The sequence below is a fragment of the Rhipicephalus microplus genome, chromosome X (genome assembly GCF_043290135.1).
Source record: "Rhipicephalus microplus isolate Deutch F79 chromosome X, USDA_Rmic, whole genome shotgun sequence".
NCBI classification, from domain to species: Eukaryota; Metazoa; Arthropoda; class Arachnida; order Ixodida; family Ixodidae; genus Rhipicephalus; species Rhipicephalus microplus.
The window spans coordinates 463562914-463707092 of record NC_134710.1 but is presented as its reverse complement, the minus strand read 5'-3'; the positions used below and the strand labels follow the sequence as shown (position 1 = coordinate 463707092).

Sequence of the window (144179 nt, the reverse complement as noted above, 5' to 3'; positions counted from 1 at the left end):
AGGGATCACGAAGGCTGCGGCTGAGGCGGATGAAGTTACGGATCCATCGGTGTAAATGTGCGCAGAGTCGCTGTATCGGTCATCTAAATGTGCCAAGGTGAGTTGCTTGAGGGCAATATAAGAAACACGCGACTTATAGGAAATTCCGCGTATGTGAAGGCACACCAGTGGTTTAGTCAATGTCCATGGAGGCACTGCAGGAATTACGGCAGGTGAAAAGCCTGAAGGAATCATGTGCTTATGCGTATCGAGGCATCGCGAATAAGTACAGCCTGGTCGGTCTACTTGTAGCGAAAACAACGGGTGCTGTGCATGTCGGGTTAGCAGACGAAGGTGCACTCGAAGAGGCTCACAGGACGTGTAAACCTGTATAGGATGGGTGTGTGACTCCTCTACAGTGCCAGAGGTAGATGTGCTCTGTGGCAGGCCAAGGCATATTCTCAGTGCTCGTGCCTGAAGGCTCTCTAAAGTACGAAGGCATGTTGCCCACATGCTGGAAAGCACAGGTGAGCTGTACCTTATATAGCCCACAAACAATGCCTTGTATAACTGCAGAAGACTTTTCTCCGAAGGGCCCCATCTCAGTCCTGCTATAACACGAAGAACATGCAAACTGATGAGTTTGTTTCGCAGCACAGTCACATGCTTTGACCAGGACAGGTTGCTATCAATGACGACCCCTAAATAGCGGTGGTGCTTGACCACGGAAATCACTGCTCCGTGAGCGAAGATTGGGTACCACGACATCTATTTCTTCGTAAATGCCAATGCAGCACATTTTGCTATTGAAAGTTCCAGGCCCTGACGACGCAAGTACTTAGATATTATTGATGTGCCTTGTTGTAGCCTTGCTTGCAGTTGTGGTCACGTTGCTCCAGATGCCCATATGCATATGTCGTCCGCATACGCACTGACAATGTCGGTAAGCTCAGCTTCAAGGCCAATGAGTGCTATGTTGAAAAGCATGGGGCTCAGGACGGCGCCTTGCGGAACTCCACGGCTTACGAGGTGCCTGGCCGTGTCACCGTCGGATGTCGACATAAAAATGGCACGTCCTCTGAGACAGCTCCCTATCCATGCGTGTAGTCGGCCACCTACGCCGATGTCTTCAAGTGCGTCAAGAATGGCCTCATCGTAGACGCTATCGTACGCGCCCCTTATATCTAAGAGAATGGCCCCTACCAATCTCCTACGCTGTCTTTCCTTTTCAACAGAAGAAACTAGATCTACAACACCGTCTATAGATGATCGACCTCTACGGAAGCCATTTATAAAATCTGGTAAGCCGACATTATTCTCCAGCAGCCATTCTAATCTTGCCAGCACCATGCGTTCCATCACCTTACCGATGCAACTGGCTAGGGCAATGGGTCTATAAGAAGACAACTCATGTGAACACTTGCCTGGTTTCAGAATATACTAGGAATTATGAATGCGCACATAAAAGATGAATGCGCACATAGATGGGTATACTGACCCAACAGGCAAAATGATCATGGATATGTGTGAAAGGCGTGATTTGATCATTTGAAACAGTACCGAGAAGTGTAAAGGGCACATAACATGGGAGGTAAGAAGGCTGAAGTCGGCGATAGAATACGCACTAATGTCACATAGGATGTATGATAGGCTCAAGGGAATGCACTTAGATGAATGTGGCTCCAGAAGTTTGGGTAGTAATTACAAACGTATCAAGCTAAATTTTGGAAGAGCAGTGAAAGTGGCAAGGAGACAAGATGAGCAACTACAGGAAAATTTTCATCTAGAAGGGCAAATAGAAATAGCTACTACACAAATTGAGAAAGTAATCACTGAGGATGATAAAACAGTGTGGACATATACGAATCTAATTAGACTGTTTGAGCTATAGCTTGATAAGGCACGTGACAAGTCAACCCGGAAAAGAAAACACAAACCCAAGAGTTATTGAGATGAGAAAGTTCAGAGAGCCATAGAAAAAAGTCAGGAAGTCTCTAGGGACCACAGACAGGTTAAGCAGCGGGGAGAACTGGCAGATGATGTTAGAAGAAAATGGGAAATCTTTCAGAGCTGTAGAAGGAATGCGTACCTTCTGATCAATGAAAAGATTACAAGAAAGGGGGCTCAGTGGCTGGCAGAAGTACATAAAAAGGAAAAGCAGCTGCGAAATTTTGGAACCCTCTAAACTCCCAAAGAAATGAGACGAGCCTAGAGCAGAGGTTTATACCAAAAGCTCAAGGTGCTAGGCTAGAAGGGGACGAAGCTATTGAATATATAAGAACAAGGGTGACACAAAATTTCAACAAAGAAGTGCTTTATACACCACAATAGACAAGGATGAATCAAGTGGTGCAATGGCTCAATTTTCACAACGAGAGTGGGAAAGGGCTGAGAAAAGGGTTCCCAGTAGTACATCAACAGGCCCAGATGGCATTCAAATTATGCTGATAAAGACATTGGGTCCGAAGACTAAGCAGGCTTTGAGAGAGACAGTTAGCAAAATAATAATCGATGGTGAAATCCCCGGTGGATGTAAAGTTAGCAGGATGAGCATGATCTACAAAGAAAAGGGGGACAAAGCTGACGTAAACAACTACCATCATAAAACAGCGACATCAGTGGTCTACAGGCTGGTGGTGCAGATTATGAAGGAAAAACTAGAGGCAAAGATGGAGGATGAGGCGGTGCTGGAGGAACTGCAAAATGGGTTTCAGAAACACAGGAGGTTGAAAGACAATCTGTTCTTACTGACGCAGTGTATAGAAATAGCAGAAAAGTAACACAGGTCCCTGTGCCTAGCATTGTTGGATATCAAGGGAGCGTACGATAGCGGGGTTGAAGAGGACTTGTGGGAAATACTGGACGCACTAGGTGTGGAAAATGGAGTCCCTAATCTTCTAAAGGATATCTATAAAGGTAACTAGGTAGTTATAAAGTTGGAAAAACAGGTATCTAAGCCCACAGAGGTAAAACGGGGGCTTAGGCAGGGGTGTCCTCTGTCACCCTTGTTATTCATGATCTACCTACAAGGATTAGAGGCCAAACTAGAGGGAAGTGGACTGGGCTTCAACCTTTTTTTCGTCAAACAAGGAAAACTCATTGAACAGGCAATACCAGCATTGATGTACGCAGACGATATAGTGTTAATGGCCAACAACTAGGAAGGTTTGCAGAGATTGATGGACATTTGCAGTAACAAGGGAGATCGGTTAGATTTCAGATTTAGTAAGGAAAATAAGCAGTCATGATATTTAATGATAATGGAGGTATTGAGCTTAGAATACAGGAGGTCAGCTAGAGTCAACAGATAAATACAAAGATCTGGGCGTATGGATGAGCTATGGAACCGAGTATCTAAGGGAATACGAAATATACGTGGCTGCTAAAGGTAACAAGAATGCAGCAGTGGTGAAAAACAGAGCACTGTGGAATTACAATACGTAGGATGTTGTGAGAAGAATTCGGAAAGAAGTCATGGTTCCTAGTCTGATGCTCGGCAATGCGGTCTTGTGCATGAGGTCAGAAGTTCAAGCAAGATTATAAATTAAGCAACGTGGAATACGTAGGCTGGCCTTAGAAGCTCACGGGAATACACCAAATCAAGAAGTACAAGGTGACATGGGATGGACATCTTTTGAGGGCAGTGAGGCTAGCAGCAAGATAAAATTTGAATAGCGATTGAGAAAATTCGGGGAAGAAACGTTGGCCAAGGAAGGTATTCAGCCATTTGTACATGAATAATGTCACTACAAAATGGAGGAAGCGAACCAGGAAATCGACTGGTGAATACTTAAAAACAGCAGAGGGCCAAACCAAAAAAGAATTATCGGTTAAGAAGAAGGTGAAGGAAACTGAGATGTATATATGTGGAGAATCGGCATGATTAAGAAGTCCGCACTAGAGATCTAGCAAACTTTTAAGCAGGAAATCGCCAAGGAAAGGACCTATGAAAATACTCGGGGTAGTTCTCTACTGTTTGAGGCCAGGACGGGAGTATTGCGAACCAAGACTTGCATGACTTCTTTGCGCAAACACGTACACGGACACAAAGAAAAGAGGCAGACAACACGGGCGCCCTTGTGTCCGTGTACGTGTTTGCGCAAAGAAGTCATGGATGAGTACCAACTCGCCCAACTTTCAGTACTGTTGTTAGGAACCAAGACTTATCGGGCCAAATACGAAGGGGTGGACAGGGTATGCAGTGCGTGTGGAGAGGTGGAGGAAACTGCCAAACACTTGATAATGGTCTGTAAAGGGCTTCCCCCTATAGTTCAGGATGATGGCGCATAGTTTCTCATAGCACTGGGGTTTAGGGACAGGGAGGGCGAAGTAGGCTTTAAGCGTGTAGAATTAACTCGAAAGAGGTTATATGATTGGTGGCTAAAGTCAAGGCACGAGTGAATCTAAAGGGTACGTATACAGCCATATCCATCCATCCATCCATCCATCCATCCATCCATCCATCCATCAATCCATCCATCCATCCATCCATCCATCCATCCATCCATCCATCCATCCATCCATCCATCCATCCATGCATCCACCATCCATCCATCCATCCATCCATCCATCTATCCATCCATCCATCCATCCATCCATCCATCCATCCATCCATCCATCCATCCATCCATCTATCCATCCATCCATCCATTCATCCATCCATCCACCTATCCACGTCACCCAAGGCGGCGATGCGCTGCGCAGAGACGGGAATCAACCACGCGCACAGGCAATGTGAAACATTTAAAATATATTTATTGCTCGTGCATGGCCTCGAATGGTGACCGAGAAAATGTACTGCTTAGAATCTAGAGTTACAGAATGCCTACGCGGGTGCGCGACTGAACTGAAATATCTACAGGGTGCCGAGCCCGAAAGTGAGCACGTGACGACACTAAGACATTCTATCGATGTGAAGTTGTAGAAGAGCGGAACAATGAACTCAGTGGTGAACCATCACTTGCAACACCTTGCATAACGAACTATCATTTTCTCAAGCACTAATCTGTAAATAAAGCCCAATCAATAGTAACGTCATACTCAGAGACGATAATCACGAGCGGTATCTGGATGAAAACCATTTGTTCTCTGCCCACAGGTAATACAACGCATTTCAATATCTGTTTACAACAATGCACTCTTCGTAACTTTTTGCACGTCTGTTTTTTTATTCCCAAGGAAAAAGTTTATAGTTCACAAGCGCCCCACATAACATTGGTCTGCAAGCCTAAGTGACGCGCCTGAGGTTCAGGTACTTCCTCTTTTCACGGGAAGATGCTCGCTACTTGTGGAGTGCCTTTGGGTGAAAACGCGAATGGGCGAGCAGAAAAAACTTGGTCACTTAATTTATTGGTGAGACTCGGACCATGTTGTGCGCAGCCCAGTGTGACATATTTTTAAAGCAAGAAACAAGTTCTTTGATGCTGTCACTGTAAAGCTTGTTGTAGCTAAATTACTTTAAAAAAGTGATTTCTAGAGTGTCTAGAAACGCGAAGAGCTTCTCCGAAAGGCCTGCCCATAGGCGTCAGCACGAGGGATCCAAATGGAACGGGTGCCCCACCTATAGTCACCTGAAGGGGCGGAAAGGCGCAAAATCTGCATCATACACTGATTTAATAGGGAGGATGCGCCCTGCAATAAACCTTCCACCCTCACCCCTACCCCTCGCCCACCGTCAAGCACGCCTATAGGCCCACTCCTTTCAATGCGGACAATTTCGCCATTCACAGTGTGCTCGAAGTGCCGGGACATGTACTTCTCGTCGAAGTGCAGCTCGCACACAGCCGAGTTTTTTTGAGCAGCTTGTCAGCGTGCGGAATCGCTCTCCGCCACTGCGCAAACACAGCTTCGTCCTTTGGAACGCCGAACAACGCATGCTTCTTTTTAGCTGATTTGTAGCCTGTAGTGCACCCCGGGGGGAAGCAATGGCTTTGTTTTCGCGCCATGAGAGTGCATACAGAAGCATTGGTGTCCGAGTGACACCGCAATAAAAAAAATAAAAAAAATGAGGATGGAGGAGCCCGAAGGAACTGTCGGAAACGTGCAAACAACGTATAAATAAGGTTTCTAGATTAAACATATTTCCAATGTAGCGTCACTTATTGTTCTCGAGCCGTCCTCCTCACTATTTCACTTACCCTTCCATTTCTCTTAAATCCGCGTCTGTAATTGGTGAATTCCTTGCACGTGATTTTGCAAGTGACTGGTGGTGTTATTTATATTAATGCAAACGGTTCAAAACGAGTACGCATGCGCTCATGGCTGCAGCTGGATTCTCGCCATGACCAAAGAAATCGTGGCCACATTAACTGAAAAGGAAGAGTGTATCCGTTGCCGCCAATTAAGTCGGCCAGTATTGTTTTGTGGTGCTCGTTCAATGCAACATACGAGTTTTTCAACAATGCTCGGTTGCCGTAAAAAAAACAGAAAACTAGCCCCACCGCGGTGGTCTAGTGGCTAAGGTACACGGCTGCTGACCCCCAGATCGCGAGATTGAATCCCGGCTGTGTGGCGGCTGCATTTCTGATGAAGGCGGATATGCTGTACGCCCATGCATGTGCTCAGATTTGGGTGCACGTTAAAGAACCCCAGGTAGTTAAAACTTCCAGAGCCCTCCACTACAGCGTCTCTCATAATCATATGGTGGTTTTGGGACGTTAAACCCCACATATGAATCAATAAACAACAGAAAATGGTTTCACTCTTTTCAGCTTACCTTGTGCTATCCGAAATGAAGCTCGCCGTGAAGTGTAGCTATGAAACATTTCACGCGAACGCTTTCGGGCAACTTCGACGACGTACGTCGACGCGAAATTGTGAAGCGAGTTTATTTGCTGGTTTTTATTCCAACGCCAGGAGCGCGTCTCATGCGCGTCTAGTACATTTCAGTTGTTACAAATACTTGTGTGTATGTACGTATACAGAGCAGCTGGAGCGTGTAATTAACTCACCTTCAGGAACATTTCACGCTAGACCAGTTGACCAGAACGCGGCATAAAGGAGCCGAAACAGGCTGCTTCGGGACACCTCACCAGTAGAACTCTCACTCTTTAGGAAGATCCACGCACCGCTCCAGAATCACCTGACATCACAATTGTTAAAATGGGCACATTAAAAAAAAACGTCATTTCCAGTGCTGCCAGTGAAGCGTTTGTACCAGTCTGGCCATGGTTTTTCCTTGCGTCTGCACCAGCCAGCTGTAATCGCTGGTCACAACGTCACGCCGTGGTCACTGACAGGATACAGCAAGAAGCGCGTTCACTGTGTAACAGCACGAGCAAAACACTTTCAGAGAAGTGGACTACAGTTATAATTGGACAAACTACGATGTACGACGCGAGATGCCATGGCTAGTGGTGTAAAATTGCAGTGCCCTAGATAGCGGTAGTGGGACGAGCGGAGAGCGGAAGCATGCAGCGGCACCGAGGCGAAAAACACAGAAATTTTCGTGCGTGGCGTGGTGGCGCTATACTGCGTCTTTCTCCTGAAGCCTCCTCCCTCACAGCAATGTTGAAAGTGCATTCGGCCAATAGGCGCTGGAGATTGTAGTCACTCGTACGTGGTATTTTGGTGGTGTGATGAACGTAACGCTGAGTTAAATGAGGAAACCTCGACGAAAAAATCACTGTTTTGCACAGGGTTTTAAAACTGGGTATTCCAGGGTGAAAGATGCACCGAACTTGTCGCTGTTCAGTGTCCCCGAGGATGAAGCAATGTGCCGCACGTGAGAACGAGTAAGAACGAAATATACACCGCAAGTACAAAGCGCTGGAAGTGACTGACGCCGTGTGCGAGTTTCATTTTCAAGGAAAATATATACTGAGAGATTACGTACACGTAATCCACGGCAAAGAGGTTCATTTACCTCATTTGTTTACCATCTGGCAAGAGAGATGGGCCATCTCTCTCACCAGATGCAGTGCCCACGATTTTGACTAACCTGCCCAGGTACCTCTCACAAAATTCGTCACACGATCGGCCCACGAAGAAAAGCGTTTCCTCACAACTCCACGATTACCAAAGAAAAAGGCGGTGCGTACAAGAGGACGACACGCCAACAAGCGAGACTGTGAACAACAGTGCCGACGCTGAGAATCACCCCTTTGAATAGAGTGAAGTTCCGAAACCCACGGAGCACTGGGCACTCTATAAATTTCCTAATTATGATGGTGTTGGGTAATTTGGCTACAGTCGATACTGAGAAAAACACGGTCAGCGTTAAAAAAACTGTATTGATGAACTACAGTGAAAACCCCAATGCAGTAATTAGCCGCTCTTACGTACGAAAGACTCTTGCGTCAGAAACTGTATCGCGGACAATTGATGAAGCTTAGAAAGTGTTGGAGAGAGTTGATTCTTTGAAAGTTTGCAAGGGAGTAGGTATCTTGGAAGATTTTGCTACTGTGCCCAATACCGAAGGATTCAAGCAACAAATAATTGTTACGGATGGACTTTTCAGAGCTTCAAGTGTAAAGAGACAGTAAATGAAGCAGGTGAGTACATGAAAACACACCTAGACATTTCATTTTACTGAGCGAAGACTATGTACACTTAAATACATTTTACTGCTGAAAATTTACGATGAAACGAAACCTCGCATTTTGCCTTGAAAAAAAAAAGTTAAAGTTAATGCGTAAATTGTGACATACTTTTACGATTCTTCCGACTATGTCATTCGCTATATTTAGACTTTTTGTCGTTTCTAATCTATTTTCTTTGTTTAATAATTTCCTCGTCAGCTCTCCACTTAGCAAAAGAGCCTAGTGAATGACATTTCAACTTGATGTACTCAGTAATTATTTTTTTTCACTACTCTGCAGGCCCTGCCTGTATTTCATGCAAGTACTTGCGGAAAGCTTTGCTTACTACAAGAAGCGATGTAAATCGTAGAAAGTGTAAAATGACGTCAGTTGATACGGTGCGGATTGTCAGGGAAAAAATCGCCGCATGAAAATGAAGTTAGATGGACCTGTAGATCAGCTGGACAAAATGATAGCAAAAATGCTAAAGTTGAAGATGATGTGTTGAAAAAAGCATCATGCGCCAACCTTCAAAGCAGCAGGCTAATGTGTGGTAGTGATTCAAAGCCTCGAAGAAAACAAGCAGGAAATGCATAAAGTACGTGCAGCACTGGCTTTTTGGGTGTCTTTTAATGAAGCTCAAGAACGCGCGCTTGTATGAACATATTCGCAAACACTAGATTCTCATTTCGCAAAGCAGGACGACCATTAAAAATTATGTGAAGTTGTTTAGGTTGGCTATTAGGTTTAGTATGGCAGCAATGAATATTCTGAAAATGAAAACATCAACTATGTCAGAATATCAAAAAAACATGGAGGTCTCCTCGTTGACGAAATGAAGCTCTCCGAGCACTTCAGCGTTTCATCATCCGGTCAGATTCAAGGCTTCATTGACCTGGGCGAGTTCGCCAAACCAGAAGACAGGTATAAACAGTGCGACCACGGCATGTTATGTTTGTACCTTTTGTGGGGAAGCGGAGCCAGATGATCAGTGTATTCGCTAAAAAAGAAATGTCAAAGGCGACACCTTATTGAAGATGATGATAGAGGCCGTCATTGTTGCAAAGGAGGATGGCCTCTTCGTAGATCATATCACGTGTGACGGAGCCAGTTGGAATAGGAATATGCGGAAGCTAGCCGGGCTGTCTGCATCGTCAAAGAACATTACCTGCAAAGTGGAACACCCAGTTGACGCCTCAGGAAGTGTACACTTTGTTTCGGATTTCCCGTATCTCATAAAGTGCCTGAGGAATGGCCTTCTGAAGAGTGGATTCATCACTCCCGATAGAAGGGTAGGTCGATAATAGTGCACTTTTTAAAGGCTAACGCCCTAAGTACCTCAGCGAGCATGAAAATCAACCATCGTCATCAACATGAGCGACACAAAAAAAATCAGCATGTGGTGATTGTTATTCCAATATACGTACAATGATGATATAATGTGACATCACATGATAGCATCATCACACGACACCGTTGCTTTGTACTGGTCAGATGATTACGGAGGCAGTGCAGCTCCAGATGAGGATAGAACGGAAATTTCAACATCACAAGAGGAGCGCAAAACTTGCAATACCTCTAATCATGGAGGTAGTGCATAATCATTTTATGTTCAGAAAGCTTTTACAGTGTACGTGCTGAGAGAAGATCTATATCTCAAATGAAAAAAAAAAACAGAAAATGGTGTCCTTCACCTTTGAATCGTTTTAGGAAAACGCAAAAGAGCCACTGCGAGTTTTAATAAAGGCTTAAACCTCCCGTAATTGCCGTAAATTACACGCATGAATGAGCAACATAGAAGGATCACTTCGCACGTTCATGTCATCATTTGATTTTGTCTGAATTACATTTATTTATCTCTGTCGGCAACTAGTTAGCTTAGGGCAATAATCAGTATATTGTTGAGTCTTGTGATTAATAAATTCATGACTATTACTCAATTCTAGGGCACAGTGTGAATCGTACAAGAGGTGGTTCATCTGGACTCCCCGGTCCGCACACTGAAGGTTATGCGAGGGTTTACTGAGGCGCACCTCAACCCCCACTCATTTGAAAAAATGAGGGTATCATTGGCCTTTCAAATTTTCGGGACGAATCTCCTGCGGGCCATGTCTTTCTACAAAAAAGAAGTCGAAAGGAAAATCGGCAGAATAGCGGCCACAGAAAAATTCCTCGAGTAAGTTGCATTTATGCTGCTATTATATACACTAATTAACCTAGTTCGTTCAACTTGAAAGGTTGGTTTTATTACTAGTCCTTTTTATTTGCAGGATGATCAACAAGTTGATAAAAGCAATGACATCAAGATTTCCTGCAGAAGCCCTCAGTCCTGCTTCCACAACTTTGCAGTTTTAGAAGAATTTCTTGTTCACTTAAACAAATGGGAATATGACACTCTCAACAAGGGCGGATTTCTAAGTGATTCCACTGTGACTGGGCTTAGAATAACTATTGCCAGTACAATGTCTCTTCTGAAGTACCTCACTGAGAGTGTAGGCTTCAAGTACTTGATGACGTCCCGCCTTAGCATTGACCCCGAGGAGCCCATGTTTGACATTATCCACCAGTCCAGTGGCTGTAATGCTAATCCCTCACCAGATCAATTCCTCATCACAGCAAACTGCTTGTCGTTTTATAACATGGCAAGGAGTGTGGATGGTGCAAATGGCCCTCTAGATATCATAAATTCGCTTCTCAGCGTGGAAGAAAAAATTTCGAGCATTACGCCTTACATTATCGATGAGCTTCTGTCACAAGAAAGGTTAGGAGAGGCCGAAGAGTCTTTAGCCAGTTTGGAAGCTCCCCGTATCATAGCCACTCATCATCAATAATAGAGAGAAGTGACTCGCGGATGATATATTATGTAGCGGGATACGTAGCCAGAAAGTGCATTCTAAAACTTGACTGTCGCGCATGGGAGCACATCCTGTTTGTCAGGTAAACCGAAGCAAAAGCGCATCTGTTGCCTTCAGACTACACCGTACAGTGTGACTGGGGTGGACTTTTGTACCCCTCACAAGATTTGTACACGTTCATAGAAGCACTTGAAAATATATTTACTGAATGTTTCAGTGTCTCAGAGCTGCATACGAACAGCATCTGTGATGTGCTGGCTCTTGTGAAGAGCAACTTCCTCCGCTCGAATGGTGTTGGATGCGACTCGCATGAAGAAGGCGTAAGCATGAAAATTATTTTTTTCTTGTTCTCACGCGTCTGCACTTCTTCGTCAAAGGCATTAACAGTGCGAAATGCGCAAAGCGACAGAGAGCAAAACATATTAAGCTCAGCCGAACGACGTAAGAGCCCTCGCACATAGTTTTTGAACGATGCCTTCATTTTGAATAAAAATTTTGATTCATTATTGCTGTTGTTTTTGTCTCACTCATTTATTGCATGCATGTAATCCCTAATGTAGTGCTGCTGCATCCGTTCTTTCATAGAAGCCACTCACTGTTCAAAAAACCTTGCAGGCAGGTTTGTCCTTAAAAAACCTTGGGTTGGAGCTTTCAAGAACAGCTATTTGTTTTTTGTTGACACAGCGTACAATCTAGGCACTGAGGACTCAAGCATCGACTTTAAACGTATCGCACTCATCATTTGAATGCGCGTTCAGCGCGTGCCCACTACAGTGAGCTTCAGGAGAAATGCGCAGCAGCGCTGGCTAACGGCTTCGCCAGGTGGACCGCCGTCGTCCCACTACTAGAGGTGTGCGCCGAGACGTCGGCGCGCCGCCGCCAAAAGTTTTCGCTACGCCGGGGTGCGACTGTTCTCACAACAAATCCGTGCAGGGCGGAGCCTCGCCGCGATGACGTAGCCACCATTTTCTTTTTTTTTCTCTCTGTCTCTCTCTCTCTCTCCGTTTGACGGCGCGGTACGCGGTCGACCAACACCCTCTAGAAAGGCAAGGCCTTAGCTTTCTTCTAGTGACGTCAGGCGATAGGGCGGACTGGTAAAAGTACGGAGCACTGTTTAAGAGAGGTTGTCGCATAGAATCACCAAGAGGGCGCTTTTTTTTTTCTTGTAAGAACGAGCATGCACGTAGTTTAAAATAAATTTCACTCGAAGCAAGTTATAGGAGCGAAACATTTATTTACACAAACTAGTTTCGTTTTGTGTTTGCGCTTTATCAGAAGCTGTTCCCCTATTTGTTCTGGAGAGTTGTGGCTTTCCGTTTTTTTGCCTTGTCAGCAGCGTCAAGAAGTTTGTCGTTGAGCTTTCCAGAAACGTTCTTCAGTAAAATGTTGGTGCTGCACCGCAGGATGTGTTTCAGCACTGATACGCTTGTGTGACCGTTCTCACAGGTGTCGAAGTCAGATGGCTCTTCGTTGGCCAGCAGATGCGACCTTTGTTTTTCCACTCATCCAGCCATTTCAAAAGCAAGAGCAAAAAGTCAAGCTTTACGTTTTGCCTTTCAATATTCGACGGGTAAAGGGCTTTTCTCGGCAGCCCATAGCCATATTTCAACAGCTGGTCACACTCTTTGCTGTGCAGATCCCTGATTGTCGAAAATGACGCTGTTTGCATGCGCTCTGATTGTGCTGCGTCTGTTTGCATCTCAGGAAAGTAGAAGCATACTTGGTCATTCTTCTGGTTGATCTAGTTGGTTCGTATGCATTTTAGTATGTGTACCGGGTCTATAACGAAGAACAGCGGCCTCGCAGGGTCCGACGGGTGTTGATACACAATTCTGTTGGAAGGGGTCGATTCGAAGTGAGACATCGCTTTCCTGTTCACGGAGTTGTTGTCACTCACAACACACACAACGCGGTACCCAATCTTTTCCAGCCCGCAAATCACATTTTTCAGCATCTTGTGCAGGAACTCCGCGTCTAGTCGGTGCACGGGCATGATGTGCGCAACTTCTTTGAATTCTCGGGAACTTTGAATTCTCGGGAAGCTCGGGAACTTGGGCGGTACAGCGTCCGGGCGGAGGCGAACATGGGATAATGGCACTGTAATTGTGCGGCCAGTAGTTACATCGGTATGCGAGGCTTCTCGAATGATGTCCTCCTCTCTGAAGTGAAGTTCGCATACCTACCAAGGAAATTTACATACAATGAGCAAACCAATGAGTATTTGACAAAGTGCGGCTTGTGAACCACTTATTCGAGCATATGCAAATATTGAATTTACATTTGCAATGAAACAACAATGCTCTGCCAGAAAGAAAGCTTACCCTGGAATTTTCGGTCACGGAGAGGTCTTCCCGTGGCACAGCGCGTATCCACGCGTTCCTCAGAGTTTGATCCCTTGGGAACTTGAAAACGTGCACTTTCGTGTCCACGGTGTAGTTGCCACGGCATCGCGGCACACAGCATTTGCACGGCATCTCACCGTCGCACCTTCAACATTCTGAAGCCGCACGTGCGTTGCTGCGACGTGCAGGGACAGGCCGAACCGGTCAAGCCGCCTCTTGCAGCCGCCCCATTAGCTGACGTGGTGCAACTGGAAAGGGAGGAGAACTGAGGCCTTCTCCCTTTCCAGTTGGTGTTGGTTCGACGCGGTCTCTGTGGTGGCGTGCACTCCACGTGAGCGAGAAGCGTGCAATGTCTTGTTAAGTGGCCGGAAAATCAGAACGCAACGATGAGCGAGCCTCCTGACCGACAGAAGGTGATCGAAAAGTACCTCCAAGGATTACGTCATGACGACGGCTACTCTCATGGCTACCTGAAGTCAGACGAAGAGCTAAAGCTTTTTGAGAGGTCCCTGGCTGCCGTCAACGAGAGGTATGCTGTGCGGACATCAAGAGACCTGAGCAAGTCGTCTAATGTTGAATTCCAATGGCGGAGTCGGTGCAGCCGACCGACTTCGCGAGCGAGCACTCGACTCTGGCGTAGAGCAAATCCTCCAAATCCGCCATCGGAACACAACCCGCCCTGCTGGAGCAAGGCGGAAGCTGCCGCGTTACCCAGGATACCTTGCGCGTGGTCTTTTCCGCTGTCTGTTTCCCACGTGGCTTACCAGCATCGCCGCATCGTTCGTTGGCTTGTTCAGCGCTATTCACCTGTGTGGAATGGATATCAGGCCAAGCGTGCAACAGCTATTGTCCACGATGTCTGCTGTTACTATCGAGTAGCAGAAGCATTGCCGCACGCTCTGCCGAGGTAGCCGAGCCGTCCATGCCGTCCGCCATTATCAACACAACTCGCGCCGTGCCAGCCACGCCCCCAAGCAGGCAAACGTGTTAAAGGAAATGCGTCACGCTGAGTTCCGGTCCACTCCACCGATTTCGGCGGAGCAGTTTTTCCTGCTCCACGGAGGGACTCCCGCTCTGAATCCCCTCCGGCTCTCTCATTGGAACTTTTGACTCTCGCTCTCACTCTGTCATTGGAACACACTTGCTCTGAAAGGAGCAGGAAAACTTGCTCCGACTCCGCCATTGGAATTCAACATAAATGTGGGGATGTCTCGATTGCTTCTTAATGTGTTGATCTGCGCGTAGATCTAGCACTGAAACACGCAGTAGTAATTTAAACCAGCTAGGGACACGGCAGGACAGGCTTCTTCTCAGTTGCGGTTATTCGTTTTCGCCTTTTTGAAGTTAGGGTTAGGTATCATTGTTTTCGTTACTGCTTCACAGTTCCCCTGGAACCGATTTATTTCGGTGTGAGTGAAGTATTGTTCGGATTACCGGGACTTGACCCGATCTTCAGAGATTCTATAAACGTTATTGGAGCTGTAATTGGCGCCTTGTCTGTGTCTGCGTGTTTCTTTGGTCCCCGTTGCTTAGCGCCCCAAATTATTCAGTTGTAACTGAACTGTATTTTTTCGGTTTTAGTCATGATTAGTACCGCGCTAGCAAGCTAATTGTGACACGGCCGTGCGTGCCATCCGTGGTCCTCCAGGAAGTGTGAATTAGACGTCTAGAGCAAGGCTGGCCTGATGTTGAACGCTGTATATGAGAAGCTGAAGGGTCGGGGTCAAGTTTTTTGCCCAATTATATTAAAATCCCAAGGCCCAACCAAACTGTAACGTGTTGGTGCTGCTTGTAAGTTGTAACTTAAAAACCGCATAAAAAGTCTGGGTAATTATTATTAATAATGTAGAGAAGCCGCCGAACACTGAAGTGGGTCGAACTCTTAAGTGCTTTCTAGTGGGTCTGCCCAAAAAGAACGCCGCTCGTGCGGAGACCCCGTGTTTGGCCGTTACTGTCGCCATTGTGTAGACTCACTGTGTGCCGGCTAATAAACGCCATAACGAATTGGTGGAGAGTGCTACGATCCCCTTCGATGCCCTTGGAACTAAGCTCACGTACGCTGCAATCTACCATGTCCCACGACGCCTCTCAGCAAACGCCTCCTCCCATGCCACCCCCTTGTCCCGGTGTCCCCAGGTTCCGCGATCCACCCATCTTCACGGGCGCCGATGGCACTGACGTTGAGGACTGGCTCGCCATTTACGAGCGCGTGAGCGTCCCCAACAAATGGGACGAGGACGGCAAGTTGACAAACTTGATGTTCTACCTTGCGGGCGTTGCAAGCTTGTGGTACACCAACCACGCGTCCGAGTTTGCAATCTGGTCCGGTTTCAAGACTGCTATCACCAACGTTTTTGGCCGCCCTGCCGTTCGCAAGCTGCAAGCCGAGCAGCGCTTACGCGAACGCGCTCAGCAGGCCGGTGAATCATTCACCAGTTACACTGAAGATGTCCTGGACTTGTGCAAGAAATCTAACGACAGCATTTCCGAATCAGACAAGATCCGGAACGTCATGAAGGGCATTGACGATGATGCCTTCACGATGCTGCTTGCCAAAAACCCAGGCACAGTAGCTGAGGTCATCACGCTGTGCCAGAGCTACGAGGAGCTCCGCCGGCAGCGTTAGATGACCCGTCGCTCCACACCACGAGATGCAGGGCTTGCAGGCTTGGAGGCGAGCTGTGATCAGGTGGCTCTGCTAGCAGATCTCAAGTCCTTCATACGTGAGGAAATCGCGCGGCAGTTCTCTCTCCTGCCCTTTGCCCACCCACCGGCTGCTCAACAATCGGTCACTACCATTCTTCCACCCATCCGCCGAGCGATTAAGCAGGAAATAGTGGAGGTCATGCCTGCGTACCACCCACAACAACTTCCGGCCCCGGCGCCCCCAAGTTACGCCCAAGTGGTCGCAAGGCCGCCTCCAATCGTTCAAGCGCCTGCACCACTGACTTACGCCGAAGCTGCCGCACGACCTCCGTCCTTTGCAGCGGGTATGCCGGCTGCGTATGTTGGCGCAACCCCTCAGCCTCATTTTCAGCCCACCGTGCAGCCTTTCCAGCCACCGTTCCGGGCGAGACCCACCCCGGCAAACCGATGGCGCACACCCGACAACCGGCCCATCTGCTTTGCTTGCGGTTACGCCGGTCACGTAGCCCGTTATTGCTCTCGACTACAGCCGGCTCCCATTTCTTCTCCTGTTGCTGGCCACCTTAGCCGTTCGTATAACGACGAACTGCCGTCTGTGCCACTGTCGTCTCACCCAGGTCCGTCTGCTCGAAGGTCGCCGTCTCCACGACGTCGGTTTCGGTCCCCCATGCGGCCAAGTTCTTCTGCTCATGAGCGGAAAAACTAGTCGTCGCAGTCCCAGAGGCAAGGACTGCGACGCTATCGCATTGTGAAAGCCCTCAGAGCCGCCCATCTAATGTTATTGACGTGCTTGTGAACGGTGTTCATGCATCTGCTCTTATTGACACTGGAGCTGCGGTATCAGTTATGAGCGAAAACCTTTGCCGCTTGTTTCGAAAAGTGACGACGCCGATTTCTGGACTGTCCCTTCGTACCGCTAGCTCACATCGTATTAATCCTGCAGCAGGCTGCACAGCTCGCGTGGTCGTTCAGGACGTTCTGTATGTCGCCCAATTTATCCTCATTCCTGCATGCTCTCATGACGTCATCCTGGGATGGGATTTTCTCTCCCGCAACGACGCCGTCATTCATTGTGCCACCGCCGAAATGGAACTCTCGCCCTTCTCGCATTTTACGCCAGAAGACGGTCCCTCGACACTGAACAAGATTTTTGTAAAAGACGATACTATAGTGCCTCCAAGCTCGACGATGGGTGTATCGGTCTACTGCACCGGTCTCTCCGACACAATTACACTTGTTTCGCCATCCTACCGTGTTTCCAGGAGGAAAGGGTTGCTAGTACCTTTCGCGACCGTGCAAATCACCCAGGGCAACACCGCTATTTTCGTGACCAACCCATCCCCGTACACTGTTACCTTGGTTCGAGGGGAATGTCTCGGCAGAGTGGAACCAGTCGACGACGCACAAGTCCTGGACGTACCCGAAGACTCGCGTTGTCCCGATTCACGTACCATCAGTGCTGTTTCTACTTCTGACCCATCATCTCTTGATGTATTTGGCCCATTCATTGATGACAACCTTACGTCAGTACAGCGTTCCCAGCTTCTAGACCTGTTGCAAGAATACCGTTCTTCTTTCGATGTCGGGCGAAGTTCTCTCGGTCGCGCGTCCACTGTTACGCATCGTATTGACACTGGTGCCCATCCACCATTACGGCAACGTCCATACCGCGTGTCGCCTGCTGAACGCCGGGAAATTAACGAGCAGGTGGACGATATGCTCCGACGCGACGTCATTCGGCCCTCGGACAGTTCATGGGCGTATCCTGTTGTTCTTGTTGCGAAGAAAGATGGTTCTGTGCGGTTCTGTGTGAACTACAGACGGCTCAATAAGATCACTCGCAAGGATGTCTACCCACTGCCACGCGTCGACGACGCAATCGACAGCCTTCACGGAGCCCAATTTTTTTCTTCTCTCGATCTGCGCTCGGGGTACTGGCAAGTACCCATGGCTGATGACGCTCGACCGAAGACTGCCTTCATCACACCCGACGGCTTGTACGAATTCAACGTCATGCCGTTTAGTCTGTGTAATGCACCTGCGACATTTGAGCGCATGATGGACACCGTTCTGCGCAACTTGAAATGGCACACGTGCTTGTGTTACCTCGATGGCGTTGTTGTCTTCGCTCCAGATTTCTCCACCCATCTCCAACGTCTAAAAGAAGTTTTCGCACGTGTGAGCAATGCCGGCTTGCAACTAAATCTGAAGAAGTGCCGCTTTGCAGCACGCCAACTCACCATCCTAGGGTACGTCGTGTCCAAGGATGGCATTTTTCCTGACCCAGCCAAGCTTCGGGCCGTGGCCGAATTCCCAAAACCTGCGTCCGCCAAAGAACTGCGTAGTTTCGTGGGCCTGTGCTCATATTTCCGACGCTTCATGTGAAACTTCGCCACGATTATATCACCGCTGATTAAGCTCCTCGGAAGTAACGGGCCCCTCAATTCGTGATCGTCAGAGTGCGACAACGCGTTCTTGAAGCTCCGCCACTTGTTGACGTCTCCTTCCATTCTCCGCCACTACGACCCTACGGCCCCAACAGAAGTGCACACGGACGCCAGTGGTGTAGGCCTCGGCGCTGTCCTGGCGCAGCGCAAACCCGGGTTCCCTGATTATGTTGTGGCATATCCAAGCCGTACGCTCACAAGAGCCGAGACAAACTACACCGTCACGGAAAAGGAGTGCCTGGCGATCGTCTGGGCTCTTACAAAGTTTCGACCTTATTTGTATGGTCGTCCATTCGATGTCGTCACTGACCATCATGCACTATGCTGGCTGTCATCATTGAAGGATCCCTCAGGCCGCCTCGCCCGTTGGGCTCTTCGCTTACAAGACTACGACATCCGCGTCCTTTACCGCAACGGACGCCAGCATGCTGACGCCGACGCCCTCTCGCGCTCCCCTCTGCCTGAAGCTGACGTGCTCTGCTCAGTATCCTCGGTTGTTGTTTCTGCCATTGATGTTGACATCATCGCTACCGAACAGCGAAAGGATAATTGGATCGCCCAACTGATCGACTTGCTCTCTGATCCGTCCGCAACGCCATCCACGCGTGCCTTGCGTCGTCGAGCTCACCATTTCGCCATTCGTGACGGCCTCCTACACCGACGCAATTACGACGCCGATGGCCGGCAGTGGCTACTCGTGATACCCCGCAGTCTGCGGTCGGAGATATGTGAATCCTTCCATTCTGATCCACAGTGCGCGCACTCTGGGGTATTCAAAACCTACCATCGCATTAGACAACGCTACTTCTGGCGCGGGATGTACCGCTACGTCCAGCAGTTCGTTCGCTGCTGTCTCGCTTGCCAACGCCGCAGACCGTCCGCACACATGTCACCAGCCGGTCTGCAACCGCTACCTTGCCCTGATCGTCCGTTTGGGTGCATAGGTATCGATTTTTATGGACCACTTCCTCTGACGTCCACTGGCAACCGCTGGGCCATCGTCGCCGTAGATCATTTAACGCGATACGCCGAAACCGCCGCTCTCCCTGCGTCTACTGCGCGTGATGTTGCGTCCTTCCTACTACATCGATTTATACTGCGCCACGGTCCAGCCCAGGAGCTTCTCAGCGATCGAGGCCGTGTCTTCTTGTCAGAAGTCGTCGATGCCTTTCTCACTGAGGGCCATTCTGCCCACCGCAAAACTACTGCTTACCACCCGCAGACGAATGGTCTGACCGAACGCTTTAACCGCACCCTCGGCGACATGCTCTCGATGTACGTCGCCGCCAACCACACGAGTTGAGATACCATACTGCCCTTCGTCACCTACGCCTACAACACCGCCCCTCAGAGCACGACTGGTTTTTCACCTTTCTTTTTGCTGTACGGAAGACACCCGTCACACACCATCGACACGATACTCCCGTACACGCCGGATCCATCTTAGTGTACACCTATTTCCGAGACCGCCAGGTTTACTGAAGAGTGTCGCGAGCTTGCCAAGACTTTTACGACGCATGAGCAAGAGCGGCAGAAGAGTATTCATGATGGCTCCGCCACTTCTGAGCCCACGTTCCTTCCTGGTTCCCTTGTATGGCTCTCAATCCCGACCTCTGTAGCTGGCCTTTCTTCCAAACTACTCCCGAAATATGAAGGTCCCTACCGTGTGATCAAGCGCACATCTCCGGTAAACTATCTTATCGAGCCAATTGAACAATATTCAGACATGCGCCGCCGCGGGCGCGACATAGTCAACGTGGAGTGCCTGAAGGCTTATTATGACCCGCTCGTAGTGACAAGCTGTTAGGTCGCCAGGCGGCTCCCTCTTCGACCCCGGGGTAATTGTAGAGAAGCCGCCGAACACTGAAGTGGGTCGAACTCTTAAGTGCTTTCTAGTGGGTCTGCCCAAAAAGAACGCCGCTCGCGCGGAGACCCCGTGTTTGGCCATTACTGTTGCCATTGTGTAGACTTAATGTGTGCCGGCTAATAAACGCCATAACAATAATAATGATAATTATATTTATTATTCTGGTTGACAAAAGCCAGAATTTCTTGCCAGAGGCAGTGCATTCTAAAGTTTTTTTGCTGCCATGACACAAAAACTAAAACAAGATTTGATATTGCCCTCTGCCATGTATAAAACTAGGTGCCTTTATTAAATCATCTTTATTGTTTATTTTCAGCCAATGTCGTCTTCTCCATGATTCACTGCGGATCTCGAATCTCTCTAGACAATGTGCCGTTCCGAGTTGTCAAGGAAAACGTCAAAGTGTGCATATTTGGAACGAAGTACTACAAGAAAACTCAGGAGAAAAAAAAGAACAGGTATGTTACATGGTGACACACTTCCAAAAGTTTCAATCTCATGCACATATCCAGCAGTCTTCCAGTTTAAAGATTGTGTGTAGGCAGTGTAAAGAAGATTCACTTTAAGTTACTACAAGTTTACACGAGAAATAAATATTGTTAACTTCATTTAGAGAGTTCAAGTACCGCTGACTGGCAGAAGGAGGTGTACGAGAAGGAGCAGGTGAACCTCCAAGGCACAAAGAAGAAGGGGTGCGCAGCAGCAATGAATTTGAAGTTGATTGAGTTGTACCCAGCTTTCCAGGTATGTAATGTGCATTGACAAGTAAAAAATAATTCCAGATTAATTTCTGGGGACCTTTATCATGTCATTTATGATTGTGCAATCCGACACAACACAGTTGGTTGAAGATCATTATGGTTTGAAGCAGCGCAACAAGATGAGGGCAAAGTCAAGATGAGACAGAAGACAGCGCTCTATATTTCAACCATTGCCAGTATGTATACACGTGGTAAATAGCAAGATAAACAGAGTGTGAAACATAAAATGAGCACGACGCATACATTCTCGGCATCTAAGCCAAGACTGTATGTGTTTTGTGCTTTGCGCTCTTATTTTGCTATTTCCCACATGTATACATACTGGCACTAGTGGAAATATACTTCCAGCTATTATTTCAGCGCTGTCTTATGCCTCATCTTGACTTTGCCCTCATCTTGTCGCACTGTTTGAAACCATAAAATATGATCTGTGTACTTAACAGTGCCTGCTTTCTAGGTGGATGTTCCCCAGCCATGCGGCCAGACAAGAGAGGGTCGTCTGAAAGCCGACAAGGTCAAGGAGCTGCAGGAGGCACTTGACGCAGAGCAGCAGACTATGGCCAAAGAGACGCGGGTATATGTTAGGATTGCCGACTGCAGTTCCCATCAAAACCATGGTTTCGAGGACATGGAAGCTTTCAGCCAAAACGTGGACAAGAGCGTTGCTGAGCGAATTCAGATGTTGGCAAGAGAAGGCATTACTTCTGTATCAGATGTGAAAAAGTGCCTTCACTATTATGTGCACGACGTACTTTTTGCGAACAAGGAGAAGCCTGATAGCAGCTCCAGGGCCTTTTTCCCAACACATCGTGACATCAGCAACCAGATCCAAGCTGTGCTTAAGAAAGACCGCTTCAGCACAGTTGATCAAGAGAATGCTAGAATCCTAATTGAAAAGATCAGGGGTGAGCAACCCGAATCCTCCGTTGTCTATCGGCCGTATGCAGCACGCAGCTTCGTGGATAGCAGTGACTCGGACAACGTGGAAGAGGACGTTGCCAGCGAGTGTGAAGACACGTTGCTGTTTTGCTTCCAAACAAAATTCATGAGGAGCATGCTTAAAAAGTACGGAGGCTCAGTAGTTTGCCTGGACGCAACGCACAAGACAAGTGACTATGCCCTACCACTTTTCTTGCTTGTCGTGAAAACACCGTTGGGATACACACCAGCTGGTTGTTTATCATACAGTTCGAGACGGCTCACTGTATCACTGAGGCTTTCGATGTTTCCAAGCAGTGGTGTGACAACTGGTCCCCACAATACTGGATGGTGGATTATAGCAAGGCACAAATAAGTGCCATCAAGCAAGTGTTTCCAGAGAGTCAAATCTCCATCTGTGACTTCCATAGACTACAGGCATGGCAGAGGTGGCTGCGCAGAAAGGAAAACAACATATCCAATCCAGATGAGGCCCTGAGACTCATGAAACACGTAGCCAGTGCTTCAAATCAGCATGACTTTGACAAGGTGGTTGAAGTCCTTGTTGACTCTGAGTATTGGAAAAACGAAAGATTCCGCAGTTACTTTGAAGAAGTGTGGCTGTCAGTAAAGGAGCTGTGGGTCATGTCTTACAGGCTGGAGTTTGACGTTGTTTTGACCACAAATAACGGCATTGAGGCCCAAAACCGCGTGTTGAAGGCACAGTACGTGAAAAGTTCCAGCGGGAAATGGTCGTAAACATCCCTGATCCTGACTGTCGTTCATGGCTACCTTCCCGACAAAGAAGCGAAATGCCATGAGGCAGCAAGGAGGCAGTCATCAGCGTACAGACAGTACAGTGAAAATGTTCCTGCATACCTGCAGAACCGGCCTCATGGGTTCGTTAAGCATATGCTGAGACGGCTCATTAACGCAGAGGAATACACCCCCACAGACATGGAAGAGCTCCCCGTTGAAGATGCGTTTACGGTTCATTCTGAAAGAAGTGATGATGATCTGTACACTGTCGACTTCACCAAGCCATCGTGTAGCTGCCCTGATTTCAGGAAGCACAAGTACCCATGCAAGCACTTTTGTGTTGTTTTTAAATACAGCGACAGGTGGGGCTTTTCCTCTCTTCCGCAGAGTTACCTCAATCGACCGCAAATTACTTTTGGAAGCTGTTCAGAATCCGAAACAAGCTCCGAGATTCCCCTTGTCAATCAGCCCAGCCATTCTGAAGTGTCTTCACAGGATTTTGGTACAGCAGTATCAAAGTCAGACATTCCCTTTGTCAATGAGACCAGCTTTTGTGAAGTGCCTTTACAGCCTGGGGTTGCTATGCTTCCTGGGACAGCAGCCCCCTCAGTGTCGGAGCTACACAAAAGAATAACCGAGGAATTGGAAAAGTGCAGTTCCCTCCTTTACTGCTGCCATGACGTTCAAACACTGGTGGAGGCTAGGAGCTTATTGCAAGCCACCTTTCGTAAGCTGGCTGAATCTGTGCCACAGAGTTCTGGCCTTCACATTCGGGGCTCACCGACAAAAGGATGCTCGTCTCTGAAGCCTCTTCCGAAAAGAAGACGCCTATAGTGTGCTGTCACTGTGCCATTGACTGGAGCATTGACTGCTAGGAAAGGATCGGAGGAAACGGTAGAGATAGACCACTCGGTGATTTTTTTTTTCACTTTTTTAAAAAAAATTGCAATTGTTGCAAAACTCGATTTATTTTACCATTCATAACTTTGGCCTAAACACAGTGTTCGGACATCTTTGTGAATAGTATTTAGATTGTTTAGAGCTTTTAAGATTAATGTGGTATGTTTTATACTAGACTTTATTATATTCATGCAATTGTGACATTGACAACGACTGTGTATGTGTATAAATGCAGCCGTAATTTTTTGTGTTGGTGATACTCTCAATTCAGAGAGTGTGTGAAAGTATGTTTTTAGGCTCCTGCTTTCAATCTATGTGTATAAAACTGTTTGTAAAGTTGCATTCTTTCTCTACTTGCTACGGACGTGCTTGCTTTTATACTTTCCTTTTGACATTTTAATATAGTACCTGTTGTATGTGAAAGCATGTTTGGTACATTTTTCGGGTGGTCATTTCAAGATGTATTCATAGCGTGCTTGTAATATCCATAGACTGTAAATAAACCAAATGTGAGAGAATGCGTAATGTGCACAAAAAGTTTACTGTGAAAATGTGAAGTATGGTTACCTACACAGCAGAGCAATTTCATCAAGACTGCTGCAACAGCTGTGACCGGTTGATGTAGAGGCTGGGCAAACAAACTAGCCTTTTTTTAGGGCAACTATGGGAACTACCCCCTCAGTGAAACGCTTTAGGTATACATATTGATACTGCAAAGGAAAGTTTGACATCCACCTAAATGTAGATGTCAAACTTTCCTTTGCGGAATCTTACTCCACCTTAGGGGTTTCCCTTAAATCTGTTCCTATTGATACTACTGACTTGGGCGAGCTGCTTAATTATTCAATCTGAAAACTTTTTAAATGGCACCATATGGGAATGGGGATATAAAAAGGGGTTGCATAAGGAACACGAATGCACAAAAAAATATTACCGGAAGGTGATCGTCTCAACTTAGCATTTATCAGCTAGTATTTTTGAACTAAAGTCTTTAACATGTACATTTAGTATCGTGAAACTAGAAGTAGTCAACGTAGAGCTGCCTAGTTTTTGCCCGTCATGTATCCAAAACATGCAACCCAATGTATGGTGCATACTACATAGCCTTTACATGCAAAAGAGAGAAGCCTCATGAACCCCCTTCATTGTGCCTTGGAGGTTTGTTCACTTTTTTCGTACACTCCTTCGGCCAATCAGCGGTACTTGCATGCTGTAAATGAAATAAAGAATATTTATTTCTGGTGTTTTTGCATGTTAACAGACACACAAGTCGGCTTTGATAAGTGCAAAAAAAAAAACAAGCCCATGTTTTTATAGTTTACACCAGAGATGTAGCCATGATTTTCTTTCGCTCGCAACTACTGATGGGGGGAAGGCATGGCAAAACGTCAAAGGTGGGAGAGGAGGTAGAAGAGGTCCGAGCAAAACTGAACATTTTCGTGTGCAGCAACCCCTGGCTATGTGTCTCTTTCCCAGTCACAATACTCTTGGGCTTTTCCTAAATGTATTCATTGGCTAGAAATACCCTAAGGGCCCCAAAAGGGGCATATGTATAAGGGAAAATACGTTAAATACAGCTGCCGCAAAGTATGCACCTTACACTACCTGCACATAATCTTTGAACTCGAAGGCTACTGCATATCTGAATGAGATTGAAACGTTTGCAAGTGCATCACGATGTAACATATTTGGTGTTCTTTTTCTCCTGTGTCTTCTGCTAGTATTCCATTCCAGATATGCATACTTTGACAGTTCCCTTGACAACTGGAAACGGCACATTGTCCAGAGGGATTCGAGATCCGCAGTGGATCACGGAGAAGAAGACATTAGCTGAAAGTAAAAAAATAAAGCCCCGATAGCAAAACGTCTTTTGCTATCGGGGCTTGGCTGACAGAAGAGAACTGGGAGTGGGGTTCCTAATTCACAGAAACATAGCTGGCAACAAAGAGCAATACTATAGCATTCATGAAAGAGTGGTAGATATTGTAATTACACTGAATAAAAGATACAAGATGAAGGTAGTACAGGCTTAAGCGCCTACAACCTGCCACGATGACGCTTCAGTTGAACGCTTCTATGAAGACGTGGTATCGGCAATAAGTAAGGTAAAAACACAGTATACTATAGTGATGGGCGACTTTAATGGAAAGGTAGGGAAGAAGCAGGCTGGAGACCAGGCAGTAGGAGATTATGGCATCGGCACTAGAAACGCCAGAGGAGAGCTACTAGTAGAATTCGCAGAACGCAATTATTTGCGGATTTTGAATACTTTTTACCGAAAACGAGAAAACCGCAAGTGGACATGAAGGAGCCCTAATGGCGAAAATAAGAACGAAATAGACTTTTTAATGACTGCACACCCAGGAATCGTGCAGGATGTGGAAGTGGTTGGCAAGGTACGATGCAGTGACCATAGAATGGTACGGTCTCGAATTCGCCTAGACTTGAAGAAGGAACGACAGAAACTGATTCGCAAGAAGCCAATCAATGAGCTATCACTGAGAGGGAAAGTACAGGAATTCAGAGTGTCGCTGCAAAACAGGTACTCGGCTCTTAGTGAGGTAAGCAACCTTAGCGTAGATACAATGAATGATAATCTAACGAGTATCATTACGGAGTGTGCAGTGGAAGTTGGAGGCAGGGTAGTTAGACAGGACACTGGCAAGCTTTCCCAGGAAACAAAGAACCTAATTAAGAAGCGTTAAAGCATGAAAGTGTCAAGTACAACAGACAAAATAGAACTGGCAGAGTTTTCAAAGTTAATTATTAGGCGCAAAGTATGCGATGTAAGAAGGTATAACATGGAGAGAATTGAACACGCTCTGAAAAACGGAGGAAGCCTCAAAGCAGTGAAGAGGAAACTTGGGATAGGCAAAAGTCGGATGTATGCACTAAGGGACAAAGAAGGCAAAATAACTACCAATATGGATAGGATAGTTAAAAGAGCGGAAGAGTTTTACAGAGATCTGTACAGTTGCTGAGACAACCACCACCTTAATACTATAAGAACTAGCAGTAACCCAGATGACACCCCGCCAGTAATGATAGAAGAAGTCAGAAAAGCTTTGGAGAGCATGCAAAGAGGCAAAGCTGCTGGTGAGGATCAGGTAACATCAGATCTGCTGAAAGATGGAGGACAGATTGTGTTAGAAAAACTAGCCACCCTGCTTACGAGGTGTCTCCTGACGGGAAGGGTACCAGAATCTTGGAAGAACGCTAACATCATCTTAATACATAAGAAAGGAGATGACAAGGACTTGAAGAATTACAGGCCAATCAGCTTGCTCTCGGTGGTATACAAGCTATTTACAAAGATAATTGCTAACAGAGTAAAGAAAACATTAGAATTCAATCAACCAAAGGAACAAGCAGGATTTCGATGAGGCTACTCAACAATTGACCACATTCATACTATCAATCAGGTAATAGAGAAATGGTCAGAGTATAACCAACCACTATACATAGCCTTCATAGATTACGAGAAGGCGTTTGATTCAGTAGAAATATCAGCCGTCATGCAGACACTGCGGAATCAGGCCGTAGATGAAGTATATATAAACATTCTGGAAGAAATCTACAGGGGATCAACTGCTACCATAGTGCTTCATAAAGAAAGCAACAGAATACCAATCAAGAAGGGTGTAAGGCAGGGGGACACAATCTCCCCAATGCTATTTACCGCGTGCTTACAGGAGGTTTTCGGAAGCCTAGAATGGGAACAGTTAGGGATAAGAGTTAATGGAGAATACCTTAGTAACCTGCGCTTCACCGATGACATTGCATTGCTGAGTAACTCAGGGGACGAATTGCAACTCATGATTACGGAGTTAGACAAGGAGAGCAGAAAGGTGGGTCTTAAAATTAATCTGCAGAAAACGAAAGTAATGTACAACAACCTCGGAAAGGAGCAGCGCTTCGAGATAGGTAATAGTGCACTTGAAGTTGTAAAAGACTATGTCTACTTAGGGCAGGTAATAACCGCAGAGCCTAACCACGAGATTGAAGTAATTAGAAGAATAAGAATGGGGTGGAGTACATTCGGCAAGCACTCTCAAGTTATGACAGGTAGATTGCCACTATCCCTCAAGAGGAAGGTATATAACAGCTGTATATTGCTGGTACTTACCTACGGAGCAGAAACCTGGAGACTTACAAAGAGGGTTCAGCTTAAATTGAGGACGACGCAGCGAGCAATGGAAAGAAAAATGGTAGGTGTAACCTTAAGAGACAAGAAGAGAGCAGAGCGGATTAGGGGTCAAACGGGGGTTAAGGATATCATAGTTGAAATAAAGAAGAGGAAATGGACATGGGCCGGGCATGTAGCGCGTAGACAGGATAACCCCTGGTCATTAAGGGTAACTAACTGGATTCCCAGAGAAGGGAAGCGGGTTAGGGGGAGACAGAAGGTTAGGTGGGCAGACGAGGTTAAGAAGTTTGCGGGTATAAATTGGCAGCAGCAAGCACAGGACCGGGTTAACTGGCGGAACATGGGAGAGGCCTTTGTCCTGCAGTGAACGTAGTCAGGCTGATGATGATGATGATGACACAATAAAGAGGATTTAATGAAGGCACCTAGTGTTATGCATGGCAGAGGGCAATATCAAATCTCGTTTTAGTTTTTGTGTAATGGCAGCAAAAAACTTTAGGATGCGCTGCCTCTGGCACAAATTCTGGCTGGCTTTCGTCAACCAGAATAATAAATATAATTATCATTATTAATAATAATTACCCAGACTTTTTCGTATAGCGTTTAAGTTACAGCTTACAAGCAGCACCAACACGTTACAGTTTGATTGGGCCTTAAGTTTTTAATCCAAACACTACAAAAAAGCTCGACGCTGACGCTTCAGCTTCTCATATGAGTTCAACATCGGGCCTGCCTCGCTTTAACGTGTAATTCACACTTTTAGCAGGACCAGGGATGGCACATACGGATGTGTCACGAATAACCCAACCACAATTCGTGTCTCGTGTTGCGCACGATTGCTTTTTCGGTGTTGAAAATAACATAAATGTTAATTCTGAAACGCACAAATGGTAACAAAATAAACGCCCAACCGCAGCTCTGCCTTGAATTCAAGGCAATTATCTAAAAAGGACAGGAGCAGAGTAGATAAGGTATGTGACCCTATGGCAGACCTTTAATTTTTTTTAAGTCATGATTAGCATGCATGCGCTGTTCTAATCATGACTGGAGCCCGAAACTAAAACAGTTCACTTCCAATAACGTTTCTTAAAATTTCTGAAGATCGGGTCATGTCCCCGGACCCGGTACTCCACTCAAACCGAAATGAATCGGTGCCAGAGAAACTGAACCGGCAACCAGAATAATGATAACCCGACCTTCAAAAAGGCGAAAACCAATCAATTGTCTAGTGTTGCACTAACCGCAACTGCAAATAAGCCTGTCCTGCCGTGTTGAGTCCCTTCATCTACGTGTTTCAATGCTAAATCTACGCGCAGAGCAAAACATTAAGAAGCAATCGAGACATTCTTACATTTAGGTCTGTTGATGTCCGCACAGCGTACCTCCCGTTGACAACAGCCAAGTACCTCTCAACAGCTTAATATTCAACAGCTTAATATGACAAGACAGCGCACGCCGCCACATAACAGGGAGACGCCACGCACAGCATACAGCCACAGAGCAGCACACAGCGAACCAAGTCTAGGTGGTGTTGAGCGAACGCGCTGCCAAACAGAGGGGGAGGGAGAGAGAAAAAAAAGGAAATGGTGGCTACGTCATCGCGGCGAGGCCCCGCCCTGCACGGATTTGTTGTGAGAACAGTCGCACCCGCTACGCCGCCGCTGCCGACGCCAACTGATCGGCGCGCTGCAGCGCCACCAAAGTGTTTTAAGCACGCCGATTATTTTTTTTTAGTAAACCTGGCTTTCTTTGGGAGTTTATTTTGTTACCAGTAAATTTTTGGTCCTTTCTTCATTCTGCCTTCTAGTAAATGAATCGCAATCGGTTCGCCTGCCAGTTACAGTTAAATAAGTGGATCAGAAAAAACGCTAGGCCTGCGAGGAAGGCGTAGCACAGTAACAGTGAAAGCTATAAGAGCGGTCTCTCAGAGCCTTTTCTAAACACTCACTGCGTACCTGCTGCGAGCACACTTGCTTGATACCTACTACGGCATTAATAATAAAAATTTTAGGGTAGTAGACCGGCATTTGCTATACTATTTTTCGTCATTTTTTTCTGAGAAGTGTGGAATCCGATTACACTTGCAAGGAATTTTGTGCCAATTGTTCATGCAATGGCTGACGACGATGAGGAATTATGCCTGAAGTGGGTATGTGCCACAGTTGATAGCTGAACAGGAACAATATCTTCTTATGGGTTGGAGCATTGGACGAGCCACTCGTTACGCTATTCGCATTGTGCGACGGCTGGTTGTTCTTTCGCTGTTTTAAAATGCTTTACTAGTCGTATAACGCGATTACTTCCCGGACATCAATCAAGCCTGTCTAAGGCAAGCTTGCCCAGAAGTCCCAAACACATTATGAATGCCACCGAAATTCTGGACGCAACGGGAGACACTCCGTCCATTTCAGATGCTGCGGGTTCTACCACAAAGAGTCCAGAAGAGGAAAGAAAGTCACTCGCTGTTGACACAGTCGAAACTTCTGCGTGCAAAGAGCCAAGTGAATCATGCAATCAGCATACCCAAAAGGGCTCCGCACAACCCCTAGCACAAGTAGGAGTTCCTATGAAGAGTGCTGATGCGCTGATCTATAAAGATGCCGAAGAACCGCCAGTACAAGACAGACACTTCGGGCTGGATCCCGCAGAAAGTTCTTCACCTGCTTGCGCTGTAGCTCCGCAGCAGCTTTTTCATCACGGTGCAGTGTCAGAGGATCATATGCAGATCTCTGTGCATGCAGTTATACCGAAGCGTCGCGCATCGTACAGCTTGGATTCAAGCAAAGGGAGTGACCCAGTGTCATTGAGCAGGAAGTCACGCCGTCGCCGAAAGCCCATGCCCAATGAAGGGAAGTGTCGCCGATCCCGATTTAGGAGGCCTGGTGGGGGTTCACGGGAAGCCTCAGTGCCAACTCTTGGGACTGATCAAGTGAGACGATAAGCGCATTGGAAGGTAGTCACCATGGCGCAGTCTGAGTCACTCATCTTTGCTACCTTGAAAGTAAGCGGCCTTAGGTCTTCGCAGAAACAGACACAGCTCCGTACACATCTCAATCGGAAGCGTCTCGACTTTGTCGCCATCCAAGAGACACAGATCGAGAGCAAGGAAGAGATCGAAAAGGCCCTGCGTCCTTTTCTTCTCAGTATAATGTGTGTGTCTCACACGCAAAAGGTTTATCCGTGGGCTGTTGGTTATTTTTGAGAAAGAGCCTACCCTGTTCAGCATTCTGCACTAGTGTTGATGAAGAAGGCAGATATATATATTGTGATTTTTTGTTGCAAGGAGCACCATGGCGAATGATCAATCGATGTGCATTTAATGAGATTCCGAAACGACTTGAAATATTTGAAAAAGTGCGTAATTTAATTGACGTTCACAGATGCACGGTACTTAAGGAAGATTTCAACTGCGTATGTGAAACTATTAATCGTAATAATACTTCTGGAACGAGAGATATGAGTAGCGAGCTTTTATCCGGTATTGTAGATAATGCAGGACTAATTGACATCGGGGTCTCGAATCGGGCAATGGCATATACAAGAGTACAGGGCAGTTCTCATGCTCGCCTTGACCAGATTTACGTGTCCCCATCACTCCTATCTCGTAAAATGTCCTGCTGCACCGAAGCTGTATCGATCTCAGACCATTGTATTGTTATAGCGCAAATTGCTGAAAATCGTCACAAAGAACCCCGTCCTCCGTGTGCCCATTGGATAATGAATGCGAAGCTCCTCAGTGATCAGGAATTCATGAGTCGTGTCCAGATGGCAATGAGGCAATCCTTTTCGATTGTTTTGCATATCTTCGCTGCTTGGGAGCTTTTTAAACAAGAAGTGCGTGCTATAGCTTTAGAAATCGGAGCTGTTAAGTCTTTCTAAAGAAATAATGATGAAAAGATACTTCTTAAAAGTCTTTGCAATCTTTATGAGATGGAATGGGAAAGCCGGGAAAGTACATCAAAGACATTGAGAATATTAAGTGCTAACTACCGAGATATGATGCTGCTCGCTACCAAGGGGCAAGTATTAGCTCTTCGAATCAGCGCACTTTACATTCTGAGCAACTGACGCGCCAAGCTTTACTTGATGAGCAACGCCATGTGATTTCTAAAGTTATTCCAGACTTGTACTCTACCAATGTGCTCATAAAAGATAATAGAGACATTACATTGGCTTTCGAAAAGTACTATAACAGTTTATTTAGCTCTCCCTCTGATGATCCTGATGCTCACCTCAAGGCTAGTTTTGTATCTCTTGTGAACCCCTTGAAAGACAATAATTGTGCAGTCATTAATGAACACATTACTATACAGGAAATCGAGCAAGCAATCGACAACTTGCCTTCATTGAAAACACGGGGCCCTGATGACATCTCGGGTGGATTTTACAAAGCTTTCAAGAAAACGGTAGCTCCTATATGGCTGAATAGTTTTCAAATGAGTTATGACACGGATACACTCCCACAATCTTTTTGCAAAAGTCACACTGTATTAATACCGAAAACAACTGACAAGGAAAAACTTCACTTCGTCGACGGCTACAGACCAATATCGCTGTCAAACGTAGACTATAAATTTTCGCAAAAGTATTAGCGAATAGGTTGCAGTTTGCTATGTCGATTCTCATTGGGTTTCATCAGACATGTGGGATCAGGGGTCGATCAATACAAAGCAATACACATGTCGCTCGAACAGTGCTTCAATACTGTCATGGTTTTCGAAAACATCTTGCAATGCTACTGGTAGACCTTGCAAAAGCTTTTAATCGCGTTCGTCATTCCTTCCTTTCTTCTCTTCTCGAACAAACCAATGATGGCAAAGTTGTTCTTAAAAGCGTTAAACTATGCCATAATGAATTTTCAACTCGTATGATAGTTAATGGTTAACTCTCCAAGCCTGTTTCTATTCGCTCTTCTGTAAAACAGAGATGCTCGATGCCACCTCGTCTATTTGAACTTACTCTAGAACCAATGTGCTTTAGCATATATAGCCGAGTTGCATTCGTGGCTTTAGTATATTAGGCAGTGAAGTTAAAGTATTGGCTTATGCAGATGATGTCGCATTCTTTTGCACAGATAAGCCAAGTGTAAAAAATGTTGTATATACTATTGAAACGTTTGGCGTAGTATCAGGAGCTCGTGTAAATGCATCTAAAAGTTTAGGACTGTGGTTTGGCTTGTGGGGTAGCACACCGAACCACTTTGCAGGGATTAATTGGACAAGAACTCCTCCAACGTACCTAGGTGTACCATTGCATGCATATAGATTCAGTGCGCATTACTGAAAGGAATGCGTCCCTAAGCTTGAACGACAGGCTCAGACATTTGTTCCCTATCAACTTTCAATCTTTGGGAAAACTGAAGCTTGCAATACTCAATTAGCAGCAAAGCTTTACTATGTATTGCAACTTATTGATTGCGCAAGATTCTAATACAATGCTTTCACTGGATTTTCGCTACTTTCATTTGGTCTTCGACTTTTGAGCCCATGCGTCGTGATAATATAATCAAGCCAGTTAGTGAGGGTGGGTTAGGAATAAAACACCTTTATCTATGGCAAATAGTGTCATGATTCTTCTTTTCTCGAGACATTTGCCATCCTGTAATCCATTCCTTCTTTCAGGTTACGGTTGTTGATTGCTTACCAAATTTAATTGTTTCATCAAACTTCTCCAAACGCCCATGCTTTTGGAGATTCATGCAGGAAGTTTACCTCGCAGTTCAGTTCCTTAAAGCTCGCTTTTCTGTAGAATACCTGCACACAGTATCGCACAAGGAGCTGTAAAGGATCTACTGAGTACACTTTTCCAACCTCCATTGTACCGCTCACTGTACTCTAATACTCCAGGGCACGATGTGTTGAAGCGAGTGCGCAAAATGTACATTCCACCCAATTAAAAAACATTTTTTATAAACTCCACTGTGAAACATTGGCGGTAAACACATGGTTAACAAGAAAGGGTATTTCCATTCCGTCGGTTAACTTCTGTCTAAGTGATGTGCCGGAGACGATTGAACATTGCTTTGTTAGCTGCAAAGATGCCATACTGTTTTGGGATGTCCTTCAGCGAGCACAAAAAAAAAACGTTTCGTCTATAATTCTCACACAATACGTTATCTCCCACCAGCAGTGCTTGATGGAGTACCATATGATATGTTTTTCCTCTTGGTATGCACAGCTTGTGGAAGACACGAATGCAAGACTGCAATGCAGAGCCCACCACGTCTTCAATAACACACTTCATTCAAAATGGCTACCCACCTCAAAAACATTTACGACGAGCTAGACTTTAGACTGGACTGGTACTCTATATTAGAGAGCTGTTTGGCCTCACCCCCCCCCCCCCCTTTTTTTTTTGTTTCCATAACACGATGTGAAGAACTCTCCATGTGAGGAACTCACGCTGTATTAGCCATTGAGTGTTTATGAGTAACACTTGAGCGTTTATTTTTGCGATTTGATTGTACTTTTGTTCACTTGATTTTGTCTTTATTACGCAAATACTTTAATAAGTACCATGAAAAAAACACCAGTGTGGCTCAGTGGGAGAATACTGGGAACGCTCCCAGCGGATCTGGGTTGAAGCCCCAGTGTGTCATTGGTGCTAGGTTATTTCTTTTTCTAATTTTGTGCGATGTGGTTACGGACAACGGTGGCGGCGGCGGACAACTGCGCGTGACCCGAGTTGTGATCTAATAACAGCTTTTGCTGTAAAGCTTGTTCAGTACTCTAATAACGTCGGAAGGTAGTGTTAGACTCAAAAGAAACGTTAATTTTAAGCAACTTTGAAGCTCACTCTAATTAGGCGAATACAGGTCGGTACCAGCGCCAACGGCGGAGTTTGGCGAGGACATATACCAACATATTCCGGCTTACGATCGAGTGTACATACTCCCTTTCACGCAATATGTACTAATAAAATGTGTGGAAAGTCGGTATCGGTATAACAATCAATACGACTGTGAAAGCGAGTGATGGCACATTTACAGTTCAAAAGGGAAGATCGACGCTAGTGAATGTAGAAGCCCCCTTATGTAATGCCCCACCAAGAAAGGGGGACCTCTAAGGTAATGAACTGAACTGAATGCGTATGAAAGCAGTTGCTTATAGTTGCTTTTAAACAAGCAAGAGCCAGCTGTTTGCGGCATGTGTTTTTAGAAAAGTCCGTTAAGTAATTGGAACACAGCCTTTAATGAAGAGAGAAAGATACGATCAACAGAACAGATGAAGTATGCTCAAACAAACGATCCAGTTGGCAGGTTCAGCATGGGGGACCATTGGGCGAGATTAGGATCAACATAAACTTGTGTGAAGTATTGCACACAACGTGAATGCATGCGGATAAAACACAAAGTACGCAATGTCATGTGTTTCCTCCGCTTTTTCATGCACTCGCCAGACAATCAAACTGAGTAATTTGTGCCTTACTTCGCCCGTTTTCTATCTTCGACTAAATTCGACTAACTAAATCTCAAGACCGATTTTTCACAACGGTGTTTGAAACAGTACATCACTAACGCAACTTGCTGTGTGAGTTGCTTCATAATATTCGGAAGAGGAATCCAACGAAAGACGCGACGACAGCAAAGGAGAGCAACCTCACAAAACAAGCATTGGACTTCGAACCCAGTGGTAATTGCAGGAAGCCTCCCCACACAACCCAGCAACGCGTGCAAAAATAGGCTACCTGAGTCATTTCACAGTTGCACAACTAGCAGTGCACCGGTGTTAAAGTGTTTAAGGTGTTACAAATAACACATTTTGATGAAACACTAGAGTTTCGACGCTACGGTGCAATCACTATGTAGCAACGCGAATTCTTTATCAGTAAGGAAAACTGATGAATGAGTCACACATCAGGTTTTGCCATGTTTTGTTTTATTTTATTTTGAAGGCTTGAAACGCTTTAAATTCAAGCTTATTTTTATTCCCTTGCCATTGACACTTATTAATTTAAAATCAGAGACGCAGAGCCATTGCAGTGCAGAGGCGAGTTTCCACCAGTACCTGTATGATGCGGTCTTCACGCCGCCTATCATTGAAGCTGATCGGCCCTTCTGACCTTTGTGACACGGACGCATGACAAAAAAATTTTAAAACTGATGAACGTCTGCACTGCAAAGGGTGTAGCTGCGCGCCCCTGATTTCAAATCAGAGTGTCATAAAAAGAAATTGAGAAATAACATTTTATTATGAAAGTTGTGAAGCCCATCAAATTAATAAAAAAGGCAACGTGACATATGTGATGCGAACCCCAGTTTGCAGTGAACGGGCTCACGTGGCATGACGATAGTTATAGCGCGAGAACAGAACGATGACAAAGAGACAAGAAGGACACAAAGGACGCTTCTTGTCTCTTTGTCATCGTTCTGTTCTCGCGCTATAACTATCGTCATGTCATACCAACTAGCCCAAGCTGCCACACTTCTAAGCTCACGTGGCGTTGATATTTTGGCTTTGTGGAAATGCGCTGTTTGTGACACCTTGACATGCTTAATTTTTGGCTTTGTATGGTTAAATGTGCAACGTACTAGGCTCAGCCCATTTGTGATGGTTGATGGTTCATACGTGCGGGGGCTTTCTTTAATAAGTATTTAGTTAGTAGTGCAGAACTTGTCCTGTATGGTTCCTTCGATGTTTTCATGCTTTTGGTTGGTTTATTATAAAGTATAGTTCGCTAAATATCATCACTGTTCTGGTCATGCGAGTGACGTAACAACCACACTCCCACCCTTCCTCTTCTCCCGATAACTTCCCATCGTGCGCATATACAAAATGAATTCTTCAACGCATGACGTGATCAATTTCACCATTCATCAACAAACTATACAAACCGATCAACCTCCTTTCAGCATGCTGTATGAGATGTTTGGAAAGATAATCTGAAATGTGCATAGTGTTTTACCATATATTATCGTCATGTGCGTAATCGAATAATTGATAAAACTGCCAAATAAAGAAAAAAACCCCTATTTGACACATTACTAAACGGCATTAAACTCGGTAGAGATATATCAGCGGTTCTAGAGGTTGTTGAAGTGTTGTGTCCGGTTGTTCTGGCACAGGAGATTCGCAAAGACGGGGTCGAGGCAGCTTGAAGATACTACGTTTTCTTCGGTAGGAGGAAACTGGACATTTATTTAGAAAAATTACAGAACAAGCATTTTGCTACGTGACGACCATAACGTGAAACCAGACGAAGATGTCTTCACTGATCCCACGCCCGCCTGCAGGTCGACGTTTTTGACTCGGAATTTCCACCACATTTCACATATGGCGCCAACGTGTCCCTTTCTTTATGTGAGAAGGCGGCTGGGGCATAAGTCTCACGCTCGTGCAACGGAGCAAGAAAGGGACCGCCGCTCGCCACACTCAGTTATAGGGGCTGGTTGTCATTCATGGTGACACCACTCTCATCAAGCCGTTGTGGCCGGGAACCATTGCAGTAGTTTTCGTCGAACACCGTGCCTCGTCGGGCTGCATAGCGCCTCACTTCCCCTGTCGGGAGCACATATCTGGACGAAATGTAAACTTTTGACAAAAGTCTGTCTGGTTGGGTATGAAACTGGGAGATGATTTAGTCACCCCTGAAAAAGGAACCAAGTCGGTTTCGAAACGTCGGGTTTCGTCAAAACTTTTGGTTGGAGCCTTATTTATATCCCATATTTCGACGGCCATCAGCAGGCCCACAGCCTTCCGATGACCTGCTCTTTGTATTAAGAGGAAGAGGAGAAAGAAAAAAGGTGTCACTGCCTTCTGCGCCACTCGGCACCCGTCAGCAACAACGTCTTCCGTCGACAAGTACATGTGAGTGATTCCATAGCAACTCCACTCTAAAAAAAAAAGAAAACCTGGAAAATCTCTTCTGGCACTGGCAATGTAAAGCATTGCTTTGTAACCCCCTGCCCCCCCCCCTCTGCATCCCTCCACTTTTTTTTTTGCTCCGGAGGACTCTTAGTAGAAAAAGGCGCATTTTTAGGGGGTCACGCATACCTACAATCGCGGAGGGAATTAGGCGGCACTTGGAGAGCATTCGTTCAAAACCTGCAGCGTTTGAGTCACCCCTTGTGAGGCCGCAGTATTGAGTTGAAACGAAAAGGAAGTAAAAAAAATATGCGTGAACCTACTTGTTACACTGTAAATGTCGTCGTAAAACACGATAGTTTTGCGTCTGTAGAGTGTGAACAAAACGTTTATTTGATGTTCTGCGCAAAACAAAATCGCTGAATGGTATTCTGCAGGCGCTGCGTTAGAGTGCGTCGAGCGTGTGGCGGAGGCGAACGAACGCATCTAGGCACGTTAGACACAAGTGTCATCTGGCAGTTAGCTTCCAGTTATCTTCGAAAACGAAGGTGTGCAGCCCGCGGAGAAAGATGCGTGCAGTCTCAGAGGTGATAAGGTGTAGAACGCAAAGCGACGGGCAGGTGCCACCACCATGACGTCATAGCAAAGCGTTGGAAACACTTTTTAGGGGCGAAGCTCCTTAGGGCGTGGGCTGTGCGTCCCCTGTAGCCTGTATGTAACCACCTCTAGTTTAGTTCTTGCAGTGTTCACTAGATGGCGGTACCGTCCCCTGTAAGTAGCCACCTCTAGTTTAGTTCTTGCAGTGTTCACTAGATGGCGGTACCGTCTCCTGTATGTAGCCACCTCTCGTTTAGTTCTTGTAGTGTTTACTAGATGGTGGTACTTGTAGCTGATGATGAAAAGATGCAAGATGTTATAAACTAGAAAGCGGTACTTGTAGTTGATGAAAGACGCGAGATCTTATAAAATAGGAATGATGTCACATATGGCGCGTGTCATTGGTTGAAGGTAATCGTTCGATTTAGTGCGGCGACGTACGCTAGGGGGAGCGATGTAATAAAATCGAGTGGGCAAAATGTACAGAGGATTCATGGTTTACCAGGTTTACCTCCGGAGCTTCGCCCACTCATCATCATTCACTTCGTGGATATGGCGGAATTTTTTGAGCATCGCGTTGCACTGTCAGTGCAGCGGGATTAAACGATACATTCCTTAGAGTTACTTGTGTGTGCCTCTTCTAGTATAAAAACATCGAAGCGTTGTTGTGGCAGCTCATATTTGCGCAATAACTGCTTTTTAATTGACAATCGCAAAACTATGAACGCTAAACCTTGAGCAAAATTGGTGGGCACTGCGGATGGGGTGGGGCGTTTGGTGCCGCTTGAGGTTTTGTTAGGGCGGACAAACAGACAAATGTACAGACAGACATACAGACAGATGAAAATTTTTCCGTCGAAGGTCCTAAAAAAGACTGTCGTCTTTAAAAAGAAACAGACGACACTTCAGGTACGCGTGAAAGTGGGTACAGTAGGCGAGCGGTAGTACACGATTTCTCATAGCGTGAAAAAAGTTGCCGAATAATCGGGGCTATGTTGCTTTGTCGATTTTGTGAGACCATTAAAAACCGGAAATCAAGGAGCAGGCACTACTGGCCGTGTAATATATTAACCGAATTACTTGCAATTGTGAGGAAAGAAATGTACATTTAAGGGCTCATTATTTTGTAGATGTCATACGTATCGCATACCGTTTCCTTGTTGTAGGAGGAAGAAGAATAGAAGGACAGGGATGTTAGCCATTCCTTGTATTGCGGTAAAGTGTGCATAGGCCAAACGGTACGCTCCAAGAACCTGAAATGTCCGTCACATCAACGAGAGGATGCTCGCCTACTCGACTGCAGAGCGTGTGGTTGCTCAGTTTTTAACGATACCAAACAATAAAATAAATGCGGGAGGGAACTGACGGGAGCATATATCAAATGCCATGACTTAATTATATAAACTGACTTAACTGACTTAAGTATATAAACTGACTTAAGTATATAAAAAGCAAAGAAAAAACATGATCCTGATCGTGTACCTTTTAGCGTTATCACAAAAAAGACGCTGATAATATTTTTATAGAAATGTAATTTAGAATGTATCAGGCCTTGCGTTATATCCTAATGTATTTTACGGCATACGGGCACGTGTTGGTTATCAGTTATGTAATTGTCTGATGACCAGTGTTTTCATCTGTACTATCTGGATCACGTGTAGCGCGCGTGTGTCTTGGTTTTCCTTTCGCACCGTGTTGCTTCATGGAAAATACTGACGTACAAGCTTGCGTGTTCAATCATGTGTGCGCGCGTCATTTAAGGCTGGGTTCGTCGTACTTTCAAATGATATACCTGGAGGTTGCCGACATGAATCTTGTGAAACATATTCAAACACAGCCCCCCCCCCCCAAAAAAAAAAAGACATAAGGGTATGAGGGAGTACACTGGCAAACGAGACGACGGCAGCGGCGATGGGACCGGCGCCCAAGAGGAGAGTCACCGAAAGTCTCAAAGAGCGGAGAATCAACGAGAGGCTCAAGAGAATAGAAGAGCAGCACAATGCAACAATCAATGAATTCAATGAGCGTTTTGCTAACATTGACAGCGAACTACAGCAAATAATGGTGGCGCTGCAGGTGTCAGGAGGACAGGTACCAAGCCAACAGCACAACCCATCCCACGCAAGGATAGAGCAGCAACAACATCAGCTACAGCAGTAGAGACCACGCGAGGCCTCCTGGTCTGGAAGTGGAATTGTAATGGCTTTCCCAGAAAGATGGCCGTCCAGCAGCAACACCTGCAACAGCCAACCATGAGGCCCGACGTCATCGTACTGCAGGAAACTTTCACCGAGGAGGTCAAGTTCCCGGGCTACAAGGCGAGCGCCAGCCCGCCGAGCCTGCGGGACACGACCGGCAGCACCAGTAGTGGGGCCTGCACCCTGGTGAGAAAGGGCATCACTTTCCTAGAGCACGAGGTACTCGGCGAGAACAGCCTGATTGAGCACACTTTCATCGAGGTGATCACAGGGAAGAAAAGTAGTAAGGAGGGCACATTCATCCTAAACGTCTATAGTGGCCTGGAACATAGGAAACAGAAGTTCAAGACTCTGCTGCACAAGGTGAACTGCAGCGCCAGCCCGAGCAACAAGTTGTTCGTGTGCGGAGATTTTAACGCGCCGAACCAGGCTTGGGGCTATGGCAGGACGCGACTGACCTAGGGCAGACTCTGATCACCGACCCGGTGGACCTCACGCGTATTGGCAACTTGGTCACCTTAGACACGACGCCGGACCTCGCGTTCGTTCGGAGAGGCGGCAGCGACCATGCGAACAAGGAAGACTTTGGCTGGCGGAACACGGGACACGAGCTGGGAAGTGACCCCTACATCGTGGAGATCGCGGTCCCGCTCAGCAACAGAGGTACGGTCACCAAATCCAGCAACGACGTCAGGACACACAATGTCCCCGACTGGGACGCCTTCCGAGGGTCACTACCGGTAGATAAGGTGGTGATCGAGGACATCGAGGAGTGGACAGCGGGGCTCAGGGAGCGGGCCGCGGCAGCGACTAGGGAGATCGAGATGAACGCCACTATCGAGCGAGTGTACAATCGTCCAGCCCACCTACTTGATGCCAAGCAGGCCCTCTTGATGAGGTGGAAAGCTCAATGTACCAACAGGAAGCTACGCAAGAAAATCGCGGAGCTGTATGAAATGATCAAGGCCCACTGCAGAACACTGTGCGCCCAGCAATGGCACAAGATCTGTAGTATGGCGGATGGGCAGATGCAGTGTGGCAGGATGTGGACCCTGCTGGGGCACTTCCTGGACGAAACTAACACCAAGTCGCATCAGCGAGACCGATTAACCAGGATCATACACGCAGTGGTCACAGAATATGGAGGGAACGAGATGCGAAGGTGCCTGGATGCCAAGTACCTGCCGCCGACCCTGGAAAAGCCCCACACGGACTACGAAGGGGTGGTCAACTCCAGCCTAGACAGAGATACTGAGGTATGGTAGGTCAGAGCGGCCCTGCAGGACCTCAACACCAGATCGGCGGCAGGCCTAGATCGAGTGACGAACAAGGTGCTGAAGAAACTCGGTGAGTCGGCGATCGAGAACTTGACGGGCTATTACAACCGGTGCTGGTGGGCTGGGACTCTTCCACGGCAATGGAAGGCGGCCAAAACCATACTGATTCCCCAGCCGTACAAGCCGCCGAACATTGAGAACTTCCGGCCCACCTCGCTCACGCCCTGCGTATGCCAGGTGCTGGAGCATGTCCTGATGAACAGGTGCCCGTGGTACCTGGAGGAGTCGGGGCTCTACCCATACATGGTCATCGGCTTCAGGAGCAAGCTGGGTACCCAAGATGCTATGATTCAGCTCAAGAGCGAGAATTTGGACGACAACACCAGGTCGAGGAATAACAGTGCCGTGCTCGGCCTGGACCTGCAGAGTGCCTTTGACAAGGTGACGCACTCAGCGATTCTGGCGCAGGCGTCGAGGCTAAACATGAGCGCGCGGTCATACAGATACATCAGGGACTTTCTGCCGGGTCGCACGATTGAAATAACGTGGGCGACCTTCAGCTACCGGAAAACAAGCTGGACAACGTGGGAAACCTTCAAGGGTTGGTCATCTCGCCGCTGCTGTTCAATCTAGTGATGATTGGAGTGGCCGAACGGCTTTCGCGCGTCAGCGATGTTCGGCACACAATATACGCCGACAATATACGCACACCATATACGCCGACCCCAGGTGCACAACCATGCTTAGTGGTTCCACGACCGCGGCGCAGAACTACGCCAGAGGCAGAATATGTGTGGCAGCAGCGCGGGTGTGGCACGCGGTGAACCTAGTGGACAGAACGGTGACAATTAAGTGGTTTCCGGCCCACATGGGTAAGGAAGTGTCGCCTCGCGGCAGCGCGAGCCACAACTACATGGTCAACGAGGTGGCGCCAGGCTTCACATACCGCATCGCCTAACCGGCCGGCTCGATGGAGGAGTCGTGGTGCTAAGTCAAAAAGAGATGAATACAGTGAAGTATTGAAATGGTACAGACTAGGGCGTGGGACTATGCCCCCGCCTCACCCAGGCCTGACCCGAAGTGATGCGGTAGCGTTCCGGCAACTGCAGACGGGGTCGCTACCCACGCCGGTGCTCATGAAGCACGTTCGTTCTAACGTATACGCAATTAACTTGTGTGGCGTATGTGAAACTGAAAGAGCTACTGCGGCCCTCATTTTGTGATTTTGTGAACAGAACTGAGAGAGGCAAAAACAGTGACGACGATCCCACCGTGCCTTAGAGCCGTCGCGGAAAGCGACCAGCCAATAAAGCAGACACGGACCGTCCAGTGGATCCAAGCTGCCCTCGAAAAGCAGCGCCTGAGCGAAAGCTTCAAGTGCTCGCTAGCACCCCCTCACAGGGGCTGGCGAGGGTGCCAGAAGGTGGCAGTAGCGCGGACTGCTCGCCGAGTAGAGGACGTCACGCCGAGGTGACGTATGGCAGCATCACGATGACCCTCCCGTCGCGGAGCTAGGATTGTCGTCCGCTGGATCACCAAATAATTCTTACTCTCACCCCTTTTGCGTGTTCTTTAGGCAAGATGAGCATACTCGGTGCGAACCGCGTTCACTGCCAAAAGTATCTGGTGTCACTTTTCACGCCCGTTCGCTTCATTGCTGATCACTAATGCACGGTATTTGCATGCTGAGCTCTCTACTGCACGCTCTGTTGTTTATTACTCATTGTATCAACTTACATGCGCAAACTTTTGTTTTTTGGCGTCGAATGCATTGTATCACGTTGTTAAAAGTTGTGTCTTTCATACGAAAGGGCAATCAACTCTTCTTTTTGTTATCAGACTATGATTGCATGTAATGGGCCGTGTGCGCTCACTGCGTGTTAGCTGTATGCACACTAGAATTACAAACGTTACGTGCACGAACGCTTATATATTACAGTGGTGTTTTTTTTGTTCAACGTACAAGGTTCGCGTTGCACGGAATAACTACTAAGCAAGATATGAAAGTTATGTAATGCTACACTGACAGCGTATATACGAGCAAAGAACCGCTAATCGGCCCGTAGACCAGGAAATCGGGCTCGAGAAAGGATAAGAAAGGCATGTCGCCAATCAGAACGCACAAGTCACTGCCGGGTGAGTTCGAATACGTTGATTCACGGGCTGAATGTTTTTGATTGCGGCATGTGCTGGTGCTTTCTGGGCGATTGCACAAAAAGAATGCACGAATAATTTAAGCACGCATCGCTCGGGCCTGCCACGCACGAACAACCTAGGAAACTTGTGATCGCAACGTTTTACAGCATGCAAACCATGCACACAATAAGTGCTAAACTACGCTGGGACTATAAATTTATGCAGAAGTGAACCAGAGTGGAGACGTGAACGTCACGGAGCGTCTGTTGTTTTGTTTACCCCATACCGGTTTGTTTTCCTCATAAATTTGAGGTCACTTCCGCCACACTTCTCGCAATGCATTGGTATAAGACAGGGTCTCTATTTTCTGCATCCACTACCTCGTCGTTCTCACATTTTCAGCAACAATTTCGGCAAGATGCAACGTCACGCAACGCCATATTTACGCTACATATTGTCAGGACTTGTGATGCAATGGCCATCATCACTGCTACCCCCAATCGCGTTGCAGACATGGCGATTTTTCATCAAGCGAGCAGTAGTTTTCATAAACCGCAAGTTGACCGTGCGCACAGCTTAGTACCATACTTCAGTTTCATTATTTATTCTAAACTTTTGTTTATACAACCCGAAAGCACAGTGAAGCCATACTTAGGAAGAAAATAGCCAATTTTTATTGCATTACGTTATCGCAAATTTCTGTGTCGTTACGATATGACGCGCCGACACGCGAACAACCTCAAATAACCAATCAAACCAGTGTGGCAGAATTTTTCGACATGGCGAATTTCGACATAGTCCAGAATGGCACCTCAGGTATCAAACTACGGCCTGCCACAGCGCGCAAACTCAAATTGCGTCCACACGATGTCAGTGTTTATGTGCTTGTTTAATTTACTTGATTGATATGTGGGGTTTAGTGTCCCAAAGTTACCATGTGATTATGACAGACACCGTAGTGGTGGGCTCCGGCAATTTCGACCACCTGGCGTTCTTAAACCTGCACCCAAATCTGAGCACACAGTCCTACAGCATTTTCGCCTCCATCCTCAGTGCAGCCACCGCAGCCGCGATTTAATCTCATGATCTGTGGGTCAGCAGCCGAGTGCCTTAGCCACTAGACCACCGCAGCGGGGAATCTGTGCCTGCTCCTCCTAAGCAGCTGCCCTTAACCGGGTCACGAATTCATTGCATGACTACATATGAATTATGGTCTGAGTAGGAGCTTGACGCTCCATGAGCTTCATTGCATGCAAAGAGTAGGTGCAAGTTCATACAGTCAACAGACAGAGCTCGACAAATAAACACTAAAATCGGGACTCGCCACGAGTGCCAATGCTGCAGGGCTCCATCGCGGAGTAAGAACTTCTCAAATGTTGAACCTTATTGTATGGTTGAAGTCGGAACAGAGGGAAATAGCTTGCATGGTGGGTGCCTAGATACATGGGCCACACAAGAGAGGTAGAAAACGTGTTTTTGAGTGGCGGGCGTACGGCCAGCGTTGGAGTGGGCCACTTTAGTGGTGTAACGTTTAATGCGAGTATCTGCTTGAAACGTATGCTTATAAAATACTTTAGGCAAAAGAAATGATTCTAAACAGTTGCTTTTGCTGGCTTGAGTGAGTTCGCATTTAGTTGACTGCGCTTTTGTCTAGACGTAACTTCCCTTGATTACGTCTGAAACGTCCGCTGCGTGCAAATGGCACAACAATGGCGTATAAGATGCCCATGAGAGTATTAAAAACAAAATATTTCGTTGCCTGCTACAACCTATTCTGAAATAAACAGGTTATAAAGAGTTTTATATCACGAAGCACACGATTTATTGGTTCAAGTGAGTAAATCTTTTAGTAATAAAAACTTCTCTGAGGCTACGTAGAGATGTAGTTTTCACTTCACTAATGCTAAAACAGGCAACAATAATACAGAAAAAGTTAGCTATGGCTACAATTTGTCGCATGCCATTCATTTTAATGAGGCGACCATCGAGAGACGGTTGCATCGTGTGCTATATAATAGCCAGAATCGGGGAAGTTAGCATGCTAACTCGCTTTGCGCGATTAATTTGGCAGATGGTTTTCTCGTTCATTCTTCGCTTCTGCTTCAATACCTGCTCATGATCGTGCGGTGGCAAGTCGCGAAAGCTGAAAGAGCATAAAAAAAAAGATGGCGCATGCGATGCGCTTGAAGAAAGTATTGGGATCGCAGCAAACAAATCTTGGACCGTATTTCACAGCCTAAAGACACAAGCGGTGGTTTTACGGTACTTTTCATCTTTTTTGTGTGCACATCCTTCTTGCTGAGTGCAGATGCACGTTTTTCGCAGTGAATGTTGAAGGTACGTTGACGAGATAATGCTGCAGCGTTGTTCATTGCCGTTGTCGCGTTCACATTGTTTGGTAATGTTTCATCAACATCGGTGGAAAGCAATGTCAATGTTCGGCAACGTAAATGTTACAGAAATGTTACTATAAGTTGTCCAACGTTGCACAACATTCAAAACATTCCTCTAATGTCGCAGCAACATCTTTTACTAACAGGGTAGGTGCGCTACGATTGAAGTGCGACATTGAGGAACAAATATCAATATTCTTAAAAGTGATATTCAAGGGTGAAGCGATTGTTGTGGTTTACAAATTGCATTTGTTTCCCCAAGAATTTTTATTTATGCGCGATATACAAAACCTTTTGTCTACAGCAATAAGAAAAGCCCTAATATGTCAAATCTTAATATGCCACATGTCGATAAAAATCAGCGTTACCGAACAGCCCAATTGAAATCATAGATGACGGAGACCAGCCGCGTGCCGCACTATCTGCATTTATCTGCGTGAACACATGCCGCAGCAAGGCTGGAGGTGAGCATGCGCCGATGGAATCAGTGGCACAGTAGCTAGCCAGAACGGACGGTCGACGAGCCTAGAATTTTCGGTGATCCTAGTACCGCCGGCGTTTCAGAGCTGATCCCATCGCCGGTAGGGGCTGCGCCCGGTGATAGTGTAGTGACATGAGCGCAGGACAGGCAGATGCTGCAAACCCAAGCATCGCCTTTTCCGCAAGGTCAGCGACTTCCAAGTTGAAGCCAGAGGTCCATGATGCTGAGAGTGTGCTGTTGAGCGTTGGTCACTCGACGCCGTCTGCAGTTTTTGACGCGGCTGAGCAGCGGCACCTGCAAGAACTCGCTTTGCAGTTTACGGAGCCATCCTCGGCCTCGGAGGCAGTTACGACGCCTTCGAACCTTTCAGTCGCTCCTGAGGTCTCGAACGCGACTGAAGACGTTTTTATTACAGAGACGCCCGAGACTGGGCCACTGTTACTGGAAGCTGCAGAAAACGGACAACGGAGTGACGGAATCGTCCAGCGTGCCTCCACCGTCACGGCTCCGGTGCCAGTGGCACCCATAACTGTCAGCCTGATATCGGAACCAGTGACAAAGCTGCAGGTATGTGTTATTTGGGCTTCTCTAAAGAAGGTGCCTTGCACTGATTGATGACGTTGTCCACTTGCTTATGAGGGCGGCCTTCCGAGCGAAAAGGGTTCCTCGGTCTGTTATCTTTTCGGAGTTTATACAGCTTTGCAATTTCAAATTGCCTAAAATATCTCAATTGGCGCGGTATTCTGCGGCTCTACGCTGCCCCGTTTTCGTGCACGCAGTAACATTATAGGCTAGTACAAACACTTCAGAAGGCAAACAGTAGAAGCAGGAGCATTCTTCTTAGTGCATAATTAACATATTTTTTATAATGTGCTACGTGCTATGAACCGAGTTTCCAGTAATCTGGGAACTTGAGTTAGTTTGGTCTGGGCACCTAAAATTGGCACTCGCTCTTTGCACATTTTTTATGTAACCGGCCCATTAGCATGTAGCCACTGCCTTCTGGGGGTTGTCTCGTAATTCCTGCGAGCTATCTTTATTGCTTTAGAAGCTTTCGATAAGGCTGCGCTCACAATGCAAACAGATTTTATTCAGTAAAAACACGGCCACCAACTGTAGCCATGGATGTTCGATTCCACTTTTCCGCGTCGGTGGTTTGGAGGTTATGGTGTTTGTCTGCTGACCAGCAGGTCACGCGGGATTGAATCCCGGTTGTGGCGGCCACAATTTGATGGAAGCGCAATGGTCGAGGTGCATGTGCTTACATTCGGATGCACAATAAACAAGCCCTCTTAATTTTCGGAGCCATGCATAAAGCATTCGTCATGGGGGCATCGTGGTTTAGGAAGTAAAACCCCAAACCAATCTTGTTATTCGTAATACTATATTTATCATTATTGTTCATAATAATAATAATAATAATAATAATAATAATAATAATAATAATAATAATAATAATAATAATAATAATAATAATAATAATAATAATAATAATAATAATAATAATAATAATAATAATAATAATAATAATAATAATAATAATAATAATAATAATAAATATTATTATTATTATTATTATTATTATTATTATTATATAATTAGGGCATTATTATTTCTTAACTGTTACTACCAGTATCCTCAAGTTTCGACATACCTATACGATGTTCAAAAAGCACATTCAAGTCCACCGCGGCAATGTGGCGGTGAGGATAGTCGGCTGCTGATCGATGGTTGCGGGTTCGAACCCGGAAGCGGCAGTCGCCTTTTGATGAAGACGAAATGCGACAGTATCTTGTACTGTGTGATGTGCTGTCCGTATACTGACGGAATCACTTTTTTGTAAAGCGCTCAGCCAGCCCCTGCTGTTTTCTGCAGAAATATGGAAGTACCGAAGCCATAAAGACCAGAAACAGAAACATGGTCACACCGCATGCTAGGCTCATGTGCTGTAATTCAAACATGAACCAAAGCTTTCAGTTAACGTGAGATGGAAAGTGTAACACCAAAACATTGTCGAGAACCACGCGCCCCGCTGCTCTAGACAACTGTGATTCTATCCGTCCTATCCCGGCTGCGGCGGCTGCATTTCCGATGGAGGCGGAAATGTTGTAGGCCCGTGTGCTCAGATTAGGGCACACGTTAAAGAACCCCAGGTGGTCGAAATTTCCGGAGCCCTCCACTACGGCGTCTCTAATAATCATATGGTGGTTTTGGAACGTTAAACCCCACTTATGAATCAATGAACGTGGGGAAATTGTGCAAGGAATGATATGTAAAGATGATGATGAGCGGCCGCACTCTTGCGCTGACGCTGATTCCCTCTCGTGGATGTTTCCTCTTGCTTTTTAATTTCAATGCGTTTGATGTGGCAATCACGACACTAGATTTAATAAGAATGTATAAAGTGTCTTTGTTGGTTCGTTCTTTAGTTTATTTTGCTATATAGTGCTAATAAGGAAGGGCGAGCCAGGCTCTCGTTCCGACAGATCCTAGCTTTAAGCCCATGAGACTTGCATGGTTTCTGGAATTGGTTTTATTTATTTATTTATTATACCCTCAGGGTTTTCACATTACAGAGGGGAGGGGCATGTTACATGTAAAAATTGGAAACACTTGATAAATATATACAAGAACAAAATTTCAATAATTGGCAGAATAATACAGAATTACGTTATATATAAACTACGTCAACAAAGGCAACGTAGCAGTAGCGATAATGCAGGTAGTAGATGTTCAAGCACTAAGCAAAGAACAACACACTCTCAAAAACAACAAAAACAAACAAAAACGACATGACACATATACACATACATACATCCATATATACACATATATAACACAACGCAGAAATCAAGTAGCGCCAAACAAGTTTTGTACAAAAACCTTAAAACTTGATGTGTCGGTGATTGTGGTAGCTGATCGTGGGAGCAGATTTCATTGAGATGTAGTTCTCGGAATGAAAGCGTGCAAATGGGTTGTGGTTCTGCATTGAGGAACATGAACTTTTTGTGGATGATCGATTCTGGGTGATATGAATAAGGGAGGTTTAATTAAATGTTCCCGAAGGCTATTGTTATGATAAAGCTTCTGAAAGAGACTTAGCGGGGCTATTTTACGCCGAATGGCGAGTTTAGGAAGGTTGAGCTGAGATTTCATTAGTGTAACACTGGCCGTACGGGTATAATTGGACAAGATAAAGCGAACTGAACGATTCTGGACTGCTTCCAACTCATGTGTTAGTGTAGTGCCACCAGGATCCCAGATGGATGATGCGTATTCAAGTGATGGCCGAATGTAGGTACTGTAAAGAAGCTTCTTAAGGGATGAAGGTACCATGTAGAAGTTTCTGCGAAAACAGCGCAGAAACTTCTACATGGCACCGTAATGTGGCATGCAATATTTTGCATGAAGTTGCCACTTCATGCAAAATATTGCGTTCCACATTACGCCCTCGGCTAGAAAGTGTTCCGCACTTGCCATTTGGCTACGAGTGGAGGTGTACGACACTACCAGGGGTTAAAGGTGCAGAAATTCCCACCAAAGAAGAGGGGCCATGCCCTACATTGGTGCTGAATTGGTAGAGACTTTGTTGGGGATCGATTAGGAAGACTGTGGCTTCTGGCATTACCTACGGAAAGAGTGCGTCTCTGTTGACGTCCAATTCATTCCAATTATTATAGTAATTGCTACACTTCAGTTAAACACTTCTCGCCCGTGCTTTCTTCTCATAAATGGTCCGTTACTTTCATATAGCCTCGCTAACACACGTGTGTACAGACGAGCTATAAAAAAAAGAATAGTTCACTGTTTAACTAATAGACGGCGCGCAAGTACAGACGAATTAAAGAAAAAGTAATAGATGGCTTGAAAGAACAAACACGAACGAAAGAAACGACAGACAACGGCGCTGACACGCAACTAAAATTATTTGAAATGACCAGAATAAATATATCAACGAAAGAATGATTATAAGGAACCATTACGCGTGCCTAATGTAACCATAGTAACGAAGGAACCAGTCGCTGATTATACATGAACATGATGAAAACAATCCTTGAATTATCACACTTCTCCCTTCGATAAAGCTGCCGAAGGTTGGTTGATGCAATCTTGACATGCGAGAGACTTGTAAAAGGCTTCCATAAGCTACCGCGTGCGCTGATCCATGCGCCGATGAAAAATTTGTGCTATATAAACTTAGGTTACAGGCGCTCTGGCAACAATAAAGACAAATTGAGAACCTGTGCTGTTTTTAATGTTTTGAACGTGTCCTTAGATCCTAACGTTAACACACCTTCCAGCTTGCTCTAAGCCAATATTAACACAAGAATATGAATTGTTTACAATATTAGTTTTGAATATGTACACTTTTTCTTATGTCTAAGGGCACACATAAGCCGCTTGTCTCTCTTCTCTTTATTTAATGCTCTGTTCATGGCTGGACATACCTGTTGCAACTTGTGGCCAGCGCTGAAGAGGTCAACATGTTACCTCTTAGTCATATTGTATATTCGGTGCGATAACATATGCATCCAAAAATATCTGCTGAATATTTTCTTGTGATAGTGCGATTGCCATCAGCTGTTCTCTTTAGCCTAACATTCACTGTTTTGCCACTATTTCGCAAGCTCTACTGATAACTCAAATGGGATATCCTGTTTTTTTTGTCTTGACACCTACCTCATGAAACCTTGTTACACTTGCTGATGACACGATTGTAACAAAAACTGAACGCATGCAACGGTAATAATGCTTTTGAATGTTTCGACAAAAACTCTTGTAAAATCGTTTTCCGCTCGACGGGAATACTCAGCAAAAGGTACACATCATGGAAAAAATGCCCGTAAATCTGGGAATTGCAAGTGTTTCCAGACAGGTGGTTCACATTTGCAATGTAAAACATGTATTCGTTCATGATCGAAGTGCAGTAGCTTGCGTAGCAAACCGTTCTCAAGAAATCGTTTGAGGTGTTATCTATATGTGCAGCACTCGGCGATTAAAATAGAACACTCGGAGCGCGTGGCCGTATGCTCATGCAATGGCGCTCTTGGGTGCTCGCGGGACCCGTGTGTTGCATTGTGTATCAAAGCAAGGCGAAGAAGCAGCAGAACCGCTCCTTCCGGTCACCAACTTTCTAGCATGTGGTTCACCATTGCGTTATGCTTCCACGCTTTCGTGCGCCAGTCGAAATGGCTCACCAGTGCACGCCTCTTATCGCCGCGAGCTCTGGACGCTGTCGTTACATTCGCTTTTGCCGTGCGGCACGCATGCTGTCCAAGTCCTTCTTCAATCGCGAAGTCTGTGCAGGCTCCGTGCATTTACAAGCTGTCTCGCAAAAACTTGCGAATGCATCTCATGCTTGACTCGCTTCTTGGAGCACATACCTAATAGGCTTATGCCAGTGCCGACACGCAAAAGGCTGATCAACTGCAAATTATCTCGCCAGACTGGAACGAGTAATACCGGACGCGTTTGTACGTAAGCAGTATTTTCTCTCGGTGTTCTCTACCTTCTTGAAGGTGCTTGACACGACTAGGCAAAGTGGAATTCAAAAAGACCTTGCGGAGTTCGAGATCTGCGGATAAATGCTAAACTGCCAATGTGGTTTCCTATGCAATAGAACGTTTCAAGTACGTCTCGGCATAGTGCTCTCGCGAAGATTTGTCCGTTAAACAGATATACCACAAGGTTTATTTTTTCGGTACCACTCCCATCATAGTCAACATGAACTGTGTTAACAAGCTCATCTCCCTGACAGTAATTAACTCTGTTTACGTTGATAGTGCCTGTCGTGCCTCGAACCTGTCAATCTGTGAATGTACGGCAACTCGAAATCACAATCAGAAAGCTGACAGAAGGAGCCGATAAAAACGATTTTCTATTTTCAAACAAAAAAAGACCAAAGCAGTTCTTCTTATACAAACATGAGAGTAATTCTCGCGCGTCTCAAATGTTTGGGTCACCTTTTAGTTGGTATTACCCTAGGAAGTTAAGGTAGCGCCACCTGGTGCGTCGGTGATGTCCTGCAAGGAAGGACTCTTCGACGCCCGCTGTTGCCAGCTTATATAACATGCGCTTGCCTAGTACGCTATTCCGTCGTTTGCATTCGCATTTCGCTTGTCTCGAGCTGCATATGAATGACGAAAACAGCACCGAGAACCTTTCTGGTAAAAAAACAATTAAAATTTACTTTTGCTACTGCCAACGGTGTCCGCGCTTAGTCGTACGCAAATTGAAAAACAGGTTTGTGTCGCGATGCCGCTTAGGGTGGGTTTCATTTTAGCGTCGGCAACTGACGAGGGGGGGGGGGGGAACCAAGAACAAGTTTTTCCTTAGATAAATGAAAATAATTTCCGCATATATATGTCATAGTGTCACCACAAATACACCATAGCCGCATAATTGGGTTAAGTTCGCGGATGATTAAGGGATATGAGGGTTTCTCATGCGCGGGGGTTATTCTATCCCGCAGCGTTTTAGCGGTTGTGCCAAACAGCGTGCACGCATGCAGTAGCATTATTTATTCCCGCAAAATTTCTCAAATGTGCTCCCCGTAGACTATCACTGCTGCCCTTAGTTCTTCTCGCGTACTTGCTCGGTCGCAAGGTTTTGTTGTCAAGTTTTATTTTTTTCGCAATAATTTAATTTTGGTGCTCCGTTTCACCGTGAGGTAAGGTGTAGGCGGTAGAGGTTAACTGCGGAAATTCTTATTTCTGTGAAATTGTGTCATAACGCAGCATCGTAGCTGCTGTAGCTTCGCAAGTACCACTTTAGATAGCCACTTCGTAAATCTGTTCTCCTTTCAGTTCATTGCCCTTGAGCATCAACCTGCTCCGCCACGGTGGTCTAGTGGCTAAGGTACTCGGCTGCTGACCCGCAGGTCGCGGGATCAAATCCCGGCTGTGGTGGCAGCATTTCCGATGGAGGCGGAAACGTTGTAGGCCCGTGTGCTCAGATTTGAGTGCACGTTAAAGAACCCCAGGTGGTCAAAATTTCTGGAGCCCTCCACTACGGCGTCTCTCATAATCAAATGGTGGTTTTGGGACGTTAAACCCTACAAATAAATAAATAAATCAATCAATCATTGAGCTTCAACCTCTAGGTAGACATGACGCGTGAGACCAGTGGTCGCCTCAGTTAGGTGAAGGATGTTGTGAGGGGCACATCGCTAGTTGAATGCGCCATCGAAAAAAGTTTGTTTTGACCATGGCGTTTGTTTTACAAACGTTGATCTCTGCGGTGCTCGCCTCTTGCAGTTATCAACATTACCCTTGGTGACGCGGCAGTAGTTCGGGCAAGAATTTCCCTCAAATTAGGGTTTGCGACTGTGTAATGTTGGTGACTGCTGAGAAGCAATCTGTGCATTGTTTTCCATTAATTTAAATAACATCTCAGCATTTGCAAAATCATGTGTGCGGACGTAATATTCTGTTTACTTTCCCAATATGTAAAGCGATTGTTTGACAGATTCATGTGAAATATTTTGTTGCAGAATGCGCAATTCTGTCAAATCACCTAGACTTTCGCCGAGGCAGGCGTAATGTTCACATTAAATCGCAGCACAATTACTGAATTGAAAACGTCTGGATTTCATTTGTAAAACTTTGGCAGACATGTTTTAACCCCAAAACGTAAGACTAGTTGTGCTGAAGTTAGAACCGTTTAAAATATTTTCATAGCACCGATTTTCCAGAGTACACAGTGAAAACAAAATACGTCCTCCAGCTTTGCGTCACAATGTTCAGTGAATCTCCTGTTTGAACGGGAGTTTGCCTATACAAAGCTATAACGCCAGAACTTTCTATAGCTTAAATAACTTTCACCAGTTTTAAAACGTACGAACCTGGTATCAAGAAACCTTTGCATCCAGAAAGTAAATGGGCACAGTGAGATCAGCCAGGTCGAAAGAGCAGGTTTTGTGCCTGCTTTTGGAGTGCGACAGTGGAATTGGATTGGACCAATTGAAAGCCCCATTAATAAGATGGAGTGCGTGTCTGAAAAAGAGTGAGGGTAACTGATGGGCTACGTTAATTCGGGGCTCAGTGGAGGGAATTCCTGCCTACTGTGCCTATGGTGAGAAGAGATTTTATTTATTGTTGTTAAAAGGTCCCTAGTTAGGAAGTCTTGTAAATGAGCTGGTCTTGTATTTTTAGCGTGATACTTGGTCTCTCGCTCTGGAGAATGAGCTCACTCATCTGGATGGCATCTTCAGATACTTTTGACGTGAGCAGCGAACTACGAGGTGTGTTGACCGTTCATTTTATTTCTCCGTGCATAAATTTGTGAATAGTGCTAGCATATCAAAACATTCGATCGAGTTTGCTCTGACCGCCGTCCGCGAATGCGTGTAGACTGTGACGGGCTGTTTAGTCGTATGGACGGCCAGCGCTATGATGGTCTCCTCACCCCGTCCCCCTCTCCTGTTCATGTTTTGTTTGCGCTGATTCTCCATTAACTAGTGTTCCTCATGCGTCAAGAACTGTTATAGCTAATGTTTCTTTTCTCCCGTATTGGGTTGCATCGATGAACAAAACTGCTGCCATATCTTGGCTCACTCATTTGGAAATAGCCTTTGCACGAGTGACTCTCCAACCATTGTTGTAGGTAAGGTGGATGTATATCAGAATCAATTGCACTGTTGTAGCGTTAGCTACACTGGCCTCGCTGAGCCAATTTCGTGTGGCACTGGTATGCACATGCGCAATTATACTCCGCCGCGCGCGGCTCGCCGCCGATGTGTGCGCAATTCGATGCGCTGCGCAGATGATCAGCGGTGTCACGCACCAGAGCCGGCACATCCCTCGCACTCGGCCGCGGCCGCGCGCGACTCGCCGCCGCCGGTGTGCGCCTTTCAGAGGAGTGCCGTCATAGCCTTGGTAGACATATGAACGCCGACACGCGCGCCTTCCCTGTGCAGTCGCCATCTGACACCACAGTGGCAAACGCTAGTCCGAGCCGCTTGATAGCGCCTCTGACTGGCATTTGCCACTGTGGTATAGCCATGGAGAAGGAGAGTGCAAATGCTGCTCAATGGTGCAGTAGAGCGGAGAAGCTTAATTCATCGGATCCCGAAGTAGTTGCCCGGGAAAATAAATATACGTGTGTCATCGAAGCAGCAGTAAGCATGATAATCAAGCTAATCCTAGACACTCTGGAAAGTTAAGAATAATCAGCTGAACCTTTGCTAACGCTACGTATATCCTGGCATAGCCGAGCTAAGCCACTGCCAATTTTATGCTTGTGTTTGCTTCTGTAGAGAGGGTGTAAATTTTGCGGCGAAACCAAGGATGAAATACTTGCTTCGTCAAGAATTTTATTTGCCGCCCTGGTCGAGGATAATCTAGAGACATGTTTCGCAAAGTGGGCCTTGATTAGTTATTACATTGATGTGCAATGACAGGTCTAACAGCTGCTCCGTGCAGGTAGATTGCGGTAGTCGATGCAGCCAGCTTCTTAAGACCGGTTCTAATGAGCATGTACCTTACTGAACTTGACGTAGGGAGTTGTGTGAAAACGTGGCTGATAAAAAAAGGCGTGAAAAACCAGAATGTCTTCTTCGAACAGATTCTCTTCTTGGAGCTCTCCTTTTTTTTGCTATTGACCATAAACATGAGTAAGTTAGCCTGCGCATCAATTTTGTTAATCGCTTCAGAGCTGCAGCTTTTAGCATTCTTTAGAAATTGCAATCTTTTTAAACAGGAACTTACCCTTAAAATAGAAGAGCCTTGCTGGGCTTATGTTAAACTTGTAGTGCCTCCAGAGGTTCAAAGTTTCAGACTCCTTGCCTTTGCTGTCTGAATAGTTGAAAGTTGAGATTACGCCGGCGATAACTTCAGTCCTGTTTCAAACTCGAAATATTCCGTTATGGTTATAGCCACTTGTAGATGTTGTTTCAAGTCTGCAAGCGAAACTCCCAGGAACCAGATTGTAATGTCATCAGCATGAATGTCAATTCTGATTCATAACAAGTTTGTTCGATTGACTGTGCATAGCTATATTGACCAGAAGATGGGACGAGACTGACCCCTGAGGAGTGCCACAATTGCCTGGCTAATAGGTCGCACTCCAGTTCGTACCAAGGCGCAGGTTTGCTTTTCTGTTTAGAGGAAAGAGAAGGTAAAAATGTAGAACTTTTATTTTAGATTGGAAAAAGCAGTTTCTACGAAAGTAAGGTCATGCGAGACTGCATCGAATGCCTTGGCAAGGTGGAGCGCAAGTATTCCTTTAAAAACGCGAGAGCAGTTCTCAAGTACTGCCCTCTAAATTAGTAGTGTAGTCTCTTGCGTGGAGAACGCTTTCCTGAAATTAATGAGGTTGTGCCTAAAATTATCGTAGTTTTGAATGTGGCCTGTATTACGATCGTGCACTGCATGTTTGGACACTTTTTCAATGCGCGATGTGAGCGAGATCTGGCGTAAGTTATTCGAGGGCGGAGGCTTCCCTTGTTTTGGGATTAACAGCACCTTTGCTGTGCGCCATTCTATCGGAACTACACCAGTGCCCCAGATCTCGTTGATTTCTTTGGTAATGATTTTAATCGCCGTGTCATCAGAACTCCGCAGCAGTTTGATAGTGACTCTTAGCCCGGGCTGACAAGCCGTTTAGGTTGAAAAGAACATATTTGATTGCCGACTCCGTGAACAGATCGTGTAACTTTGAACTATTTAGACCTGTATACGTGACCTGTACACGTAGGCACTAGCCAGGTTGTTGACAGTCTGCATCTTCGTGAGGCCGAGAGAAATCTGCATCGTGATAAGCTTGTCTGTTGCCACTTTAGTGGTGCTTATTCGATTGGTTATCTTGTAGGAGGTTTTTCAGGAAGTGCCACTTAGTGCCTCGTCCTATGTGACTATTCGCTTCGTTACCCTTGTCAACCCATGCTGGAGGGCAAGGTGTTCGAAGTAGGTCTCATTACTGTTGTAGGGAACTATGCCAACGACGACGAAGCAGCAAGAAACGGCAAGCCACAGCGTTGGTGCACGCGCGCGACCCTAGCTTGCGTTTGTTTTGTATTTTCGGCCTGTTGGCGTTCCTCGTTCTTGTGGCGTTCCTCGGCCTTCCAGTAGGTCTGTACGTAAACAAACTGCGTGACATCTGGTGGAGGTGTGTGGACTCCCGTACAAACCTGGAACTTCGCTCCCGTACGCTTCCCCCTCTACGTGACACGAACATGGCCACCGAGACGCCTCTCCAGGTGGGACCTTCGACCGTCCATGTCACTTGCGGTGCCGTGTATCCTCAACAAGACCCTCCTATCTTCACGGGCTCCACTGAGTCGGACGTCGAAGATTGGTTGGCGAGGTACGACAAAGTCGGCGCAAGTAACAAATGGGACGACCCAAGTAAGCTGGGCTACGTCACATTCTACCTTGCGGACACCGCGCAATGGTGGTTTAATAACCACGCAGCTGACATTACTACGTGGTCTGCATTCAAGACGGCTATTATGGACGTCTTCGGACGACCTGCGGCACGCAAGCTTCAAGCCGAGCACCGTTTACGTCACCGTGCGCAGCAACCAGGCGAGACCTACACGGGCTACATTGAAGATGTGTTGCATTTATGCAACCGCATCGACTCTACCATGCCTGAGGAAGAAAAAATCAGGCACATATTGAAAGGCATTGACGACGGCGCCTTTCAGATGTCGCTCGCGAGAAATCCCCGCACAATTGCTGTCATCGTTTCCCTCTGTCAAAGCTTCGATGAATTGCGCAGGCAGCGCACAATTGCTCGTCAAGCCCTCACGACGCCAGACACGCTCGCAAGCTTGCACCTAGCTGCCCATCCTACCGATCAGCAGCCGCTCCTTTCGACAATCAAGGACTTCGTCCGCGAAGAGGTAGCGTGCCAGCTGTCACTGCTGCCACTGACACATGAGCCCACGCAAGCTTTGGCACCGGACCTACAACACGTCATTCGGACCCAAGTCGCTGAAGCCCTTCCGCCGGTGCATCAGCAACCACCAGTCACTACGCCTCTCACGTACGCCGCCGTCGCTGCTCGGCCTACGCAACAGCGTATGCCATATGCTCAACCTGCCACGCCACCCTATGTCGTGCCTACAACCCGCAATCGCTGTGCCGTATCCCTACGCGAGATCTTAAGCTTCATTTTACCGTTGCTCAGACGCTTGGAGGACGCCGGATAATAGGCCCATCTGTTTCGCCTGTGGTATCGCTGGACACGTCGCCCACCACTGTCGCCGAGATCCCCCTCCAGTCGACACCGTGGGCAGGCCAATGGCGTCGTCGTCTAGGACGCCATCAAGGTACACCACTGACGGTCCTCGACCCTACGCAAACCATCGGTCACCATCGCCCCGACGACGCTCCTTGTCACCCATGCGTCGCCGACCTGCTACGGAAGAGGGAAACTGATCGCTCCAGCTCCGGAGGCAACAGCTGCATACAATTCGAACTGCTTAAGGCCTCCATCTTTCTCGCCGCAAAACGTTATTGACCTCAATGTTGAGGGGACCGCCGCACAAGCGCTTATCGACACAGGGGCCGCCGTTTCCATAATCTGTGAGACCTTATGCCGCAAGTTGAAAAAGGTGACGACGCCTCTTTCGGGCCTGATGCTCCACACGGCCAACTCGCAGTGCATAGAACCTACAGCTGTGTGAACTGCACGTGTCATTATCCTAGGTGAACTTTATGCCATTGAATTTTTTGTGCTGGCATCCTGCTCCCACGAAGTCATTCTTGGATGGGACTTTCACGTCATCGGGCCATCATAGATTGCTCACATGCAGAAGTTGCCCTTACACCGCTGCCAACCTCTTGTTTGGTGGATTCTCTTTCTGAATCTTACAAACTTGTCGTTGTTGCAGACACGGAAATAGCACCGAGAACATCCGCCCTTGTAGCCCTGACCTGTACGGCCGCTCCTGCCAGAACTGTTTTGTTCTCTCCGTCTGACGTATTTACCCGCCGCCGTAGCCTACACCTGCCGTTTGCCGTACTCACCGTGGAATCCGGTGCTACCGCCATGCTCGTCGCGAACTCGCTATCGTCGCCAGTTACCTTACTTCGCGGAGAATGTTTGGGTAACATACAAGACGTTGACCTCTTGCGCTCTCTAGAGTTCGCCAAACACGCACCTCACCTCCAGCTCAATGCTATGACGCCACCTGTGGCCACACTGCCCGCGCCGGACTCATTACAGCCCTCTGTTGCCGCTGAGCTATCGCCGACACAAAGAAGGGAACTCTTGTCCCTTCTTCGAGAGTTCCGTTCTGCCTTCGATTGCGCTCAACCATCTTTGGGTCGCACAGCGAACATCACGCATCACATTGACACCGGTACTCACGCTTCCTTACGCCAACGACCATATCTAGTTTCAGCGGAAGAGCGCCGTATTATGAACGAACAAGTCGACGATATGCTCAAGCGTGGTGTCATCCAGCCATCGCAGAGCCCTTGGTCGTCCCCTGTTGTACTTGTGCGCAAAAAGGATGGGTCTATCCGATTCTGTGTCGACTACCACCGGCTCAATAAGATAACTCGGAAGGATGTGCACCCGTTGACACGCATCGACGACGCTCTCGATTGCTTGCAAGGGGCAGAATATTTCTCCTCTTTAGACTTACGCTCAGGATATTGGCAAGTTGCAATGGCTGATCCTGACCGATCGAAGACTGCATTTGTAACACCTGATGGGCTGTATGAGTTTAACGTCATGCCGTTTGGACTCTGCAATGCCTCAGCTACCTTCGAACAGATGATGGACACCATCCTTCGCGGCTACAAGTGGAACACGTGCCTTTGCTACCTAGACGACATTGTCGTTTTTTCTCGCAACTTTTCGACTTACCTTGTTCGTCTTCGTGCTATTCTCACGTGTCTGACCTCTGCTGGCCTTCAACTTAACATCAAGAAGTGCCATTTTGCCGCACGTCAGCTCACTATACTCGGTCACGTCGTCTGCAAAGAGGGTGTTCTCCCGGATCCGGCGAAACTCCGCGCCGTGGCCGACTATCCGAAGCCCAATTCCATCAAGACGCTTTGAAGTATATCGGCCTGTGCTCATACTTTCGTCGATATGTGCGCAACTTCTCTTCCATCATCGCGCCTCTTACCAACGTGTCGACAACTTCCAAAGGCATTTCTGCTTGGTCAAAACAGTGCGACGAATCCTTCACCGCGCTTCGGCGGTTATTACTATCGCCTCCAATACTACGTCATTTTGACCCTGATGCGCCTACGGAGGTCCACACCGACGCCAGTGGTGTCGGTCTTGGTGCTGTATTGGCTCAACAAAAACCAGGGTACCAAGAATACGTGGTTGCTTACGCGAGTCGAACACTCAAGAAAGCCGAGTGTAATTATTCCGTCACGGAGAGTGCCTCGCAATTGTCTGGGCTTTGACGAAGTTCCGCCCATACCTTTATGGCCGCCCTTTCAAAGTCGTCACGGACCACCACGCTCTATGCTGGCTATCATCGCTCAAAGACCCGTCGGGGTGCCTTGGTGGTTGGGCGCTTCGCCTACAGGAATACGACATTCGTGTTGCACACTGATCCGGCCGCAAGCACCCCGACGCTGATGCGCTATCCCGCTCGCCGCTACCGGCTGACCCAGCCTCCTCGTCACCTTCTTCAGCTGTCATAACACCAATCGACTTCCACAGACATGGCATTGGAACAACACAAAGATGTGTGAATTTCCCAACTCCTCGCCTTTCTGACTGATCCGTTAGCTAATTTCGTCTCAAGAACTATCCGCCGTCAAGCCACACATATCGCTATTCAAGACGACCTACTCTATCGGCGGAATTACACGTCTAAAGGTCGGAGGTGGCTGTTAGTGATACCTAACCACATTCGCTCGGAAATTTGTACTGCTTTTCACAACGATCCGCAAAGCGCTCACGCTGGCACTCTCAAAACGTACAACTGTCTACGTCAGCGGTACTACTGGCGCGGCATGTACACATTTGTCCGCAAGTACGTACGTGCTTGTACTGCATGCCAGCGACGTAAAGTCCCACCTCAACGCCCTGCCGGTATACTTCAGCCTCTGCCTTGACCAGCGCGTCCGTTTGACCGCGTCGGTATCGACTTATACGGACCACTTCCCACGTCGTCTTCTGGAAATAGGTGGATAATTGTCGGCGTGGATCACCTCACGCGTCACGCGGAGACGGCAGCACTACCCGCAGCAACCGCGAGGGAAGTTGCGTTTTTCATCTTGCGCAACCTTGTTCTTCGCCATGGTGCTTCCCACGAACTTTTGAGCGACCAGGGGCGTGTTTTCTTGTCTGACGCCATTCAAGCGTTGCTCGCTCAGTGCAACATGGTTCATCGCATGGCGACAGCATATCACCCGCAGACGAATGGCCTCACAGAACGATTTAATCGCACTTTCGGTGATATGTTGACGATGTACACAGCTTCAAACCAGACCAACTGGGACACTGTCCTTCCATTCGTCACGTATGCGTATAACACCGCTACGCACGCGACAACAGGGTTCTCCCCTTTCTTTCTGTTGTACGGACGCGAACCATCGTGCACGCTGGACACTATCCTCCCATACACGCCCGACTCCTCTGAGTACACTGCGATTTCTGATGTTACCAGGTACGCAGAAGATTGCAGACAATTGGCCCGTTCACTGACAACCGAGGACCAAGGCCACCAGAAGCTACGGCATGACACCGACCGACATCTCTATACTTTCACGACTGGTGCTCTCGCTTGGCTCTGGATTACACCAATCACTCCTGGCCTTTCGTCGAAATTACTGGCACGATACCACGGGCCCTACCGCATTCTCAACCGTACGTCACCAGTCAATTATGAGATTGAGCCTTTGACACAGTCTCATGACTTAGCCGTCGTGGCCGAGAAATTGTGCATGCGAGTCGCCTGAAGCCGTATTACGACCCCGCTATAGTGACTGCGCCTTAAGTCGCCAGGTCAGCTACGCTATTCACCGGGGGCCAATGTAGGGATCTATGCGAACGACGACGAAGCAACAAGAAACAGCAAGCCACAGCGTTGGTGCACGCGCGCGACCCGAGCTTGCGTTTGTTTTGTATTTTCGGCCTGTTGGCGTTCCTCGCTCTTGTGGCGTTCCTCGACCTTCCAGTAGGTCTGTACGTAAATAAACTGCGTGGCACTCTTGATAACGGAGGTTAACTGAGCCGTAAATCTACGGTTTAGTTTTCCGTTTTTCATCTATTTGCGTGGGAATGCTTAGCGTCCAAGGGGTGGGCTAGCCTTGTTCATTTTAGGAGCATCAAGGTGCATCGTTATTTTCTTTGTAGCACTTTCAACGGCGCGCTTGAAGTTGTCTATTAAATCAGCATAGCTTTAATTCGGGGAAGCTTTCTCGCCTCGGATCATCCTAAAAACATCCCAGTCAACGTATTCATACATGACGGTGTTTTGGCTTTAAGCGTTATTGTAATATCTATGATAAAATGTTCACTGCAGAGGGATGCTGCGCAGGATTGGCAGAGTTTCGCCCGAGTTTCGAGCTCTGGCGACACCCCCTTATGAAAGAGCCAACAGTACAAAAACGTGAAATCCACCTTTGAGCGCTCTGCGTTACATTGGTTATCAAGAAACCAGTCATCGCGCCAAGGATGGTCGATTAAGCTGTGCGGTGTTACCAAACCAGAGGCATCTTTATTTGTCATTCCATTGAGCGTAGAAGTGCACCCATGCAATAATAGGGTCGGAACCTTTTCATGGCAATATTTTAGAGGCTCGGGGGGTTTAATGGCAATTGGAAGCATTTATTGCCTGCACTAAGTCTGCTTCAAAATAACCAACGTGGTAGCCTCCAAGCTCAGTATTGGCCGAGCGTGTTACATCACGACCGCAGCTAAACCCGAGGCCACGTGTTGTCATCATGGTCAGCCTGTACATTCCAGCACGCTGCTCGGCGGGTCTATGTCTTCTTTGTTATGATCGCCCTCTATCACCCGAGTACGCGCGGCCGGCTAATTAGCAATTTGGATGGACGGTATACTTGGCCAGTTAGACCAGAACATGTTATGACCAAGGTAATCACACCAAGTCGTGGTAAGGCCGAGGTAAATACGCCGCATCTTAAAAAGGCCGTGTTCATGAAGCCATATAAAGCTAGGACCAGGCTAAATAAAGCATGTAGTTCATGAGCTAACTAAAGTATGCCAATTAACGCGACGTTATTCATAAGCACGCTAAGTAGTCATGCTAATCAGCTCTTACTGATAATGTCAATTAGTGTAATGCTAGTTATGATTACATTTATTAGCTCCATACTGATCTTGGCCTTGCCAATCTTTACTTCGCCTTCACTTCCGAGTCGACCACGCACACGAGTAAATAAGAACTTAAAAAATTGGCAGATTGGGAATTGTACATTGGGAATCGATTATATGTGAAGCACGAATGAGGAAGGTTCATAAGTCACTTTAAAATCGTCACAAGGTTACGAAGCGGCGTAAATTATGCCATACATGACCTCTATGCCATGATTATCATGTTTATCATTTCATGATTATCAGAAGGGGATCCTGTGGGTGGAGGTGACGCCGGGTGTTGGACCTATAAAGCTCCCCAGCAGAGGCCACACAACTTTGGCGTTAACACCTTCACGTGCACCTTCAACGTACATCTTCACGTAGACGGCACTATTGGGCTTGACCACCCAGGGGAAATCTGCAGTCGCCTTTTTCTGTCTCATTCTCTTCCTACACTTTTGTCTTTATTACTTTATCTTTCATAGCTTCTCACTTCTTTTACCTTCCACGTTTCTCGGCGGCAAGGACTAAGCTTTTGTGAATGCCCAATTTCAGCAATGGCGAATTCCTTCGCGAGGGGGGGGGGATACCTCACTTGCCATATCTATAAGAGAACACAATTGAAGTGCTCGCACTTTGATACAAATTTGCAAACACAGATGTGACACAATGCGGTTTCTTAGATTTACCCAAGGATGTTTTACAAAAATGCTGGAGTAGAAATTCTTGCCCACGAGTGAAGCCGTGCCAACCGTAAGATGGTGGCTGCAGCAGCCAGTTTGCTAGGGGCATGATGAGCTGTTGACTTTAGGCGATCGGGAAGGAGCGTCTTCCTCGCACGCCCAACGAGTTTTACGTGGCAACCTTTTCGGTTCAGATATTATTCAAAGTGCGTCCTTATGTTACTAGTTTTCTTTAGTAAGCATCAAATTTAAGACAAGCTTTATTGGAAATTGAGTCACCGATACGTGTCTCTGCTAAATAACAAACCTAAGCCACTTGATGTCTCAGTGGGCACCACCAGAAAAATAGCCTCTCTGTGAGATCTTTTGAGGGGAAAAGCTGGCTTCACTTCTGCTTGCAAAGCATTGCGGGAGCTTCCATTCCATCAATTTTTTATACCTCCTTGGATATACCACGAAGTTCAATCATACTGTAAAAGGCCGAGGCTGAGGAATGGTGCTCTTAGCCGAATTTCTGCGTCTAATATGCGACGCTCATCTTGCTATCATGCCCTTCACTCTCTGATTATGTTTTGGCGGTTAACATCTACAGATACCACTAAAGTTTGTTTAATAAATTTATCACGGATGTTAGTCGTCGGGATGGAGATGTACGAAGCGTCGACGAGGATACATACACGTCAAATGGGGCTATAGCTGCCAAACACCAAAACTTGTATTCGGCAAACCCTGATTTATCAAAGTACAGTGAATATTCAATTACCTTTGTAAAGGCGCGTTTTACTTTCGCGTTTTACTGCCGAGCTAGCTTCAACTTCTAAGTTACCATAAGCAAGGCTGATCAGGTTTATCAGAGACTAAAGCGGAAACAATTTTTGGCATTTGAAATTGTTGAAAAACAATTTTTCACCCTCATCGGCTCGCAACAGCTTCGACAGAGCAGCGGCGATGATATACCTTTTTCGAAGAAAATTATTTTTCGGAAGCAGCAAATGATTTTGACCGGTCCATAGAAAGTTTGCTCGTTCCAATTCGTAAATGCATCAACAAGTCACAGCAGAATAATGTCACGAACAAGTAATTTAATTAAAATTATAGAACTCCTGTTCAGCGCTTGCCTGCTCTGCAATACTACAGAACTACCGCAAATAACCTACAAGAAAAATTATTACAGTGGAAATGTTGGCAAAACTTTACTTTTTTGTAACATTGCCTCGTAACATTTTCATTCTCCCGTAGGAACATAATAGAGTTCTTGCTGTTGTGACAAAAAACTTTGCTTTACTTTTTGGTTTTTCCAGCGTGCGGCCATGAGTGACCACTGTCGAAAAGGGGGGGGGCTGAGCCCCCCCCCCCCCAACGTTTCTCGGAGGGAAGCTCAGGCCTCCCTTGCCTCCCCCCCCAGCTGATACGCCTATGAATTTTGGATATATATATTAGGTTATAGCAGCCGCACAGCTGGCGCTTACGTTTCCTCAGCGTCTCGTAGCATCCCCTCGTCGGTCTCGAGGTGGGCAGCTGGCATGGGTCATGAATAAGCAACATGTAATTCATGGGATTTCCTAACCCTTTCTGAACCAATTACTGCTCAAAAAGGCCGCGCACCGGTGTGATCTTTGAACTGCTATGCGCTAAGAAAAACAATTTTCCGAAATATCGCACTACTGAACGCCAGAGTGTAGAAAAAAACCCTGAAAGTATCAGACTGTTCCTTATATCAAAGCCAGCAAGAGCGCCAGTAGTGAGCTGCTGCTCGAATCGAAACATCATAATCGGTTCCAGTGACTACGCAACTCGACAGCATTCTGTGACCAGCCAATCATCATTACCCCTCAGCACATGCTGAACACTGTGAAGGGTGTCGTATAAGAAGAACTTATATAACTACCACATAAGGAACTGTTGACAGGCTGGAAAGACACAAACGTCATCACGGTACAGGGCATAAAAATGCGACGAGAACTACTGAAACACCTTTTACTTCCTTTCTGGTGCACAAAACTTGTTTCGGAAATAGTAACAGGCCAAAAACAGAACTTTCTTTAGCTTGAAAGAATAAAAAAGTGTCCAAAATGTGTCCCGCTGTTGCTCTTGATGTCGTTCTTGTGGTGCCGGTGGCGCCACCTGTGAGCTGCTCGCGCACTGCACGAGCACACTTGTGAATTGTCGGGTATATACGTTGTGTAACGGGACACGTGATTGCTTGTGGCCAATCACGTGAGCACGCGTGTTGTGCGTTGTGTGAATAAATGGCCGCGTCGTCACTCTGGCCGTTTTCTGGGCTTCGGCGAGTACGAGACTCACTGAGCACAGATATACTACGCCCGTCTGTGCTCCTTCTTTCCGACTTTTTTGCTTAACATGCCATCCACAATGAGATACCAATTCACCCAACGCTCAGTACTTATAAAGTCACAACTCACTCCTTTGTGTAGCAAACCGTGCTAGCGACTGACGCGTCTAACTCCAGTTTCGGGCACGGGTTGCGGCAGCCGCCCGCCAACACTAAAGTTTCGTCACTTGTGTGGGGCCCAAGGGCTTCTTTGCTTAAAAAAATGTCTTGTAAGAAACGAAATAGCTATTTGTTTAAATAGCCCTCTTATTCATAAACAAAGGGGGTTTATGTAGTGGGCCAATTGCCAATTGCGGGAAAAAGGTATGAATAAAGATTGCAATGGCAGTGATAGACTTGTAGTGATGCACAAGACACCGAAATGTTAAAAGAACGCTGAAAGTTCGAGAGAAATGAGATGATTGCTAAGAGTAATATCTCAGCATGGTCCGGACGGACACCCACCCAACATACTTCTTGGTCAACCAAAGATATTCCCTGCTTTGGCCGGCTAGCGGCAAAGCACTGATCTAGCTCTGAAGCCCATTCCAAAAACAGTCATCCTTGCATACAGCTGTTATAAGTAAACATATTTGGCCCTTTTTGCAGCGCACACCTGAATGAAAATGTGAGTGACTGCAAAGTGGACAATAATCACCCAGTTCCACTTTCATCCACCTTCTCAGGCTTGAGGGACACATGATCATCTGTAACGTGCAACTTTTTTGTCTGCAACGTTGCTCGGAGCCGGCGCTCCTTGACCATGCGGGGAATGCTCTTCATAATAAAGCTGTGCTGCTCTGTTCGCTGTAAATAAACAGTGGGACATACTTGCAAAATGTGAAAAGCAGTGTCTGGCTCGGCGTCACACCTTCGGGATTGTCAACTTGGGTTTCAAAGCATCCTGGTCGGGTACAGATTTGTGCATAGCCCCAGTGCCTTTATTTTGTCAATGTCTTGGATATGTTTTGAGTGAAAAGCCAGCCACGAGTCGGCTGTGAATTGTGCTTTATTTGCGAAGAGGTATGTTACCCTACCTTTCCATTTAGCGTTTCCACAGCGAATTGAAGCCCATGTTAGGACTGCATGAGCATGCGATGCCTCGGTTACGTTAGTAGATGTCTCGAATGGTCGCTCAATGCGCTCGCGACAACCACAAAAAATATCGGTGAATAATTCAGCGATGAATTCATTCCCATGTGGGACCACTCGTGTAAGGGCCTTCATCTTGACTTTAACAGCACACTGGAGAACGAGGACTAGAAGAAAAGTAAGGGCACAACACGGGTGTTGTCTAGTAACTGATTTTTATTAAGAAAAATATGAAACTATAAAGGCGAAAAAATCAACAAAAACAGATAATCATTGATATGAACATATGAAGCTGGCGCTTAGTTATCAGAATTCCGCATCCCTTAGCGTGGTACAATTATCCCTTTCCTTTATATGTGGAACGCTTCGATGATCTTTCTTGCTAACTGTTGTTTGTGGCGTGACATTACATTAGTGTCGGCGAAGAACGGAACGCAACCGCACTGTTTAAAATGTGCGGCGAGGGGTTTGGTGTCTGATAGTGATCGTTTATGCTCCCTAAGACAGATATTGATGCATCTACCGCTCTGTCCATTGTATGATTTTTCGCAGGACAGTAGGATCAAGTAGACGATGGCCATCATGCATTCAATGTACTGAAAAGTGTGTTTGATGCCGCAAACGCTGCGAGCCCTCCCTTTTCTTCTGACTTGTGTGTCAATACTTTTCTAGAACTTTGCGCACATGGATTCCAGCTTTTGTGGGAAAGAAAAAGCTACAACGCCATACGATAGGACCACGTTTTTCAAACCGAGAGACACGAGATGAGTATACGAAATGACCGCGTACTATCTTGCTCTCGTAGTCTTTTCTTTGTCTCCTCCCGCCTATGAACTATTTGGCTTCAAAAGTTAGCTCCTTTTCACGGGCTTGCGCAATGGTGTGTTCCGGAAAATATGCTTGCTTGAGTCTTGCCACCTGTTGACTGAAGCTAATCTGAAGCCCATTCTTACAAGATTTTAGCAAGGCTGAGGGAACACATGACACGGCTAAGCCTTGTTTTATTATCTTTGAATGGTTTGAATTGAAATCAGCCCACCACGGTGGCCTTGTCACTAAGATACTTGGCTGCTGACTCACAGGTCGTGGGATTGAATCCCGGTTGCAGCGGCTGCATTTCCGATGGAGGCGGAAATGCTGTAGGCCCGTGTGCTCAGATTTGGGTGCAGGTTAAAGAACCCCAGGTGGTCGAAATTTCCGGAGCCCTTCTCTACGGCGTCTTTCATATGCATATCGTGGTTTTAGGACGTTAAACACCACATATCTATCAATATCATGGTTTGAAGTGAAATCTAGCAATGGCTTAAGTGAACGAGGATGATAGCGCCAACACACGTGTCAGCCCAAAATCTAACTTCAGGTCTAGGAACTGGAGCATGCCTTCTGTCATCAACTAAGTCGTGAAATTTAGGCCGCTGCCATTCTCTCGGAACACTTTCAAAGCATTCACAGAGCGTCGATAATAATCACGGACATCAAAAAGCACCAAGTAGTCATCTACATAGCCAAAGAAATACTCAACCAATCCATCCAAGCCACGTACCAACTTTCTGTCCACAAAACTCAGAAATATTTCACACAAGACAGGTGCTACCCTAGAACCAATGCAGATTCACCTTTTCTGTATGTACAGCCCTTGATTAGGTTGAACATAAGTGCATTTCAAGTAGAAAGACAGTAACTTAAAAAAAAGATTCTTGAGGGATCATACAGCTGCTGAAGGCATGCTCATCGTTAAAATCGCATATGCACATCCTCACACAACTTATTAGTTCACTATGCGGTATAGAGTAGAATAAGTCTGAACTTTTGCTGCAAAAACTCTACCAAAACAGAATTCGGAACTAAAAAGGGGTCATCAAGCAATAAAGTAGCTAAGTGTCTCTGTATGACACATGTTGCCATGCGCACCTTTCGGTTACACAAAGTTGAACACACAGTTGAACATGGGCACATCTGATACCCCAGCTTTTCCTATCAGTTCGCCCAGGCCACCAAAACATGGGGCTGTTGGCTGTGCATATCACTTAGAATGTATCGTATACTTTTCGGCAACCCTCGTTTGGCCAATGCCGAACGGGGGTTGCCGGATATTGCATTGTGTGAGACCGAATCAAAGTCATCCTCATCACGATCAGCGCACTACAAAAACACAAAAAAACACAATAAAGTGCACGACACTAGTGCTGTCTGCGAACTGAGTTTATTGGAGGAAACGTGTCATATACATGTTTCTTCCATACAGATATGAATATAAATGATAATAAACACAATTTTCCTTCATCAGTATCTTGTGTTTGCGAAAGACTGCCAGGATGTTCTCGCATCTGGTAGTGCTGCAATGATACTTGACTGAAAAGCGTCATGCCAGTAATGTGCATTTTGAAAAGCGCTGGAGGCAGCTGTTCGAGAAATAAATGCAAATAAACTCCTCACTATCGGCTCAGTAGGCACACCCACACACTACCAGCTTTACACACAAACTTTAATCGTAGAGTGATGAGTTTTAATGCCAACAACTGCCCGCATGGGGGCAACTCTCGCACTAATGAACGTGGCCGCTTCACTGAGAATTTTCCGTTTTCTAAAGGTGCATGTGTGCAGAACAGAAAATTATCCACGTTTTTTAGTCTCGCAAGTAAATCACATTCACAGATTTAGCAGCATCTCATCATCTATTTTACTTGATTTTGATTGGGAAGTGGTCGGAAACCCTTTTGGGAGTTACCACTTCCCAATACTACTCCAAACACTGTGTGAATCGCCAGCCAAGGCTTCTCGGAGTAAGCTTGACAGAGCTGACTAGGAGAAGCCGACAAAGCTGCGACTATCTCGTGGATGGACATGTCTTTAACCATAGAGTATTTTACCGGTTGTGTAATCAACGTTGCTGAAGCGACAAGTTCCCTGGCGGAACGACGAAAATTGCAGGGCTCAGAGGAAATGATATAAAACGTGGGGGCTTTTACGGGACTCCCCTAGTCATAAAGATCAATAAATTCTAAACAAACCAAATCACAAGGCCGCAAAACAGGCCGCCAGACTTGCAGGGTAATTTGGCTGAATTTTATATTATGCGTAAATTCTTAGAGAGATAATGTCGAAGTATGACATAATTTTGGCAAAGTACAAGTTCAACGAGTATACTTAAATGCCCTTCGTAGACACCTAGGGGAAATGGAAGACCAGGCAAATTCATGGGGAGCACACTTAATGAACCATATCCAGTTCTTGTTATTAATCTGAAACTTTCGACAGGTACAAAACTCTACTGGAATGATCGGCGTTGGAAAGTTAATCTACAAAACATGAAGCAAGCAATGAACCGTTCTTGTTAGCAGAGCTACAGGCAGCACTGCACTGCTGCAATAATTCTGCATCAAGTTCAGCGCGTATTGTAAACGATATGCTGAAACACTCCAAAGAACCTACAAAAAGACAGTACTGTGGCTCTACAATACCTCATGCTTTTCCGGTATCTCTACTTCCTGAAAAGAAGCTGTTGTGATACCCATTTTGAAACAGGCAAAATGATCCATCGTCTGTCCATAGGTGAAGGCCCATCGTGCGTACAATTGTCCTCTGTAACTTAGCAACGTTGCCTGTTGGGCGAGTTGTACCACATACCATCGAAATCTCGTTCCATGCATTGTGAGCGTCGTGCACGTCATTCCTCTGACGTGTGGCAGAAAGTATATGGGCCAGACGGGACGCTGTTTGTATGACAGACTTCGTGAGCACTATTAGAGCCTGTACACCACTGTATCGATACACCTTGGCATCCATGTGCGGGACTGCAAGTATAGCCCTATCTTTGAAAAAACCGTGGTCTTGGCACGCCAAAGGGTGAGGGAAATGATTTAGGCTGAAAAAATTAAACGGTCTAGGGACGCATGCGTACGCATACCTTCCTTGCACCTTTCCGATAGAGAGCTTGTGGCGAGACATGCAAAGGAGGGCGGTGTTAGCCATCGTGTGACTTCTCGGCCCTTCTTTAGTTTTCACTTCTAGATTTTTGCTCTTCCTGGTTTTAATCTTTTCTTGCTTTGCCTGTGCATATATGCGCGCGTCTCAATCTAATAGACTTAATCTGGAAGAATGCACTGTGTCCTCGTTCTCTCGCTCGTTCGGTGTCTGTTTTTTACGCTGCACTAAACTACTATTGCTTCTTCAAAGTTTTCAAAAAAAAATGATAAACGGTCAGGTAATACATTTCTCCCTAAACAAATTATAGCTCTCGTACCAGTGCGGATTTGGGAGGTTTCAAGAACTGACCAAGTAATAACACGCCTTGAGGCTGAAATAAGCGAAGCATTTGAACGTAGTTGTTTGTCTCGGTATTCTTGACAATGAAAAAGCCTTCGACCCAACATTGCGTTTTGGAATACTGAGGGACCTCTAACACTTAAGAGTGAGAGGTAGGTTATTTAACATAGCCGATAGTTGTATAGTCGCACATTTCGTGTTTCATTTGGCAAAGTTTTTGGCCTACCATGTGCTCAGGAAACTAGAGTACCACAAGATGGTACCCTCAGTTGCACCCTTTTTTATTATAAAGATGAATTCGTTATGTCTCTGCATCCCAGCTAACGTGTTATATTCCACATATATGTTGATTATGTTCAGATAGGTTTTAAGTTGTGCAAACTTGCGATGTGTCAGCGGCATGTTAAGGTCTGCCTGAACAAAGTGTCACAATGGGCCGACGAAAACGGGATCAGGTTAAGCCCAGAAAAAAGCACATGTCTTCTATTTTGAAAGAGCGAGGGCTCCACTCAAATCCCTAAAGTGACTTGAATGACCAGCTGTTACTTGTATAGAGGCGGAACGTACATTTTTAGGCCTCACTCTGGACTCACCTTTATACACACATCAATTATACAAAAAAGGTGTCTAAAATAATGACCATCCTAAAAATACTTTAACGAACAGCGTGCAAATACGTACAAAAGCCTCATACGGACACGCCTAAATTATGGGGGCGATAAGCTACCAGTCAGCGACTCCACGCGCTTTTAAAATGCTTGACCCCGTCCACCATTGGGGCATCCGTATTTTTACGGGTGCTTTTCGCACTACCTCCGTAGAAAGACTGTTCGTCGAATCGAACGAGTGGTCATTGCAGTTGCAGAGGACGTCTGCTGGCGCTGTTTGGCTATCACGTGGCCCTTGCGCCAAGAAACTACATCACGCGCATCATCACCATGACGCGTTCGCCGCAGTAGAGGCGCTTTCCGGGCAGTCTGAGATTACACCAAATGATTTCGCAGCAACGCTCGGAAGAGCGCTTCTTTTAAGTATAAAATAAACCACAAAATGGTGAATCACCGCCTTCAGTGTTCATCAAGTGATCATTCTGCGAAGCATGTGACAATCGCGGCCGGTATAAAACTCACGACCTTCAGATCAGCAACCGAACGCGATAACCGCTGCTTCACCGCGGAAGACCTGTTGACGCGCGGAACTGTGGAAATTTTCATATACATATTAAGAAATGCTTCGGACGATCGAAACCTGATGAAAGCCTCAAGAGCACAATAAGTAAAAGACAAACAGGAAAAAGCTTTGTACTACATGCGCAGGTTTTTCGGTATGAAATACACAAAACAGACTTATTTTCATGAGTGATTATAAAAAAAAAACTATATAGGTATAGTGAAAGTGACAAGAAAGTGACAAGCAGCAAAATTTCATCCAAGAACTACACCGAATTATAAGCATTAAATAGCGCACAAGCGTTTATAGATACATATATGTTCATTCTATTATATAGTGTAAAGCGTTTTAAATTTTGCACTCAAGTGATAGGGTAATCTTGACATGCTGTCAGATTAGTATAGCTTGTTCTGGCCCACGTTAGTTACCGTGTTTGAGAGCTCTTCGTACAGCTTGTTTTATATTCTAGCATAAAATTATAAATATGTGATAGGGGGTCATTGTTTTTCCGAGTGGTGGTAACTGGCTCACCCTTCGACGCAGAACAGCCAGCCTCTTCAGAGCACCCGGTAAGTCAGCTTCACCAAAACCCTTCATGTCTTCGATCTTCAAGTTACATGCACTTATAGAGACTCATCAGACTTTACTGCATGCGTTTTCGGCTCAAATAACAGGCTTCTAAGCGGGAATAAAGTTTAGGCATGAAAATAAACGCACCGTTGCAAGATAAGGATTACGGTGCATCCAAGCTTCCAAGCATGTCATGGCTGTGAACAGGCCTTCAGATCTGCCAAACGTTCATACGACAGCAGAGAAGCCAACAATTTGACCTGAGCAGACAGCAGTTAGGTCAAATACGCGGTTTTCGGCCAACACTGCATGCCTTCTACCAAAACGACGGCCATATCAACAGCTAACTTCCCCGCTTTTCTTTCAGAAATGACAAATTTGAACTACAGCTTCCTTTACAAAAGGTAATGCAGGTTAGAGCATCTTGTGTGCACATTCTGCACGCTACGAAAAGGGATGTGCGCTGACAGCTGTGAAGCACCAACAAGCTTCCTTAATTTGTTCTGCAAGGTTCCGTCAAGGGGCAATGGCGGGTGTGCTGTGTGCACCATTTCAAAAATTTTACTCCTAGGACAAACTTTTTCTTTTTAAAAAATAGACTGGCCACACTGCTCACAGAGGGTGTTCCTTAAAATTTGAAATACAAAATATTTTTGTTACGAAAAAATGCCTTAAAAACTGCAATAACTTGCACATTTGCTCTGCTTTGAAAATAAGTTGCACAAAAAACTGAGAACCGTTTCGCCCAGATATAATCGAAAATACGAATGTACTTTTTTACACACAAGTAATTGTTCGTCATGGAGATGGCATTGTGTTCAACAACAAAAAAATCTGCTTTAGAAATTACAACTGCCTCTGAAATCGCTTAGTTCATTTTTATTGATGTATTCTTCATGTGGGCATATTATGAATGATGCTGCTCTCGACATATTACATGTGTATTTGAGTCAGCCCCTTCCCCTGTCAATTTTCAAACGATGGGGGCAACTTATGAAATACATAACATAATGACCTGAAATTGTAAACATTTTTTTGTCTAATTCCTTCGGCGTTGTCTTACTGGTTCATTCGCCCTTGTGTAGATTGCGTGATTAGCTGCTGACTACATTTACATTCGTATCAATAAATTTTGATGTCAAATATGTTTTCAAATTATTTTTGTCGTTAGGTTGTGTCCTAGTCAGTTGTTTTAACTAACGTGGTAATGTATATTTCAAACTATCCTTTGTTATAGTGTTGGACTACACCAGGAGATAGCGGGTGTGGTGCCAACCGCGGCAGTCGTGCTTCAACGAACGCAAAGTGATAATCACCAGCGTGATCATTGGTGCAATATATTGAGCTCCAGATGATTTCAATATCAGGAGTAATCTAATACGGCTTGGCTTATAATAGTGTTTCAGTTTTGGCACGTAAAACTGATTATATTCTCTCTAAAGCTGGCTTTGCAAGTCAAGTGTGCACAAACTGCAATTAATTTTCCGTTCTGGCGTTTTTGGTAAGTATATTTTTTTCTGATAGGACCTACTCAAATTGCTTTTCACTTAAAGTATTAATTCTTTAAAAAATTGATCAGCAATCGGCTGTCATCGGAAGAGCTTGCCGAATCTGGTGCAGAATCGCATTCATGATTTTGATGTCTATAACCGTTTTGCAGGCTCCCGTTTTGATGCCGGTGACGTCGGTTGCATCGTCTGTTCTGGCAACCGTGTCTTCCCTATTTGGAGCCCCGATACTCCTGACGCCTACTCCACCTCCCCCTGCCGGGGCTTCCTACGGGATAGTGCCGCAGCTACAGCTGAGTATTGCCTTTGACGCACTCAGTTCTTGTTCAGCATTAAAGAATCACTATGTGACATTTGTGTGTTACTAGCCTTTAAGTTCGTGAATTTTGAATAAAAAAAGAGAAAATGATTTCACAGTTTAAGCTAAGCCTGAAAAGTGCGCACTTTTTCACGTGTAAAATAAAAAAAAAGTTATTATGCGAGCGGAGTGATGGTATCATTGATGTCAAAGCGCAAGAAGTGTCTCATTGGCGTACACCACGCCTTAGTGATGTGAAAGTTGGATTCACGTGGGAGAACTGTGCAATATTCGATATGTGTATCAATGTCACGACCACAGACAAGCAATCGGGCCTACGTCCGTCAGTAGACCTAGTGGCTGCGGTAGCATCCCGCTGGCTCCATGGACATCGAAGCTTGAGGTCAAGCGAAGCAGGCCACTCCGACTCTTGATCCTCTGCCGGGCGCTCGGAACAAACCACGACCGTGGCGCTGGTGAACTGCCTCCACCCTGCTTCCACTCGCACGAGCACCACCTTGCCAACTGCGTCGCACTTGTGTTGACTTGTCGACTTCTCGTTGGGCTTTCTGGGTTGCCGGGTCATCAATTAATTGGCCCCTCAGTCCTCCGTGGTAACAGCTGATGGGCCACATCGCTCTTCTGTTCTTGACGCATCGCCCTCGTGCCGATCATTATAGTCGTCGTCTTCACTCAGTTTCTCTTTCCCCATGCACTGCTTGTCTTTGTCATTCTTTTGCCACCCCACACACGGGGGCACTTCCAATCTTTACGCGCACATCACTCCTGGTTCTTGTCTCTTCATCAGAGCGATTGTTGTATCGCTTGAACAGAGAACAAAATAGGACCTTGATGCGGCGGTTTCGCTCTTGTATAGACTAAAATGTTTCTAGTTATCCCGTATCTGCACTTGATGTCGCACAGTTTGAAAATGGTTGCCAATAATTAAGGCATAAATGTTGTCTTTGTGCCAGGAAAAACTTAGCAAGCGTGCACGCGAGAGTTGGCAAGAGAGTGCAGCAGGAGCAGGCCGCTGTAAGCACTGAAGTATTTCTATAATGCACTCCTGACTGTGCGAGTGGTGCACTTTATCTTTTTTCTTGCTGTGGTGCGTACATTGGAAACACGAGACGTTGTCTGAACTTCCGTCCAAGGGAGCACACTAGCTCTCTCAAAAAGGGTCACCATCTACGCATATTCCCCTCATTTGCCGGCAATCTGGTTGCACAGCCGAGCTAAACAAAACCGCTGGGGTGATGAGCACGGACCGGCACATGCGTCATATCACCGAAGCGTTTGAAATCACAACAGCAAGTGACAGGTGCGGGAGCCAGCCTTCAATCGCTCTCAAATGCTCACATTTCACGTCTACAGCATACGTGAATATAAGCTTGGTGGGGATTGATAACATCTTCAGTGCCTTACTCTATGCTTATGCATACCACTTTTCTTTCATTAAACTTTCAATTGATAGACAGCGCTTGTGTCCTGCACTGTCTAGTGTTTCCTGTTCTTTTTTTTGTGTGTGTGTGCTGATGGTGATGAGACCTTTAAGTACTTGTTCTGAAAGAACTACGACGGCAATAAGCTTTCATTTGGTGATCTTACTGAAGTATCGCAGAAACAGCGCACATACTTGGGACTCGCGCAAAAAAAAGTAGTGTTCATTACTCCCTACCGCAGCCTTCCCCTCGCTCATCTCGCCTCGCAACGCCGACTCAGGGCATTTGGTAGCCTACTCTGGCTCCCCCAAAGCGTATTGGTTGGGATCTAATACGCAATACTGATTATGACCTCTAAGAAATCTTCAGAGGCGATGATGTGGTCGCAATCCATCTGATCACCTTGAAGTGCAACTCTGAAAAAGTGGTGCGTGCAATAATCTTAGGATCTACTGCAGGTAAAAAAAATGAGGGGTTATGAGACCTCAAGCAATCGACTAGACCAATTAGCCAAGTGTAAAATTTTTGTTGTTCTCTAGTATGATACCTCAGGCGAACGGAAGTCCTGCGAATAATTGAATAAATATTCATTCACCCGTTACGCAAAGAGTCATGGTAAACATGTAGGATTCGGGACAAAGACGAGATGGTTGTGTGCTGCACAGCGATGTACAGCATATAATAAACGGTGGCATGGGAAAAGAGGCATCGATCTTGACGTCACTCGCAGATGAAGTAAATGAAACTAAAAAATCATAGCGCTGCCACAGCGGCCACATTCTCCACAAGGCGCGTCCACACACAGATCAGGAGTTATCGGTGACAGTCATTCCATAACATGAACGTCCGCGAATCTAATTCTCAGAGGTAAATGCGCAACCGCAACGAAGGCAGCACCGCCTTATGTTTTTTTATATTCTTTGCGAAATAAACATACGCAGAAAATCAAAATTATCACGCAGTGACTTAACAATTGAGACGCTTATTCGCGTTCATCCGTACCTGTGAGTACGTTTCGTGCGTTATTTGTGCGTGAGAAACGCGGGGCATGTTTCAATCTGCTTGCGATCCTTTGTTCGACCTTCGATTTTCTTGCTATCGCGTTCATCGCTTCACCATTGAGGCAAAGGTGTGACTTGTTTTCACTTATAAAACGACCCACTTTACAGACCGACACCTGTGCTACATGCCCAACTCGCACGCCAATGCAACTTCATTGTTACGTTTGGTTTTTCATTTTCACATCGGGCTTTCGTGTCAATACATTGTACACAATGAAAAAAAGTTTCAGGGCCTGTTGAGGGGCTCATTGAAGCTCATGTTAAGCAACAGAGGAGAATCTAGGCAAGCAATGGTTCGTGCCCTGATCTGCCTCCTTCTATACCGCAGGAATATCGTCGCCACAGTGAATCTATGCTGCGCGCTGGACCTTCGCCAAATCGCGCTGAGAGCGCGCAACGCCGAGTACAACCCACGCAGATTTGCTGCCGTGATTATGCGCATCAGGGAGCCCCGCACCACGGCTCTGATGTTTCGATCAGGAAAGCTTGTATGCACCGGTGCGAGAAGGTAATCAGCACCTTTCTTTTTTCAGTTGTGCAGCATTGCTGCTTGTCTTCCGTTTGCTGTGTTGCTCGATCTTTGAATGTTTGCTCGCTAGCCTAACTTATTACTGTGTCAATAGGGCCAGGCAGGAGACTCTTTAAACATTATCAGATGTTAGTTGGAGTTACATTTTACGTCGCATAAATAACACAAATATTGTGGATAGTAGTGCGTTAACAAGTCATGCACAAGTAATCCAATGTCACATGATAACATACTTGCCGGTGAGCGATTGCAACGAGATGGCTCGGGCCGGCCTCTTTTGTTCGACATAGTTTTTGTTTCGCACGACTCGTCGCAGCGCCGGAACAGCAACCCAGACTGAGAAGGGGCTTTCTCAGAATTAGCCATGAGGGCAGACTTGTGGCAAAGTCATGCTTCGGTCATGTTATATGCACTGTGTCAGAGTGGTACGTGAGTATAATAGGGAAGTACCGTTAACGTCACCAAGGCGTCTCATTCTGATGTCGAATCACTGCGTAGCGCGGTAGTCAAGCGGACGAGACATCATGGTGGACCAAGAGCAGGACTGCAAAGTCAAGACAAAACTAAAGTTGTTGATAGCGGTGATCGTAACTACTGAACGCTGACAGTGAAGCTGACAGAGTTCACAATAAAGTTAATAATACCATACCCGCACGGGCGGGGTCGAATCGTGCTCAGTGAAAAAAAGGGACAATGAAAGCGAGTTAGTGAGGGTCATCATCACCGCAGAAATGACGATCATTACAGATGAATCTTCAAATAAGTGATGGGTTATAATGCATCATAAGGTAATCAGAGGAAGACAGAAGATGGTGCGTGTGGAATATAGTGATTTACACGAAACGCACAGTATACATTCGTAACTACATGCCTCACTAACCACAAAGAACTTAACCGACAAATAAGACACAGGAACTCTGGGAAGAAAATAGAGTTGCGAACGTCCGAGTGAAAAAAAAGCGACAGCTTCACTGTTCCGACAGTTTTCGGGGCGTAAAAGTGGCAATACCTATTACCATTTTACTAGTCATTGTTCAGCAGGCTGCCTGTGGCTAGGCGCCGCCACTTTCATGAAAGCCTTTCTGCTACTGACAAAAACGCTGCTGAATAGGAAGTTGACGCACCCACAATCCGTTGGCGCCCACTATCTACAGTAGTACGTCTTTCTTCGCGGAATCTGTGGAGTCTTGTTGTCGTCAGAAGTTCTCGCATTCCAAGGTAGGGAAGTCAGTGACTTTCGGAAATAGTGTATGTACTCCATTAAGTGAAAACATCCTGATTTATGTGAGCTGGCCGTGTAACGACGAAAAACTTAGAATGCTGCTCTTTTCAGTGCTAGCACGCGTACGCACGTGGACAGGTTGCACCATTGCGCGGCGCCCTTAATAACGCATGAGCCCGCCATGCAAAAACGGGCCATTGACGATACTTCGAACAATTTTTGATCCTGTGGCTTCGTTTGTTGAGAAAAGAAAATGATTTGTAACTTACCTTGAGAATTCAAGGTAAAATTTAGGCCACCTGCTGCGCTTCATTTGGCTTGAGTGTTCTTGGGAGCTTCGATTATCAATCGGTAACACTTTCTGACCATGATGAAAGTTTTTGAGGGCTCCTAAAGTTAGTACGGTGCCATATACAAAAACTAGGTGGTGTCATGGAGTGTTGCTCCAACAGAAACAATAAGCATGGTGCAAAACATGTATTATTGGCAAAGCCAAATGCGTAGCGCGAGTAATATACAACCTTGTTTCAATAAGTATCAGATCATTGCATAACGAAGCCGCAGTAGCGAAATGCGTAGCAACGCCAATGGACTTCTGTTAAGGGGATAAGTTGAGAAAAATATTGAGAAAAATTTAGCTGTATTTGAAATGTGCAGCCTTTTCTCAACCAGACTCTGTCATTCGTTTGTGTTAGCACGACTTTTTGTCTCTAAAAACTACTTATTTCAAAACTTGCGCGGCGGCCTGCCATGCGCCTTTTCATACGTAGCAATTGTATCCCTTTCAGTTCAAGCCTCATAGCCACATGGTGAAGTTAGTTTGCAAGCTGGGGTGCATTTGGCGAACTCAGAAGAATGGGCCCAGAACTACGAAAACAAAAGAAAGCAGAGGAATCCAGATTTCTGTCGGGGAATATGTCTGGTCGGGGACGTCTTAGTAGTATTATTGTTTGCAAGTACAAACGCTATTATCGTTTGCACAATACAAGCAATAGAGCCAGCTTCGAGAACATGCGAAAAGCTGCCCAGTCCACATATTTTACATGGCATCAAAGGATACCAATAGATCCCGCAGTCTTTGCTAGATGGGTGCCGAAACTTGTCATTTCAACAATTCATTTTAATGGTGAACCATTCCTTCATAAATACTAACTTCTAGCATGTGTTATTGAGGCTGTTAAGCCAAATTATCAAGAACTAGGTCATTGAGCACTATTCGCTAAATGCCTTTATGGGAAAACTCAAAACCTTAACGAGTTTGGCAGTTTGGGCTAGTTGCAATTATGACATGACGATATTTATAGCACAAGAACAGAACGACGACAAGGAGACGCTCGTGTCCTTCTTGTCTCTTTGTCGTCGTTCTGTTTTTGCGCTATACCTATCGTCTTAATTAGTCGTTGGATTGTACTTGTGTGTAGGCGCTCCGAAAAAAAAAACGTTTTGCATCGTACCAAATACGGTAAATATCCACTTTTTACGCTGTGTTCATTTTAAATGATGACAATATAGCACGTGTAAATGTGCCTAACTATTTATCGCCAGGGCGCTGCACAAATTTCGCTGCACAGTTCAGGGCGTATACGCACCCTTAAACTTCGTCGACAGTACTGTGCTGACAGGGCTGCGTAGGAGGCGACGAACAAGGCTCGCAGGCAAGACGCTTCAACACAAAACTAACAAATTATATTGGCGTTGAGTATCTGGCCGATGCCCATAGAATTGGTCTGTTATCTCATTGTGTTTTTAAAATGCAGATTTTCAACTTTAAATGCAATTATCTCGAAACACGCTTTTTTGTACGTCTTTTTTCTCAGCAACCACAGTATCTAGCCATAACATTTGGCCAGTATATTTACATTTCATAGGAATATGCTGATGCAGTAATATGGTAGTGTGAGGAAGTGCTATTCTGCAACATGACATATAATGGCTGTTATCGAGTGGTAGTTAGGTATTTGAAGCAAAAAGAAATTCAAAAAATGAACATTATATTTTTTCCTGCTAAATCTGCTTCACTAAAAGAAGGAATGACTCATGATCACAAGGATACTAAAAGAATTACCGTAGTTGTAATGGTTACGGAGAAAAGGTGCGTAAACTTTGCCTGACATACATGATGGGTAAAGGGCTTACCCTGTTCCCTTATGTGTTGTAATAGCTCATAGCAGCATTATCTTAGATAGGCGCCAACGGGTACTGGTAAAGGCTGTTCGTAGAGATTCTTCTGCCTGATGCCAAAGCAGCCCATTCCAGCGTGGACCCTGGCCTGCATCGCAGGTGGCGTCCAGAGGTGATGTCTTATATGCATCACATTTCCGACAACTTTTTCACAAAATATTTCCACAAAAAACCGACAACATTTCCCACAAAAAAAGATGGCAAGTAGGCACGGTGTGCCGATTTTGTCCTCCGCCCCACTTAAGCTGGCTGCGCTTTGTCCCGGAATCTTTTCTGGAGAGAAGAAATTCCGTGTTTGCGGAAAAAAGCACGTGTTTGTGAATGCCTGCGAAATGCCGCTGTCTTATGGGAAATTTTACGTAGGGCATACGGGGCGTTGCGTTAACGATCATGCTAGCGAACATTGAGCTTTCACTTAGAATTGACGGATTACGCATTTGCCCGCGCATTGCAAAGCTTGCATGTGCTCACCGATTTTCTCAGATTAGAACTTTGGGTCGGAGTGCTGATGCCACACCCTGCCAACTGATGGAAGCCTTTTATATTTCTGTAAGACGCAGTGCTTGTGTTAGTGATACTTCATTATCGTTATTTGATAGTGAGTGCGATTTTTTGCGTGGCCTGCAGTAAGCTGTTTGGTTTTGAACCTGTGATTACTCGACTATGTCCTTTCGTGACTATTTATTTAAAAGAAGACAAATAATTAAATTCAGTTGAAAGTATATGCTCTTTTTCTTTATGTGTTGTCTGTATTTGCGCACACCAGTTTACCCAGAAATATGAACCAACTCGCCCAGCTACAAGTTTTACTAGTAAAGAATTGCCCGAACGAACGCCCAAGCAAGGAGAACTGTACCATTTAGCAGCCTAGGCGAAATCGACAGCGCTGAAGACTGATTGGTTATGCAAGCAATGGCGGATCCAGCACAACGTGACCAGGTGTGAAATTTCGTCAGAATTTGACTCCCGCCGAAAGACGCTACTTAGAAAACCGCTTAACCAGTCGGAGTGTTTCTCTTAAATGTACTGTGTCCGTCAATCGCTGATAAAAAAAAGCGTGATGGTAGTGGAGACCGTGAAGCCTAATAGACGGAATTCATAATCTAGTTCAGAAAAAAAACCAAGGTATTATTGCAGCAAACTAAAAAAAAACACTGGACAGTCTTGTAATCAACCCAAAAAGTAAGTCTTGTATTCGAAGAGGGTGACAGCTTGCGGCAGTGGATTGGTTATCGCGGACTGATTCACGTTATAAGACAAGACGTTTATACTATGCCTCCAATCCTCATGTGATGTACTAGCCTGTGTGCGTTCCAAATATATACAACATAAATGTATTTTTATGTATCCGAGAGAACACTGCTTTCCTGACGCCCGGTGAGCGTAAGAAAAGCCCAGAAAAATTTCCGCATTTACCTGCTAGTGGGACTTGTAAGCAAGCAAATCTGGCTGCTTTTGTAAGTAGTTCATTGTTCCCTGGAACAGTTAGTTATCGCGGTTTAGAATAATGGAAGTGCCTATAACCAAAGCTCGCTGCCGGGTTAACTCGCTCCACTTTTACCTCCATAGCAAGTCAAGTGCTGTCTCCTCTCTCTTCCGTAAGGAGAAGGAAACAATCAGTCATTACTTTCTATACTATCGCCGGTACATTTCAATGAAGAGAAGATTCATAACACCACCTCTTCCAAACTTGCGTCAGAAAATATTCGAATCGGTTATTTTATCATTTGGCACATCTACACTGAATTACAGTCAGATGTTAACTAAGCCAGAGTAGAGGAATTTATCAGTCATACTAAAAGAATATTGAGTTAAATTCTTGATCTTTTTAAACATTTAAATACTAATATTCAGTAACTAAATTTGTTGTGCTACCTATCCCTAGCTTATACGAGAAGTATTGCGACAAAATACTTAACAAAAAAATTCACCTAACACTGGGTCCATTCCCTGCATTGGGTAAGAGCCATGAGAAGAGAAGTAGTAGTTCACTGTCGGAAGCTCAGCGTGCAAGATTTTGTGATAGCTCGCAGTGCATTCATAAAGCCCCGGTAGTGTAACCTTCGATGCACTAAATCCTATACGTATCTGCTGTGGTTTTGGTTCCGGACGTATAATATTGATTGCAACGTCTTTAAAGTCAAAAGCAGCCCCATGTACTAATAATTAACCCAAAAAACTATTTTGGAATCTTTTCCCGGTGAGTGCGTATATCCTAAACAAGGAATTCTTGCAGGCTCTTTACTTCGGAAGTTCACTAATATACGAAAGATACATAAGACTCAACTACTCCTGTGTTCTTGTTGTCTCACCTGATTCTCACGCAGAGGTAGGCGTAATAAAGCCACAGCTCTGACAGTGGTATCATGTTTTATTCTTGGGGCTCTGCATCACCTTCTTTTTAGCAAGAAATATCCTTCTTCCAGTTCTGCAAAGTGGAAGTTCTGCAAAGTGCAATATTTCTAAAACTATTTCCCACTACTGTTTCAGTGAACTTCAGGCCCGGACGGCAGCGAGGAAGTTTGCGCGCATCGCTCAGAAGTTAGGCTACGACGTAAGTTTATTTCTTACTCAGTTGTTTCTAAATTTTGTACGAGTTTTCAGAAGTGGCCAATGTATTGCCTGTATTACATTGTCAACGCTGGGTGCTTTGTTTTAATAATGAAGGCTACAGATGCCGTAACAAACCAGCAGCGTATGCCCAGCAAAAAAATTGGCTGAAGACCACACAGTGCTTGATTTGATTAGATTGAAGGGGGCGGTGGTTTAGAAAATTATCGACAGTCAACAGGCAATGTGGTAAACCCTCAAGGGTTTCTGTGCTCGAAAAACGAGAAAATTATATTACTACATTAAAAGGAAAACTGAAGAGGTCTGGGTGAATATAATACCCGTTAACTTTGTTCCAGATTTTAGGCAGAATATCTACGTTGAGAATAGTAACAACGCTGAACTTTGACCTAAGGGTACCACGAAAATCGGTAACGCCCCGTGATCAATGTGTTAAGCGGTAAATTTGCTTGGTACAACAATGCTGTTCATATTCGCATTGTTCATGAATCACAGGGTGCGTGCTGACCCATTCGGGACTGCTGCGTGATGAGGGTTAACCCATCTGCTTACATATGAACAGATCGGACGTGCAAACGCACGCCCCGTGTCACCCTAATTTGGTCACACCAAAATAGCTACACAGAAATGCATACATGCCAAAGGACTCGCTAAATACCTTGTGCAGCCTAATTTTGCTGCCGCTGTGTATAAGGTTGTTTTCTTTTACTGACCTTGCATCAACGAGGCGTTGCGAAATCCATCCTATGTTCCCATAGGAAGCTACGTGAAGTAGAATTGACCTACTAAATTAATGGCGTTGCGAGGTACAGTGGCGTTCAAAATTTTGCGGGCCACGGGAGCATGTGTAGAACTAGGGAGCCTTCATATGCGCGCGTCTCCGTGTTTTAGGGCAACGCCTCTTGTACTCAAAGTACAGGAGGCGTTGTTTAGGGTGGTGTCAGCCTTTGACCCAACACTTGCCGCTGCCCGTTAAAACACAATGTTGCCAGCCCCGTTTCACATGGCAACAAGCGCCATGTTGGTTCTTGCGGCTAGGCGTTCCTGCTCCGCCGCACTGCACCAGCTGAATGTTGGCGCGGGTGTGCAAGTTGCAGCATGAGCTGCGTTCGACTACACCGTAGACGTAGCTTCCGCTACGACACCATCCTCGCGCTAAGCGCATTTACAATAACTTTGAAGTGTAAATGCCAGAGTACTGCGTGCCACAATCTAAAGACAAGTGGAGACTGTCGCACCTCCCGACTTCCTCTAGGTGACGGAAACGCTGGATAACACAAGTGAAACGAGATTGCTTGGAGCCGACTACTTCTACCCGTGTTTTTGAGGTGAGTACCCGTTGTATTGTGAGTGGATTGAGTATACCGCTGCATACTTAGTGAAATTATTTACTTTTTTATGTGATTAAAGGTAGTTTGAGCCAAGCAAACATGACAACTTGCACAGCGAAAAATGAATCAGGCTTCGTTCAGCTACGCCGGGTTATGCAAGCGAAAGTAGATAAATTTGAATGTTTGTTTATCCTCGTAGTCGAAGCGTGGTTCACCAATCGAATGATATGACTAGTCGAACGTGTTGTCCTGCATGCATTCGCTGTCAGCGTTTCATCGGTTTTCGAAGCCGTCACCGCATTCGTCGACGGGAAACGCCGGGCCCGTAAACCACCAACAGACGCTCGCGTTCGTATCTTCCTTTGCTGGCAGATTTTCGCGTTCCTGCACTTTCACTTTGGTCACTGAGGAAGGGCATTCGGAGAGGTAGACAGAAGAGCCGGCGAACGCGTTCCCTGTAGACTGTTGCAGTCTTGCACAGTTGCAACAGAACTAAATTTTGTGCGACTTGGCATGGGGTATTCGTTCTTCCCTTCAATGACATGCAGAATCACACTGAAAATCGCTCAACAACACCAAAAAGGATTTCGCTTTAATAATATAGAATGCTACAGAATTACTGTTCATGTCAGTCCGCCCTTCTGTTTGTCTGTGGGTCCTGAACGGTGGAGTATATGTGCGCTAAGAAAGTCAGCTGTTGGCCGGTAACTCAAATTTTCCGTATGGGAGATTGGTACTGAATCGTTATTTTTGTCGTCCTTTTGTTTCACAACCAGCCACAAAGATGATTTGATATCGTGAACTTGGTTTTTATTTAGTGCTTTTAGAGAAAATGTGTGTAGACTCCGTATATGCTCGGCGCAGTGTATGACTTCTCGCCTTATTGCCTTATTGTAGGCCCACTGCGTGAACACAAGGTTCCAGCAAAGAAGGCAGGACAATTTGAAGAAACTAAGGCCAGATGCTGTTTGGATGCTGTTTGCAATAAAGTCTGACCTGAAAAAACTTCGTTTGTCCCATCTTGCTCTCTTTTGCTTTTCTTCTAGCCTAATATACAGGCTTGGGGGGGAGGTAGGGGGAGGCTTGTTGTATATGATTAAGGGCCCTACTATTTTCGGGAAATGCTTATAGCTTGCAAGATTTTAAGCAGTCCATTGTACAGATTCGTTTTCAGGAACTGGACTTGCTGCAGGAAATCACATTACGAACAAAAGCAATATTTCCGGCATGAGAAACAGGCTAGCGGAGTTATGCGGTTTACAGAGAACATCGCGAGCTACCTAGTTGTTTGATCTACCTTCCCTGTCATTATGGGTACCATCAAGTAAACATCACGGTTTCAAGCCTTGGACTAGAATGCCTTTCAGGTGTCTGCAGTGCTAAGGAGAATTTGCTCCAGGAATGCCGCGTGGACATTTAAATCTGTTCACAGTGACATCGAGGTTCTCCCCCACGCAAATATAGGCTCCCTGAATATCCTCACTCCGCCAATGCGGTAGGTCTACCAGGTGAGAGAAACGAACTGTTTTAACAGTATTTTATGCAAACTCGAGTCACGAACGTCTTTCCTCTTTTACGAAACCATCGCTAACTGCAGAATACATACCTTGAGCCTTCAGAACTCGCTATATATAAACTATCCCCTTCTTGTTGAAACCCACGCTGCCTTCAATATAAATGAGCGACCGCTCAGAACCAACATCGTGGCCCGCCAAGTATGGCGGCCGTTTTAGCCAGTTGTAAGCCACCATGATCGAAGTTGTCACCACCCTAAAACACGGCGACACGCGCACATGAAGGCTCCCTATGTTGAACAGCACCGTGGGGCCGTCTGGCGGCTGCCTGCGAAGCTCGAGAGCACGCACTGCGCACGCGCGCCCTTTTTTGCCTGACAACTTGCCCGTCCGCCCCCTTCAACAGAGCGTGCCTCAGAACGCCAGCAGAAGCACGAGCAGTCGCCCCTGCTGCCGCCACCAAAACACCGAGCGATAATATCGGGAGGACAACACGTATTCTGTATTGGAAGTGCTCGATGGGTGCGCGCTTTATTCCGCCTTGGTCTAAGCCAAGCTGCAGACGTGTGCGGTGTCGGTTTTTTGGAAATAGACGATTGTGATAAGGTTACTAAACAGCTTTCACTTGTGGAAGAAGTGAACGAGGGAATATCTCTCTGTGTTCTGTAGAAGTGTGTTGCGCCCGTTCACGGTTTGGGAGAAGATGAAATTTACGGGTATGCAGCACAAAGCTCTGTGGAACTTCTTTAAAATATACAAAAAAAGTTTGGAGTGATTGCTTAAAACTCCGTCCTCCACGAGGACAAAATATTTGTAAAAAAACCTGTTTTTCCGGCTGTTACTCAATTTCTGCCAACTCGTGTTTAATTCTATGTAGGTTTCTCCGACTAACCGGTGGGCAACCATGGTTCACTTCATAACACTTTTCTCTAACTTGTGGTATTTGACCAAACTAGGTGGCATAGTTCATACGCGTTGATTATATACTTTCAATTATTCTTTAGCGTGCCGAAACAGGAATATGGTAAAAAATGCCGTATTGCAGGCTCCTGGAACTTTTTACATCTAATTTTTTACCGGTCAGCTAAATAAAGTACACCGGTTCCTAGCATTTAACTTTAACCTTGATGCGCCGCGGCTGGCAAGCGATCCCGCGATTTTTCGGTCACCAGTCGATGACCATACCGGCTAGAACACTGTGGCAGCTATATGCGTCAAACACCCGAATATTGATGCCTTGAAGTGAAGATCGCAGGAATAGAAGCAGTGATGAAAGCATTTTTTTCTTGATAATTGACATGAAAACTCAAGACTGATGTGTAAGGTGGGTCACCGGGGTCAATATTTGGGCAGGTGACTGTCGGCGGCAATCTCTTGCGCCACATGACGTGGCATGCTTGTCACGAGAGAAACGTGTCCGGGCTCGGTAAACATTTCATTCTCAAAACTATTCAAGTGTCGTATTTGAGGACAGTAAGCCCAAACAAGTAACTCTTGCGGCGCCTTGCTACCTATCAACAATGTACAACAAAAGGTTATCAAACTTCCAATCGACTCACCATTATTTTTGCCCACTGCCACCTATCTCACCGACGTGCGCTCTATACCATCTACACGCCGCTCACAGTTTCCACGACGTTGCTCACTGTCGCGCCGTTCCATACCATCTACACGCCACTCACAGTTTCCACGACGTTGCTCACTGTCGCCGATGTAGCCACGTCCGCTCGCCGGTCACCAGGAAAAGTAGTCGCAATCCGCTAGCCAAGAGTGCGACGCTGTCAAACTGCGAAAGCCCTCAGAGAAGTCCATTGAACGTGATAGACGTGTTTGTGGACAGTGTTCGTGCATTTACCCTTGTAGATACTGGAACCACCGTATTCGTCATAGACTTAAACGATAACTGCGCAAAGTGACGATGCCACTTTCCAGGCTCTCCCTCCACACAACCAAGGCCCTACGGTTTTATGCACAGCCCGCCTCATGATTCAGGACGTGATGTACGCCATCAAATAGATCGTAATTCCTGCGTGTTCCCATTATGTTATCATAGGATGGGATTTTCTCTCGTGCCATGACGCCGTCATTCATTGTGCACCAGTTTGAATAGAGCTCTCACCATTCTCTGATTTGACGCTGGCCGACAGTTCATCGGCTGCAAACAAGGTACTCGTCAAAGACGCCACCAAAGTTCCTGTAAACTCGCCAACGGTGGTGTTCGTCTACCGCACCAGTCTTTCCGACATTTTGGAACATTAAAGTGCACATATCATTCAAGTTTTTCGGACGCCACTGCATACATCTCGCGATCTGACTGTTTTCATGAAGGACAGCTTGCTGGTTCCTTTCGAGACTGTGCAATACACTCACGTCAGCACCTCTATTTTTCTAATGAAGTCATCCCGTACAGTGATACGTTGGTGCGAGGGGAATGTATCGGCAACGTGAAACTCATTGAAGACGCACAAGTTATGAATGAACCCTATGACACGCACTGCCCAATTTACATTACGCTCTATGCTGTTTGTAGATCTGCTTCATCATCGGCTGTTGTATTTCGATCCTCCATACTCGACAACCCTACACCGATCCAGCTTTCCCAGTTTTTGGGCCTGTTAGAAGAATGGGGCACTTCTTTCGATGTCGCTCAACTTTACCTTGGCCGCACATCCACCATTTCACATCACATCGACACACACGCCCAACCAACACTGCGGCAACATCCACATCGCGTAACTCCAACAGAACGCCGTGTAATCAACGAACAAGTCGACGACATGCTGGGACGCAATATTATTCGACAGTGTAACAACCCCTGGGCTTTTCCAGCTCTTCTCGTTCGGAAGACGGGTGGTTCTGCGTGGACTACCGCCGCCTCAAGAAGACAACTCGTGAGTACGTGTATCCACTTCCACGAATAGACGACCCGATTGACAGCCTACAAGGAGCAGAATTATTTTCATATCTCAATCTGCGCTAAGTGTTCTGGCCATACCTATGGTTGAAGACGCTTGACCGCAGACCACCTTTGTCATGCTCAGCGGCTTGTACGAATTCAACGTCATGCCGTTTGGGCTGTGCAATGAGCTCGCCACCTTTGAACGCATGATGGATACCGTACTGCACAACCTAAAAGGGTGCACGTGCCTGTGCTACTTCGACGACGTCGTGATATTTGCTCTGGACTTCTCCACACATCTTCGATGCCTGCCGGAAATTTAACGCGTCGAAGTGACGCCTGAACCTGAAGAGGTTTCGCAGCATGGCCGCTGACACAGGGCTACGCCTTGTCCAATAGGAAAATTTTCCTCGATATAGCCAAAGTATGGGCCGTGATTGAGTTCCCCTAGCCGACATCAAAGAACTGCGCAGTTTCGTAGGACTAGTGCTCCTTGGTTCGGCGCTTTGAGACTTCACGACTCGTATTACCACTGACGAAGCCTCTCCATTCGTGGTATTCACAGTGCGATGGCACTTTCGCAAGCTTTGTTTGTTCACGTCACCTATCATACTACGCCACTACAACACTACGGCCCTAAGAGCTACATACCAACGCCAGTTGTGTTGGTCTCGGCACTGTCCTTGCGCAGCGCAAACTAGAGTTCCTGGAACATGTCGTGGCGTATGCAAGCTGTATGCTTACAAAAGCTGAAACCAATTGCACCGTCATGAAGACAGAATATCTGGCAATCATCCGGACCCTTACGAAGTTTCGACGTTATTTGTATGGGCGCCCGTTTGATGACGTTACTGACCCTCCCGCACTGTGCTGGTTGTCTTCACTGAAGGATCCCCCAGGCCGTCACGCCCGTTGGGCACTTCACCAGCGAGAATGAGCCATCCACGTGCTGTACCGCAACAGACTCCAGCATGCTGACGCCGACGCCCTGTCGTGCTCTCTCTTGCGTGATGACAGTGCCCACAACTTAGCGTCTCACCTTACCGTTTCTTCCACAGACATTCATACTATCGCTACCGCGTAGTGCAAAGATCTACCATCACTGATAGACTTGCTGACTGATCTATTGACAACACCATTCACGTGTGCGTTGCGTCGTAAGCCAACGATTTTGCCGTTCGCGGCGAGCTCTTCTACCGACGCAATTACAACGCTGATGGCCGCCAGTGGCTTCTAGCGATACCCCGCCGTCAGCGTTTTGACATATGCGATTTCTTCACTTCTGGTCCGCAATTTGCACACTCCGGGTTATTGAAGACTTATCACCACATTCACCAAGAGTAGTTTTAGCGAGGGGTGTACCGCTACGTGCAGAAATTCGTTCGCTCTTGCATGAATTGTCAGGAGCGCAAAACTTCAACACATTTGTCGCCGGCAGGTCTACAACGTCTACTTAGCCCTGACTGGCCGTTTGGGCACGTTGGAATCGATTTGTATAGGCCACTGCCGCTAACGTCGGCTGGTAATGCTCGGCCATTGCGGCTGTAGACCAGTTCACATGCTACACCGAACCCGCCGCGCTACTTGTGGCTACTGCGCGCGATGTGGCCTCAATCCTGTTACAAGGATTCACGCTGCGTCGTGGTCCACCCCAGGATCTGCTCAGGAATTGAGACAGTGTCTTGCTGTGTGAAGTCGTCGAAACTATGCTTTGAGTGCAACGTTGTCCACCGCGAAACTGCTGCTCACCACCCGCAGACGTATGACCTCCCCGAACACTTCAACTTTACGCTCGGCGACATCTCTCCCCGTATTTCGCCATGATCAGTCAAATTAGAATATCGTCCTGCCGTTCGTCACGTACGCCTATAATAGCGCCCCTAGAGCAATACTGGTTTTTCATCTTTCTTTTTATTTTAAGGAAGGTAACCGTACGTCGCACATCATCGACACGATACTCACACACAAGCCCGATCAATCCAAGTGTAGGACTAATTGACACAGCCGGGCTTGCTGAAGAGTGTCAAGAGCTTTTAAAAACCTTCACTATACGTGGCAAAGAGCCGCAGATGAGCATTCCCGCTGACACCAGCACTTCTGCTCTCACGTTTATCCGTGGAGCACTCGTCTGGCTCTCGATTCCTCCCACATGCAACTGGCCTCTCTTCAAAATTTCTACCCAAATATGGAGGCCCCTACCATGTCGTCGAACGCACTTCCCCTGAAAGCTACCTGATGGAACCCAGCGAACCATCTTCGGACATGTGCCGTTGAGGGCGCGACATTGTCAACGTGGAATTTGAAAGGTCTACCGGGACCCGCTCATAGTAACCAGCTGTTAGGTCGGCTGACAGCTCGTTTTTATTACCCAGGGTAATTGTTGCGAGGCCTTGGAACTATACAGTAGGTCACCGGCCTTGACATTCACTGTCGCGCATCGTCGACGAGTGCCCGCCAGTGAACGTCATAACACCCTATTATGAATCAGTAATTTATTAGTATAATTTTAAGATTGCGAAAATTCACTTTTCTCGCGTTTTGGTCATAGTGAAAGTCGCGCTGCTTCTTTTCAGCTTCTGCTGTGGTGACTATTCTCTTGTTAAGTCGGTAGTATCTGACGACTGTAGTGCAGGTCAACGTACAGCAGTCGCGCTTGCTACGTCAGCCCATTCAAACGCTCCGAAATCATCTTAGCTGTCCTTCTTAATGACCAAAAGCTTTTCCTTAGAAACGAGACGAGAGATTACTCGCAGTGGTAACGTGATCTAGAAACAACTGTGATGGCACACATTGACATAATTTTGTCCGGTGGTGATCTACTGTACTTTATTAGATCTGGCGATACACTTCAAGTGAAGCTACCAGATACGTTTACTCTCTGACCGGTAGCGTATTTTTCTTCATCGCACAATTTCGATTGAAAGTGAACGTGCCTTTATTCATAAACTGTACATCTCGCCCACCATGTTTTTCCTTTTATACAGGCCAAGTTCAACGACTTCAAAGTCCAGAACATCGTAGCTAGTTGCGACGTTGGCTTTACCATAAAGCTGGAAAGCTTGGCCCTCAACCACGCACAATTTTCTTGGTGCGTATACCCCGTTATTGTTGGGTTACCCTCTAAGTCATTCTTGAAACGTTTCTTGGACGTTGAAGCGCGTTTTTTCATTTTTCTTTCTACTCTACAAATCTCTTCAATCTTCAAAATCTTATGCGCGATTCCTCTAATAAGCGGGCGTTTTTTCTGCCGAAGTTTATTGTGAACACAGCTTCCGACTGATGCTTGATTCAGAGGAAGAGTTGAGAGGATATTTTCACGAACAGCGTGCAAGTGGTTGGTAGTGACATTTACTGTGAATGGTCAAGCGCAGAACATGTCATTGTAGTCCGCTTCTGTGCTACTAAAGAAATAACTCCAGAATCAGTGACCCGAATTCGCATCAGTCATGACTCCGGCTTCCACTTCACAATCAGAAAATTGCATAAGTCGTTGAAAGAGGCTACGGGTGGGTATTAGTATACCACTTGGAGACTTGGCATCATCATTCGTAGCCAAGGGGAACACTGAGGTAATAGCGAATTAAGAATTCTTATTTCCGAATTTTTACATCACTTCTAGCTGAGATATTTTGTTACACACAATTGCTTTGATGAACGCGCTACCGTGTCTGTCCTACCAGATGGCAGCAGTGCGTTTCGGCAGCAATCTTAAGAATTTTTTTATTTTTCTGGGAATGCTGGCTGCCAGAAGAAAATTATTGCATGTAATTTGAATTGTTCGTTCATTTGGTTTCTGAGAAATTGTAGCGTTAATTAGTGTACAATGATTGTATATATATTTTGTATTTGCAGTTACTACCTGAAAAGTTAATTTGTTTGAACGCGCACGAGTACTTTAAACTTGTTCTCAAGAATGTTGACGTTGTATTAGATTTAAAACATTTTAGATAGTCAGTTATGCGGACTGTAGCGAGGGGGTACGTAGAATTATTATGCAAAGGTTTCTTAAGCGTAACGTCTAGAAGAGATGCCGTAAACACACACGTTGTTTTATGTATTCATGGTGTCAAGAACGAGCGATCATAGACAACAAATTGATGGAATAATCACCAAATATAAAATTCGCATGGCTTTCTTTTCATAGTGGTCACTGTTTTGTCAAACTTAGGTGAAGTCAGCTCGCTAAAAAATTAAACACTGCTCATAACTTGTTGCATATTCCTTCATTTCGGAGGTGGAACTTCCCATGCTCCCAAAGAAAAGTGGCTCTGACATAAAGAAATACTAGTTCTAAGTAAAAATACTACATGAATAAATAACCGGGGCTATTACGAAACGTTATGTACCCAAACATTTCAATACAGTATCCAAGGCAAGAAAGAAGCAATTGGTGCAGCAGCTAAAGATAGTTCTTTAAAACTTAAGGAAATGTACACTGCCTACGGTTTGAGCATGGGTGAAAAAAATTGCGAATTTGGTCTGAAATGATTCATCTGCAATTTGAGGTCAACCATAATTTGCAGAAACAACGCTACATACTTTTGTCAAGTGGCCCTTTTTCTTAAGATCACACAAATGGAGTATTGTGAATACGTTCTCGCACTGAAGAATCCTTCAAGAATATGTTTTTACTGCTTGTTATGCTGCCTACCATTTTATATGGGTACAGTTAAGCATCACGCATAGTTTTTCAACGTCGTATTCAACCTTCGCAGTGACCATAGTGTTGAAACATGAAAATACTGATTAAGTGCGTTTGCTTCCTTCATATATTACACGGTTGAAAGAAACAACTGCAAACTATTACCACTATCAGTGGGAAGCTCGGCAAGGGCGTTTTCCTTGACGTAGGCCTCCACCCTACTCAGCGCCAACCTTAAGGTACTGTGCTTAGAATGCAAATTCACGTTCGCACCTGCTAAACCCATCGGCCTTCTTTTCCGACGCCGACAACTTGCCTGAAATTTGATGCGCAGATGAGAGTGAAGCTTAGGAAGATTACGCAAAACTATGAACTTCAGTCTACATGAGTCTGTGACGTCCAGTGGTACTGGCTTTACCTTGTGGACGCTGCTCTTACCATTCTCGTGTTGCTTTGCCTTTGTGTGATGCAAGACCTCAGACGAGAAAATCACAGGCATTCCATGGTTCTTCAAGGAATGCGTTGGAGTTCTTTAAATTCTCGTTTTGACCTCCATCACTGCTCTCAAAAACCTCATCCGACAGCCATTGCGTGAGCTTCTCTCACCTAATGTACTCTGTCTTCATGATCTTGTGCACTCTTGTGCTATGGCAGACTGATCGGCAAGCCCACCAAGCAAGAGCCTAGATAATAGGCGCGTGATCTGTTTTGCTGAAGAAGTTGTGGCTAGTCCAGCGACGCTTCAAACAGCGCGTGCACCTGGGTGGTTCTGTTGTAAACGCTCCAGAATGCTTTCTCAGAATCCTCCCACAGTGCTAGCATTGAATTTAAGGGAAGGTATCTGCCTGGACTGTATGAGACCGTGGACGACGTATTTTAAACAGCCGTAGTATTCAGTCGCGTATGGTGCGTGACGGAAGCACGTATGGGCAAATCTCCCATGACTCGCGAAAGGAAAACAGTGATGGGCGTTCTATGGTATTCCTTTTGCATGCGTTCGGGCAGGCACCATAGATCGTGTAGCACGGCGTACACATACTCTTCCGTCGCCGCCTGCTTTTGGGCTGGGTTCTTTGATACAACTGTGCGGCAGAGATGTATCCAGGTGAGCGAGAGGGCTAATTGCAATACAATGCAACTGCTTTAGTGGAGGTGCTTAGGTCACCTGGGTATTCGTGCGTGCTTAAGATCAATCTCGCCATACATGCATTAGTCACTTGACTCCGAGCCATAGATATGTCCCAAATTTTCTTTTCGGCTTTCTTTGCACTCATTTACATCCACGTCTATTGATTCATTTTCGTTCGACAGACCGTCAGGCCAAAAGGTCTTAAGATGATTCAAACATGCATGATCACGTGCATTTCTTGATAAACATAAGTGTGTTGCACGGTACATAATTCTTGTCGGAAATTGAGCGGTACATAGCTGTGTCATAAGATAGCACTACTGATATCGTTCAGCGAAAAGTACACCGCATAAAAACGGGCGCACGCGTATTCCTGGAGTTGTGAAAGCTTCTCTAGGTCTATCAACAGACCAGTCGGTCGCAGCTCGGTCCACACGAGCTCTGGGCTTTTAAGAAACACATAGCTGTCCAGTCTATTGTGCCCTGCCGCGGTGGTCTAGTGGCTAAGGTGCTCGGCTGCTGACCCAAAGGTCGCGGGATCGAATTCCTGCTGTGGCGGCTGCATTTGTGATGGAGGCGGAAATGTTGTAGGCCCGTGTGCTTGGATTCGGGTGCATATTAGGAGAACCTCAGGTGGTCAAAACTTCCTCCGGAGTCCTTCACTACAGCATCTCTCATAATCATATGGTGGTTTTGGGACGTTAAACGCCACAAATCAATCAATCAATCAAATCCTGTTTATTGTCTATCACGGCATGCCTCATAACCAGATTGGGCTTGTAGAACCCTACTTTCTCCATTTCAAGAGTGAAGCGCCCGAAGCCGTCGAATAAACGTGTACGTTTCGCCAAAAGCCATCCTCGCCGTAGGCATAGCAGCCTATGACGCCAAAGCTGCCAGAACGCCTCACACAATCTCTTGATTTCATGCCTAGCCGTTCATGCGAAGTTGAGGAAACAACGCAGCTGCTATCGCTAAGCCACGCTGAGCGACGGAGATGACTAGCGCAACTGAGTTTCGTCGCTCGATCAGATACAGGCAAGGGACGCGCAAAAAAAGTAGATAAAGCACATCCGAACAAGCAGCAGCGCATCGTGAAGCGAGGTTCATCGCTGTGTGAGATTGGATACGGCAAAGACACGCAGATGCAAAATACGCGGTCAAAGAAATGGAGAACAAAAACGATGAGAAGGTACCGCCCGACACTATGAATGAAATGCTGCGCGTAAGCGCTCTCTGCATCAAGATTCGGCTTACCGGAAACCAAAGTAAGAATGACGCTGCACTCGGTCAGCTTCGCTGTTGTCAAGCTTTCGCCTTTTAGCTGTTTTGAGATTACAACTGTGGTCTCATGCAGCGTCGTAGTTATCCGCCACTGCCGGTGTCCGTAAACACATCGCGCGAAATTTGCAAAACAACCTAGTACCAATGACACAGTGGGGCTGAAACCCCGTTCCGGTGGGTGGCAGCCTAGTAATCTACCACTGAGATGCGCCGGTGTTTGAAACTTATTGGCAAACTTGCCCTAGGCAGGCTTGATGTCGGGAAAGGAATGGCGTTATTATGAGTAACATAGCGTTTTAGAACAGCAAACGGACAACCAGGCGTCACACAATGCGAATAGTGTAACGAGTGGGTCGTCCAATGCTCCAACCCACCACAAAAGCTTGTTCTTGATCACCTATTATCAGTGGCGCATACCCACTTGAGGCATGATTCATCATTGTCGTCAGCCACTGCGTGAACAATTGGCACAACATTCCTCGCAATAGTTCAGCGGATACCATACTTCTCAAACGAATGACGAAGGATAGTGAATACTACCCTAGTACCCAATAGGTTTTTATATTACTGCCGCAGTGGGTACCCAGCCAGTGCGCTAGCAGGAGTCACCCAATGAGTGTTCAGAAAAAGCTCTGAAAGGCCGCTCTTTTAGCTTTCGCTGTGCCTGTGTTGTGTCTTGCGTGGGCCTGGAGTTTCTTTTTGCGCGTTTAAACTTGCGAGAGATTGCAAGTTCACTTACAATGCTGGATTTTCATTTGAAGCTGCATCAATGCAAGAACTTACCTATTCACTCCTTTCCAGATCGTTCGGAGTGTGGTATCACAAGAAATTGGATGTTCGATGCGCTCATCCCATAAAATAACTTCCTTTATTTTAGCGAGTGTCGTCCATTTCAAGGCATCTTGAAGCTAATGCTAAGTCAATCTCTCTTGCGCTGTCCCCATTCAAAAAGAAACGAACTGAGCAAGTGCAACAAAGGGGACAAACTCTAAACTTTGTAGACAGTAGACCAGACTGTCGCAGTTCGGCGCTTTATGGACACGTCATTTCAATGTTCACCACAACCTAGCTATTCATGAGTTTCTGGAAAGTACAGGAAGGTATTGCGACGATTCTGCTTTTTCGGAAGTTGTGGGTTTCTCCAAGGTCTCCTGTAGAAAACCTCACGCTTAGGCCTATAGTACAACAAAGCGCAAAGAAGACAGCACAGAAGATGGTGCAGCAGAAGAGACAAAAACAGTGCTGTTGTTTCTGTCTTTTTTATTGTAGTACTCCCTACCACAGGGGCTTCTACGCAAGCAGGCGTTTAGTAAGTGGCGTTTCCATGAACCCGAGTCAACGAAGGGGGGGGGGGTGACTGCCTCTGATGTTAAGCCCTACGTGGCCGAGCCGTATCTGGGAGAAAATGGACTCTAAAGGTTGAGGCAATGAGGCAATGATGGGTGATTCACCCTTTAGAGCCCACAGCGCAGCCAACACACCCTTCTTGCCCTATGTTTACATAGACGACACCCCTGGACTGCCCTAACCAAAGGATTTTGGCAGTCACCTTTTTCTGTCTAGCTCTCGCTTCTTTTTCGTATTTCTCTCACTTGTTTTTACTGCCGCGTTTCTCGTCGATAAAGGTTAACTTAGCATACTCAACCTTGGATATTTATATAATGTTATAGCGGTCATGTGCAGCAGGCGCTTTCGTTTCAGCGTCTCGTACCTTTCCCTCGTTTGGCTCGGAGGTGGGTGGCTGGCATGGCTGACGGATGAGTAACTTATCTCATGAATTGTGTAACCCTTGCTGAACTAATCGCCCTTCGAAGAGGTGGCGCACCAACGCAATCTTTGAACTACTGCCCACTAAAAAGACAACTGTATTAAATATCAGTATGATAAACATCAGAGTGCAGAAAAAACTCTGAAACATAAGACGCTTTTTGGATCAGTGTCTTTCAGAAACACCAAGTGCGGGCTACACAGCCAGCAAGACCTCCAGTGGTGACCGCATTCGAGAATCGAAAGAATAATTACAATTTCAGAGGCTACGTAACTTCCCAGCATGCGAGGATCAGCCCATTACTAACACCGAACTCAGTTAAGGGCGTCGTATCCGATGGCGACCTGATTAATAAGATTAGTGAAGTGTTGGAAGGGTGGAATGACTAGAATGTCATCCAGGTACAGCGCGTAAAATACGTAGAAAGAACCAAGACAAGAAATTCCAACGAAACAGATTATACTAATTTTTGGATTCTTCACACTACCAATAAATAATAAAAGGGTAGCTTAAACAACCAAGGAGAGCATACATTCCCTACCCGCGGCGCAGCTTCAGGTGCCAGAGCTTGGGCCATGCTAATCGGAGCTTCCAAGGGCAGCGTACAATATGAAAATGTGGCACCACAGGACATTCCTCTGACAATGAATGTCATCGTTTTTTATAATCACCAACTCTTGTCATCTATCCTCACCACACACACCTTTCACGGCATGGTCATGATTTTATTACTTGTATGTTTTTACCCGCCTTACCGCGAGGAATTTTATGGCCTTTATACAGCCGCTTATCACAATCATTGTCCATATTCTTAGTAACATGAACTGGCACTCTTTGGCCGTGAAATGGCCCTTGCGCCACAAAACTTCAAACATCATCATCATCATCTGACAATGAATGTAATTTCCAAGTCCACAGCACCAACTGGAATGGTGACCATCCGATTGAGGCATGTTGCAGGTCTTGCGTGCCCTGGAAGAGGATATAAGAAATCATGACAACTAAATACGATGCCCTTCCACGACGTGAATTCCGGTGAGGGGGCGAAGATATCGGCTACTAACCATACGTTGGCCGAGCACTATCATATATATTGATGTGACCAAGGATGAGTTCAAGCTGCCACCCAGTTTCCGACGAACTTTCGCGAGACTTCTTGCTCATAGAAATAACGTATTTTTCACATAGTTACAAGAGTTAAACAAACTAGCATAGAGACGCGCCTTTACGTGTGACACGAGAGGACCAGCGAAAGCCACAAAGAGAGGTCTTAGCGCATACGGGACGCGCGATTCCTACCCGTCGTGAGTCTTTCACAGGTCGCGAAGTGCGTGTAGCAGCAATGCTGATGCGCATTCATTTCGAGCGAAGGCGAGCTAGCTTTCTTGTAATGGCGCGTGGGAGTGGAGAGTGGGAATACGAGTAGTAGTGGCAGGCTACAACGGGACAACGAACAAATGCACACGTTCATTGTGTCAACGTCAGCGTTGACATGATGAACGATAATGTTACTAGTATTATCTCAGAGTGTGCAAAGGAAATCTCCGGCACAATCACTAATATAGGCCACGAGCAAACTATCTTAGCAGTCGCGAAATCTCACCGAGACGTGCCATGAAAGCCTCAATTGCAACCGAAAAAATAGAGGTAGCAAAGCTTACAAAGTTAATCAATAGACGCAAGGTAACCGACATCAGAAGGTGTAACACGGAGAGAATTGAGCAGGCTGTGAAAAGTGACAGAAGCCTAAAAGTTGCAGTCAAACTTTTGCATAGTAAAATTGGTTGTATGCATTCGGGGAAAGGAAGGCAATGTCATATTCAATACAATATGAATAGGATAGTTGTGGTGAAAGAATTCAGCCGAGAGCTATGAAAAATGCCCAAAACAACCAGGATAATAATATGTGAAACAATAATAGTCCAGAGCAATAATAATTCAAAAGTCTTAGAAGGAATGCAAAGAGGCAAAACGGCGGGTGAGGATAATGCAACAACGGACCTGCTGAAAAATTGGTGGAGAAATTGTGTTACAAAACTGGCCAACTTATAATAGTGTCTCTTCACGGGAAGGTTACCAGAATCTTGGAAAAACCCCCAACATTATCTTCGTAAAAAAAGAGACGTCAAAGACTTCAAATATTACAGGCTGAGCAGCTTATTCTCTACAAACTATTTACAAAAATAATAGCTAATATAAATAAGGCGACATTAAACTTCAACCAAAAAACCAAGCAGATTTTCGTACTGCCTACTTCACAATAGACCATATTTGTATTATAAATAGGGTAATAGAGAAATGCGTGGAATACAATCAGACCGTCAACATATATCCTTCATAGATTACGAGAAAGCGTTTGACACAGTCCAGATTCATCAGTAATGCTGGCACTATGGAATGAAGGCATCACCGAACCCTACATAAACATACTAAAAAAATCTGCATTGGATCCACAGCCACTATAGCTCTCCATAAAAAAAAGACAATCGAAATTTAGAAGGTTGCAAGGCAGGGAGACACGATCTTTTCAATGCTATTTACCCTCTGTTGACAGGCGAAATTCAGGGCCCTAAATTGGGAGGACTTAGGAATAAGACTTAATAGAGAGTATCTTAGTAACCTGTGATTCGCTGTTGACATTGTCTTGACCAGTAACTCGCGGTACGATTTACAGCTTCTGATACGGAACTCCCCGCAGGGGCGTCTGCATAAGCAGGTGTTAAGTGCGTAGCGACACCACGGACCCGAGCTTGCGGGTGGTTTTGACTCCCTCTCATACCCAGCCGTGTGTGGCTGAGCCGTGTCAGGAGAAAAGGCCATCCTCGGGGCTGAGACGATGCTGGGTGATTGGACCGTTAAGGCAACACAGCCCTTTGACCCCAGATTCACGCGGACGGCACCCCTGCGCTGACCCACGCAGGGAAAATCGGCAGTCGCCTTTTCCTTTTCCCCTATCCTATCTTTTTCTTTTCTGTACTCTTTTTCATCTCTCCTGTCTTATAATCTCTTCTGTTCCCCATTTTCATAGGCAGCTTAGGTTAACCTTGTGCCACTAGCCAACCTTGGCCTACGCGCATTTGGTTATCGTAGCGATGTGCGGCTGGCGCCTGCATGTTTCGCATTTCACGAATCTCATAGCATCCCCCCGTTGAGCTCCGTGGTGGACGGCCGGCATCGTTGCTGAATATTTCACTATCATGCGTAGAACGTTTCCACTCCTCAGTGATCGTGCCACTTGAATGCGTGTAGGCACCAAGGATTTTTTCTTTTTCAGCTGACCCAAAGAAGTATTCCCCCACTATCATGTGGTACGCAGTGATAAGTCCAAAGAAACAGCCCGAACTGTGTCCCTGTTCCCAGTATCACGATCGCTGACAGCCACGCTACGTGATGGCTGTAAAGTTACGAAAATGGCTAGTGGAGACCTTCGTTTAGAAGTCTGTGACAAAATTGAAATTGACAAACTAAAGAACCTTGCAACATTCGGCGGCAATCCCACCACTCTAACACCCCATCGATCCGAGAACTCTGCAGGTTAAGTGGTTTCTGACACAGACCTTCTTGACCTAATGGAGGTTGAACTCTTCGAGGGCTGGAAAGAACAGAATGTGACTAGTGTGAAACGAATCATTATCCAAACAAACAATCAGGAAGTCCCCGCAAAACAATTGGTACTGACTTTTGCTACCAGTGAACTACCACAAGCAATAGAAACTGGTTACACTAAGACACCAATGAAACTTTATATACCAAACCTCTGCCGATGTTACCAATGTCAAAGGTTCAGCCAAGGTTCTCAGATCTGCCATGGTCGACCAACTTGTGCAAAATTCGGTGCCCAAGGCCATGCCACGGACACCTGCAATGAAATCCCACAATGTGTTAACTGTGACGGAGACCATGCGGCATATAGACGTTCTTGTCCGCAAGGGAAAAATAGACATAACATTCAAGTCCATGAAAACATCTGCTTCAAAGAAGCACGTTCAAGGTGCTCAGCTTTTTATGGCACAACCTACGCTGATGCGGCGCATCAGGGGGCTGCGTCTCATCACCCTCCACCACTACCCAGGACGACGCGAAGTGAGCCATCAGCTGTGGTGGCTGCTCCCGTGGTGGAAGCAGCGAAGTCTGCTTCACCGACCAAGCCACAGACCCAGGCGTCTCCAGTGTCGTCGGGTCTCCCGACCACGTCTCGCCAGGCGAGGTCGCAAACACGCAAGAGCAGCTCTCGTACGCGGGTGTTCAGTGCCTCACACGAGCCAATGGTCACAAACATGGTACCTCAGGGGCCGGAAGCGCGGTGTGGCTTCCTGGAGCGTGTAAAGAAACTAAGAAATCAGCAACGGGGCCTGACGAAAACCCTGCTACTTAAGCTACAACTTCCCACCTAAACAGCCACCTCGTTCTCGCACACACAGCACTACTTTCAATAGAATATGGAAATGCAAATCACACCACGGAACGTCAAGAACTACTGACAAGCCTCGACGATGTCCAAAAACTTCTACACAAACACTCACCGAAAGTGTTGTGTGTACAGGAAACACGCTTAAAATCTAAACTGACTTTTAACGCGGTTACGTTCGTTTCCGAAAGGACCACGATGATGCCATGCCGTCATCCGGAGGTGTAGGTGTTATAGTTAAGCAAGAGCCACAAAACCCACTTACATTACAGGAATACTGTTTCAACACCAACTGCTTCAAGTATTCTTTTTTCCCAGAGTCAACTAGAGAGCTGAAAAGATTGCCTGCTTGTATGAATAATAGTGTCACGGGGTCGTGACGTGGCCAAAGACAGGAGACTTCGTGTTAGGATTTAACTGTTTATTTGGGCGAACCTGTGCCCGGTAAACTGAAAGTCCAATTACAGCAGCAGTCTCGCACAGATAGCAGTCTCGGACTGATAGCGGCGAACGGAGCGTCGGCCTTCGATCAACAACTGACAAGCGGCGAAGCGCGTCGGCATTTATACTCTTGCCGTCGAATGTTCTAGCGTTATCGCTGGCGGTGGCGTAGGTTCCAGAACAATCTGTACCGTTCGCACAGTGGGCGTGATCTTATCGAAATGATCTACTACAGTCCGGAACCTTCTAGAAAACTGCAGGCGCGGTTTGCGCTGAGAATCGTGCGGTGTTTTCGGACGATAACAAAAACTTGGGAAATGGAACGTGGCATTGCCCCCCTCTGAAAAAAGGCATCGTCCCGATGCTTTAACTAAAGATGAAAGTACAATAATAATGCAAGAAAGTACAATGAATAAATTACGATACAACAATAATACAAAAAGAAAACTGGTTAACGCGCATGAAACGGCTTGAGTCGCGCGACATGGACGACTTCAGGTCGCGATCGGCGTCGTTGAGACTTCGTGTTAGGATTTAACTGTTTATTTGGGCGAACCTGTGCCCGGTAAACTGAAAGTCCAATTACAGCAGCAGTCTCGCACAGATAGCAGTCTCGGACTGATAGCGGCGAACGGAGCGTCGGCCTTCGATCAACAACTGACAAGCGGCGAAGCGCGTCGGCATTTATACTCTTGCCGTCGAATGTTCTAGCGTTATCGCTGGCGGTGGCGTAGGTTCCAGAACAATCTGTACCGTTCGCACAGTGGGCGTGATCTTATCGAAATGATCTACTACAGTCCGGAACCTTCTAGAAAACTGCAGGCGCGGTTTGCGCTGAGAATCGTGCGGTGTTTTCGGACGATAACAAAAACTTGGGAAATGGAACGTGGCATTGCCCCCCTCTGAAAAAAGGCATCGTCCCGATGCTTTAACTAAAGATGAAAGTACAATAATAATGCAAGAAAGTACAATGAATAAATTACGATACAACAATAATACAAAAAGAAAACTGGTTAACGCGCATGAAACGGCTTGAGTCGCGCGACATGGACGACTTCAGGTCGCGATCGGCGTCGTTGAGACTTCGTGTTAGGATTTAACTGTTTATTTGGGCGAACCTGTGCCCGGTAAACTGAAAAACCCTTGAAGTGCCTAACCTGTCTTCGGTTCTTTGATCGCAGAAACTTGCCGATTTTCCCGCATGTCCTTCCTATGGAGGTAACCACCCGCACACAAGCAGAACTTCCACCGTGCACTGTACAATCTTCAGGAACCAGCTCAGCGTGCGCGCACCGCATTCGCAGACTGCGGTAAATGGCACCAGACCCGCTGGGTTAGTTAAGTCAAAGTTAAGACACGAAGAAAGTGGGCTGGATGAACTAGAAATAAACTGAATCTTCAGTTTATTTTTAGTTCTTCCGGCCCTCTTTCTTAAGCCGAACCTTAGAGTGAAAGGACTAGAGTAATGAGAATGGGGTGGATCACAATCGGCAAGCATTCTCAAATCATGAACGGTAATCTATCAATAACCCTCAAGCCAAAAGTATATAATAGCTGCGTCTTACCCGCACTTACCTACGAAGCAGAAAAAGTGGACGCTTGCAAAAAGTGTTGAGCTTCAGTTGAGGACGACACAGTGAGCTATGTAGAAGAAAATCATAGGTGTAGCCTTAAGACACGAGAAGAGCAGAGTGGGTGACGGAACGAACCAGAGTTTAGTATATCATAATTGAAACATGAGCTGGGCACGTAGCGTGCAGGAAGCATGACCGCTGGTCATTAAAAGATTATTGACACAAATTTTCAATTAATGTTTTTGCGTCAAATGACAGGCCAGGCACACTAGAGCGTAAAAAACGTACCGTTAAGCTTGAGTTCACTATGAAAAATAATTTTCAACACAATTTTCAAAGCTAGTTTGTTTCTACTCTACCACACCTCTATCGACTGAAACCCATGCTGTATGACGAACCACCGGAGATCCTCCGCCGCTCTCGACAACGCCACGCCAAAACCTCAAGAACTGGCGCAACGTCAACGTAATCCCGATGTCGAAAATTTTAGGCCAGAAGACAAATTGATAACGCAACGTCGAAACGCTGGCATAAACCGTCGTAGCCATGACCTGACGCAACTGCAATGCGAGGTGGCCAACTAGTGACTTCGACGTTCTCATCGACGGCCACATAGTCGCAGCTCTCGTTGACACCGGAGCCGACGATTTTGTCATCAGTGGGACGTTCAGGGCGAAGTTCAACAAAATTAAGACCACCTGGGAAGGCCCCGAAATCCGTACAGCAGGAGGTCACCTAGTTAAGCCGGCAAAATTCTACACAGCCAGAGTCATCATTAACAGCCAGATTTATCTCGCAAGCTTCGTCATACTTCAGCATTACTCGGGAGAGGGAGATGCCATCCTTAGTATACGTTGCTTAAGCCTTCATGGTGCCGTCATCTGCATAAAAACATTTTCTATAACACTATCCACACAAAAAAAAACACTACCACCGTGCACGCTGCCAGGAAGTCACGTCTTGAATTTGTCAGAAAAACAAGTCACCATTCCGCCTCGCTCAAGCGGCCTCATTTCCGTAAGCACTTCGAAACAAGGATACTTCAAAGGCGTTGTCGAACGCAATCAGCACCTGGTGGTCAACGACGATGTTGCGTCACAATAGAAATCGCCTATCTGCGTAGAAGAAAAGCAACAGTAATGCTTACGAATTTCAGCCATGACCACAAGCACATCAGCAAAGGTGTGATGGTTGCCTACACAAAAGAAATCCTGGAAGCTAGCAGAGCTTTCGCGTTCACCGATTATGCCGAATTTACTGCGATGACTCAAACCCTTCATTCAGCTCTCGATGTTAATGCGAGCATTCCGTCACGCTAACAAGAACAGCTCAGAAACCTGCTCCTGAAATACAAGAACTGATTTTCATCGTCGTCAGTAGTTCGACAGATCTCTGTCACGAAACATCGAATCGTAACAGAAAAGGGCACCGGGCCACTCCGTCGGAACCTTTACAGAGTTTCAACGCAGGAATGCGAGGCCAAAAAGAAACAATTTGACAAAATGCTACGCGATGACATTAACCAGCCTTCAAGAATCTATGGGTGTCACCGGTGCTGTTAGTGACGAAAAAGAATGGAACACTACGCTTCTGCATTGATTATCGGTGCCTCACAAGATCAAGGAGAAGGACGTATACGCTCTCCCCCGAACAAAAGACGCCATTGATCGACTGCACAACGCGAAATACTTTTCATCGATTGACCTCAAGCCAGGCTACTGGCAAATACGTGAATGACATTCCTAGTAATTTCAAATCACAGCTGCGCCTATTTGCAGACGACTCCGTTCTTTTTATAACCCCCTTACCTCCCTTAACGACGCAAACACCCTACAACACGACCTTGACACCATCACTTCATGGTGCGAAAAATGGCATGTGCCCCTAAACCTCACTAAATGCGAGGTCATGTCCTTCACACGTAAACACAACACCTCACATAAAACCTACTGCATTAATTTGGTTCCCATTGATCACACGCGTACTTACAAGTATCTAGAAGTTCATCTGGCATCATCACTATCATAGATGAAACACATTGAAACCATTCGTTCTGAAGCTTCGCGCACATTAGGCTACTTAAGACGTAACTTGCGATCGGCATCTCCTGATCTAAAGAAACTCGCATATCTGACATGCGTGCGACCAAAACTCGACTTTGCGTCATTCATCTGGCATCCTTCACAAGCTTATCTCACCGATGATTTGGAATCCGTTCAAAATCGTGCAGCTCGTTTCATTACGTCACAATATTCAAGGCATATCAGCGCAACTGCACTAAAACAAACGTTGTCACACGCATCGCTTGCTTCACGTCGCATGCATAACCTCTCGTATCTACCACCTTCACACACTCTTTTACTTTAGCAGGTCCGGACATCCGCTCCTAAGACACCCATAAGGAACGCCATCTCGCCTGTCTCATAAGCACCCTCTGATGACCATAAAATGCCGGATGATGGCGATGAGCAGCTCATCTTTCCCTCCTGCCGTAACACTCTGGAATGCACTGCCAGATAATAGTGTTTTTTGCAGGGACCGCTCAACATTTCGCGAAAAACTTACCCAAAATCCAACTACGATGTCTTAACAACACGTTAACTCTTACGTTTATAGCTGTTTTACTGTACTCCCAGAACGTATTTATCGCCTATCATATTTTTTTTTGTTTTATGCGTGTTATTTCCGCTTGTGTTCTTTATTTGCTTATTCATGGTAATCAGTGTGTACCCTCATAACGTTACGTTGCTTAGGAACCTACAACACATATGTATGACCCCCCCCCCCCCCCTTATGTAATGCCTTCGGGCCCTCAAGGTTGAATAAATAAAAATGATGAAAATGAATCGAAGTAGACGACGCGAGACCGAGGAAGGACGGCATTCATTACACCAGACGGCCTCCTTCAGTTCAAGGTGATGCCGTTTGGTCTTTGATGGGCACCTGCAACGTTGCAGCAATTGATAGACGCCGTGCTGGTGGAATTGATGTGGCAGATTTGTCTCGTGTACTTGAACGATGTCGTCGTGTTTTTCTCAAGCTTCGACGAGCATCTCCGGCGCTTTGAAGCTGTACGTTTGTTTTCATGTCAAAGAGAACCATGGCTCACTGCAGACTAATGAAGCATTAATCTCCATGGTGATTACTATTATCTGCTGAAACACACAAACGAACACGTTGCCTCATTTTGTGTTTTGGAATGTAGTATTGAGTGCCTTAGAATTTTATGTAAATCTGACACAATCGCGGAGTGGGTAATATTACAGTGCATAATACTTCGCCCCTGAAGGGAATATATAGAATCAATTCACAACAACTTCAATCCTCAATTAGATAAGCAGCAACATTGCAACGGGTGAATATATCAGGCAAAAGCACGATGGGCGAGGAGACCCACTCTCGCTAACTTTCTGCATTACACACTTAAACATCGCAGGCCTGCGTAAGACATGTAGCGCACTCACAGCCCTGGCAGGCTGCCCTTATTTTATTCATAGCCCGTTGTAAACATCTGTAGGGAAGTACTACTTGTATCCACTGTGCCATAAATACTCTCTAGCGAAGCAGATGAACAGAACATGAATAAGAACAAAGAATAGCGGTTTACAACTAAGCATGTTATAGGTGATTGTGAATTTCAGCATTAAGGGCAACAAATCTCATACAATGGAGGACCTTGAAACCTACATAAGTACCCTACCCGATATATAGAACAGTTTATTTCGATTGCTGCTCCGCCTCTCGACGTTAACAGCAGAAAAATTACAATCGGTAAATATATCAGGCAGAACTTGGTGGGCAACAAAAAAATTTTACAATCTTCCTATTGTTCCCCTTCACATGTATAAGAGCACCAGGGCTGTGCGGAATATGCAGCATGCTGACAGCGTCAAGGCAGAGGAAGAGTGGCTTTTATAAACCCCATCCACCAGCAGTGAATCATAATTTTGGGAGATTAAAATAACTAAGCAAACTTAATAACGAAGAATTACGTTTTACATCTCAACAGTTTATGGTTTGTAGGCGCCGTTGTGAAATTCAGAAGGCAACTAATTACAAAAAAATGAGTACATTACGAGGGAATATCCTCGAAAGTGTTGGATATAAATATACAAATGCGAAAACTGAATGCTCCCTAAGCTGTTGAGTGACTTCATGATTTGCTAGCACACAGTCTAATCAGCTCTGTTAAGTTGTACAAAAGTGCTAGATCAATGCGCGAAAATAGAGTTAGCGCTCACTTCGTGTTGTTCATTGCAACTTCTGCTTTGTTGTGCGTGAAAAAGTTTGTATATATTTCCGAGATGTCTGAGGAAATGCTTTTTCTGGTGAAATTTCTGCAACAGAGACCACTGCTTTCTACGACGTTTGTGTGTAGCTTGGGATAGAGAATTTCGTCACTGAATTATACTACTTTTTGGAGAGTTCTCCGTCGTCCACCTTCATTTGAGCACTTCTTGAATGCTGCGCAGCTACGAGCCAGAGCTATTCCCGGGACTAGTGTACCGCATGGTGAAGCCCTGCATCTTGCTCCTTGTGTTCGTGTCCGGAAAGGTGGTACTCACAGGCAAGCTACCAACTACAAGTGGCATAATTCTCTCGGCTACTATGAAGAATCTGCTTTCAGTTATGAACATTTTGATGTTAATCTTTGGGGCTAGCATCAAACGCAGCTGGGGCTTTTTCTGAATAATACTGGGCATTCTTTGGCAATGTAAAAACACATGATTGTTGTTATGCAATCCTCATTCAGTTAGTGTATTTGCGGAGGCTACTCTAGTTACTTCAATCGCAGAACATTCACAGCTAACAAACAGCATCTTATCGTCAATTCGTTCTAATTGCGGAAAAAAGAACTTTGGTTATTTCGCATCATTGTCGACATGAAACGGCCTCCTATTTTATGTTAAGCAATTTTATATTGTTAACATTTTTAATTACCATATCTTTTACTGCTCGCACGCAATACCTGTTTATTTGTTTTTGCCTTTCTCATCCGTTCATCTGTTCAATATTCTTTGCTTTCTCTGCTCTAAAACACATGCAATCCGCAGGGGCCAAGCTGCGGGAGGACATCTACAAGGCATTTGACAACATCTACCCCATCCTGAAGAAATACCAGTCCATCTGAAATGACTGTCGCCAGCTGACTATTGAAATAAATTATACGCAGGCACCCAACCAATCACCATGACGAGCTCTTGCCAACAATCTGTCACCTCTGCCTCTAGTAGTGGGCCATCTGACAGTACAATGCAAAATGTCTGAGTGCAACAAAACGTCATTTGTAGAGCAATGTTGCTTGGTTTTCAAGTGCACGCATTGTATTTTTTTTGCTTACGCTTTTCCTGAAAGTAGTAGTTTGTCGATGGATCAGAGGGATACAAACACTGCTAATAAGTTCAGCAAATGTGGCCGAATAGGTTGTCGTAGATATAGCTTCACTCGCAAATGTTATACAAAAGCGAATTCGAAAGTCTTGAAGAATGTGTTGGCGCATAGGTGCTTTTTTTCTCATAACCTCTTACAACGCCCTCCTTGTGCAATCGCGTATCGCTCAATGCGCATGCGAAACCTCAAGCTCTACAACATTACATGCATGTGATATACCTGATTAGGCTATATTTTTGACCTAATGCTAGGAGTTTGCACAGACTATCTTTTTAGACAGCTCCTCCATGAACTGGTAAGTTATTTTGCGGTGAAGCAGTAAAAAATACTCCTCTTACATGGTTGAAGTTCATGAAAGTTGTCCTCCACAGGATTTCTCTAAGCTGGTTAGCCACCCACATCTACTTGTCGTACATATACTTCCGATCACGGTTGTCAGGTCGATTAAAGCAACAGGTCGTGAGGCATTTCTGGCAGAACAAGACTTGACGCGAAGATTTTGCAGTCGGCGTGACACTATTCTTCTCAATATGTCCATGAGATGGTTACAGAAAACTGCACAAAGTTAACTTCAACAGAACAAACTAGGTTCATTGAAAACCAGATATTAGTCGAGGAGTAGTGCAACAGTGATTTCGCTGATACAGAACTAAAGTTGGTAAAAACTGTATACCCACGTCAGCTCTCAAGTGTCACCAAATCATGCGAGCACAAAGTGTGTACGAACAGTAACCCACATATGAAAGAATGGTAGCCTGTGCGTTAATCTCTAGATGCAGTGACCACTGTAGCTGAACGCTTAATGACGTTCGATTTGTGAAGTCCGAACATCATTGTAGAGAGCAATAGAAGAAAAACAAGGTGTCGTTCGTGTTCTTTACATTCACTGCGTATAGCCGTCAGACGCTGCCTAGACGGCACTGCGAAGAATGCCACCACAAGCACCCTCATTGCCGCGCAGGTCATAACTGGGTAGTGCAAAGAGAGCAGTCCACAAGTGAACGTTACGGTAGCGGCCGCCTTATTGTCTGTTAGATCTCATTTTTATTGTGCCAAAACAAGGAAAACAGAGCCCTTAGGTACACACTTCTTTCCTTTATTCATTAACAAGGGTCTCGTACTGACAGACTTGGTGTCGTTAGGTTGTATACGAGAACTTTTGGTAAGCTGCCCGATCGTAATAAGGTCACGTGCTACGTGACGCCACACAGGGTCTTAAAAGGATGTTCCACACTCGCCGCCATGGCTACAGATGGTGCTGACTGACACTCCCACGTTTAAATTCAAATATAAAACCAACAAAGTGGCTGAGGGAAATGGCCACCATGATAGCTGAATGGTTCCTGCTCACGGCAAGTTATTTTTTCACCTACTCTTCTTTCTTCTTATTTACATTACATTGGTTCTAATAATTTCCACTATACATTTCTTAGCATTATTGTCTGTTATATATATATATATATATATACATATATATATATATATATATATATGTATATATATATATATATATATATATATATATATATACTACGGCTGCTGTAGGGCAGTCGGGTGACGTGACGTGCCTTCGTTTCAGCGAGGAGCGAGCACAGGTGCCTATTTGTCGACGACGATACATAGTAGAAGTAAAATAAGCAGTAATGGATGACTGAGCCACATGAAGGAGATTGCCAGACGACAAGCGCGTGGCATTTGAGCGCTTTCGGCATTCGCCAGTGCCCATGGAGAGGCTAACATGAAAAGACCAAACGGATGGTTTTATTGTCAATTGACACAGAAGCCAAAAGTTGGGAGCATAATCTGGAGCAATGGTCAAGTCTTTTTATTATGCAAAAATGTAAAAAGTAAAAAAATATTAAGAATGCCAGGATTAGCCCTAAAGGAAGAATAAATAAAATATTTTCACGCATCTTGTTCCGATTATGTATTCACTGTTGAATTAGTTGCATTATCATACGAACGTCAGGATGAAAAGAGACGAAAACATTCAAAAGCTCAGGAACGCAAGAGTTTGTGTTTGCATTTTGCAGCATTTCATCGCTCTTTTCGCCTCACAGTTTTTATATTATTCACTTGAGAACTGCTTGCTCGATTGCCAGCGTGGAAATTACAGTCACTGAAATTTCAAAGAGGCTCGAGTCAACGAGATCGCACCTATGCTACGTATATTTCGTGCCTGTTGCATCTGAAACTGCATTGTATGAATACTATAGACGTGTTTGGAGGAATTGAGAACTCTATCTTATTTTTCGTCAAAGGAGCAGTGGAAACTACAGTCGCTGAGGTTAAATATTCTAAATGAAATTATTAAATCTGAAGCAACGTTTTCTGAAGCAACATACTCATTTACCATAATTAATTTAAATGCATTAGAAAGGTGTACCTGTTCCAGATTGTTTAGTTGTGATTTTGTAGGATCTGATTAAGATGTGCTCACATTTTTTACTTCCGCGAAAACTGATCGGTGAGCAAGGCTCCATCTCGGGTAAGACAATACCGAAATTTGCAAGGGCTGCAGTTATCTAAAAGCAAGCTCGGTAATTACCTGGTGCGCACACGCCAGACGGATATTAAAAGGAGATTGTCACACAAAGATTCACGCGCTCAATCGTAACTACCGCAAGCGCGCCACGCATGCATGCGATTCTATGGGCGCTCGCAAAAACGCCCCCCCCCCCCCCCGGTGCCACCGCAGCGGCAGTTCGGGAACTAGACCTGTCATGCCAATTTTAGAGCACGTGGCGAGCCGTACCCGTGAGCTCTTTCATCCAGTGGCCGTGGTAGAGCGACCTAGAATATGGGGGAGTGTCCAAAGTGCCGCGCCGCTACATGGGAGGAGTGAGGACCTTTTTCGGTGAACTGTCGTGCCAGACCCGTACAAAGAAGTGCTTTATGCATCACAATAGACAAGAATGAATCAAGTGGCGCAATGGCTCCATTTTTACAACGAGAGTGGGAAAGGGCCGAGAAGAGGGTTCCTATAGTAGTACATCAACAGGCCCACATGGCATTCCAACTATGCTGATAAAGACATTAGGTACGAAGTCTAAGCAGGCTTTGAGAGAGGCAGTGAGCAAAATAATAATCGATGGTGAAGTCCCCGATGGATGAAAACTTAGCAGGATGAGCATTATCTATAAAGGGAAGGGGGACAAAGCTGACATAAACAACTACCGTCCTATGACAGTAACGTCAGTGGTCTACAGACTGGCGATGCAGATTATAAAGGAAAGACTGGAGGCACAGATAGAGGATGAGGGGGTGCTGGGGGAACTGCAGAATGGGTTTCGAAAACACAGGAGGTTGGAAGACAATCTGTTCTCACTGGCGCAGTGCATCTAAATAGCAGAAAAGGAACACAGACCCCTGTGGCTAGCATTTTTCGATATCAAGGGAGCGTACGATAGTGTGGTTGAAGAGGACTTGTGGGGAATACTGGACACACCAGGTGTGGAAGATGGAGTCACTGATCTTTTGAAGGATATCTATAAAGGTAACAAGGCAGTTGTAAAGTGGGAAAAACAGGTATCCAAGCCTGCAGAGGTAAAACGGGGGCTTAGGCAGGTGTGTCTTCTGTCACCCTTGTTATTCATGATGTACCTACAAGAATTAGAGGCAAAATTAGAGGGAAGTGGACTGGGCTTCAACCTCTCTTTTGTCAAACAAGGGAAACTGATTGGATAGGCACTACCAGCATTGATGTACGCAGAGGATATAGTGCGAATGGGCGACAACAAGGAAGATTGGCAGAGATTGATGGACATCTGCGGTAATGAGGGAGATAGGTTAGATTTCAGATTCAGTAAGAAAAAATCAGCAGTCATGATTCTTAATAATAATGAAGGTAGTGAGCTTTGAATACAGGAGTTCATGCCAGAGAGAACAGATAAATATCTGGGCGTATTGATAAGCAATGGGGCCGAGTACCTAAGAGAACACGAAATATACGTGACGACTAAAGGTAACAGGAATGCAGCGGTGAAAAAAAAAACAGGGCACTGTGGAATTACAATGGGTATGTTGTTGTTAGAGGAATATGGAAAGGAGTCATGGTGCCTGGTCTGACGTTCAGCAATGCGGTCTTGTGCATGAGATCAGAAATCCAAGCAAGATTAGAAATTATGTAACGGGGAATGGGTAGGCTTGCCTTAGGAGCTCACGGGAATAAACCAAATCAGGGAGTACAAGGTGATATGGGATGGACATCACTTGAGGGCAGAGAAGCTAGCAGCAAGATAAAATTTGAGAAGCGATTGAGAGAAATGGGGGAGGAGCGTTGGGCTAGGAAGGTATTCAGCTACTTATACGTGAAGAATGTGGATACAAAATGGAGGAAGCGAACCAGAAAATTGACTGGCAACTACTTAGAAAACAGCAGGAGGCCAAACCAAAAAAAAGTATCGGTTAAGATGAAGGTGAAGGAAGCTGAGACCGATAAGTGGAGAATCGGTATGATTAAGAAGTGCGCACTAGAGATCTATCGAACTTTTAAGCAGGAAATTGAAAAGGAAAGGATCTATGATAATTAATACTCGGGGTAGTTTTCTACTGCTTGAGGCCAGGACGGGAGTATTGCGAACCAAGACAAATCGGGCCAAATACGAAGGGGTAGACACGGTATGCAGTGCGTGCAGAGAGGAAGAGGGAACTGCCGAAGAATTGGTAATGTTCTGTAAAGGGCTTCATGCTAGAGTTCAGGATGATGGCGCAGAGTTGTTCAAAGCACTGGGGTTTAGGAACAGGGAGGGCAAAATAGACTTTAAGCGGGCAGAATTAACTAGAATGACATTATCTGATTGGTCACTAAAGTCAAGGCACGAATGAAAAACCCTTCACTGCAAAGTACGAGTACAACCTCACTATTTAAAGGAAAAAAATATCTAGTTTTTGGTTCACTAAGTATTACGGCTTGGTGGCGTTAGCCAACGCCCGATCTAAAGGGTACAGCCATATCAATCCATCCATCGTTAGAGTTACTGTATATGCTACCTTTAGGTGTCAGAGTTGTGCCAAGGAACGCCATCTTTGGTTCAAATGTCTTGTGGGAAAGCTACTCACCACCCACGTAAGAGCAGCACTCGCGCTTTTAGTATTGCTTTTATTTTTTGCTTTGTTTTCTTTATTTACGAAGTTACGAGGCAAGCGTAGTTGCTCTCGTTATGCCTGGAAGCCTTGATTTTATGTTTACGTTTTTGGTAAGTAATAATAAAGAAACCTGCGTCAGCTCATTTAACCAGTGGTACATTTGTATATTTAAAATAGGCCACACATTAGCTTCGGCTTCTTTTGCACTGTTTTTTCCATTTACATTTATAAAATTATTTTTCAGTCTTGATTGCTACCGAACCGGTGATGAAATATTTTCTTCGCGTTGGGCTCATTCGTTAACTGTGTGAGTTAATTAGCTAAACCTTTATAGTCCTAAACTGAATCGAGATGGATAATGATCTAGAGTGGCCGTTCGACGCCCGCGTTAAGCGCGCATCTTGTATTACGATCGTATTACAATCGTAGCTCACGACAATTGATGTGAATTGTTTAATAACCCTGTTGTGTCCAGGATTCTTCTTGTTTAGGGTTTCAAAGCAGCATTCAATTCACGCACTAACAGCAACACATTGCCCATTCAAATAGTTCTAGTTTAAATTCTCCCTTCGTTTTTAGCGTTTGAACCGCCAGATTCACTTAGACCTATGCAGCTGACACACGCTTCCCAACTCTGCATGTGTAACGTATTCACTACTGCATCTGTGTTTAATACAAATAGAGCAAGTTTTGCAGTGCCGTGGACAAATAAAAAAAGCCAAGCGCATGGGCGTCAGCAGACAAATGGGAAAGGGGCCCTTGCCCCCCCCCCCCCTCGAGCCACAACAGCACTTGCCCTCGCCCAAGCTAGACCAGTGCTCTCGCTTTTTCTATGCCGCAATGCAACAATGGTTTGCGCCCCCGAGAAAAAACCCTGCCAACGACAATGGCCAAGCATTTATTCCTTCCGACTGAACTCTTTATTCCTTCCGACGAATTCTTTCTATAGCAACACCCGCTGCACCCGCGTCTAATCACATAGGCTCTACATAGTACGATTCGACACAGAATGCATTTTCTGCCGTATTTCTCGTGACAAACAGGCAGCATGGCTACACTACCGAAGAAGCTCGGCGAGAATGATAACAGCCGTTGTCAACCCCGCTTGATCTGCCAGGAATCTGCGTAGCGTTGGCTTCTCCGCAGTGCAAATGAACCATCTACGACCACGTGATGGCGCTCGGCGAATAGGGGCGCTGAACTCCTGTAGGCGGAGCGAGCGGTGGCCGGAAAACAGTGGCACAACTCTGCTATGTAAAGGTCGCATTACAGTACTCTAAGACCCGTGAGTTTTTCCCGCGCTGGAAGCTGCGGCAAAGTGGCGGGCGTCTGCTACGTACCTGATATTTTTGCGGCTTTTAGCCAGAAAATGCAACAATTTTGGCGGTATTGAATACTATGTCCCTGAAACGTACAACTGCATTAACTCACAGCGCTTAGGACGTGTTTGTGTGGTGCGGAAGTGAGATCTGGTTTGTTTACGTCTAGCCGGTATATCACCGCAATGGTTCACACATACTCGGCCGTCTGATGAACGCTTTCTGGGCGCACTTTATCATGAGCGAAGGAGGCCTAATTTAGTTACGTGTGGGATGACAATTGTAGACGTGCTACAGAATATCATAAGCTAGAAATCATATAAATAATCATTAGAACGTAGCAGGTGTATGCGCTGTAAACGGCTATTTCATGATAATGCATTTGAGACCTATGTTATTTTGTGCGTTAGATTTCTTTCTAAGTCTTCCTCCTGGCCTATTCTGTTTTCTTGGATAGTTGAAAGCCTTAACTAGCTCATACGAAGCGGTATGTTGGTTGGTTGGTTGGTTCCTCAACAACTTGGCACAACTCACCTAGGAGGATAGGCCATGAATGGGACGGTGCCTTGCTTTTTAAATAAATTCACTTCTTGAAAGGAAGGGTTGAATTCATTAGGTATTATATAGGTGATATTTTAAAGGTGTTGGATTTCTAAACAAACAAAAACCTTGAAAATATAACATAATAAACACGCACAAAGAAAAAGAAGAAAAGTCTATACATAAAACAACAGAATTTATCTATTGCTGTTTTTCACTGGTAGATTCGGAGCAGGTTTTTTTGCTCCGTGGCGACGAAACCGCATTTCACTGGTAGATTCAGAGTGGATCCGCGCTTTTCACTGGTAGTTTCAGAGCAGCTCGCTCCGAGGCGGATTGCTCGCACTGCTCCGCCGACAAGTCGCAGATTCGGGCGGAAACACGACGAGCAGCATACGTCACTTCCGTCGTTGTACGTTGCTGAGTTTTGCAAAATGGCTGCGTTCGCTGCCTTGGCGGAACTTCTGTCTAGCGACGAAAGCACTTCAAGCAGCAGCTCGTCCAGCTCAGACGACGAAGACTTCGAGGAAAGACAAGCGCTATGCGAAGCCTTCTTTCGGGAAACTTTTTCGGAGTCCCACCGCGAACGTCCCAAAATTTTGGGGTTCATCGAGAACGTTGCGCGGCTGTACACAGACGAGCAGGTAAGCGCGGAGCTCCCTCTTTTCATAATACTACATGAACCTAATTTCATCTTTTTATCATTTCCTTCTCTGCAGTTCCGTCAAGACTTCAGGGTGTCGAGGCGTGTCGCGGAAACGTTGATCCGTGGTTTTGAAGGCTCGCGTCACTACCCATGCAGTGATCGTGGTGGGTCCCCCTCGAAAACCGCGGAAGAGCACATTCTGGTCTTTCTGTGGTAAGTCTGCACGCTGTTTTAAAAGTCATGCCTACCAGTGTGTATAATCTTAATGCTTTCAAGTGCTTCGGCGTAGAAGTACGTTTTTTCGTTGCGTGCGCAGAATTTTGACGGGGAGTCCAACCATTATAAATTTTTGTTCGTGTGTTTATGTGCGCGTGTGTAGAGAATATACACATGTGAAATTTAACAATTTCGGCGGCGTTAAATCTCCCTAGTAGCCTTCCCGTGGCTACGCCGCTTGTGCTTTTTGTCCTTGAAAGTTGCTAAGTGTGATGCAATGGAAACCAATGAAATATGACCGCTTGCAACTGCACAGCCAGAGAGAACAGTGTTAAGAGCTTCTACTTTTCTTACGGCTGCTAATTTTGATGCAAATATTTCATGCCTTTATTTCACAAAGCAGGCTTTACTTGATCACTTTCTTCCATAATGTGTGTTTGCTGTGTCAGGTTTGCTGCAAACAAGGCGTGCCTGAGGGACGTTGCTGGACGCTTTGGCATGGCAACTGCGACAGCATTTAGAGTCGTGGAGCGCACGCTCGAATATTTCCTTGATATAGCCGAAGAGGTAATATCATTTCCAGGAGATCTTGATCAGCTGTCAGCGGACTTCGAACAAGTAAGAATTTTAGGTATTTCACTGTTCCATGGCAAACACAACAAATGAGTTGTCTAATTGAAGCTTACTTTAGAGAATAGTCACATAATACATTGATTGTAGCAGGTTAAGCTGCCGTTGGGGCACAGGGGATGTGGTACTAAGTTGCGCTTGAAAGATGGGGTTATTGTCAAGCAGTCTCACTATCAAATGAGAAATGCTAGTGAAACATGTATTGTTCATTTACAGTGCACATAAAAGCAGGGTGTCTGCCAACGTGGAAAAGTCAGGGAATTTCAAAAAAACCAGGCCAGGTCATGAAAACTGACAGCAGTTCTGTGGGACCGTCACAAAAATAAGCATCGCCATTCATCAAAGCTTAAAAAGTCTCTCAGCTGCAACTACAGTGGGCTGCTGGAAGGTGTGTGAAAAAAAAAAAGGACAGTGCATAACTCTTGCTTCTGAGTGTAAACGCGAAAGGGACCCATAGAACACAAAGTTTACTGACATTTCAGTACCTCATATGGGAGAGAGCCTTGTTTAAAAGTCATGAAAAAGGCACAGTGTACTTCAGTACGCCTAAATACGTGACGTAAGCAGAGAGAGTACATTGTCAGAAGCCTCCCATCACTCCTGTGCAGCGTATGTACAGTTGTCTGTATCTGGATTCGAGAGTTTTACAAGTCTATTTGGTGGTCTGTGATTCCGTGTGTTCAGGGAGGGCAGTCGAGGCCACGCCTCGTTTTGTGGTATCATATTTGTGTTGTTTAACTTTTACCAGTTTCACCGATGTACTGGTCACAATTATGTCAGCCTATGGCATAAACTAGACTAAGGAAATTTCTGCTCGGCAACTTGTCCTTCACATTGGCTAAAGCATTCTTTAACATCCATGTTGGTATATCCACTCTTTTGGTGCCTGTTGCTTCTACATATCACACGGCATATCTGACTCACGTCTGTAGATTTATGCATGTTTTGTCTATGCCACGATTTCGGCCCGGCTTGAAGGCCGTCTGGTTTTTCTAGGCTAGAACTGCTATCAGCTGAAGCTTGCTGGGCTACTCATGTCTTTTAATAATAATAATAATAATAATAATAATAATAATAATAATAATAATAATAATAATAATAATAATAATATTATTATTATTATTATTATTATTATTATTATTATTATTGGTGGTGCAACACCAAACGTCTTCAGCTACACACTTATGCTGGTAGCTCGTGTTTCAAGGGTAGAACTTGGGTAACTTCAGCTAAATTTTTCATTTCAGTTTTGTGAGATTGTGTAAATAAATCTGCAATTATTTTTCAGTGTCACGTCTACAGCAGAGTACGTAAATCAAGGTAACATGCGGACATTCATGATTCATCTATAGAATCAAGGAAACTGTTCCACCTTGACAAATTCATTCTCACCACCACATATTCAAATGTCAGCACTTTAAACGTTGACCCCAGCTTTCATTTCACTTCAAGTATGACAGCCCAGATAAATGCATGTGCTTGTCGTAAAAAAAAAAAACATTTTGCAGTATGGCTATGTTCTTGCAACGTTGTCGTTACTCGTTGTCAAGGCAAGATACATAGAATATGCGAGTAGTAGTTATTTACTTTTTTTGTTGAAAAGTATACTTTAGAGGTGTGCAAATTAGGCGGCGGCGCAAATCAATAGTAAATACATCAATCTAGGTCGAATCAGTTCTAATCTAATCTACATATAAATAGGTGAGTCAGTAAATACAGTAGTTCAGGTCGATCTAATTAAATCCAATCCACATCCTAACCGGCGTGGGCTACAGCCATTATAGTAAAATAGATTTTACTCCAGTGGCAGAACCGGCCAGGCTCCTGTGTTTTCATTTTACACGAATGCCACCAAATGGCACCACTTCTAAGTTTCTCAGCAGCTTTGACTGCGATGTCAAACGATCGCAGACACCTTCAAACTTCATCTGCGGTTACTCTTAACTTGTGTGTTTTCTTCCTGGTTCTTCGGAACATCAAACAGCTGACTTGCTCACTGCCTAGCTCAGGGGTTTTATTTTGGCCAGATTTACATGTTTTTTCACAATTGTCGCATGCCCTGAGAACATTTTGAGTGCGTCTGGTAATTATGTTTACCTTTATAGAGCGCCCGGTTTTTTTTTTCTACTCGGGTTTGTTTGCAGTGTACAGTGTTTTCCATGCAAACGTGGCAGTCATGGAATTTGCTTTGAATCATGATGGAAAACCTGGGAAATTCAAGGAATTTAGAAATATGAAATTGGTAGACACCCTGAAAGGGACCCCTGGCACTTAAAATTTCTAATGCCTTTTGCTGTGGTGTTCCGTACAATGATTCCATAGTTCTGGCATGTAAAAGACTTGTGTCACCTAAAGTTAACTCCGCTAAGACCAACAAAACTACTGCATCAAGTGTTAAGATTATTTACTTCAAGAAGTTCACTACAGGTGTGTTCTTTTTCTCTCACTGTCACAGGTGTCAGGAGTGCCCAACACGATCGGTTGCATTGACGGATCCTACATAAGCATCCGCTGCCCTGCAAAAAAAGTGCGTTCAACCTATGTGAACAGGCACAGTTATCCGTCACTGACACTGCAAGCTCTGTGTGATCACAAAAAGAAGTTTCTCGATGTGACTACTGGACACCCCAGCAAGATTCACGATTCGAGAATCTTCAGGACATCGAGGCTTTCTTCAAAGTTGCCGCATGTGTGCTGTTCCGGGAAGTACCACGTTCTCGGGGACGCTGCCTACCCGCTTCGAGATTACCTCATAACCCCATTCAGGAATTATGGTCACCTTGACGCGAGGCAGCGCGCCTTCAATTATCACTTTTCGGCAACGAGAGTGAAGATTGAGAATGCCTTTGGAGACCTCAAGGCCAGGTTCCGCCAGCTGCTGCACCTGGACTTTCTGTTTGTAGACAAAATGAACAAGTTCATTATAGCTTGTTGTGTTTTGCACAATATGTGCATTAATTGTGGTGATGTGGATGTGCCGCCGTACATCGATGATGAACATGCACCGTGGGAATGGGAGGCACAACCGGATGATGTTCCCCCCAACAATGGCCCGCTTGCATCAACTGAAGATGCACTGCGTCGCCAAGGCGAGGAGAAGCGTGAGCGCTTAATGCAAGCGATGCGCATTTGATTTAAAGTTAGGACTGCCTACGTGTACACAAAACAAGAAACGTTAAGGTGTTGTAAATTTTGTTTCGTGTTGTAGAGATTTCTAGCAGAAAATAACACTAAAAGACGGGACGAAGCAAGGACACAAACTACGGCGCTGACTAACAAGCAAATTCGTTTTATTCTTCTAATCCGCGTATATATACTTTACCACAATCTCAAGGAAACAAAAAAAAATAGAATCATGATAAATGCATGCCCCTCATTTCTGAAGCGTATCATTTACAACGGCGGCGAAACATGCATCAGTTTCCCTTATATTTCCCTCTCTCTGAAGGAGTTACCTCTCCTGTCTTATTGAGCATTTCTTTCCTCCTGAGTCAGCCAACATTTGTGTGTGTCTTTTTTTTGCTTTTTCTCACCCTTCAGATTAGTGGTGGAGTGTATATACCTAGACTGGAAGAATAAGACACATTTGGCTGTTAGTCAGTGCCATGGTTGTGTCTCTGCCATGGTTGTGTCCCTGCTTTGTCCCATCCTTTAGCACTGTTTTCTACAGGAAACACTGTACTAACCAGCTAAAATGCATGCCGCACTGTGTTGTAGTGACTCATCTTGCTAGGGCGCAGCCTGATTTTTTTGTTTCTTAGCTTTGTGACACGTAGCAGCTTCCACATAGCGTGAGTCAACCCAAGATGTTTGCAGGAATCTGACTGGATCAGTGTAATTGTTTCCTATGCGAAGCCATCAGCATGCTTATTGCTGACTAGTGCTAACGCCGCAGCGTGTTGGTCGGTATGGCTACTGCAGCTGAAGATAGCTGGTGATATTGATAGTAACTGCACTCTTCGTGCTGGTGAGACACGAGAAAGTGACAAAGTCAACCGGCCAAACATAGCTGGGCTCCAGCTCTCGTCAGCCACCACAAACATTCTGAGAAACATGTAGTGACATTGGCATAAGTCCAAGCTAGTGCAGGCTACACTGAGGAGCATTTGTGTTAATGGAACAATGTCACCAAAATTACGAGCTTGAAATGTTTGTGTTGTTTGTCTTGCAGTTGGGGCACTATGCTTGTCAGTTAAACCTGTCGCTTCGAGGAATATTCGTAATGAACACCCATCCCGACTCATTGTTTCCCACGCATGGTGCCCAAATTCAAAAAGTGCGCTCTGAACGTCACAAAAGCCCGAGTCTACATAGTCTTATGACTCCTGAGATTGTTCGCTGTGTAATTTTTTGTGATTCCAGTAGTAGTTTTACAGTGATGCCAAAATTAGTCACAAGGAGCCATTCTTGCATTAATTACACAGTACATTGCAATATTTATGATCAAAGTTTGGGGACTACCGGACACAATGCTCTTAATTAAAGCATTCAAGTCAAAACAAAAATTTGTCAGGGGTCCTTTAGGCATGGTGACTGCTGCTGTGAGAAATGGCTTCTTTGTCATGCAATTTGGTTATTGCTTGTGCATTAACATTTCATTTGCCTGATGAAAATTTGCATGGACAAACGTTCTGCATTTCTTAGTCTTTGTTCAGCTTTTCTTACCATCAAAACGGCGTGAAATTATAATGATCATTGCAACTTTGTCTTGTAAAAGGGCCCTGGAACCCTTATTTCACCTCAACAACAAACATTGTCAATCTGTTATCAATGCGCCTGCCAACGTGCACATGTGTACAATGCTTACAATAAACATGCTTTTCACATTTTATTCATTTTTCTTCAAGTTGAAAATTTCACGGAGAAGATTCATCTTTTCTTTGTGCATTTCTTCTCGTCGCTGTGTTTTAGCAAGTCGTCGCTCTTCCCTCTTGCTGTCTCTTTCAGCCTTTCGCTCTGCTCGCCGTTCATCTAACTCCTTCATTTTTTCAAAGAAGGTTTGCAGGTGGAGCTCGCGTGCTGAATTCGGGCGTTTTCTTTTTGAATCAGGAGTGTCGTCCTGCCCAACGGAGCTGGATGGAGAGTGTGACGTTGACGAGCTTGAACCAGCAAGTGGAACAGACTCGGTGGATGACTGTGGACATGTCTTTTTTGATACCACTCCACTTGCGTCGCGTACCACTTCTGGTTCCAAGCTGTCGTCCAGCCACTTGATTTTTTCAAGCTCGGCCTCGTAGGGGACTTCTTGTGGGGAACAGCCAGACGTATTATTTTTCCCAGCTGCCACATTTTTTCTTTTCAGTACGGTTTTGTACCGAGAGCAGCACTGCTCACCAGTTCTCATTACACCCAGTTTATTATTAATGTCTGTTGCAATTTTTTCAAACATGGCCTTTTTGTTGCGAAATTTTTTCAGAGGGCCAACTTGAGGGAAATATGAGGCGTAGAGGTCCAGCAGCAGCTTCGTCTCGCCACTCGTCCACTCACACCCTGCAGCTGAAATATGCATTATACACACATAAAATACATATAAACTGGCATTAATAGACTTTTTTGATACAGGGCACGAAGCTATATGCTCTCTGAGCCATAGAACACTTACTGTAAAGCATTAGTACTGTCACACTGTTTTGGCACAGCAAATATTGGGTGCTGTGGGGATCGCTTTGCATATCAGAACAGACAATCATGCAAATTCATAATATTACTATACATAACTTATTCACAGCATAATTTTCTTAGAGAGTAAATTTGAAAACACTGCATAATAAATATGGGGCCTCTTCGTGCAGCTGACTATTCGTTGAATTCAATTTTATTATTTAAGCACCCAATATTGAGAAGCGTGAGCAAGAAGCCATTAAATGGTTTTGCGTAATTCGTGGTTTTTTTGAGAGGGTTTGCAATCTGCTGGACCTATCTTCATCCTAATGCCACTAGCATGTTTGTGTATGCATGCTTACCACGTGCAGGAGTCCCTGGCTGACAAGCCCGACTTGGTGACGCACCAGTAGACGCTGCAGAATCTGTGTTTGATAATTGAAAAGCATTGTAGTATGTTAATATGTGTTAATTTTAAGCAGGTACACAATTTTCTTCAAGTAGTCCTTACACGTTGCTCGTCAAGGCATTGTCCTCTACATATATAGACGACTGTATACAAAACTAGTTCTACAGAGACACATGTAGACCAATTTACCATTTCCTAAAAATGCGCCCTGTGTATGTGACAAAGCGTCGGTGGCGTCACACTGTGTAGCACCTTCAAATAGAGAAAAAGAAAAGACATTTGCGGGTTAACACCAAAAGAGTAGAGGTCAAGAATCACCAAGAAAACGTTACTTCTCTAGTAAATTTTTCATGCATGTATTCATGCGCGAATACAGAGATCGCCATGCATTTTTATTAAAGGTAATACAGCAGCTTGGTGAGCGCTGCGAAAATTCCGGCGCTTGTGATATTCTAAATAGTAGGACTGTAAGGTGTTGGGTAAGCAACTGCTCTGATTAAAAAAAAAAGCCTGCTCACAACATGCCGTATTTTTGCGAGCGCCGATTGCGGCCGTTACCACGTGTACCCGCATGCTTTACAATTATCTGACCAGTCTTCATGCGGAGCTATCAAAGTTAGCATTCCGTGCAGAGTTTATTATCAGCGTCAAGTACGTCGCACTTACCGTTCAGATCGTTGCCGCTGTTTCTGAAAACGCCCAGCAACAGCCGACGCACAGCCGGTGTCAATTCCGCGTGCTCGTCCATACTTGCTACACAACTGCTGTTCGCGACTGCGTTAAAGTGTTCTACAAAGCTTTAACTGCGTGGTCGAAATGCGCGCCCTGCAGTGGCGGCCAAAGTTGCCAAGGAAACGAAGAGAGCGGAAAAATAAACTGTTTCCGGAACCGGTTTGCGTGACGTATGCATAATCAACTTCCGGGGCACCTCTCACGGAGCATTCTCGTGTTTCACTGGCAGAGGTGGCTTCGTGCGATCCGAGTGCTCGCTCCGGTTTTTCGGCGGTCGCTCTGAATCTCCCAGTGAAAAACACCATATGTTTAGCATTTCATTCTTTTAGATGCGCGTAAGAAATTTGTAACAGCGGTAAAAAACGCTCCTGTGGCTAAAACCACATTTGATTGCGCCAAATGAAAGAATCACTGGAAGTGTCAAGTTTTCGTCCAACTTTTGTAGGGGTTCTTCTAGTAGTTTTTTCCGTTGGCTTTTGAATTTTCGGCATGACAAAAAGAAGTGCTCCAAAGATTCACTCTCATGACAGTGAAGGCACAAAAGCGACTGTGCCAGACCCTACCTGTGAAGGTAAACGTTCAATGAAGGGACTCGACAACGCAGCCTTGTAAACACTATTTCGTCCTTTCTTGATGAACGCCAGTTGTTCTTTCATGGGAACTATAGCTGCGGATAGTCAGATAAAAACAAAGGGAATTTTTCGAAGTTATTGACGGTTGTGCGTTCTTCAAAGCGTCCTGCTGTGATGTATTCAGAAGTAGGCAAAATAGGTAAAAAAAGTATAATCAAAAGAAGATACAGCTAGAGCATCTGCATGCTCATTGAGGGCTAAACCTCGGTGGCCTGGTACCCAAACTAGTCGAACGAGTCGCGCATGTCTAGGAATGAGCGAGTAGAAAGGTACGCGAAAAAGTTGGTGAGTTTAAGGCATTACAGACAGAGGGGCAGTCTGTTAGTACAATCACCACTGATAGATCTTGGGGCACTTTACGCAATGCTAGGACTATTGGTAGTAGCTAAGCTTGGTAAATAGGGGTAAAGTCGGGTAATAGAATTGAGAAAACCTATTCTAGAGAGGATGATACGATTCGTACGCCAGCCTTCTCTTCATAAATCAAAGCGTCAGTCGCTATCACAATGGATGTTTCTATATTGGCCAAATGGTTTTCCAAAATGCCATTTATATACTGATATGGTAGTTTTTTTGCATTCTTGGGGTATATATCATCAAATTCAATCCTAATTGCATCTACAGTGTTGAGTACAAGTATTTCCCAAAGGTTATCTTTAATAAGGTTTAAACGTTTCTGTGTAAGTATTACTTGAGGGCACTATAATTCAGACAACTGGTGGTTGAAAAATGAGGTCTGATGGTTAATGAACACATACTGTGGTCTCCCCTGAGGTGATGCATAGATGTTGAGGAATGTTCATACTGTTAGAATATGAAATCATTTGATAAGAGAAGGCAGGCGGGATTCTTTGTATAGGATATTGTTCGCAACATATTTAGGTAGCCCTAGACATAAGCGCAATGCTTCGCGTTCCAACAGAATCAGGGGTCGAACTTTCTAAGCCGGAGCGCGAGAAAACCAAACACAGCGGTGTGTGCCTGTTGGTGTGAGCACGGTACTAAAAAAAAAAAACAGAAGGTAATTGACGTAACTTTCGTGTCTCATACTTGGGAAGTAAAAACAGCGCAAAAATATAAACAAGGACAGAGGAAGAGACGACACCACGCTTTCCCCCTCCTTTTTATTGAAAATGAGGGGGAAAGGTGTGTAAGCAAGCTGTCTGTGGCCCTTGGTGAAAAAGAAGTTCGGTACTTGGGTTCAGTGCTGCCATGTTAAAGTGAGTGCTAGTTTGGTGGGACTGTTGCGCATGTTTTTGGCAAGTAGGAAGGTGTGTTTTTTGTTGTTTTTGTGGTTGTTACACACGTGTTGATGATCAATATGAATACTCTTGTATTGTACCTTGTTTGCTTTGATGCGTAGACGCCTTTGGTTTTCCACGTGACCGGGTCGAATGCTTGATATATGTGCGTGTATCTTTCAATAAAGTTTAGTTGCGAGCTCCGCGCTGTGTCGTCTCTTCCTCTGTCCTTGTCTATATTTTTGTGCTGTTCTTACTTCCCAAGTATGAACCACTAACTAGCCCAACTTTCGCTATTATTCACGTGTCTCGTTCAATTGGTTTATTACCTACCATACTATGAATGACTAAAATGTCTAATCGGTGACAAGATCAATAACTGGGTATGTTTTTCTTTTACGCCACCATACACAATAACGCCTCGCAATGTCCTTAATTGTGTTGTCACCTTAGACGGCTTGATGGGAAGTACACATTGTTTTCTTAAGTCAATAAATTTAATTTACCACACCCCTCGACAGTTTGGCTGCATCGAACGTGGTTTTGCACTACCTGCGGGGTCTTAAGTAATTTATTTATAACCTCACTTTGTTTTGCACGGCATCCGTGATTGGTTGGCCGATCACGGAAACAGTGTAAAGCGACGATGCGATAATCAGGCGTCATAATGGTGCCACAAACTTTGGCATTATTTATGTCATGGTGACGTCATCACGTGGTAATTTTTTGCATCCCTCGTACGCGCTGGTGTGCTCGCGGAGGGGGGGGGCGCCTCGCTACTCTCCTAAGAAGGGGGGGGGCGCAAAGGGATCACCTGCATATATTGACAATATATGGAGGGGGTGCTTCGACACGTGGGTAGAGGGCTCAAAGTCCACTCCAAACGTTGACATAATAGGTAAGGGGGCACGCTGCAATGAATCTGCACCCCCTCTCCAGCGAGAGCAAATGCGTAGCGCTGGCACGAAGTGACAGTGCCACAAACAAGGATTCGGCAACCTGCTGCGGCCGGGCCTGTTGCGCGTGCCTCGGCACGACATCCGAACCAACGTGAATAGGTTAGGTTCAGTTTACAAACTGCGCCACGTTGCGCAAAAGCACCACCATTCCGCTTCGACTGGCGCTGCCATCGCATCAGAATCCCACCCACGCCCGCCCGCGCATAGTGAGAGATTGTGGTTGTAAGAGGGAAAAGAAGAGAAAAGTGAGCCCCGTCTGCATCAGTGTGCGACACCTGAACAGTAGCGCACAAGGGATGGGGTTGAGGAAGGATTAAAAGGATAGGATTAAAGGCAGAGAGAGAGAGAGAGAGAGAGAGAGAGAGAGAGAGATGTGCAAGGACAGCGAGCGGTGACATAAGAGAGATAGGAGGGAAGATGGAAACACGGTCACAGGAGTTCGAGGACGGGGCATCACTTGCGAGAGCTCTTGTCGGCGACAGGAGATGGCGTAAAGCTAATCCAAACGGCCAGAGCTGCGCTGACGTCGTCGTAGGGGACCGGTGGCAGGAGGTGGCGTAGGACCAGCGCAGTCGGCCAGAGCTGCGCGGTCGTCGGAGATCGCGAGGGCACAACGAGTCGGCACGGAATCCAGCGAGCGAGTCAGTCAGTCAGTCAATGAACTTTATTTACAAATTGTCCTGAGGAGCCGATTCCCCTCAAGAGGGAGGGTCGGCTGCGGGCCGCACTCACGTGGGGACAGGAAGAGCGAGCCCCTCCGGCAAATTGCGGGCCCTCTGGACAGCCCGGATTTGGACCTCTCGGTCCGAGCTGGTAATTGCCGTCCTCCAGGCAGCTTCTGTGCTGAGAGGCTCGCCATCGCGCAGCGCCGCGCATTGCCAGAGCATGTGGGGTAACGTGCAACGTCTCTCTTCGCAATGAGGGCATTGCGGCTTTATGCTATCGATAAACTTGCTGTACACTAAAGGCGACGGGTAAGTACCCGTTTGCAGCATTCTTAAAGTGACTGACTGGGCCCTAGAGAGTTGCGGGTGCGGGAGCGGAAAGCTACGCCTGGCCAATTGATAATTTTTGCAAATTTCGTTAAAGGTGAGGAGTGAATCAAGCTGCCGGATGCCATCCCCAAAATTAGATGCCGATTGCCCGTCACGGTGGGACAGTTCGCGTGCTCGGGCATGGGCAAGCTCATTGGCATTGGGGATAACAGGGTGGACATCCTTGCCCATGTGGGCAGGAAACCAGGTGATGTGGCCGTCGATTTCCGTGCAATGTGGTCTTTTGGTAAGAAGAAGGGCCGCCTGCTCATAGACTGACCTGGTCATGAACGCTCGTGCAGCAGCTCGAGAATCAGTGAAAATGCTCGTGCGCATGGGAATCGCCACGGCCATTGCTATAGCAGCCTGCTCTGCCCTAGCCGGCGTGGTATCTCGAAGAGATGCCGCTGTGAGGATTTTACCGTGAAAGTCAGTGACCACAGCCACGAAATTGGTTGTGCCGGGATACTGTGCTGCGTCAACGAACGCCACAAGTTCAGGGGTGGCAGCGGCGGAACTGAGGAGCGACCTAGCCCTAGCGGCCCGGCGGCCGACATTGTAGAGAGGGTGAACATTTCTAGGAATTTGTGAGACCGTAATTTGCCCCCTCAATTTGGGTGGAAGCTGTATCTTTTTGTCTGCTACCATAGTTGGTTCGCAGCCCAGAAACTCCAGGATGCGTCTCCCAGCTTTTCCAAAGCTAGGAGCGAGCGAGTCCCCTCCGTGCTTAGTCCCCCCGCCTGGCCTCCGTTGAAACTGCGGGTATTCTTTCCTCGGTTGACATGTGTTTGGAACTTTTCCAGTGCTTCGTAGCTGGTGTGATGACTGCTAATCCTATGAAGTGTTTTGTGTGCATCTAAGCCTACAAAGTCATGCCGACGTGCTGTGTGCTTGGTTGCACGAGCGGGTACCGGAACGACACAAGCCGGTTCGTCCGCCGTTTCTTTGCCGCTCCGCGCAACGAGAACCAACGTTCGGCGGGGAACTGGGCCATAGCCCGTGCCGACAAGAACATCACTGCCAAGTCCAAAGTATGCTATTTGCATTATCACGACCAGGACATTCCGAAAACGTATGTTGCCCTGATAAATGAAGAAACTATCAAAATCCCAAAGGCTAAGTGGTGTCTGGTCGACGGTGCGCTGCCGATAATATTCCTTAACTTGCCATCATATTTATCTAAGTCAGCGCAGAAAAGACGAAAACGAAAGCGAGAAAGCAATGGGGTCACAATAGCCTTGAAACTGCATAACCGCAATACGAATATGCTTCTTGCAGCACAACTCCGTGGAAGACGATAAGCACGAGGCGTCCGCGCCATCGTTTAACAAAATAGAGTCTGCAGAGCTGCCACCATCATGGCAGCGAATCACCGTGGAGAATGACAGCAGTAAATTTGCAACATTTTTCACACTGAAGTTGGAGCGTAAGGCACTGCGAATCGATGAAGGCGTTGTTACGGGCAGTGGCTGAGTGGAAACCGTAAGTGGAAGAGACCGCGAAGCGAAGGCTTTCGTTAGCGTGAACATTGGGACAATGCGTGATCTTACTGACTTCGTCAGCAATGTGCACAATTAAAAAAAAAACTTCATACATGCTCCGGATACGATGTACAAGGCAACAGCTGCATTTCATTCAGATGCCAGGCAGTCAGTGTGTTCACTCTACCGTAACAAATCTGGAAAGGAAAAAAAAGGCACGCCTGGCAACAACAAAAAAAAAATTGGAAGAATTCGCAAGAAAAAACAAAAATCAATCAGGACCACAGCTTCAAGAGTCATTCATAAACAATCACAACTTTGAAATTGATGCTGAATCGCTAGCGAGTGCAGTGGGCAAAATTTGCACGCCGAGTTAGCACGAAGCAGCACATTGAAAGGGGAGGGGGGGTGCTCACGAGCACGGAAGCCACGGCCGTTAGTTGCGACGCGCATGTGTTTCAGCGCGAGTCGATTGTATTCGTTGTATGCGGCGAATACAATTGTATTCGGCGCAAAGAAGGAAGGTGGGGGATGATTCGAACTCTGCCCCGAAAATTTTTCATTATTGCTTCCGCATATATGCACACACACATACAAACGCAAGTATGAACATAGATGACGGTTGAATGGGTTGAACCCCTTCCGAAAAAGCTTCTGACTACGCCCTTGCTTTGTATAGAAATGCAAGTTCAAGATGCTTTGTTGAATTGACTCTGGCCATAACCTTAGACAAATTGCAAAAAAAAAACAGGTCATTTGGGAAAGCAGTGAACAACGTTCCTAAAACGTAGGGAAACCACTTGCCAATGCAAAACGCTTGACGTTTCGTGAGCTGTGGACTCGAGACTGTAGAGCATTCCACGTTCGCATTTTTTGAAGCAAACACAGAAGAAGCGCCAGTGGCAGGGATATGTTGCAGCGATGTAGTTAATGTTTCCCAAACGGTTAAATGTAAATAAACGCGCACATTGGTTGCCCGAGCACATGCTTGGTAGCCTTGCGAGCGGCGAGGGTGGATCTCGATGGAACGCTCCCGCCACCGGTCGGCCAAGCTGAAAACATAGACCCAAGCAAAGCATGGCGCTGGCGCAGAGTTTGTAAACAGAACCTAGTCTAGTAACGCTGCCCCGAACCTTCCCCCTCCCCCCTTTCCCTTCTGTCCTATTATCTGAAGGCGAATAGAGTAGTTTTGACCTGAAGTAGATTTTCGCTTGCAAGTTTTGTTTCTAAATTGCAGCTTTGTGACATTTGTGCTAAAAATATCCGTAACATCTATATATCTATTCAAGTTTTCTTAAATTTTTCTTAATTCACCCATTTTTTACGTGTGCTGAATTACTCTCACTACCAAACCGAGAATGTCAGGGGAGATCATACAGGTAGTGCAATATTACGGCTCACACGCAGACCAGTGGGCAGGAACGAACTTAATAAACTTGACATAACGAAAAGTGCACTGCCTCAGACAACCCAAAAGCAAACATTCCTACAATGTGCGCAGACATGTTTCGAGGCTCCCTTTACCTGGAAAGAAAGGCTCATCCCGAATGACAAAAGCAAATACAGCAATCATATGGCAGGGCACAGTGGAGATGGAAAGAAACATGAACAATGTGGCGTCCGCATTCTCAAGTGTTTCCCAATTCTTTTCGAAGCGGTTGTAGCCTGGATGATAATGAAAAGCAATCAGAGTCCCCCGTGATCTATTAAAGAGCCACACTATATTGCATTATTTTTTTGACACCAAGGTCAAAGTGTGATGAAAACAGCACGCTGTACTGTTCATTGTAGCATCGTGCGGCGGACGCGCCACATGAAAAACACAAGGCACGGCGCTAAAGCGCCAGCCGACGAGGAGTACGCAGCAGCTGGTAGCCAAGCAGGAACTCTTTTATTATATACAATGCCGCGCATATATACACAGGGTAGCACCCCCTGAGGGCTAAAATACTTTACATGAAACCAAAACTGGCAGCCATGAAAAAGAAACCGAAACACACCGCATCACCCCTCCCCCCTAAAATGAAAAGAACATGTGGCTCTAAGATCCTTATAAAATGAATAATGGCACATAAATAACTTTTATAACCTTATACAATTTGACCCCCCCCCCCCCGTTTACATTTTACAGCTCGCTGTAAATGTAAACGGGGGAGGGGGTGGGTCAAACGTTCACAGGCCACGCTGCCATAGGAATATACTCTAACCGAAAAGGACTAATGTGGGATATGCCATTGGTCCTTTAGGGGACTAAATGGGCTGCCAGATTTTGAACCAATTTTGGAAACAGCGGAAGCAACTGCGATGGTTCAACTGTTACCTCCTAGAACTTACTCCACTTCGTTTAAACGTTGGTTCTCGTAGAATGTTCCAGTGAGACCAACAGTTGAACCCATCTGGACGAACTGACGAAAAAATGACGACCCTGCTCTTGTGGGCTGTACTTTATGCTTATTCCAACTTAATCAGCACTCAAGTACACAGTACACACACACACACACACACACACACACACACACGCACACAGTATTTATGTATTTATATAAACGCAGATATATTTCCAAGTAAAACACCGCCAACACTGGCCGCCCGTGCTACACTACACAGAACTAACCATCGAATATATAGAGCACAGTATTTTGACCTCCCATTTAGTGCTGGTGGGAGACTTTTCTCTGCGTAAGAAAACAATAAAAATTGACAGCGTAGCACGCGAAAGCTTAGTGAACTCATTTTCAGCACTGAAGCCTAACGATTTTTTTATGTGAATCCATCTTATCTTTAACATCCCTCCAGTCAGATAATAAGAATTATCAGGTGGCATTTGATCGTGTCAACCAAACCACGTTCGCAGTGCTGGTGCAAGAGTGCGCAAACACAAGCATATCAGCGGCGCTTATGCACGAAAACTGGTGAAGCAGTCAGGTGCGTCACCGATGCCACTGTGTCGGCTTACCGACAGCGTCGCTAGGCTTACGAGGAGTACGGCTAAACGACCACCGGCGATCGCAACGTGTGTCTAGTGTGGAATTTTCGTCGTCGTTATTTTAGACCAAAACGAACATAAGGTAGGTGTCCATTGCTCGTGGCGTATTAAGGAGTGATGTAGATATATGTATATTTACAGCGACGAGCCTGCTTGCCGGCATGGTTGTTTCATCATGCTCGTGTCTCGCTTTGCAGTGTCGGCTGCATGATTATTCGTATCCGCGCTCACCCTCACTCTTGATGTTTGACAACGAGTGCTGCATGCAGAAAAAGACCCTATTATCGGCGCTTTAAAGCAGGAGCCATTATTTTCTATAAAAAAGTATGGATGCGACGTTTCAGTCAATTGGCCGGCAACGCCTACATTTTCTATGTCGCTTTGAAGTCGTAGTGACTGACTATGTGGGTACATGACCTCCGACGAGCAGATTACTTTTAATAGCGCTGTCAGTGTTCTTCGTAGATCTAATTGGTGGAAACGCGAGGACTCATGCTGTGCGCACTGACACCTGTTCAACTTGCCTCTCATAACAGCTTCTATTCGCTTCCACTGTGACGGATAGCCGATATAGCTCGTTTGCGTGATAGCCAACCGAGCCGGGAACTGCAGTGCAGCATCAGTAGAAGACAATCGGCACGAAGTTACCCTCCCCGTTAGTCCCTCTATTGCCGGGCGTTTGAGCAAAACACGCACTGTCACGCAGTTCGTCCCTGTTGGACAAACCGTTCATCCATTGGTTTACCGATTGCAGTTAGTCAAACTTTAATGAAATTTCCCTTAGATGGTACATATGATAGTGGCCTAAGATAATTTGAATCCCCCCTTCTCGTACGTTGCCTTGATGATATCTATTCATACGCATTTTTTAAAAAGATCCCCTCCCGCAATGTGCATTTTAAGAAACAATTTGCTTGTTCCTGTTTGCTTTTGAGCCTTCAAAAATAGGTAAATATTGCCACGTTCGTTCCTCAAGTTTTGTTATCGACCCGTTACACAGTACGTAATTGTCAGTGCAAATAGCACCTGTGGTGTTCGAAAAGCGTCGGGACTGTAATAGATAATTCCATGAAGATTACCCCACTTCGCGAACATTTAGGTTACTCTGGAACCTACCCCACCACGGTGGTGTAGTGGCTAAGGTACTCGGCTGCTGACCTGCAGGTCACGGGATCGAATCCCGGCTGCGGCGGCTGCATTTCCGATTGAGGTGAAAATGTTGTAGACCCGTGTGCTCAGATTTGGGTGCACGTTAAATAACACCAGGTTGTCGAAATTTCCAGAGCCCTCCACTACGGCGTCACTCATAATCATACGGTGGTTTTGGGACGTTAACTATGGAACCTACGTTGCCTCTAGTGATAAGGCTAGCATATTAGGGAGCACATTTATAAATGTCGACGTGCTTCACCGCTTGCAGTTGATCAGCGGCTGACGCTGTGTTCACCGCCATCACTGCAAGTTTGCATTGCTGCAGTCTGACTGTCGGCTTCCTGGCCACAAGTTCGGCCAAAGAAAACATTCTCTTTTTGACTTACCGTCTGGTGTCTGAAATCTGGACTGCTGGAGGTCACCTGATAACGCCCGTTGAGTTTGCACAGCCACAGTCACAATGAACATCCGGACTCCTCCTGCGAGCTTTGTTATCCTACAACAGTGCTTCAGAAATGAGACACAAGGGTTATACTTTCTAAGTCGCCACGGCGCTGTCCTTTAGTTGAGGTTTGAATCAATAACACTGACCTCATAAAAAGAGCTGCCACCCGAGACGCCCCGCAGGCGCGCCTGCTCAAGTAGGCATTTGTTGTGTAGCGACACCACGCACCCGAACTAACTGGAGAGTTTCGCCCCAAACTAACACACCCTTTCGCCCCGGCTTCACGAAGACCACACCTTTGGACTGACCCACCCATGGGAAATCGGCTGTCGCCTTTTGTTATCCCCCATGCTCTCTCTATCTCTCTCTCTCTCTACATCTTCGACTTTTCTATCACTTTTGATCTTTCCTGTCGCTGTGATTCTTCCTTTTACTTTCACATTTCTTGGTGGCGAGGGTTAATCCTGTGTAAATAGCCTACCGTCGTTCAGACGCATTCGGTTATGATAGCGTTGTACGACTGGCGTCCGCAAGCTTTGGTATCCAGAAACCTGTAGCGTCCCCTCGTCGGGCTCCATGATGGGTGGTCGCCAACGCTGGTGAACGAAAATACGACTGACATGCATAGAGAATTCCCCTTACTTAGTGATCGTACCGGCTTAAAGCAGGTACGTATCAATGACAAACTTTTCCAACAGGCCAATATAAACATTTCCTCAGTTTCATAATGACGCGTGTGTACTGGTGGACCAAAGCGGCGATAAGGGGATTTGGTGGACACCAGGTAGGGGAGCTCTGGCTGATCGAAGATAAAGAAGGTAGTTTTGCTGTTCGGCAGCTGAGAGTCGCTGTGTCAACGTTTATCTGTCTTTGGTTCGCGCTGTACCGCGACAATATCATCCACTTTGAGAAAACTGGAAAGCAAGCCAGGATCGTCTCTCCTTTCGTATAGGCCAGGAGTCTTACCGAAACTCTCGGCGCTGGATATAAGGTAACCAAAATGGCTAGTAGAGACCTCCTCCCCAAAGTTCGAGAGAAAGAATAGTTTGAAAAGCTACATGGTCTCTCAACTTTGGGTGAAATACCGATCACTGTAACACCACACAGATCAATGAACACCACTTGAGGAGTGGTATCTGACACATACTTACTGGACCTGATCGAAACTGAACTCTTGGATGGGTGGAGAAGCAAAAATGTAACAATGTGCAAAGGATTAACATCAGAAGAGACTACAAGAAAATACCAACAAAACATCAAATGCTCACGAAGACGTCCCTCATCAAACAGGATACACGAAGACGTCCCTCAGGCCATACATACATCGTTGCTTCCAATGTCCGAGGTATGGCCGCGGCTCTCGAAGCTGTCGTTGTCGCCAGACTTGTGCTCAATTTGGAGTCTTGGACCACGCGTCCGGGAACTGCAAAATGCAGCCGCACTGTGTAAACTGTGATGGAAACCATGCTGTATATTAACGTACCTGTTCATAGTGGACGAGAGAAAAGGAGATAATGCTGAAGTGAAAGAAAACGTTTCTTTCAAGAAAGGAAGAAAAAAAATTGTCGCTATTCAATGGACCAACATATGCTGATGCGGCGCGTAAGGGGGCACCAGCACACCAGCATTCGGCACTCCTTCGGTCCGCGCACACCGGGCTTGCGGTTTGGCAGCTGCCCTCAAGGCGGCTGTAGTCCAGACTACTCCGCCTACTCGCGGACAGAGACCGCACACTCCAGGGTTTTCAGGTATCGAGGCCTCATCTCACCAGAAACGGCCCAGAATTTGAACCACAAAATCACACGTGCGTTGCCTCCAAGGAGGCAACGAGTACGACGGTGACTTGGTGTTGAAAGAGTGGCGTGGCTCCTTGGAGCGGGCCAAGAAAACGAAAACGCCGATAACAGGGCCCGGTGACGGCCCTGTTACTTCAATTCAACCTTCCCGTTTAAACAGCCACTCGTTTTTTGTACACACAGGACTCCCTTACTTTCACCAAGAACACCCAAACTATACGAGTACAACGTCAAGGGCATTTTAGCAACCTTGGCGATGTTGAAGAACCTTGACACACACACTCACCAAAAGTGCCGTATGTACAAGAAACGCACTTAAAACCAAGACACATCAAGATTTTGAGTAACTCCATCACATTTCAAAATGACCATGATGATGTCATGGCATCATCCGGAGGTGCAGCCATTATAGTTAAAGACCCCTAAACCCCCCAGCAGTTGAAATTTAGTTGAGGTGAGGAAGTTGTGCTCGAGTTTGCAACGAACATGTAACCATGAGAATTTTTCAAAACAGTGTCGTAAAAGCGGAGGTACACGTGTTAGATGATCGAAACACGACGATCGCTTATTTCCCTTTTTCCAACGCTATCCTCTTTCAAATCCACTTGGCCCCTTCTCGCTGAGTCAGCTGAGTGTCCCTCCTCATCTCGCGTGGCATACATCACCGTGGACGCTCCCACAGGGGCGCCTGCGCAAGTAGGCGTTTGGTGTGTAGCGACACCACAGACCCGAGCTAACGGGGGAGTTTCGACTCCCTCCCACGCCTATCCGTGCGTGGCTTTGCCGTGTCCGGGGCAAAGGGGATCCTGGGGGTTGTGCCGATGCCAGGTGATTGGACCTTAAAGGCCCCCCGGCTGAGGCAACACACCCCTTTGGCACCGGCTTGACGTAGACGGCACCCCTGGGCTGAACCACCAGGGGAAATTGGCAGTCGCCTTTTCCTGTGTCGCTATCCCTCCTAATCTTCGTCTTTTCTTTCTTCCAATCTATCCTGTAATCTCCTCACTTCTCTTTATTTCCATCTTCCAGGCGGCAAGGGTTAACCTTGTGTATGTGCCCTCTCTTAGTCACATATTATTGGGTAATAGTGGCTTTGTACGGCTGGCACTGGCATGCCGTTATCATGGTGCTGCCGCGTCCCCATGTTTGGCTAGATGGTGGGCGGCTGGCATGGCTGTCGAATTTCTATATACTTTATGGCTTCTTTTTCATGTCCTAAACTGTGATGATCGCCTTCCTTCTCAGGTGGGTTGCACCGAAGCAACACTGAATGTATTTATCAACCCGAAAGAAATTTTCCCGCGCTTCCATGTGATCCACTGTGAAACACAAGAAAAGAACGCAATAACCATTTCTACGTTTGTAGTTTCCAAATGCCTCACCAATACCCATGGTCCAGGATATCAGGATACACGTATGGCTCGTGGGGACCTTCTTCTTGAAGTCCAAACCAAGACCCAGTATGAACACCTCACAAAACTTGCCTCTTTTGGAACAACACCTGTATCTATTACACCACGCTGCTTCCTGAACAGTTCCCGAGGCATAGTGTCTGAAGAAGACCTAATTAAGCTGACCGAAAGTAAGCTCCTCGAGGGCTGGAATGAACAGCGTGTAACGCATGTACAGAGAACTAAGATTATGCATGATAACAAAGAAACCCCAACAAAGCACATCATTTTTACATTGTGCACAAGCACACTTCCAGAATATATCGAAACAGGCAACTTGAAGTTAAAGGTCTGACCTTTCATCCCCAACCCTCGACGTTGTTTTAAGTGTCAGCAATTCGGCCAGGGTTTTCAGAGCTGCCATGGCCATCAAACCTGTACAAATTGTAGTTCGCAGGAACACGCTACAGACAAATGTGAAGAAGCCATCACTCACTGCGCGAACTGCGATGGTGTCTACCCCGCATACTCTCGTACATGCCCTACATGGAAACATGAAAAAGAAGTACTCACCCTGAAAGTAAATAAAAAAGTCTCGGTTAGGGAGGCGTGCAAGCGTCTACTAATGCAAGGTCCCTCGTTTGCGGAGGTGGCACGAAAGGGGGCAGTGCCACCCAACACCGCGGATTCGGGTGGCACTGCCCCCTTTCGGTGGATTTGGGTGGCACTGGAAGTGGACGTGCGGCAGCGCCATTCACCCCTTCAGCGGAAGTAGCACAAGCTCTTCCGCCACCAAAAGGCTTGCAGGCCTCCGGACCTGAAGCCCCAGGGCCTTTTGTCTTGAAAGATAGCCCTAAGACCTCCGTGCCCGCACGCGTGAACCACGAGTGGGCATCCAGCACCTCGTCCGAGGTGATGGACACAACAAAAAGTCCAATGGTGTCTTCGGTGCCGAAGGACAGGCGCGGCTCATTGGAGTGCGCCAAAAAATCAAGAACCATCATTACAGGGCCTGAGGAGGCTTCTTAACTTGACGCAATACTTCTTTAGTACACACAGCACTCATCTACACTCATGATGGATACACATATAATAAAATGAAGCACTCTCAAATTATGACAGGTAGTTTGCCACTATCCCCCAAGAGGAAGGTATATAACAGCTGTATCTTGCCGGTACTTAGCTACGGAGCAGAAACCTGGAGACTTTCAAAGAGGGTTCAGCTTAAATTGAGGACGACGCAGCAAGCAATGGAAAGAAAAATGGTAGTTGTAACCTTAAGAGACAAGAAGAGAGCAGAGTGGATTAGGGAACAAACGGGGATTAAGGATATCATAGCTGAAATCAAGAAGAAGAAATGGACATGGGCAGGGCATGTAGCGCGTAGACGGGATAACCGCTGGTCATTAAGGGTAACTGACTGGATTCCCAGAGAAGGGAAGCGGGTTAGGGGGAGACAGAAGGTTAGGTGGGCAGATGAGATTAAGAAGTTTGCGGGTATAAATTGGCAGGAGCAAGCACAGGACCGGGTTAACTGGCGGAACATGGGAGAGGCCTTTGTCCTGCAGTGGACGTAGTCAGGCTGATGATGATGATGATGATACAATGAAACGTCAGAGGACTGCTTAGAAACCTCGATGATATCCAGGAACTCTTACACAAACATTCCCCAAAAGTGCAGTGTGTACAAGAGACACACTTAAATTCGAAAAACAGCAATTTATACGTCAATAATATTCAGAAAGCACCGCAATGACGCTCTAGCGTCATCTGGTGGTGTGGCCATTATAGTTGGTTAGGGTGTAGCATGTACACATCTATCGCTACAAACATCCCTTGAGGCAGGGGCTGTTCGAGCAGTTCTTTTGAACAACCTTGTCAACATCTGCTCTCATTACATACTTCCACAGTATCGTCTCGGAAAACACGAATTCCTGTCACTAATACATGAACTACCAGAACCGCATGTGGTCTTTGGGGACTTGAATTCACACAGTATTCTATGGGGCGACTCTCGCTGCGATGCACGAGGTCGCCTAATCGAACAGTTCCTGTTTTCTTCAGGTGCGTGTTTTGAATAGAAAAAAGCCGACATACTTTAGTTTTGCCAATCAACACGGTTTTCGCAGCGGACTATCTACTGTCACACAGCTGGTTGAGACCTTGCATGACCTTGCCAATGGTATTAATGATCAATCGCAGATTAACGTAGTCTTTTTAGATTTGTCAAAAGCTTTTGACCGCGTTTCCCATCCCAAACTGGTCCAAAGATTAGATTAGATAGATTAGAATTGTGGGGTTTAACGTCCCAAAACCACCATATGATTATGAGAGACGCCGTAGTGGAGGGCTCCGGAAATTTTGACCACCTGGGGTTCTTTAACGTGCACCCAAATCTGAGTACACGGGCCTACAACATTTCCGCCTCCATCGGAAACGCAGCCGCCGCAGCCGGGATTTGAACCCGCGACCTGTGGGTCAGCAGCCGAATACCTTAGCCACTAGACCACAGCGGCGGGGCCCAAACTGATCCAAAAGCTAACCGGTATGCTGGGAAACGAACCTATGACGAAGTGGATCGAACACTATTTGACCGGCTGCTACCAATTTGTTCAACATGGTGCACATGCATCTGACACGGTTCCAGTATTATCGGGAGTGCCCCAAGGTTCTGTTTTAGGCCCCATGTTGTTTCTTCTTTGTATTAAGGACTTTGCTGACGTAGCCGATGTAAAAATAAGATTGTTCGCCGATGATTGTATTCTGTACCAGCGAATAGACAGCTACCAAGCTCATTTAAAACAAGATGATACGCTAAAAAAGGTCGAAACGTCGTGTCGATAGTGGCAAATAGAAATAAATACTGAAAAAACTGTCGCCCTGTCAATTACAAAGACAAAAGCGAGGGCAAATTTTTCGTATTCACTGGGAAATGTCCCACTTCGCAACGTCGCTGCCTGCAAATATCTAGGCATCTTGATATTGTCCGACGTAACTTGGACTGCGCATGTCGAACATGTTACAAAGAAGGCACTCGGCAGGTTATTTTTTCTTAAGCGAACCCTTCGTCATTCGACACCACAAACAAAACCTTTAGCGTATACCATGCTTATCCGCCCAATCCTCGAATATGCGAGTGTGGCCTGGTTCCCGTTCACAAACAAACATGTAGCCGCGCTTGAAAGAATACAACGTAAAGCAGTCCATTTTATCTATAACCGTTATAGGCGTACCGGCTCACCTACCGCTCTTTCAAAGAGAGCGGATCTGCCTCTCCCTGGCAAGCCGCGCCAAGCTTCATAGCCTGAGATTTTTGTATCTGGTGCAACACAACTCTTTGAAAATAAATCGGGCTAATTATGTTAAGGTTAACATTAAGCGCCAAACAGGAAATAAAAATTGTCACACACTTGATGAGTATCCCTTCAAGAACAACGTTTTTGGCCACTGTTTTTTTCCGCGATCCACACGCGCTTTGAATGCCCTGCACCCCACCGTGTTGACACAACCGACAGTTGATGAATGTGTTAATCGAGCGAGTGAATGTGGGCTGGCTTTTATTTAGCCGTGATTTCCTGAATCGATGATGTCACAAGTTTTAACTCTGTCTCAACAATTATGTTTTGTATTTGTTTTTTGCTTGGCCTAGAGAATAATATGATGTTTATATTCATAAAGACTTTTTGCCTATCCCTACGGTGAATTTTGCACTTTGTTTGAGATATTTGCTTCAAATTTCAAGTGCTTGCAACATGTATGTTATTGCTTGTTTGTGTATTGTCTGTGTATTGCTTGTTTTTGCAATGTACAATGTGACACCAGTTCTGTAATATTCCCATCACTGGATTGACAGTATTCTGAATAAATAAATAAGTAAATAAATAAATAGATAAATTAATAAATAAAACCTACTCATGCAAACATCTCAGCATTGTGTCCCCATCGCTTGTACCCCTACTTCAATGAAAAGTGATCAACAATCCTTTCGGAAGTGATCACTTTCCGATAATTCTATGTACACCACTAGAAAAAGGTCATCCACATGTTCCCAGATGGCAGACAAAGTGAACTGGGAACATTTTCACAACACTACTCGTTTAAGTTGGACTGACATATGTAGGTTAAACATAGATGAAGCTGTGCAGTATTTCACAGCTTTTCTTACTGACGCAGCAGCCAAGTGCATACCGCTAACATTGGGTATACCTGGCAAGCGGAGCGTCTCATGGTGGAAGACTGCGTGTCGGAATGCGCGAAAAGAGCAGAAAAGGGCATGGGGGTTGCTTCGGAATTCACCGACAGCCGA

The 144179-nt window shown here is 45.8% G+C and overlaps 3 protein-coding genes across 8 annotated transcripts; 2 read left to right on the top strand and 1 right to left on the bottom strand.

Moving 5' to 3' along the window:
- The first annotated feature begins 47008 nt into the window (after positions 1 to 47008).
- Positions 47009 to 111369, top strand: LOC119160835 (TATA-box-binding protein). 5 transcript variants are annotated; one of them, XM_037413088.2, is made up of 7 exons: positions 47012 to 47592; positions 76043 to 76182; positions 79020 to 79199; positions 85114 to 85177; positions 93923 to 94026; positions 110657 to 110810; positions 111239 to 111369. In XM_037413088.2, exons 1-7 carry the CDS (start codon positions 47158 to 47160, stop codon positions 111293 to 111295), a joined length of 1134 nt encoding a protein of 377 aa, XP_037268985.1. In that variant the 5' UTR covers positions 47012 to 47157; the 3' UTR covers positions 111296 to 111369. The 5 variants fall into 5 exon arrangements, with proteins under 5 accessions (XP_075736820.1, XP_037268985.1, XP_075736821.1 ...); XM_037413089.2 differs by having other exon boundaries at positions 47016 to 47592; positions 110657 to 110751; XM_075880705.1 differs by lacking the exon at positions 93923 to 94026 and having other exon boundaries at positions 47009 to 47592.
- A 7355-nt stretch (positions 111370 to 118724) lies between these two features.
- Positions 118725 to 124845, top strand: LOC119160836 (putative nuclease HARBI1). Of its 2 annotated transcripts, XM_037413091.2 has the most exons (4): positions 118725 to 119166; positions 119242 to 119381; positions 119834 to 120002; positions 122470 to 124845. In XM_037413091.2, the coding sequence occupies exons 1-4, from the start codon at positions 118957 to 118959 to the stop codon at positions 123145 to 123147; spliced, it is 1197 nt and encodes a 398-aa protein (XP_037268988.1). In that variant the 5' UTR covers positions 118725 to 118956; the 3' UTR covers positions 123148 to 124845. The 2 variants fall into 2 exon arrangements, with proteins under 2 accessions (XP_037268988.1, XP_037268987.1); XM_037413090.2 differs by having other exon boundaries at positions 118725 to 119381.
- LOC119160837 (uncharacterized) lies at positions 124830 to 127013 on the bottom strand. The gene is made up of 4 exons (XM_037413092.2): positions 126691 to 127013; positions 126214 to 126276; positions 125978 to 126040; positions 124830 to 125510 (listed from the first exon to the last, which is right to left on the bottom strand). The coding sequence occupies exons 1-4, from the start codon at positions 126770 to 126772 to the stop codon at positions 124843 to 124845; spliced, it is 876 nt and encodes a 291-aa protein (XP_037268989.2). The 5' UTR covers positions 126773 to 127013; the 3' UTR covers positions 124830 to 124842.
- Between the last annotated feature and the right edge of the window lie 17166 nt (positions 127014 to 144179).

Bases quoted from the DNA above. Each gene is read 5' to 3' on its own strand.
- LOC119160837 (XM_037413092.2), bottom strand. From the start codon at position 126,772: ATGGACGAGCACGCGGAATTGACACCGGCTGTGCGTCGGCTGTTGCTG. The intron at 126,041-126,213 runs GTAAATTGGTCT...TATCAAACACAG, and splicing joins GGGCGCATTTTTAGGAAATG to ATTCTGCAGCGTCTACTGGT. The intron at 125,511-125,977 runs GTAAGCATGCAT...TGCATATTTCAG, and splicing joins GCCAGGGACTCCTGCACGTG to CTGCAGGGTGTGAGTGGACG.
- LOC119160835 (XM_037413088.2), top strand. From the start codon at position 47,158: ATGAGCGCAGGACAGGCAGATGCTGCAAACCCAAGCATCGCCTTTTCC. The intron at 47,593-76,042 runs GTATGTGTTATT...ACCGTTTTGCAG, and splicing joins AACCAGTGACAAAGCTGCAG to GCTCCCGTTTTGATGCCGGT. The intron at 76,183-79,019 runs GCTGAGTATTGC...TCTATACCGCAG, and splicing joins GGGATAGTGCCGCAGCTACA to GAATATCGTCGCCACAGTGA.
- LOC119160836 (XM_037413090.2), top strand. From the start codon at position 118,957: ATGGCTGCGTTCGCTGCCTTGGCGGAACTTCTGTCTAGCGACGAAAGC. The intron at 119,382-119,833 runs GTAAGTCTGCAC...TTGCTGTGTCAG, and splicing joins CACATTCTGGTCTTTCTGTG to GTTTGCTGCAAACAAGGCGT. The intron at 120,003-122,469 runs GTAAGAATTTTA...TCACTGTCACAG, and splicing joins TGTCAGCGGACTTCGAACAA to GTGTCAGGAGTGCCCAACAC.